A 117,283-nucleotide genomic window follows, 5' to 3' on the forward strand; every position below is an offset into this window, starting at 1 on the left:
TCCTTATTCTCAACCCTGAGAATAATGTATGAGATCTATTCCTAAACAGAGATGATGCTGTTTTCAGTAGCTTGGACCCTTATTCAGAAGCCTTTCAGACTGTTGGATTTCCAAAGGCAGCAGATAATGTTGTTTCTTATTGCTATAGTAAGAGAAGACGAGGCACTTGCAATATTTTGTGGTGTTAAATAAACTTGGCTGGCCTTGAATATTACATACTTTGACTTCTGAGGTTGCCATCATTTGCTGCTTTGCAACAAGTAGAAAAATATTTTGCCCAGTCCTGATTTTCAATATATCTGACAGACATCTGCTCTTCCATGGCTGCCTCTCTGTCTCGGTCTCTAAATGTATTTTTAACGAGTTTCTTTCATCCAGGCCTATATGGTTATCTAAAAGGAGAATATAAAATTTCCTCCAAAGCACTTCTGACAATTTGCCAGGTTCCCTTCTTCAGTAAAGGTTCTCTCAAAAAAAGATTGGTGGCAGGTATTAGAATATAGTACTGGTCACAGCAAGGATCGTCTTAATCTACTGTGTTGAGCTTGGGGATTGATCATCAAAAGAATCCATCTAATAATCCATTAAGGCAACTATATTTCTGAAAGAGAAATATAAACCTAGAAAAAGAATGTATTGTAAATGTACCTGCTGCTGTAGGAAAACTCAGGGACAGAATTTATTGATCAAAGGAATGCTTGTCTGCCATGATCACACCTGTCCAGCAGCCACAACGAAGACACTAAGTTATCTTGAAGGACTTCAGATCTCAGGATATAAATCCTCTTATTACTCTACTGAGTTGTGCATAGCCTTGCTTTTGTTTGGCCTCACAATACGTACATGTTAAACTGATGGTCACAGCCATTCACGACAAGTATAAGCCCTGGTGTTCACAGCTGAGAAACGTTGTAGTACTGAGCAAGATTGAACTTGATACTTGAACTTAGCCGACTGAATTACTCTGAACCAAAACTAAACATGCTCTACAGCTTCATTCATTTTCTATGGCAAGCCAAGTTGGGTTCTGTTTTCTTTCAGCAATGAACGATGAGCCACTCTGAGTCAACACGCTAAATACCTTCTTTCTCTTAGGGCAAGAATGCTTTTGTTTGATGGTGGTGTCTTTTCTTTTTTTTAAAGGAATGTGTGCTCCAAAGTCACTGACAGGATAACACTTATGCCTTTTTAGAACTGAGTGGCCTATAAATTTCAGAAATAAATAAACTTTCTGTTTGTCTGATTTGGCACCCATACCAGACAGACTCCATGACCTACCAGCAACAAAATTTCATGGCACCAGCATCTCTTTTTTCTGCCACATCCTGCTGCCTCATCTGTATACAATAGGGTTTCCCAACCGTGGCAACTTGACGTGTGGACTTCAACTCCCAGAATTCTCCATGTCGATTGGGGAATTCTGGAAATTGAAGTCCATGTCTTAAAGTTGCCAAATTTGAAAAACACTGGTATAGAAGAAGACGTATATCTGAGACCATTTTTCCCTCATATATTTAATATGTACTTAATAAAATCTTTTTATAAAATATTTTATCACAAAATATTATTTTATATGGCATTATGTTAGTATACATTTAGATATATATATTTAATACACACTTTAATATATTTTAAATCTGGGGATCAACTGAGGGATATTATTATAAGGAAAGAGTGTGTGAGAAAAAAGTAATTAGTTAAACAATTAATATTGGACTTACTTTTTGTTCCCTGTCCAATTTTAAAATATTTTTAATTGGCCCCACCATCTTTTGCAGCTATTCGAACACTCATTAACATCCATACTTTAAGGCAACTAAGAATTTAATCTTCATTCCTGACTAATACATGCCATCCAAAAATGGCAGACATTTTGTATGGGGTTTTTGTGTGGCATAGATGCATAGAAGTGAAGGCTTTGTGAAATCATATTTATTTGCTATTTTATTTATTTATTCAATTTCTATAGCCATCCCTTTTAGCCAAGTGACTCATATTGTCTGTCCTCATGCTCAGTGAGAGAAAAACCAGATCTAGGACTTCTTCAGGACGCAACTGTTAAGGGTACAGGTCCTGCTAAAGTCCCAAGATCAGCTCATAGGGTGGAATAATTTTATAGTTCCCTCACTACCTCACGTGTTTCTATTAAATTTTGCTGCAGAACAATACAGCTAGAGAAGGACATGGACATTTTAGGGTAGCTTTGTATGCCTATCAGTGGCTACTGTGTTTTTGTCCATTATTAACTCACAATGAATGTGAGATGGGAACAGGCCAACTATTGTGGCTTTGGGGACAGAAAAACAGCTCATCAAATCCACCATGGGAGCTGAGGCTTTCATCTCTGCTTCTCACTGAGAATTTGCGAAAGTGAACTTCGGAGTGACAGACAGTTCTGCCCTTACCAGAGTACAGAGATTTCCACTTAAATTTTAATTGCTTTTGCAGATTTAAAACGGAAAGGAATGTAGGTTAAGACAGAAAAGAGTTCCCATCTCTTACTCAGTCACTGCAGTTGAGCAAAACTTCTATTTAAAGGAACAAAAGGTGAATTGCAAAAAGGGGAAAGGAACAGGGAAGGAACATGCTATTCAGTAATGGATGGCCTATCTTAAACACACCTATTTAAACACACTCTCGCACAGATTCAATCTGCCCCAAGCCTTTGGGATAACAATGCTTCACTTCAACTCAATTGTATGACATGCTTAGTGGGTTCCCGCCCCCCCTTCCTTTTCCTCCAGGGAGATGGTAAAAGTATCCATATTGGAAACAGAAAGGTTACCTTTAAAGCTAGATGTGTCGTGCTGTTAGGTACAGCACCCAGGAGATACACCAGATCATGTTGCTAAAGAAAGCGTGCAATCCCCCCTCCCCCCCCAAATCCAGGGTTCTGCTTTGCACCAAGACAAAGCATATTGTCTTGCTGGAGAAACTGTACCTGTACAGATCACTGCTGTGCATGGAAGGTGTGCATGGTGGCCACAAGCAGAGACTGTAACTCATGCTATTTGTAAGGTGACCAACTTTTTTACACTGAGAAGGAGGACACAAATAAATTGAAGGAAAAAAAAGAAGTGACTCTAATGCGTGTGTGGGTGCCCTGTCGTGTTTCGGTAAGAAGTAAACAAAGTCACTTGTGCGTGGCACACTCTCTCAAAACAATTCTCCTGTGCGGAGCGCATGCGTCTCATAATCGTGTTTCACCGCACTGTACCGAGCCTTGACGAATTGTCATGTCAAATACAAATACGTCAGAAGCATTTTGATGACGTCGGGGTCAATGGGCGGAGCCTCCCGCCGGTTTTACTACCGGTTCTATAGAACTGGTGCAAACCGGGGCCAACCCACCACTGAAATATGTCACATCACACTCAAAGGATCGGATTGGCATCGATCGAATACGGAGATTTACAGATTAATCTTCAAATATCGAAAAGGAAGACATGCAGGAGGATACTTTTCGAGGGAGGACAGAACTTACAAAAGAAGGACTGTCCTCCCTAAAGGAGGACGATTGGCCACCTTACTATTTGGAAACTTTCAAAAAGGGAGGGTTTGTAGCATTGAAGGAGGGTGAGCTGTAAAAGGGAAAGGACATCAGTAAAGGAGAATATTTGTAGCTCAGGGTTGAAATGAGGGGTCCTTGGTACTCTTTGAGCTTGCTTGTTTTCTTGCAGATGTTTCATTCTCCAAACTAGGTAACATCATCAGTGCAGAAAACAACCAAGCTCAGAGAGCACCAAGGAGAGGACATCTTTCTTTGCTGGCTTCTGCCTAGCAGGCGCTGGCTCTGTTGCTGGCCTGGTTGGTGTCTCCCGTGTAATCAACCTCAAAGGGTCAGGCTATGCTGCTGCCAAGCATCCTTGACAGCTTCCAGATTTGTCGAATGGGGAGACCTGCCCAAGAAGCTACAATGCTCTGCACCATTATTAAAGCCTCTTCTGTCTTTATTACATTTCCTGCCAGCAGCTCACCCATTTCCAAGTAAATTACGCTGATTTGCTGAAACTATTGTTTTTCACCCCTTGCTTGTCTGCACAATTAAATTAAAGTTCTGTTGACAGCCGCAGTGCCTGGACATGACAAGATGCAGTGAAGTGAAATGTTTCCACTTGATGTCTCACAAGCTGATTGCATTCTGTGTTTCAGGGGTCCGTGGCTCCTCCTTTTGGGCTCTAGAGTCCCAGTGCCTATATCTTGCCTGTGTGGTGGAAAAGCCATCAAAGCAAATCATCCATTGTGGATTCTATGTATCAAAGTGGAAACGGAAGGCTGAAATGCTGCAGGCATGGCATGTACTTGTTCCCTGACTAGGTTTGGGTCAGCGTGGATCCTTTGAAAAGCCACCACAAGAAGTAAGTAATTATAGTTCTGTAAACTATATCTTTTCAATTCCTGGGAGGCTGTGCTTGGTGATTTCATAAAACTGGCTCGTGGCAAATTTCTGCTATATATAAAATTGACTTGGTTTAGGTTTGAGAACCTGTTTTATAATTTGCATTAATATTACTTTATTTTCAGAATTTGTCTGCGAGCTCTGTTGACCAACTTACAAGATTTCCACCACCATCACAAAAGAGGATGGTCATAATCCTGGTCTATTTGAGATGCTAAGTTACTCGACTTCAATGAGAAGTCTTCTCCCGTCCCTTTCTTCTTACACAGAAACTTCCCCATATTACAATCTTTTTGAACGTCGTTGTCACTACAGTAGATGGTATTTTTATACTTAATTATACTATGGTTTACTGAATTAATTACTGCTTGCATCCAACAAAACACACTGATTAACCTAACCACAATGGCTGGTTCATGTAACACACATATGAAGAGAAAGAGAATCCTTTGAAATGGAAGAAAATAATTGACATAAAAGAATCCTATAGTGAATGTGTAATTTTTCTTCAAAGTTTAAACCTCCTCCCAAATTTTACTTCCCATACATTATCTTGAGTGATTATACTGGGTATCCAAATTAATCTACCTGCAAGCACAGGTACATGTGGCACCCAGCAAGTCAGGTGCATCCAGGTGATCCTTAAAGCCAATGCACTGTGGCAGGCAGATCTGTCTACTATATCCAGACTGCTTACCAATGATCAGATAGGTAATGTAGACCAGGGGTCTCCAACCATGGCAACTTTAAGACTTATGGACTTCAACTCCCAGAATTCCTCAGCCACCTAGCTGAGGAATTCTGGGAGTTGAACTCCACAAGTCTTAAAGTTGTCAAGGCTGGAGACCCCTGATATAGGCAGTTAATTGTGGCAATTCTGTTAAGCTGCCAGATGATATAACAATCAGGCTATGTTTTCTTCCTTCTGTCTAACTTTTATCTGAGCAAAGATAATCTGTTTAGGCAGAAAAGCCTGAACCAGAAGTGCCATTTGTGAAAGCTGTGTGGGTGTCTAGGTGTCAGCATTTATTGTTATTTCCCTCACCCCATCCCTTTTGTTCATGCTGTCACGTATTGCCCCTCTCACAGCCCGTTGTGCGTTTTTCTATTCTAGCTATTTGCAGACTAAACAATGTTTCATAGATCTGGAGTCCCTATAACAAACAATAACAACCACAACAAAATGATGCACCAATCAATTATTCGGCTCTGTGCAGGCACATTAAAATATACAAATTGGAGAAGGGGAAAAAGGGAGGAGCAAGATTCAGAAGCAGTCAGGGGAAAAAAAAAAGAACATAAATATTCCAACATGACCCACATAGATCAGGACAGAGATAGAACACATTTTTCAACAGTAAGATATAGAATAGCACTGAAATCGAATATGAAATAATACATAGTAAAGCTGTAGTTCTGATAGCTAGAGAGAATGGGGAAAAGGAAGAAATATTTTGCAAATTATGGCTTGCATCTGTCTATAGACCATTTTCGACTGCAAGGGATATTAGCTCAGTTACCCCAAAATTATTTCTGAATCAGTTTAGGTGAGGGAATGAAGGAACAACATCATTGCCAACTTTAAGGAAAAAGCTTTACTGGGATCTTTCCCAAGATCTAAAGAGCATGTGAGAACAATGAGTTCTGTTGCCCTTTGTGATATGATGTGATTTGATATGTGTGTGTATTCATATTTATACTCCCTGGAAAAGTCAATATTTCTTAATTACCAGCTGTTTCTGGGAATCCTGGCTTTTTATGATGATTATATTGATGTTACACTAATAGGAGATAAAGCCTTTGAAATCAATGAAGGTGCTGCCATGGAGGACAGCCCATAAAACAATAGGAGATCCCACAGGAGCAAGGCAAGCAAGCAAAGTGAAACATCTGGAAAACCTGTATGCAGTAATGGAAAATCTCAGGTACCACATTGAGCTTATCACAGTATGTAGGCTATTTCTCTGCTGCTTCACAAGCATTATGGCGGTTTTGATCAGCATTTCATTTGGTAGCAGGTGCCTCAAAAGATGCACCGCATTATCTCATTTTCTTTTACTGCAGGATCATTAGAAGTGCTGTATGAGTCTTAAGCCACACTCTCAATTTCTAGTTTTCGGAGCAGTCAGAGAAAATAGGTTAGATATGCCAGGATGCTGAATATCTGCCGTGGTCTTCTTTGTAGCAGAATGTTCTGGCAGATCATTCTACTATTGATTTACTAACACCCAAGGAAGTGGTGGTGGTGGTGGTGGCTCCTCTTCATTTGATGGTGAAACGCATGCACCCCAATTCGGTAGTTGTAAGAAAGCATCAACTTCGCTACAAGTATCCCAAATGGGCTCCTTCAGGAGGTGCTTTCTGTCAATTAAAGGCATCCCTTCATATGATGGCACTCATCAAAGAAGTGTGTAAGAAGATAATCTGGAATTTATGGAAGATTTTAACTTGAAATGCTGGGAGTGGACATGATGGGTAATTATTTGTATAAAGGGGAAAGCTTTTCTAGAAACTCATGAAGAATATTATAATTGGTGCCTGGCAGGATTACCAACTTTTCTTTTTAATGTGGTGGCCCAGTTTCCTCTCTGCGGTCATCAACCAGCACTGGCCAAGTCCTCTGTCCAATGACCCAGAACCATTTTAGCCCTGGGGCATCACAAACATAACATTAACCCAGACATTAAAAAAACAACAACAATCATTCTCCCTCATATGATATCCTTCTTGTTGACTTCCTAGAATCTGGACTAAATTGCCAGACCTAGACATTTTTCTATATTCCTTTGATCTTAATCCTTATTGTGGAAAATCTCTACTCAAAAGAAGTACCCCCACTCCCAGTTTGGTCTGGGTAAATGGAACAATGAGTTTAAGACATTACTTTCACTCAATCCTAATGTGTTTAGACACCCATTCAATTATAAAGTGCCTGGGGTCCACTTGGTGAGTTCCCCTCTTATGTCTCCCCCACAATGGAAGGGGGATGGGCAGGCCTAGGACTCTTCCATCCTGGTCTCCTTTGTGCTTCTAATGGCCCAAACTCACTAACTTCAGTCATCGGGGCCAAATTAGTAAAGCCTTATAGTCTACTCTGTAAGCAGGCTCCCTACTTAATTCAGATCCCAGCATGCAAGGAACAGCTAAATCCGCAGAGTCGGTACCTTTTGGCCAGAGTCAGACCTTCCTGATGTGCTGCTTTTTAGGAGCAGATCCAGTTCATTTGGCTTCTTTCAACTCCTCTGAGAAAGGGTGGACTATAACTGGATAGTCTCAAATCCTCCCAGGACTCCCCCCCCCCCAGTGAACGAGGATTTCCTTCATTTTAAAAAGTAAGAGAAACATTTATTAAAAATTATTAAAGGGGCTGATCTTTAACTTGATGCCTTCATATGCCCTGTTTGGAAGATTTGGAGTTAAAATGGAAAAGTTATGAGTTTCCTTTCCCTGGAACATCAGTTACAATCAGTTCGGATTAATAGGTTCTATGGAAGCACCATAACAAGGAATATTTAGATCAGGGGTCTCCAACCTTGGCAACTTTAAGCCTGGCGGACTTCAACTCCCAGAATTTCCCAGTCTGGGAGTTGAAGTCCGCCAGGCTTAAAGTTGCCAAGGTTGGAGTCCCGTGATTTAGATCATATTCTTAACATGAAAGCTGAAGATTCAAGCTATGTCCAACACCCAGGATTGTTGTTGCCAGTCAGACCCTGGGTGGAGAATCTACCAGATTCATGTCTCCCTGACATCTAAATCTTGCTCTCTTTGCAAATGACTTTCCGCTACAAGGGATTTCTTTTGAATGACTGGAAAACCATATAAAAAAACCTGGTAGAATGGTTTCCTGAAAAATGTATTAAAACTGTAAGTATAGCACAGTATACAATATAATAACCCCCCAACCGCCAATTCTTAATGAGACTCAGGAAAAAACCAGGAACTTGGGACTTAAATTGGGACCTACCAATGAATTTCTCTTAGTCTGCCTACTGCATCACTTGTCCCCTTAAACAAAGTTAAAATGCAGCCTCTGGCACTTGAACTATCTCCACTTTGAGGTTGACATTCACCTAGTATAAAGCACCTTTGTAAAGAATGAATGACTTATACTTACTATAACTTTCCAAGTGGGAAAATTACTTTACAAGCTCAAAAAATCATAGTCAAGCTATTTTGGATCAGGAATCTTGACTACACAGAGTGATATGAATGAGGAATTCCTGTTTTCTGACTGTTTGCTTTTCTAGTCTCTATGGTTATGTTCACACAATATATTGTATGTAGCAATGGCTACATTTTTATAATCTGTGGTAGAGTAGTGCGATTACTCAGTTCAGGTGCTTTCACAAGAGGCTCTTTTTCAGTCTGAAACTGGCTTCAATTCTCTGTGATCTCACAGCCTTGGCTGCCGTCAAGGGAGGGAAGCCAGTTTATTGTCAGCTTAGCTGCTCTCTGTTTGAAAGCACAGTCATGGTGTTTTCCTTATCACATAATGACTCAGTACAGTAGAGTTTGTGGGCAGTTAATCTCCAGATCTCTTGCCCGACCCTGAGCCCCTGGATTCAGCTGTCCTAATAAGATTTCTCAGGTGGACAAATGCACCCTTTGCTTTTCAGATGACCCAATGAGCAAATTGAAGCAAGGCCATGAATGGGTACAGGGTCTACGCATGAACATTTTACTATATTTCCTTTTATCTGCATGGCATTTGGGGAAATTGGCTTCTCTAGGATTGGTAGCACCTTAAAAAGGGGGAGGAATAAAAATATTTCAGGTCATCTGGAGAGAGATTTTTGAAGTGTCATTCATCTTCTTCTGCTCCATCTTCACTTTTACAAGGTAAAAGGAGTCCCTGCAGATTTTATTCTACTAGTCTTTGCCGACTATAAGGAGTGGTGCTCATCTCCTTTTCAATGCCATTGAGCCAGCGCTGTCCAAAGACATTTCCCTGGTCATGTGGCCAGCATGACATCATAGCTCACTATTACCTTACCACAAAAGTGGTACCGTATTTTTTGGAGTATAAGATGCTCCGGAGTATAAGATGAACCTTATTTTTGTTTTTTTTGTTTTTTATTGAAAAAGTTTTACAAATACAAATTTTCCCCCCTTCCCCCCCCCTTTCCCTCCCTAACCCTCCCTTACCCTCCCCTCCCCCCATGGCTTCCCCAGGATGAAATCCAAATCCAAATCATATTATATAATACTTTACCGCCCATCTACTCTACCCCCTGTGTGGTATGCTTTTCTTCCTGACATTCTAGTATACTATCCCCTGTAAACTATACATTTCTACACAACATTCAACTAAAAATTATCTAGTACTTCCTAGTTTAGTATTTATTCTACACATAATCTATCCATGTCCTCTACTCCCTTACATAGATCTCTTGTGTCCGGTCTTTTATATATGCTGATAACTTCACCATTTCTGCGAAACTGGCCACCTTCAGATGAACCTTATTTTGGGGGGAGGAAAATTAAAAAAAAAATGATTGAGAGGCTCTCCATTTGAGAGGCTGCATTTGCAGCCTCCAAAAGCTCCAAAAGCTCTGCTTGAGAGGACGCACAGAGGCCAAAGGGTGGGGGCCAGCAGGTGGGCAGGACTACATTCGGTGTATAAGATGAACCCAAATTTTCACCCTCTTTTAGGGGGAAGGGAAAGTGTGTCTTATACTCCGAAAAATACAGTACCTATTTATCTACTTGCATTTGCATGCTTTCGAACTGCTAGGTTGGCAGGAGCTGGGGCGAGTACGGGAGCTCACCCCATCATGTGGCACTAGGGTCTTGAATCCATGCTGCCTGCTTTCCAGCTGACAAGCCCAGTGTCACCTTTTCACTTTTACAAGGCATCAATACATTTATTTAAGGCCATGGGGCTTTGCTCCTTCGTGCCCCATCTTGGGAGAATGAACTGCCCATGGGCTCTGTGCTGCCTATCCAAAGCCATGTTACATGCAGCCCACTGAGGCGGGGGAAAAAGTCAGGCCCCAACGCAGCCTAAAGCTGAGCCAAAACATAGTGTCTGCTGCTTGGCCTTAATAAGCATCTCCCTCGATCTTCTCCCTAAGAAATCTTCTCTTTCCACTTAATGACCGGCATAATCTTGTGGTTATAATGGCAGCCCAGGACTGCTGGGATGGCTATAGCTAAGCAATATGGTCATGTGATTCCACACTTTACAACTGCATCACTTAGTTCCCAGTTCCAATTGCCATTGTAACTCAAGGACTACCTATAGGACAAATCCTACAGGTAGTCCTTGAGTTACGACCACAATTGAGCCCAAAATTTCTGTTGCTAAGCAAGACATTTGTTAAGTGAATTTTGCCCCATTTTACGACCCTTCTTGCCACAGTGGTTAAGTGAATCATTGCAGTTGTTAATCTAGTAACAGGATTGTTAAGTGAATCTGGCTTTCCCCTTGATTGTGCTTGTCAGAAGGTTGCAGAAAGTGATTACATGCCCCCGGGACACTGAGACTGTCATAAATATGAACCAGCATTTGCCAAGCATTTGAATGTTGATCATGTGACCGTGGGGATGCTGCAGCAGTGAAAAATGGTCATAAGTCACTTTTTTTCACTGCCATTATAACTTTGAATGGTCACTAAGTGAACTGTTGTAAGTCGAGGACCACCTGTAGCTTCTGGGTAGCCTCTGTTGGCTATGCAGACACTGACAATCATAGTGCATGGAAGCCCTAAGATACACCTGAATTTCATTCTAAGGGTCATAAGAAGAAAAGATAACATGGGATAAGGTCACTTCTAACCCACCTTTAATTCACACTCCAAATAGTGCCTATTCGAAATTACATCCAAAGCATTCCTCTCCTGGGATCTTTGCAGCAGATTTTATGATGGGTGAAAAGGCAATGCGACTGTCAAGGCTAAATAAATCTTTCTTGTATAGATACCTTTCAAAACCCTTGAGACAAACAACAGGAAACGGTAGCTCTTTTTATTCCCTGCTGCCAGAAGGATCCACTGGCAAAACAGGATTTTGGATTGGATGGGCCTTAGTCTGATCCAACAAGACAGATCTTCTCTCCCTATGCCAGGTGCCTGGTGGGCGAATAGATGAGTACATGGAAAAATTAGGAGACTATTTGGCCACCCACCAGTTACACATTATTTTGCATGGATTTTCTCGTTTGTTTTTGGCGAAAAGGACACAGCCTGCCTTCTTCCTCTCCGCTTACTCACCCTTTCACACACATATGTGTGCATAGTATATGATTAGCTCCTTCTGTCTGCCCCTGCACTTATTTCCCATTGTTCCTCTTTTTTTCCTTTCCAGGTGCTAAGGAGCTGAATCACAATGTTTCAAGAGGATGTCAGAGTACAAGGGCTAGGCCAAATATTTGCTTTAGTTTTCTATCATTTTCTGTTTGAAGCGTGTTTCATTGTTCTGCATCAGGGCTGGGAATTTTTGATCCTCTAACACACATAGGTAAAAAAGGAATGGGAAGAGAAATAAAGAAAACAAGGAACCCAAACAATTTCGTAACTACAAACGTTCCACTGGTATGTCGCTGATCTGTTGTTTAATATGTTCCTACAGTATGTAGCAGACTTAGAGTTGATATTAAATACTGCTGCTATTTCACTTCAGCAGCCATGCCAATTTTAAAAGGGACATCTCAGGATTTTAATTATTGTCTGTCCCACTGCATGATTGACCTGGGACATAAAATGAGCCATATCTACGTTAACTTAGGACAGGGGTGGGCAACTGTGGCCTTTTTACAACCAGTGGACTTCAACTCCCAGAATTCCTGAGCCAGCTTGGCTGTCTTAGGAATTCTGGGAGTTGAAGTCCACAGGTTGTAAAAGGGCCACAGTTGCCCACCCCTGACTTAGGAGAATTATGACTTTGAGGACCCATTTTCCTGATACAATTTAGATCAGGGGTAGAGAACCGAGGCCCTTTTTTATGCTTGTGAACTTCAACTCCCAGAATTCCTGAGCCAGCTGTACCAGGCCACAAATCATAAAGGGGCCATTGTTCCTCGCCTCACCTCTGATTTAAATAGAGGCCAGTTCTTTCTAAATTAGGAATCTTGTGGTTCTTCAGTGCCAGATGACAGTTAGGTGGCAAGACTGGTGCATCTTTTAAAGTTCCACTTTCATTGTCAAATAATATTATAGATTTTAAAAAAATCCCAAAAACATCCTCCTCCACAGGACACTGACTTGGGACACTTTCTCACTTTCTTTTCCATACATACTTAGACCTTTAATAAAAATTTAATCTAGGTGCTGCTTCAGAGAGGTCCAGAGGAAGAGTGCAAAAATACTTGGAAGCAGTATGTGAGGTAGATATCTAGGATAAATTGAAAAGCCAATTTGGTCTAGTGGTTAAGGCACCAGGCTAGAAACCAAGAGACTGTGATTTCTAGTTCCACCTTAGGCATGAAAGCCAGCTGGGTGACTTTGGGCCAGTCACTCACTCTCAGTCCAACCCAATCCATCTCATAGGATTGTTGGTGTGGAGTAAATAGGAGGCAGGAATACTAGGTACGGTATGTTTCAGGGATGCAACAGGTTCTGGCAGGTTCTGGAGAACCGGTAGCGGAAATTTTGAGTAGTTCAGAGAACTGGCAAATACCACCTCTGGCTGGCTCCAGAGTGGGGTGAGAATGGATATTTTGCAATATCCTTCCCTGCCATGCCCACCACACCACACCATGCCCACCACACCACACCATGCCCACCAAGCCACGCCCACAGAACTGGTAGTAAAAAAAATTGAATTCCACCACTGGTATGTTTGCCATCTTAAGTTATATATTAAAAAGGTGGATAATAATAATAACAACAGCAACATCAACAACAATAAAACAGACTGACTACAAAAAATAACATGACAAATTAATAACAATGGTATATTGGAATATCTGTGAGAAATACCATTTGCCTGCAAGCAAGAACTGTTGGGACCACAAAACAGACAAAGGAATAGAAAATGAAGAAGCGAAAAGGCTCCTGGACTTTGGAATTCAAACAGACATGTACCTGCCACAGAACACCTCAGACTTAACAACTGTTGTTTAGAAAGACAAAAAAGGCTGGATAGTGGGCACTGCAGTACCTGGAGACATCAGAACAGAAGAGAAAGAACTGGAGAAAATCACAAAACACAACGATCTACAAACAGGAATGGAACAACTATGGCAAAAGAAAGCAAAAGTACTATTAATAATAATAGACCCCTTGGGGGAGTTGTCCCAAAACATCTGGAGCACCCCTTGAACACTATCAGCATTGACAAAATCACCATCAACCAGTTGCAAAAAGCAGCTTTACAAGTCTTAGAACAGCTTACATCCTACGATGATACATTTAACACCATCAAACAACATCTGTCCATCCCAAGTCCTTGGGAAGGACTTAATACATGGATAAAGATGCCAAATGCAGTCTAAAAATCTGTCTGTCTGTGAGACTAACCATAATAATCCTTCTGAGATCCAAGTGATACAAGAAGTATCATTCCATTGCAAATATTCTTTTCTTAATAAAAGACTCAATAATTATTGGCCATTTGAGTTTGGTATATAGTCCTTTAAATAGGGAAGTTTCTATTTTATTATTCGTTTAGAGACACAGGTGATCTTTGTAGTAGAAAGTATTTTTCACTGCTATCAAGTCCGTGCATGTGACAAAATGTCCATGTCAAGCACACACAAATGCTGCATTTTACCATATTTGTGTCAAACAGTGGGGCATAGGCAATGGTGGGATTCAAATAATTTAACAACCGGTTCTCTGCCCTAATGATCAGCTGGGTAGGTGTGGCTCAGTGGTCATGTGACTGTGTGGGCGTGGCCACTCACGTCAATGGGCGCTTCACTTTAGCTGTTACAATGTAATAAGGGTTAACCGGAGAGGCAGTTTCTATAAGCAGGGCAATAAAGATTAGGCTAGAAACAACATCAGAATGTTTCCTTCCTGCCTTCCTTACAGGATTAGCCCTGTAAAGTGGAAAAAACAAAAACAAAATAAGATTTATTCCAACAACTGGTTCTCTGAACTGCTTAGAAAGTTAACAACCAGTTCTCCCAAATAGGTGCAAACTGGCTGAATCCCACCACTGGGCATAGGTTAGGTATGTATAAAACAGCTGCATCTGTGTGATGATTTTCTGAGATTGCTGTTTGCTGTGGATGCCACTGTTCAAGGAGGGCATCAGCTGAAACCTGTTTCAGACTGAAATGCTCTTGACCAATGGATGATCACAGCCATCCATCCTTTGATACATATATATTTACATTATTTCCATATGCTTTATACAGAATGGCCTTTGAATATGGGATGAAGGCCTCACTTTGTGCAAAATACAGCGGCCAGAGCTTTGAACGGCACTGCTTATTTCAGGAATGTATACCTTTTGCCAACTCAAGCTCCAGCTTCTGCCCAGCATACTGTATTTCAAGGGTTATGCTTTGAAAAAGGGTCTGGTGAGGAAACTACTTCTACCACACACACTGTGGATTCTAATGCATGGTGTCAAATCTTTTCCTAATCCATCCAGTAGTTTAAAATTATTAATTGACATTCTTGTATTTTTAATGGGGCAATTATCTGCAAGTTTGACGTGATATGATTGTTGTATAGTGTCCTATAGTCTTTCATAGACAGTAGTATTAAATATTTTCTACTTATTATTTTAAAACGGCTTTGCGTTAATTCTTCCAAGTGTTAAAATATCAACACATTTGCATTATATATTTTTTTCCTTTAGCTTTTGATCAGAACCTTCAGAATGATCTTGCATCAAAATCCTAAAGCTTAGCCCGACTCTTTCCAGATTAATTACTGTGCTTTCCCTCATATTGTACTTCCTTCTTGTTTCAACCTCTGTTGATTTTCCGGTGCATGCTTCCACCTCCACTTCTAGTTAACCTACCATAATGAAGGTCTAAATTGGCAGGGAGGAAAAAGAGATTTCCATCCAGGCATTTCAGTGAACATCCTGGTGTATGACTGACACTTTGCTTTCTCCTGGCTGGCAGACTTCTGTTCTAATCTAGGTCTGCTGAATCCAGGGAGTGCTGCTTTGGTTTGCTAAGTAAATTTCTCTTGATTTCAATTCTATTCCTATCTGAAAAGTCAATTGCTCCTAAGTGGAAAGCTGACTTTCCTTAGCCTTCTTTGGTTATTACTCCATGTCTCTACATCTGCAGAATGTGTACAAAAGATTCCATGTTTAGTTCATGGCATCTCCAAGAAAGAGGACTGTTGGTAGCCCTGTTATAGTCAGCTAATGTAGATCAGTGGTGGGTTGCCCCCAGTTCGCACCGGTTCTATAGAACCAGTAGTAAAACCGGCGGGAGGCTCCGCCCACCAACCCCGACGTCATCAGAACGCTTTTGCGCATGTGCAGAAGAGCAAGCACGCAGCCCCATTGCCTTAGCTACCAGTAAAGGTAAGTAGAACCCACCCCTAGTGTAGACCACTCAACCTGGTAGACAAGATGGCAATTCTGGTGTACTTGGAGTGTCCCAGTTTGACCAAAACACTAGTGTGCAAACTGTCTATACTTGCCTAACTTTCAGAGATGAAGATATGTTACCATCAGCCTGATTTCTCGAGGAAGACACCAGAGCCGATGTAAAGCCAACTTGTTGTATTTTCTCCTCTTTCTGCCAGAAATAATACTTAGATTTTACTTGCCCTGAGATTGTGGAGTTCAAGGAATACGTTCAGGCCTCCTCCACCATCAAAAGGCCCCAAACTCACTTTGGAGTGTTTGTATATGAGTGCATCGCTAGTTACCTTGATTATTTTGCAAGATCCAATCTGGGTGGGTCACCAGGACCAGAGGTTTAGTTTTCCAAACTTTCAGCGTTGTGTTGGAGCCCATCCTAAGGGAACTTCTCTCTACAGCAGGGGTCTGCAACCTTAAACACTCAAAGAGCCATTTGGACTCCTTTCCTACAGAAAAGAAAACACCGGGAGCCACAAAACCCTTCCCGTACCTGACTATTTCTTGAGCGGCCACAAAACTAGCCTATGTAGTTGAATTAAACATTCTGTTTTCTTTTATTTTCTTGGATTTATCCATGGTTGGCCTACTGGGGGTTGAAAAGCTCAATAAATCGCATGCCGGTGGGTGTCGCACATTGGTGGTTGTGACACATATTTTGAGTGACAGGGAGCCGCAGCAGAGGGGTGAAAGAGCCACATGCAGCTCCAGAGCTGCAGGTTGCTGACCCCTGCTCTACAGGAATATGATCACTTTTCACATAAATAATTAGTAGGCATCCAAAGGACCCAACTTGGCATAAGATACCTTCTTAGATTTCCAATAAGTGCCAAGTTGGAGACTGAAGTCCTGGCTGACTCTTTTTGTGTGTGTGTGTGAGCAAGCAATCCTGACGTGTGCCTGAATCTTTCCTGACTTTTTCTGAATTTATGACTAAAACAGAGCCCAGGTTGCAGAATTAAAGGACCATCTGGGATGGTCCACAAAACAGCTGGCATTCCCATTCTTTCACCCGATTACCTGTCGGTGATGAAATGCTTTTGAAAAGCAGGTGTTTCTTGCAATTCTCTTTCCATGGGAAATTTGTCCCAGTGTCATGACAAATAAAAAGAAAACCATGCCCTTTTTAGTATGTGATTGCTATTACATAATACAGCTCAAATTCGGCAGAGCAGATGTGGTTTTAAAAACGCTCTAAGGAAAATGGCAAAGAATCATTTTGGGGCCTCAATCTGATATATACCCGGAGAATGCAAAGATATCAAATGTAACAAAAAAAAAACCACACCAGTTTCTTTTGTTTTATCCCCACTGTTTCATTTTGATCTGTGATACTGTTGTTCATCATGCCCTGTTAACATAAGAGGCTTTCACAAAATTGGATCCAACTAAATCCGGTCTGAAAGTACAATTTCTTTGCTTTTCCAAAATATACTATCCTATTTCAGGTTTTTGAAAACCTTCTAGTTTCAGCCACTTGGAATAAGTAAGCAATTTGAACTGCTGGCTTGCAGAAAACAAGCACAGAAGCCGAAACAAAATCCCCTTTCCTTTGACACTTATCTCACCTGCTTCTCATCTTCTCCGTTCTTACTCCACCTGCTTCCTTCATTAGTTTCTTCCTATGAAATGCCTGCTCTCCCTCAGCTAGCCGACCCTCTCTGGTCATGTCAGGCTGAGACCCTAATGAATCTTTGCATATCTCTCTGGATGTTGCCTGACCTACTTATGGTTGCACTTGGTACTTCTTGTTGAACATGGTTTGTTCATTATTCAGGCTTTCTCCTCCAGCTTGCAGTTTCTAGAAGTAGCTCTATTTCCTCAGATCTGTCTTTATAATAGCATCCACTGTCTATAAATATATAAATGGTCTTTTTGTCACTTTTTCTCGAAAAAAACTGATAAATGCTTGAGAAATTTAGACAAATTTGGCCATGTGGGGCCCAATTGTGATTATTACTTCTGTAATGGGTGTTAGTTACGTGGCATTTTGCTCTGTAAGATTCAATATTTGACATTTTGCCATAGTATTATATCTAGAAATCTGTTCCTACCTAGGTGTTCCTCTTCTTAAAGGTGTGTCTATATATAAAACAGCTATGTTGTTTGCAAACTGTAGGTTAGGTTTTATGTTTCTAGTTAATTGTTTTCTGAAATTCTTGTTTTGTTGGCTAACTTTGAATTTGCAGCATGGATAGGGAAGCAGGAAGACATTAAAGGGGATGCCAGGACTAAAACAAACAACACAATGTTAATTTAAATTGCCCCTGTTAATGACATACAGTATCAGAGGCCACTCCTCTGTCTGCTCTGGTGAGCTTGAATGGTAAGGAGAATCTTTGGAATTTGATTCACAAAGAGGTTGCTTTAGTTGGCAAGTTGTTTACCTGTGCAACCTCTCGTTCCCACTCCACCTCCAAACCTTCTGCATTTAGGTTATCATCAAAACAAGGTTAGGTATTATGAAGATTAAATGACTTGCAGGCATTGGGTGCTATGACAAAAGAGGGAAATAATTATTTGATTGGGAGGTTAAAGTGAGAAGCTTGCTATCTCACAGCTGACAAGAGTAAATAGGAAGAGAAGGTCAAACACACACACACACACACACACACAGACACAGAGAGAGAGAGAGTGAGAGAGGGAGGGAGGGAGGGAGGGAGAGGTTTTCCTGATGCCCTCTTGTTTTCTTTCAGAAATGTATACAGCAAATTAAATAACCAACAAAGATTACTCTTTATGTTTACTTAGTGTCAAGTTTCCTAAAGATGCTCTAATTAATTCATGAGCCATGATCCAAACTTCAAAGAAAATATATTCATTTATTAAGAGCACCATTCCGGCAATACTCGGATGCAGTTAGGACTGATCCTACGTAGATTTACGTTCCCCTCTGACCCTGTCTCTCCCCTCCTCTCTGGCTATGTCATAAATCACATTCTCCATTAACCACTTTGGCTGGCTGTGAAACCTAACACCCTCCTTCTGATTGCGGTCAAAAAGAATGTATGGAATTCACTTCAGTTCTCCCTCCCTCCTGCTCATGGCAACTTGAAAGCTTTGCAAGTTGACATTTAGGTTATTATTCTATTAAGATTATGCTTCATGTAGTCTCTAGTTATTCGTGTCTTTAAGCCAGTAAGGGTTTTGTTAGGACTTTACATGCTACATTTAAATGAACTTGTGCCTTTTCTGTAGTAGTACAGTTTAGAGTGATTTGGTTCTTGAGATGTTTGACCTGTGAGGAAACTGGGTTTGTCCTTTATGATAACCATCTCTTGAAGGAGTCACTGGTACAATCAGGGACAGAAGTATCTGTAACTTTGAAGCTCTGAAATGCTTAACATATCTATGCCATGTTCATAATGCTGTGTGTATTTTGCACTCGGAAAAATGATTATTCTGCACCCCAGCAATCCACATTCTATTTCAAACAAAGCACATTGCTGTGACCTGCTTAAATTTTTAGCCTCCTCTGTGTAATACTTATATAATCTTCCCCTTGTAGAATATATTGGCAAAGCAAAGCATTTATGGAAAGCACCATATTCCAACTTCCAATTGCTGAAATCATAGTTCTCCAAGCCTTGGAGATTTGGGCAGGTGCTTCCTGCTTGCTCTTACATTGCTTGCCATTTATTTGAAACCAGTGTTAAAGAAAATTGATTTTTTTTTTTGAAAAAACATATATACTTCAGAAACTATTTTCTATGTCTTGTATTATATTTTGTCTTCTGTCTGGTGAATTACTTAACATCAGTCAGACTACTGCAAGGCATTAAAAACGAGTATTCTGATTCTGCATTGTTTGGAGTAGAAGTAGCAATAAATTAGGCTAAATTTAAAGGAATTGTTTTCTCGAGTAAAAATGCATTCTTGAAGCCACCTCCCTGGACAGGGAAAGCAAGACTAGCAGCTAGTCTTTTCCTTTTGTTCACATTTTGCATTGTGTTTACCTAGTTTGTGCAAAAGGTGATAGATACCGAGGGCTTTCTAATGTGCCTTGTGAGACAGCATCAATACTAATGATCTGGACAAAGATAAAATGTAGGCTGGAAATACACATAATGAACTAGCAAGCAGTAGGAGCTTCTCTCTCATTTACTCAGCCTGGCCCATGTTTCCTGACTTCCAAGTGCTAATAGTTTTTCTTAGGCTCAAATATACCTTGTGGCCTCTCCCAGTTAGAAATTAGGTCTGCACCAACAGAAGAGAATATTTGTAGCTCAGAGTTGAACTATGGGGCCTTTAGTGCTTTCCTATCTTATTCTCAAATGCCCCACAGTTGGGCCTCTCTTATAAAGTTTACCTAAAGTCTGTTGACAGATATGGATTCCATTTCATGTATTTGATTTTAGTTTGATTAGATTGAAGCATCGCCCAGCTTCACTCAAAATATGCTTGCCAGGCCTTCACTGGGAGATTGCTCCTTTCCCTTTAAAGATCGGAGTTGTGGTGAAGAGATCATTGCATCTTCTCCTGTATTTCTTTACAGGACACTTTGTCCATCCTTTTCACTTTCCTCCTGAGGCCCAAGTGGCGAATCTTTGATAAGATGGTAGAGGTAAGGAAGAGAAAATTAGTTGCCTCATTATTAGTGTTTGTTTCTTGTTTTGGTTCTTCCTGAATATTTATAGTCATGGGTCATGCTGAAGATGTGCTGTGAGAGATTCCCTCAAGTCAAGTTTGACTCCTGGGAATGTCAAGGACACAACCATCATAACATGCTTGGCAATAGTAGATAAATGGCTTGCTATTTCCTGCATCTGGAATGTTTAAGCATCCCAGATGCAGGAATCCTAGATTGTTTAAAGCTTTGGGACTGTCTAAAGAACCTTGGTGGCACAGCAGACTAAAGTGCTGTTAACTAGCACCAGTTGCCTGCAATTACTGCAAGTTCGAATCTCACCAGGCTCAAGGTTGACTTAGCCTTCCATCCTTTCGAGGTAGGTAAAATGAGGACCCGGATTGTGGGCGCAATAAGCTGACTTTGTATAAAAAAGAACACTGCTTGGGGGCCTCCGAAAGTCCTACTAAGCATATACAAAAGTATGAAGGCTATTGCTTAACGCATTGTAAGCCACCCTGAGTCTCCGGAGAAGGGCGGCATATAAATTGAACTAATAATGAATATATAAATAAGTAATTGTCATGTAGGTACTAATCACATGCAACTGTGTTCAAGATCAGTCACTGCCAGTGGATATGCTGGACTATAGCATGTCAGGGTGAAACTGCATAATCAGGTTTGCAGTTAGGACTTGCACACAGAAAAGATAAATTAGAATACCAGGGTGATCCAAAGTAGTTTTCAGCTTGGCTACAATGGTGGTCTCTGCCTTGTCACAAAGTTGTATGTAGAAGATCAAGATGCTCCCTTGCTTTCTTACTTTATTGATTTAGAAAATGTATATGGTTGTCCATCTTAAGCAAATAGCTCTGGGCAACTACATGCTGTAGTATAGTATATTATTATAAGTGTTATATTACGTGTGGTAGTAAATATGACAAAAAAGTAGAACTACCTTGACACTCACAGGTATATGCTGTACTATTTAGGAAGGGCAAGTCCAAAGGCTCATGAGGTCACTGACTCTTTCTTGTTATGGTGTTGATATGGCTGGGATAGTGAATAGTTAGCCAATCATTTACTTGCTGTGCTTGTTCATTTGGGTCATGTCATGAGTATGTGTGCCATGACTTTAAATAACTGGACTCCATTGGACAGCAAATATATGACTGTTAGTTCATTTCTAGTGCTCTGAATTAGGGTTTCCAGACTTACAACCACCAAGTTACTGAGTTCTGAATGCTGTACATCAGACTTAGTTTGCTTGCTTTGGAAAAGCCAATTGTGTAAACATTGGACCTTAAAGTTTTGAAGGGCTGCATCAGCGTTTGTGTGATCATAGACTCCAGAGCTCAGTTTCTAACAGGTTTAAATTATTTTCTTTTCCAGAAGTGTTTCCACTACATCTGTGGACATTATGTGCCTGTGGACAGCAATAAGCATGCCTTTGCCCCTGGTGTCAAGCGGCGTTGATATTACTTGACACCAGGGAGTAATCTTGCAGGATCTAATCCAACAGTCTTTGAGTTATTACTTATTTCTCTGACTGTATCTCATTTTTGGTTCAGGAATTCAAAGCAGTATATACAGCACTCACTCCTCTTCATTTTTTCCCTACAACAGCAGCCCTATAAATTAGGCTGGGCTTAGAGACAGTGACTGATTCAAAGTCAACCAAGGTGTTTCCATGGCTAAAGCAGACTAGAACCTGCATTTCTCTGGTGCTTGTCTGATACCTTAACTACACCACACTTGGTCCCAAAAAATACAAAAAAGTTGACTGCTACCAAGAGCTTGCTTCCAAATCAAAACATTGTTGACATGCCAAATACATAGTGAGGCTGCACAGCAAATACAATAGACAGGTGGTTATTGTCAACTTCAGCAAAGTTTTGCTTGGCTTGAGTTGACTAACTGTCTTAAGGCTGTTGGTTGCATACTAAAAGATAAACTACACCTACACCTCTTACCAGCTAAGAGAAGAGTATGATAACAGCTGAGCTGGTTTCTTGAAGCAAGAGACCCAATTTATTACCCCATTGACTTTGTTGCTTGGGGTATCTGGGAATTGTAATTTTACAGGACTCTAAATATTTTGATCAATCGTTATCAACCCCAGTAGGTGACCTGACCAGGGAACCAACTCCACAGGGAGACTAAAGCTCCTTTAATTGTGATTGGCTGTTATACCAATTCTGACTGTGTTCTATCTCCTTTTCCTTATATTTCTGTGGATTAGAGATCTTCCTGTACAAACTACTTCCAGATGTTATCCGGATGATTTGGACTTAAAAAAAATACTGTAGCTCCTTTTGCTTAGACAACAGCTTCTGCATAGCTGTGTCAAGGTCATCTTCCTCACTCTGTGCACACCCACAAGTTGTATATAAAATTAAAACTCCCATAATTTCTTGCAGCATGATCTGGAGGATGGAGAAGGTTAATACAGAAACAGGTTTTTACTATTCTGGATTAGGAGGCCAATTGATTTTACTCAGTGGGTAAATCTATTGTTCTGTTAGTGTTCAGTAGTAGAATTGGAATAATATATATTTAGACTTCAGATTCTCATTCCCTGTTGTAGTTAGTAGATTCTGCCATGTTCAGCGTCTCTATTCAATTGCTTCTTGTTGTTCTTCTTTTACTGCCCTGACGCTGTCACTCAATAAATGTTTAGCCTGTTTCATCACATCCTAAGTGCATCGATTCCTTTGAGGATGCCAAAGAGTTCCAAGGTTAGCTGCCATTTATCAATAATTTGGAATGGCTATTCACTCTTTGGGTGACTCTAGTGTGACTTTCAGAGTAAATTGTGATGTGAGCCGTGATTCTGCTTGATGTGGTGTAATTGTCAACTTCTGCACACCATTGATATATTGATGGAAGTGATGTGTAGAAGGAAATAACTTCTGAGAGTTTTAAGTGCCATCTGCATGCTGGATGCATGCAGAGAAGAGACAGCTAGTCATCTATTAAATTATCACTAGGAATTTCAAGGCTTTCCTCTTTTAACTCTGTTTAGAGGAGGGTTAAAAATAACTTTGAACACCTCTCCTTAGCACAAAGAAAGCATGATAGACCATGAGACATGGGTCTTGGGCTTAGCATCTGAATATTAATCCTTTTTATTGTTCCCTTATTATTAATTGCATAAAGTTTATTTGGGGAAGAGTTGTTATGCCAACTGTCCCAAAACTATGTACCTATACTGGCAAATTGGTATATGCAACATTAATGCCATAATTGCTTAAATTATTATTAGTGACACATATAAGCAGTGGAGAAACACAATGCAGAACTAAGGCACCAATTGCAAGTCTCCAATCTGGCAAGATCTTGCTCAAATATACTCTTGTCTGAATGCTCTCTAGTTAGTTAATTGGTTAGTTGTTGGCACTGCCCTTGTCAAGCTTATCTTTCTGCTGAACTAAGTCATCTGCTAGTACAGAACTGTGATACCTGCCACTTTTAATTCCTACTTCAGCTTGACTTCCATTCTTTTTCTTGATCCCAGAAATAACTTTCACTCATCCAAGTGACAATGAAAAGTATATTTGCTCTGGGACATACTGTAGAACCATTTATTTTCCGGTTGCTTTTACAGGACTGTGGTAACAAACAACAAAACGAGCCACCCTCTGGCCTTGTAGCAAGTGAATGTTGACTTCACTTGATTAAATAAAACATACCCACTAATGTAGTTTTCCTAGCAGTCTGATTGAGGATGATGGGAAGTGGAATCAAGTATGTCCAAAAGACATCAGGTAGGAAGAGCTACGCTAATACTCTCTATTGTTATAGTCTGCCTCTGTCTTGTTCTCTCTCTCTCTTTCTTTCTCTCTCGTTCTTTTCAGTTCGGACATTTCATGAGAATCGACCTTGAATTGATTATTACATTTCATCTACTGTCCTTAGTAAAAAAAAAATGATGAAAGGAAATTGCTTTTCTACTGGGAAGAGAGCTGGACAGAGGCTTCTCTAAATTAGAAAATAAGCAATCTTCTAACCAACGGGCCATTTTGTTCCTACTACAAAAATAACACAAAGGTCTGAGTGGCAAACAACATTCGGCTATGGCAGGGGTGGGCAATTGTGGCCCTTTTACAACCTGTGGACTTCAACTCCCAGAATTCCTGAGCCAGCTTGGCTGTCTCAGGAATTCTGGGAGTTGAAGTCCACAGGTTGTAAAAGGACCACAGTTGCCCACACCTGGGCTATGGGAAGATGACCATTTTCGGGCTGCAAGGTGCACCAGCTAGTATCTGTTGCTGGAGAAATGTGCTGGCAATACAACCCGGTGTAGGTTTAGTTGGAAAACTTTACCCTGGCAAAATCAGTTTTGTCTTGCATTTAAAGAGTTAATTTTTGTAAAAAAAAAAAATCCACTGAAATGCAACACTAGCTGTGTAACAATGTTGAGTTTAAAACTCAATCATATGAAGAAAGATTGTGCCAAGGGCAACACATACTACCCGAGGAATCCGCAATTACCATTCAACTGTATTTAACTAAAAGGAACATGACCCTGAATGTTAGATGATTGGCACACCCAAGGGGAAGGACAGACACACATTATGGACACAATTTAAAAATCCTGTGCCTGTCTTCTCCACTTTGTCAGCTTAAGGATTCCCACTCTAACTGAAATCCGTGCTGGAGATTCCTCCCATCCCTTGCAGAAAACGTGTGGATCAGGGGTGGGTTCCACTTATCTTTACTACTGGTTCGCAACAGGAGTTTGTGCGTGTGCTTCTGCGCATGCGTAGATCATCCATGATGATGTCGTGGCAGGTGGGCGGAGCCTCCCACCAGTTTTACTACCGGTTCTATAGACCCAGACCGAACCGGGAGCAATCCACCACTGGTGTGGATGAGATATACTTGTTTATGGTATGCATGGATGAATGAAAACTGTTATATATTTGTTTGCATAAAGCCACCCCCCTGCACACACACACACATTACTGATCCAAGATAAAGTATATTAGTTGAAGGTACCACTACTAATTAAAGTTATTTGCCTGCAAAGTAAGTTTCTGCGTTTATAAAAGATCTCCCACTTGTACATATAAACAAATTATTTTTCTCACATGTGCAGACAAACACAGACATTCCTGCCCAAGGAAAAACAGACCAAGGTTCTCCCCCCCCCACACTCCTGATCCCTCAGTATAGAAATGTGGCAGAAAACAGCACAAAGAAGGAAAGGGGAAAAGGAAGGGAGAAAAGAAAACTGGCTGGAGGTGAGATGAAGGGAGCCAGTAACTGAACAAGGAAGGAAAGACAAATGAGAGAAAACCTCATTAGATATTACAAAAAGGGTTAAATCCATCAGATTTACACTGCAAGCAACACGTATTATTCAGGCTAATCTTTTCAGCAATCAGGTTTGTATCTCTTAGCCTTTCCTTCCTTCCTTCCTTCATTCCTTCCTTCCTTCCTTCCATCCATCCATCCGCAAATATAAGATGAGGCACCAATTCACAACTACTGTATATGGGGAGAAAATCTCTTCTCATGCTGGAAAATGCAACACAAACATTCTAAGAGTTAAAAATCAGAACTTTTCCGTCAGTGAAAAGATGTCCCCATCCTGATTAATAAAAATAGAGATCAATTCCTCAGTAGGCTTAAAGGCTAATTAAATGACCACACTAAGTGCTAGTTTAGAAACAGAATAGCAGGGAAGTGCCACTAATCAGCCTGGTATTGATTTGGAAGTAAAATCAAATGTGTAGGAGCAACTGAGGGATTTATAGTGGTATTTAAACTAGTCAATGGAAAACCCAAAAGAAAGAGGCCCAGGAACCAGGAAAAAAAAAAAAGAAGAAGAACCAAATTCACTCTTATCATCAGAAGACCAACGAGAAGCCTGTCATTTAGGTATAGCAAAGTCTCCCCAACGTAGCAGACCTCTGCTGTGACAGGTGTATCCCAGTAGTATAATGAGCAAATAATCTTGCTGTACCAAGACCAATTTTTCAATATAATCCAGTGTAATCCAATTTTTACTTCATTTGGAGTTACAGGTAGTCCTCAATTTACAACCAGTCACTTAACAACTATTCAAAGTTACAACCATCTGAAAAAACAGGACTTGCAATCCGGATCAAAAATTCTATGGTCACCTTCCCCTGGAAGTCACATGACTGTACTTCAGTTGCTCGGCAACAGAGGCACATTTATGATCACTTGCAGTGTCCTGTGGTCACGTGACCATTATTTTACAATGGCTTTGCTGAAAGCTGGCAGCTACTTTCAGGTTTTGGCAAAACCGTGCCTTTAGCAAACCATTGCTTTGCTTAATGACCACAGCAAAAACTTCACAAACATCATTGTGCAACCACTGTGATTTATGAACTTAATGAGCGGGCTCCATTTTGGTGGAACTTGAGGATTTCTGTATTTGATGGGGTGGAGATTAGAGTAGAGTAGGTTGGAGTTGGGCAGCATCCAAATCAAATTATTAATTTTTATTTTATATTAACTTAATTTATTAATTTCAGATGCCAGCCATCTCCCTTTCAAAAGCAACAAATAACTGAGAAGAAATCCACTTAGCTTTGGAGGACAAAAGATGATTAGGCAGGTCCTGGGCTATAATGAGATATGGACCTGCTAATAATTAGGTAGAAGTGTGGTAGAGTAATCCTTTAATATGGTTTTATTTTTATTGTTATTCACCTGTAAAAAGCCAGTCATATGGTAATTGACAATCTTAAAAATCTGCTGAAGAAAAAAAAATTAAGGGGGATTTGACCAGAATTTTAGGTAGCGCTTAGGCCTTATTTTCTTTTTCTTTTAATGTTAATCTATCATGTTTGCATGCATTTATATCCCAATAGCTTCATTTGCATATGTTATTTTATTTTGGGGTTGTTAGTGACTGAAATATTTTTAATTCTACCTTCACTAGGTAGTATCTTTAAAAAAAAAATGAAATTCATTCTGGTGAATATATTAGATGTGAAGAGGAAAGTAGAGAGAAGGAGTTCTCCACAGAATATATTAAGGAAGGGAAGATTGTAGAAGGATTCCTCCAAGATATGGAAGTAGGATTTCCCAGATAAGTGTTCATCCAATTGCAATCTTAGAATTCCTAGCCCAGATTTTTTTTTTTTTTGGTAAAAAAACCAAAATGACTTGCACAATCTTTTCATATAGAAATTGACTGATTGCCACAAGCTTTCTTCCCTTTCACCAGTATAAATTTAAATTGTGGGTGATTTATATTGTTGTTGTTAATCAACACAGTGAAATGTTTGCAGGACCTGAAACTTCCATCAAAATGACAAAAGCCCGGTTTCACTACCTTTGTACAGGTGTGTGATATCCCCATGGGTGTAAAAAAGGGATAGGGCTTGTGCCTTGACAGTGTGATGCTGTTTTTGTTTATTCCCTCTGCCCACCCCCCCAAATAACTTTCCAGGGATCAGAAAATTTTCCTATTTGATTTCTAATCTGTTTAGAATTGAGCTGCAGATTTGCAATATCCAAACTTGATCTCTTGTGTGTAACTCCAGCAGAGATCTCTATCAGTGGTGGAATTCAAATTTTTTACCAACCTGTTCTGTGGTAGGGCGTGGCTTGGTAGGCGTGGCTTGATGGGCATGGCAGAGGAAGAATATTGCAAAATCTCCATTCCCACCCCACTGTGGGGCCAGCCAGAGGTGGTATTTGCCGGTTCTCCAAACTACTCAAAATTTCCACTACCGATTCTCTATAACCTGTCAGAACCTGCTGAATAGAACCCCTGATCTCTATGTGAACTCACCTTGAGAAAAATTTGGGACTCTTACCTTTATTTGTCGACAATTTGGATTATATCATGTAAATTCTGGTAGGTTGTTTCAGAAGTTTTCTGAATTTCTTCACTAAATTATGCCTACTAGGCAGTTGTGCCTGGCTTAGAAATGACTTGGAGGATGTTTCGGAGTTCTTATGTAAGCCCACCTATTCATTAAACAAGCTGACCTTTTCCAGGCTTTAGCACATGCCTGAAAAAAGCAGCTCAGGAATCCACTCATTAAAATTAAGGGGACTGTGAGAATAATGGCACCTTTTTTCTCAAGCTCTTGCGGAAGCCTAGAAACGATTTGGCTGTTTAACAAGTAACAGAGAAGTGTGGTGCTCCCACCTCTTTCTGAACCATTTTTTTGGGGGGGAAGTGGGCAGAATGCTAATCCCTTATTCCAAGGGTTCAGTCTGCAATTTAAACCCATTTTCCTCCCAAAATGGCAAGAAGCTGCAGTGTCAGTTTTCAGCAGTCATGGTTAGAAGCAGCTTCAAGGGTTGCCAGAAGAGGACTTGGTAGTGAAGGCTGCAGCAGTGTGAGTAGGACAGAGGAAATAAGCTTTGCTTCTGGTGAGTGTAGTCTTGGTTAGCAGAGAGCAGAAAGAATGTGTGAAGAAGGAAACACTGAATTAGGGGTATAACTTTTGTAAGGAAGAACTGCATATTCCCACTGCTCTGTTCATGGCTTTCCTGGTCTTCTTCAGGTGACTGCTTCAGAAGAGACTATAACATACAGAGGCTGCATAAGTGAAACAGCAAGCAGTGATTTAAAAATGAAACATATAATAGTCATCAAGGTAGTATTATAAATAAAACTCATTCAACTGCAGATAATTTGTTCATAGGAAACATTTGCAATTCTTGCATGTCCTTTCCACTTTCTTTTGGTCTTTTTAAAATGCCTTTCCTTCCTTCTGCTCCCCTTCTCTATTCAGTAGATCCTATCATTTTTGGCAACTGTGCTTCCTTAGTCTGAGTAGCCTTGCGGCCTTGAGATGCTTTACTTTCATGGCCAGCATAAGTGAGGCAATTTGCCCAATCAAGGGCAATGAAAAACTCCATTATATCTTTTTGTTGGAAGGATTCATCTTTAAGTACAGTATGGTGGTTACGCACTCAGAGTATTAAGAAAAAAGGCAATGCTGAATCTAACGTTTTAGAACAAAAGAGCCCAAACTGAATGCCGAAACTCTGCTTAGCAGTAATGGGGCTTTATTCAGAAGATTTGAGTTGTGTTAGCCATCTAGGGGCAGATTTCCAGGGAAGGAGATGGAGAATGCAAACAAGGTTGTTGAAGAATAAGTTGGGTTTGCTTATTTTACTTAAAACAACACACATCTGAACAACACCTTTAAGGCCGTATGTTTTGTCATTATGGGTACATACTCCACAAACTCATATACGAGACATAGGAAATCTTCAGCTCCCTTATGGATACTAACATCCTGAGGGATGAGTTAGCCTAGAAATCCTGAAAATTGCATGTGTCAGTTTTTCAGGAAATGATTTTTCAGAGGCAATAAAACCGATTCATCTGAGCTTATATTCAGAGTCTGAGGAGAATAACCCTGAAATTGTTTGACTCATCTTGGGAAGGGATTGAGAGGTTTATGGATTCTTAAAGGAATCAATTCTACTTGCCCTGTACTGTACAACAACAACAAAAAAATGGCTCAGTGGTTCTTCCAGGATTCAGGAGAGCAGTTTGTACTTGCTCTAAGATAGGGAGATGGACAGTTCCAGTCTTGAGGTGCAAATGGGTCATCGGGTTTGCTCCTTTATTAAGGGATGCCTCCCCTACCATCTTGGGTTTTGTTCTTATAGGACTTCGTTGCTTCAATGTGCCTTATTTGTTTGACCCTCTGCTTTGTTTGGGGGGGGATACAGACTTCAGACCACCACACAGACACGTATTCCCTTCCCTTACTAGATAAATGGTGCTGCAGGACAGGCCCTGCTAATCTGAGGATGGGTGAGCTTCACCTGGAGGATTCCTCTGTGCAGCATAACATGGAGACATCCAGCACTGTTGAGTGTGTTTCACAAATGGCACACCTTCATAGAAACCAGTCCACAGAATCTAAGCCGTCCTCGGTGCCTGCTGCTGCCCTCCCCATCCCCAGCCTCAGAGGGAGAGTGCCAGTCAGAGAATGCGTGGGTGTAGGAGACCGACCGAAGTGTTGGATACTGCTGGGTTGAGGTTTTTGTCTATAACAATGAACGGCACAATCCATTTCTCCCAGAGAGCCAGGATTCAAAAGGAAGCTGAAGCGAAAGGGACTTGCAGGTGTGTCTCTTATTTCTCTGAAGGCCGGCTCTTTCCTTGCCTGTGACAGCACCAGCAGAGAATGTGGTTTTTCACAAATGCCTCTGACAGCCCAATATTTGAAGGTGACACAACTGGCAAAATTCAATAAACCCGCTTTACGTGGCGGTTGGCATTGTTTGGTGCTCAGGTGGTGTGCTGAAGGGGGTGAAGGAAACTGAACTGCTGGAGGAAACTTCTTTATCTTAGTGGCTATTATGATGGAGCTAAATTAAACAAACCCATTGCTGGAGAAGAAGCAGGCACTGAAGTCTCCCAGGAAGACTCTCTTGTTAATCAAAACAGAAAAGTCCCCCTCTCCCCCCCCCGCTTTCTTTTCTTCCATTTAAGGATCAGAAAGACTCCGGCATTTCTTGTGGCTGCAGAGAATTCAGAAGGAGGAGGAGGGGGAGGAGGAAATGCCACACCAAATATCAAATCCACAGGACGGTGTTTGTGTGGCTTTTTTGTGTTGCTGAATAAAAGTGGGTTAACCCCTGTGATATTGATGCTTATTCTTGACCATTTTGCAGACACTGCCTATGTGAACGTCCTATTTCCCTGCGATGCTTATGCCGTTAAATGGTCACAGCAGCAGTTCTGAGGTATGTTATAATCCATAAAAACCTTTTGACACAGCATTGTGACAAAGGCTGGCCCAGCTTTTCTTTAAGGCTTTTTCCTCCCCTTTTGTGGGCTAAGTTTTTAAACATCTTTTGGATTGTGAGTACAATACTTTCAGCTGGATCTTGCAAACTGGCTTGAGATGGAAGAGGCAGCGCCACGCAGAACAAATAAATACCTTTCTCTGAATTCAGGGAGAAATTGCAGCATTACGTTGTGACAACTGTGGTACTCTATATATAGGCAATGCTTTTGTCTTGCATTTTTGCATTTGCATTTACTCATTTTATTCTATCCCAACCTGGTACTTTGCTAAAGAATTCATTTTGTTCTAGATAAAGCAAGGGTATCAGGTACTGGAGGCCGTGCGGGCCTGGATGGGGAGAAACAGGCTCCGACTCAACCCCTCCAAGACCGAGTGGCTGTGGCTTCCAGCTTCCAGCGTCCCGATATAGCCAGCTGACGCCATCGCTGGCTATTGGGGGCGAATCACTCGCCCCCACGGAGAGGGCTCGCAACTTGGGCGTCCTCCTGGACGCACGGCTGTCTTTAGAAGATCATTTGACGGCCGTGGCCAGGGGGGCTTTTTATCAGGTTCGCCTGATACGCCAGCTGCGCCCCTTTCTAGATCGGGACTCTCTACGCACAGTCACTCAGGCACTAGTCATTTCCCGCCTGGACTACTGCAACGCTCTCTACATGGGGCTCCCCCTGGGGTGCACCCGGAGGCTCCAGCTGGTCCAGAACGCGGCCGCGCGGGGGATTATGGGGGCGACGAGGCGCTCCCATGTGACTCCTCTCCTGCGCGAGCTGCACTGGCTCCCAGTGGTCTTCCAGGTGCGCTTCAAGGTGTTGGTGACCACCTTTAAAGCGCTCCATGGCTTAGGGCCGGGGTATTTACGAGACCACCTTCTGCCACCAATAGCCTCCCACCGGCCAGTACGCTCGCACAGAGTGGGCCTCCTCAGGGTGCCGTCCGCCAGACAATGTCGGCTGGCGACCCCCAGGGGGAGAGCCTTCTCTGTGACGGCGCCCACCCTCTGGAACAACCTTCCCCCAGAGTTACGTATAATAACAGACCTCCGGATTTTTCGTCGGGCCCTGAAAACCTATTTATTTCAACAAGCTGGGCTGGCCTGAGTTAAATTTTAAATTGATTTTAAATTGGGTTATCTTAATTTCGGCCAAAATATTTAATTATTTTAATATTGTTCTTAAATTTTGTATGCTTTGTTTTTATCTTGGCTGTGCACCGCCCTGAGTCCTATTTGGAGAAGGGCGGTATAGAAATTTAATTAATAAATAATAAATAAATAAATACTCTTCGGAATGAGATGTGGGCCCTATGATTGTAGACAAACTGGAGACAATCCATTTCCTCTAGTGATTAATTTAAAGGAAACTATTCAGTGATGATATATGCACCTGGAGAAGCCATGGAGGGGAGTCTTGGCAGTCCAGAGCTTTCCCAGGGAGGAAGCAGCACATTCCAGAGAGAAGCCCAGATTAAGAGACTACACAGTCCCAAACCAGATGGAAGGGTGGGGAAGAGATTCAGGGTAGTCACCACCCTGGAATTTCTCAGGCTGTATCTATCAGAGTAGAGGGTTATAGCTTTAGCGTGACAAGATTCTGTCCATTAGATGAAAGCAAATTAAGGATTGGACTCCATTGGATTTCACTGTGTCATCTTTCAGTTTGGCCTTGACATACTATGGTGTATAGGGAATATGTATAAATGCCTTCCTGGTTGTTAGATTGCTACCCAGACAGCTAATCATTAGTGACCTCTATAAATCAGCAAATATTGTAAACAGCCTTAGTGGGGAATATAACCTGATCCTGAGGTGTTCTTCAAATCAGGAGGTTTGATAGATTATCACCCCACTCTTTCGTCTTGCTTTCTATGCTTCTCACCTTTTTCTGAGGTTTTTCAGTTTTGCATTTACTCATTTAGTCTAGTGGACAGCAGATGCTGGAAGTTGCTTTCCATTTCTCAGAATCAAGCAGGACATGCTTGAAGTTGCCTTCTATTCCTTAAACAGCATGGACAGTGTGGTACCATGCTCTTCTGTGACTTGGATGCAATGCATCAGTTTATGCAGTCAGATTTGCATAGGTCTTTTTGCTCGCGAATCTCACTATTTATGCATGTTCAGTTGGTAAAATAGTAAAATAGGGTAGAAATAGAACTAGAATAAATGTTAAAAAAGAAAACATGAAACCTACAGAAATAGCAGAGACAAGAGGATTATTTAAATAGAAAATAACGGAGAGCTTTTCTTTGTAATAAAAGTAACATATTCTACAATAAAAATATTTTGATTTGTGTGTCCTACCTTGGATTGTATCATCCCCAAATCAAGAACCTTTTTAAGTATTTGATTTTTCTTATTCAGGGAAAGTTAGACTTGTCAGAGTTGAACACGATGTAGTAGGATTCTGCCCAATAATAGGTCAAGGTTGTCTTCTACTATGATTTTATTCTCTTGGCCATTAGTCAATCATCCTAACATTGTCTCTTTTGCAAAACTAAGTAATATCTCTTCCATCCCATCTTTATAAATGATCTAAAGATGTTTGGTGGCACTGGATGTTTATCTGGAACAGTGTTTTTCAACCTTACCAATTTTAGGAAGCATAGATTTTCCAGTTTCAGAATTCCCTAGCCATTATGTTATATACAATGCTGTATCAGAACCTCTCTGATATATTTTTCTGCTGGCATTTTATAGGGAAATCCCAACTCTGAAAAGTCCACAAAAGGTCTGGCCTTGTCACACTTTAAGAGAAAATCTAGAACAGCCGTTTGAGTGATCTAAATAATTTATTCCTCCTTAAATAAAGAAAGTGGGCCTTGGAAGACAACAGAGAGACATAGATTGATCTCTATTTTCATTTTGGCCATTCTAAAAGTTTGGATTTGTTAGAACCCATCTATTTACCATATTTCTATCCTATTTTCACCAGTCTACTATTATAGTTGTTCTGTTGTATAATGTCCCAAATATGATGGCAATTATTAATTCCCTAATCCACATTTCTTTCAGAATGATTAAAACATTTATATTAGTCCACAGGCCAGCAGCTTAGTGCCAACCAGGTCATTTTTCTCCTTTATTAAGATGTGCATATTGATGCAAAAGCAGCAGTGGCTGTTTAACTGTAGTGCTTGTTTAAATTAGTTTTTAGGGAACCTTTTCACTACCTATGAAACACAAGGTATAAATCTGTTTTATGGGCACACACACTGGGAAAAAAAATTTCTTTTTTTTTTAATGTACCTTGACATGTGTGCACATGGATTTGCATGAAATAAGGAACCCGTGGTATCACTTTTTTTTTTTTTTGGAGTTTCAGAATGTTCTTCACCAGTTCACAGTGTGACAAAATTATTACAAAATTATTTATAATATTGCATTAAAATCAGAGGCAGGAAATGTTAGCCCATTTTTATGGCATTGTTCTTTAGCCAATTTATCAATTCACCCACAAGGGATTTGTAAGTACTTATTACCCAGTCATCTGAGAATAAACAGTTCGCCATGTCGGCACTAACAAGTCAGAGTAGAGTGATTTAATAAGAGTTACTATGCATTAGATCTCCCACATGGAAGTAACATGACCTGGTGAAAGGGTTGGGAGAGTGGAATTGGCATAAACACAGGATACAGCATATTCATAGTAGATAATAACATATCTGAATGTTTTACAATGACAAAAATCATATAAATTGAGAATCCAGTATGTTCACAACAATTAAAGGTACGATTGTCTTATAGGATATGTATGCCCAATGCAGAAAATTCTTGCTCAGATGCACATACACTTGACACATTGTAGATTCTGTAGGGTTGCATCTTCTGAGTGGCTTTTTTTTTTAAAGTCACCATAAAGATAGCTTGTGAAGTACCTCAATTCAATTGGAATAAGCCCTTGGCCTTATGAGTTTTGGTAAAGTTTTGGTAAAAGTTTTGGTAAAAAACAATGTGGCAGAAAGATCCCTGTTCTTTATTGTTTTGCATTGTATGCATTATCCGTCATAGTTCTAGGACACTACTACACACCATAGGAAGAGACAGATTGGGAACTAGAGGTCTTTGTCTCTGTAGAGCTGGGGATAACAATTGTTTCCTCTGCCCCTAAAAATTAGGTGTAATCTGATATTAAAAAGATTCTTAACATTTTAAGATCCTCCAAAGATCCTGAGGCTAGAAACTTCACCCTGATTTTTAAAGCACCCTTTATAGTTCAAAAATCTACCTTAATTGTTTACGGTAACTTTCTTACCATGTTTCTTTGTAACTTCTTGCTTGAGGAGGGATAGAGAACTTGAAATCTTGCATTCCCTTGTTTTATTTTGATTGATAAAGCTATCATTTAGTAATGAATTTCAGGATTTTTGTTTGAATGGAACCACCAATGGCTGATTGCTATTTAAGATACTTACTCTGTTATGTAGTGTCTAGTGGAGCTTGTGAATAGTAATATTATTGATGTTCCACAGTGGAACTTGTAGAGAGAAGTATTTGCCTTCCAAGTTGCCCTTTGGTTAATGCTTTAATTCTTTTTGCTTCAAAGCTCTTCTTCAAACAAGTCTCAGAAACTGCTCAGAGAGAAGGTTAGTACATTTTCTTCAAAAGCTGCTCTCATTCCACGAATGATCAAGAAATTGTCTTCTAGTAATTCTTACAAATAAATAAATATCATTCAGCCTGGGCTGTTTAGCCATGACCTTAAAAAACTCATTAGCAGATAAATCATTTGAACAGGGCAATAAGTGTAACTATATGTGAGGAAAAACAGATGTGCCTAGTCTTTTCTAAATATCTATTGGTTTATTCTTTCAGAGGCAGAATAAATCCATCTATTAGGTATGTGTGTTTGACAAAATGGATTTGGTCTTCTTTTTCAATTAAGAAATAAATATATCACTTGCACAATTGGAAGCCACCCAGTAACTGACTTGTAACAAATTACCTCCACAAAATGATAGTTAATTTGGGCTAAATTACAGAGACTAATCAGATCAATAGGTTGGAGTGAAATATGTGAACAGAATCAATGGCTTCTAAGGAATGCATTGTGCAATGAATATGTGTGGCAAAGCCCAACATTGTTCATTCATTGTTAAGTGAGAAGGGTAATGAATATTTGCTGGTAATAAATTGCTGTCAGGATCTATGTAGGAGTCATAGTAAAATTCTTATCAGTTTAGATTTCATTGTTGCATTAAAATAAAGAAACAAATGGGTCAAAATCAATGAAGTAAACTGAAGATTCTAGTACTAAACAATAACATATAGGGCAAGAGCAGGTTGGAAATAGGGATTGTCCTGGCTGAAAATTCATTAGTAACAAATAGACTTTGCCCAGGAAAACAGGACCTTGGACAGCTCCAAGCTGATAACCTTGAGTAGACCATCCTGGAGGCCAATTGACTTCAGCCTGGGATGAAAAGAATTTCAGAGTTAATCCTTTTGATTCTGTCACTGTTCATAGATTCCAGCCATGGGGGCTTTCAGTATCAAGAGCTTGAGGTGAGAAGACAGGCAAAGTCCAGAGGAAGCAACAAAACTAATTACTCTTTAGGGATGCTGACTACTGGTTCTAATCCTGAGGACAAGATCTTTGAGCTTGTCGATCGAAAGGTCGGCAGTTCAGCGGTTTGAATCCCTATGTCGCATAACGGAGTGAGCTCCCGTTACTTGTCCCAGCTTCTGCCCACCTAACAGTTCGAAAGCACATAAAAAATGCAAGTAGAAAAATAGGGACAACCTTTGGTGGGAAGGTAACAGCGTTCCATGCGCCTTTGACATTTAGTCATGCCGGCCACATGACCATGGAGACATCTTCGGACAGTGCTGGCTCTTTGACTTTGAAATGGAGATGAGCACCGCCCCCTAGAGTTGGGAACGACTAGCACATATATGCGAGGGGAATCTTTACCTTTACCTTTTTTTAACTGTACCAATGGGCTGGTCAGGATTTCCAGATGTCTCTTCTTCTGAATCCTTGCCTTGTTCACTGCTGCCAGCTGAGATTTTTAGTCTTGCTATCACATTTTCACCCTTGTGGGAATGTTAGTGATGTATACTGATACAGATGAACAATAACATTATTCAGACTAATTTTATCCCAATTGATTATGTGATTGCCATCATGGAAATGAAACACCTTCAGCAGAAAAGAAGGGGAATATGCATGGCTTGATAATTTTATACTCTGATGAACATACATTTTACCTGAGGGGAAAGTAACAGGCACTAAATAGCTTCTTCTGAAATACAATTATTTTAGTGGTAAAAGTATTTCCAAATGTAGCAGCAAGAATCAAGATGGAGAAGAAGAATAAAAAATGAACTCGGGAATGTGAAAGCATGATCTCACATGAGACTGGTGGTCTGTTCCAAATAAAGTTCATATGAAGTTCATTGTACAGTTTGGTGGCTGTTCTGCCAAGGGAATATTAGATGGGCACAATCAAGAGATCTAGGCTTTAAATTGGACAGATAAATTATAAATGAGTGAATTGTGGATGTTGAAGGAACAGGTGTGCTCAAAACATTTTGTTGCTTCAATCATAAAACAAGCCATCTCACTGCTCCTTATGTTCTGTAATTTTATCTAGTTTCCAATTAAACTGGTTTTAAATATTAAACATTAATTCTGGAGTGGGATATCATAATCCGAACACTGCCTCTCATTATTTATAGTCTGAGATGGATGGACACATTCTGTCTAATGGTAGAGTTGGTCCAGGAAGAAGCACTTACTCTGTAATGAGGCCATCTGAGCAAGGATTTATATTCTTATGTAAAATCTAAAAGAATATGATTACTCCTTAACAGGCTAGTGACTTCTGGACACATTGTGCTTAGCTTCTATTTCCTGTCATCTTGGTCAGATATGAGTGTTGAAATCCAACACCTGGAAGGCACGAGGCAGAGAAAGCTGGAGTGTGGCTTACATTAAATTTACTTTTCAATGTCCCTTCAAGTGTGGTGGCAATGTACCTATGAGAGGAAATGGTTCAACTGGTATGTTTTGTTTGGCAATTAGAGAGGCCCTATTCTCAAAAAACAGAGGGACTTGGTGGCTCAGTAGCTAAGATGCTGAGCTTGTCGATCGAAAGGTCGACAGTTCAGCGGTTCGAATCCCTAGCGTTGCATAATGGGGTGAGCTCCCGTTACCTGTCCCAGCTTCTGCCAACCTAGCAGTTCGAAAGCATGTAAAAAATGCAAGTAGAAAAATAGGGACCACCTTTGGTGGGAAGGTAATAGTGCTTCGTGCGCCTTTGGCATTGAGTCATGCTGGCCACATGACCACGGAGATGTTTTCGGACAGCACTGTCTCCTCGGCTTAGAAATGGAGATGAGCACTGCCCCCTAGACTTGGGAATGACTAGCACGCATGTGCAGGGGAACCTTTACTTTTACCTATTCTCCAAAAGCACCTGCTATTTTATCATTTACCTACAAAATAAACTGGAAGAAGCCTAAAGACAGCCTATTTATTTTCAAATTTCTGTTGTCATTCTAGAATGCACTCTTAAAGTTTGTTTTGCCATATTTTGCATGCTTTTGTCCATTCTCTGCTGATGCAGACCATGGCTCTTGTTGTTTCTCTGACTAAATGCCAGTTTTGTCACAATTCATTGGTTGCGACCCATTTGTTGCATTTTACTACATCTACTTAAAATGACCTCATAGATTTTAGAGATGAAACAGTCGCTTAAAAATCCATATTCTACACACTTATAGTTGAATACTCACGGCAGCCAATATTTCAGAAGCTAGCCTTATCTATAAAAGCAGTAATATATGAGGTGATAAATTTGTTTAATGGAAGATTTTCTCTAAAGTGCCTGATACACCTTTCCAGCTAGTTAGGCTAAGAGCATGATGCCTTGGTTTGAACAAAAGTCGTATATGAAATTTGCTATCTGCTGTGGACATTCAGATGAATACCAGACTAGCCTTCCCTTTCTCAGAGTCCTCCAAGATATGGAACTAGAATTCCCACCTTTCCCAAAATGCATTGTAGATCAATTGTAGAAAATTGTAGATTAATATGTAGGGGAAAAGAGGTCTGTAGTGCACAAGAGGCAAGGAATTTAGAATTTAGCCAGAAGAAAGAACATCTATGGAGTATAAGTAGTCCTCGACTTAAGACCACAATTGAGCCTAACATTTCTGTTGCCAAGCTAAGTGAGTTAGTTGCTAAGTCAGTTTTTCCTCATTTTACAACCTTTCTTGCCACAGTTATTAAGTGAATCACTGCAGTGATTAGTAATATGGTGGTTATGTGAATCTGACTTCCCCATTGACTTTGCTTTTCAGAAGGTTGCAAAAGGGGATCCCATGACCCCTTCATAAATATGAACCAGATGTCAAGCATCTGAATTTTGATCATGGGGATGCTGCAATGGTCCTAAATGTAAAAAACAGTCAAAAATCACTTTTTTCAGTGCCACTGTAACTTCCGACAGTCACTAAACAATAGCAATAGCACTTAGACTTATATACCACTTCACAGTGCTTTTACAGCCCTCTCTAAGTGGTTTACAGAGACAGGATATTGCCCCCAACAATTTGGGTCCTCATTTTATCCACCTCCGAAGGGTGGAAGGCTGAGTCAACTTTGAGCCTGGTGGGATTTGAACTGCCAAACTGCAGCTAGCAGTCAGCTGAAGTAGCCTGCAGTACTGCACCTTAACCACTGCGCCACCTTGGCTCTTTTTTTTTTTTTTTGACTTAACAACAAGCGGTTGTAAGCCAAGGACTACCTATGTGATGCTCCTCTAATACAAGAGCGTGAAGTTGGTTGCTTGTTCCTGGTTCCATACTCTTGAAAAAAACAGAAATGCAGCTCAGTAAACTGATTACATAGAATGTAGTTAATATTGGAGTTAAAATTAAATATAGAATTATCCCATATATATTTGTCACCAAGAAATATTTTCCTCTCCCATGTACTATTTCAGTATAATAAGAATAATTGTCTTTGAACAAGCAAATTTACTGCTTGATACCAAACACAACTCTAGATTTATATGTCACCATCCTGACATAGCTATCCTCCAAATGTTCATGTAAATAAGACTCTAGGAATAAGCAAGCACCACTGTCTCTTACGCTCTGCTCTAAGAAACATGCTAGCACCAGTTTATAAAATATTTCAGAGTAAGAGAGTTATTTCTACTTTTTTGGGTGGAATTTTTCCAACAAGTAGCATTCAGTCTTGCCAGGTACAACTGTGTGTGTTAACAGTAATGCCAAAAACCGAAAATCGATGGTTATGCCACAATATATTTAGTAGACTTTAAAAGATGCCAACTTTAATTCAAATTGCTGAAACTTATATAGACCAGCCTCCTTTCCCCTTTTTCTCTTTCTAATATCAGCTTCTCTCCTTTTTTCCTTCAGGTTTGCTTTCAGACACCCCTTTATGCCTTTTTTTTTTTACTGCCCAGCAGCTGCTGCAAAAGATTTTGGGAATGAGATGATGCTCTGAATGCAATTTAAAGGTTGCACAGTGTCCTGCTATCTATTCCATTGGACAAAGGTGCTGGAAATAAAGTACAAATTAAGAAAGTATGAAGTACAAAGATATTTAATTTCATTCCAATAATTGAAACATGTGCCCATTCATTAATAGAAATAGGTAAGTGCTGTTCTGCTTTCCTTTCTGAAGCCTTTTCAATTATTTCAGCCTCTGGGTGCCAGCAAGACAAGTTTGGACTTTGGCTTTTTTGGCATATGCCTGAGATCAAGTGATTGTGTTGATGGTAATCCATTGTTATGATACCAATCGCACCAATCTGCCTCCAAGCCACTAATCAAGTGGAATGCTGCTGATCATGAAAATTTGTCCAATGCAACCTCAGGTGTTTACATGACAACAGATATTTGTGAGTTTATAAGTTAACATACCAACTTATTATGACATCATCATTGATTTCTTACTGAATGGAGGAGCAAGAAAGGACTTTCATTCTTCCCCTACCCAGCAACTGGCAATAGAGCTTATTCAACACATTGACAAGTTTGCTCCAATTAATTGTTACTGCAGACAACAAAAGGAGAAAGAGGGCGAGAAAGGAAGTTTAAAGAGGAAACAAAGCTCTTTTTTTTTCATATTTCTTTTGCAAATTATCATTGCCTAAGCTTTGGGGAAGCTTTTGCTTTCATGCTGAGCTGCCCACGCTACTTTTTTTTTTTTAAAGTATGAATAATAATGTAGGCTTTCCCTTGTTCCTTTTTAATATAGTGTTCATGATCTGCTGTGTTATGAAGGACAAGTTCGCAAAAGAGAAGTTACAAGTTTCAGGATATAACCTTGGCAACTGAATATAATACTGTGCAGTGATATATTGTGAGCCTTCCCTTTTTTAAAGTGTCTATTTGAGAAAAGTATGATTTTGCAAATTCTTTGAAGCTTAGGGAGGATTTTTCTGGAAGATATGAACAGCTAGAGGGTAAATGGGTTCTGCCACCTTCCCTATTAAATCTGCTGCATCTTTTATCTTCATTTGAGTTCAAATTGCAGTGATTTAAGGGATATTAAATTCATACCAGGACTTTCTTTCTTTCTTTTTTTTTTTTCTGCAGGTGAGCAAGATAGATGTTTTCTTTTACTAAAATATGAGTAACCTTAACTTACTCATAGATTTCATAGAAGACTGATGTATTCTGAATTGCAAGGTTGGAAATCTTTTTTCAGCCTCAAAGCTCTATTCCCATGAAGGAAACTGCTGAGAGTTTATGTCTCATGGTGGCTGGGTCATTTCCTAATAGATGGGGCAAAACTCAACCAATAACAACAATGTGCAAATGAAATTTAGAATCCTTTAGACCAGCAATCACCAACTGGTGGTCCGTGAAAAATTTTTGGTGGTCTGCAGAAAAATTATTTGCATTTTTTATATTGCACTAAATCAGGGGTCCTCAAACTACGGCCCCTGGGCCGGATACATGCAATGAACATTTGTGTTGCTGCAGAGAGTCTCCCCCCTCGGGGTCTTCTTTTGTGGGTCGGTGGGGGCAGAAATTCCAACAGGGTCTGCTTCAGTCTCCTGGTGCGGGGTTATAGGCAAAGGCTAGAAGGAAGTGCCGCTGGTGGCGAAGAGCCAGAGGGTCTCATTCCAGTGGGACTGCATCATGGCCTGGAACTGGCTGACCATCTCAGCCTGCTGAGCCTCCAGGTGCCAGTACTCCTGCAGGTCTTCCCTCTGCTTGGAAAGTCTAAGCTCTTCATCTTCAGTGAAGTGCTTCTGCTGAGCCTCCTTCTTGGTCAGATCCAATTTGAACTGAGCCAGCTGTTTTGCCAACTCTTTCTCATGGTGGCTGCTTAGCTCCAACAATTGCTTCCTGTTGGGACCCTAAGGAGCCTGGGGAGGCGAGGAGTGGCTGGGAGGGGAGGGGTGAGTAGAGGCTGGCGAGGCGCCCCTCCACATGAGTGACATGGAGTTGGCTATGCCCACCTAGTCAGATGACCACCTAGCCATGTCCACCCAGCCGGTCATTAGGCAGATCATATTAGTGGTTCACAGGATTTAAAATTATGAATTTAGTGGTCTCTGAGGTCCAAAAGGTTGGTGACAGTACTTATTCCCAGCACACAAGGAACTTTCCAAACTTACAGCAGGTGGCAATGTTTTATGCTGGCTGGGGAATTCTAGGAATTGAGCTCCACACATCTCAAAGTTGCTATGGTTGTCAAATACTGATCTACAGGAACTAAGTTTCACTAAAGAGATGGGAGCTTTACCAGAGGTGGAATTCAGCCACTTCGCACCACTTTGGGAGAACCAGTTGTTAACTTTCTGAGCAGTTTGGCAAACTGATTGTTGGAAGATATCATTAGGGCAGAGAACCGGTTGTTAAATTACTTGAATTCCACCACTGAGCTTTACTATTTCTTTTCTAAATTCTATATCCCCCCCCCCCCGTCCTTCTCTCTCTCTCTCTCTCTTCATTTCTAACAAGGAAATGCCAGCATTCTTTTCAATAGCTGAAAGTTACAAATTTTTACAGACTATGGGTTTCCAAATGCAGAATTAGTTGAGGAAAACATGGATGGATGGTGAATGCTTTCTGGATCCCCTGTGTTAGTGCTTATTGAAGGGCTTTGGTTTATAAGCTTTGTGGAACATCTAATGTTTTCTGTGAATTTCATTCTTTGGAATTTGGTCAAAATCAGTCATCAACCAACTTTGGAAATTCAGAGATCCTGGCATTAAGGAAAAATAACTTCCCTAAGGCCTCACTTGTCTTAGAAATGGTCTGTATAGAAGATTATAGTCATCTTCAATATTCATCAGAGAAGAAAGGCAGGATATAAATCCAAAAAATATCCTTGAAAAATCCAACATTATGATAAAATCTGTTGGGTATATAGTAAGATATTTAAATTAAGATTTCCCCACCCCCCTAATTTCTAGAGGGCCGTTATCTGTTTTTAGGGTGATCATAAGACTGATCTCTGGAGATATCCTTTGTTTGAAGGGCCATTCACTTCAAGTCAACTTTAAAGGGTTAAGAAAACATGAAAAGAAAACTCAGGGTCTTTGAGGTTGCTAATCAACTGGTAATTTGGACAGCTGATGGAACAAACATCAAGGATGCCTGGTTTCCATTTTCCCTACTAATGTTCAGATTTCATTCAAAAATTATTTCTAAATGTACCAAATTTTGAAATTATTATATACCAACCCGTTCAAAAGTATTTTTTTTACAAATGCAGATAGCTTATTTTTCACAACTGGTACAGGAAAAAAGACCTGGGCACAGTTACCGATGCTCTCTGAAATGCCTTTCAGTCTAATATTCCTAAATATGGAACATTCACGGGCCAGATCAGCAGATTTTAGAAATGCTGCAATTTGCAGATGTTTAGGAAATCTTATTGAAGTGAACATTTCCTACTAACAAACTAATAAAGACAGCATGTCAGGTGCAGAAATGGAAGACTGGGAAGCTGCAGAAGCCCAGGAGATGGTAGTAGTAAACCACTTCCATATGGTGGCCTAGAAAACAATACAGACATGTCCGTGAAATCACCAAGAACACAAATTGAAGGAAATCTTGTAGGGTCCCCAACATTATTGTGCTCCATTTGATGGAATGGGAATGTATTTCCCCCCTAGTCCTAGCATGGCAAGATATTTTGTACCTTCCTTAGGCTGAGTCTCCAACTTTTCTAATAGTTGGGTTGAATCTCACAGCTTGTATAATACAATGTACACCATTAAATCAAATTTTTGAAGACAATTGGAAACTGAATTCTATCTGAATGGTTGTTCCAGCCTTAATAATGAGTCTAATCCATCTAAAGATGCACCAGTCCAAATTGGTCCCCAATGATCTTTGAATTTTTCCATCTTCTCCTTTTGCCGTCCATCTATAATATTGTCTTTAAAACCCACAATCCTGTTGTTAAGAAATAAAGAAATACAGAAATACAGCAAACTCAAGAAATAAACATTTCTTGAGTCTGCTCTATGCAGTATTATGATTCTTTCTTGGCAGAGACAGCTCTCTGTCCTGCTGGCAGAAAGAACAGCAGTGAATTGACAGATCTGGTTCCCTGGGCTGCAGTTTCTCTGACAGTAGTTTTAATAATCTAGGAACCTTGCTTGGACATGTTCCTTTCCCTACACTTTATGAGGACAGATCAAAACATAGCCATGTTTATTTTAAAAATGTTGGGACGGAGTCTGTGCTGAGTAAAACACAACAAAATGTTTGAAATGAAGGAAATGCAATTGTTTCAAGCTTCAGAACAATGGAGTTAGACAAGATGAAAAATGAAACTTTTGGGAAATTGAATGCGAGAGATGGAGTGAATGGCCATGTTCCCACACCACACTTAATTTAGACAATAATAAACCAGTTAGAACTGTTTCTTGGATGTTCTGGCAACATCTAATCACACAAGCTAGGTTTTAAAGGAAGCCATTTTGAAACTTTTTGAGAGCCATTCATTTCTTGACCAGGAGAGCACTGGCAAGGCCTCACAACATGATAGCCTCTTCCCTTTGTCCAGCCACCCACAGTGGACATAGCTTAGCTATTGCTGCTAGTCAGGGTTTGGGGGGGGGAGGTATGTTCTGTGCTGTCATGACTTAGCAGTGAGTTGTTGAATGGAGAAGTTGCTTTTCCAATCGCTCTTGTCCTCCGTCTTTTTTTTAGAGAATGAAGAAGAAGGCAAAAGAATCATCTGATGTAGGTGTTCCCATGACAGGACAGATGGATGACGCAGTTTTAACAGATTAACAGAGTTGGAAGGGACCTTGTAGGTCATCTAATCCAGGGTTGTCAAACTCGATTTCATTGAGGGCCATGTCAGGGTTGTGTTTGACCTCGAGGGGCCAGGGTGGGCGTGGCCATCTTGACATCACTTGTGTCAGGGCCACCTGCAGGGGCCTCCTGCAGTGCTCTGCCAGCGTAAACGGAGTCTGGAGGGCCATGTGTGGCCTTCCTAAGCTCCATTTTCAGCTGCGATGGCCTGCTTCAGTGCTCTGGCATTGAACGTTTTCGCTGACAGAGGCATCGTGGGCCAGTCCTTTGCTGTTTCCAGGTGGCCTCATGGGCCAGATCTAAGCACCTCATGGGCCGGATCCAGCCCACAGGCCTTGAGTTTGACACCCCTGATCTAGTCCAACCCCCCGTCTAAGCAGGAGACCCTACACCATCTTGAAAGCTTCCAGTGATGAAACTCCCACAACTTCCGAAGGCAACTTCTGTTCCATTGGTTGATTGCTCTCACTGTCAGAAAATTTCTCATTTCCAGGTTGAATTTCTCCTTGTTCAGTTTCCATCCATTATTCCTTGTGTCTGGCCTTTACGTGCCAGTTTAACCTTACTGAGTAAGAGTAGATATTTTTAGATTTAAGTTTAGTTTAGTAATAAATTTAGTTCCCATGGGAATTGCACGATTATGTGACCCTTTTTGCTGTCTACCCAATCTCAGACCTTGATCAAATCAGATAAGATATATGTGTGTGTACAAGGAATTTCCAGGTAATATTCCTTCACCAGTGTCTTTTCTGGAGCTGGGTTAGCACAAAGTAACAAACATAGAGATTTTCTTTTTCAATTTCCCAATTCTACTGCATCTGAAGTCTACTTTCCTTTCTCATCATTTTGCTGCTTGAATAAGAGTGCGGTTATTGTTGTTTTTCTTAAAGAAAACATACTTCTGTGTTACGTTTCTGCTTTCCCTCCCTCAAGGCAGGACTAGATGGTTGTGTCTTCTGCCTCCCTCAAGCATGACCAGATGGATTCATTGCCCAACAGATTGAGGAATGGTGTGTTCAGAGCTGTTTAGCCTTCTTTGGCCTTGTGATAATTGTAATTTCAAAATCATTAACCTCGACTGACAGATGCCTAAATGGGAAATCTTTCGTAGCCTCCACAGCTCAGATGAAGAAGAATCAGGAGAAGAACCACATGAGAAATTAGAAACAAAGAGGCATCCTTCCAGCTCACCTCTGGAAGGTGAGGTTGGTTTATTTATTTAGCAGGCGAGGAAAATCCAGTTCATTTTACGAATTACAGCTTGGGGAAAAAATTGCAGAGTGGGTGCAAATAATCAAGCCGTAATCCTATCACCCCTTCAATCAATCGTTATCATTGAACCTAGTTGGCGAAGATTGCACTGGAGATCTTATTTTGACAAAGGACATTTCAACATTATTTTATATTTCCCCCCCTGAACGCCTGTACTGTATGCTGCTAAAAAGCAGTTGTAAAAAAGATTATATTGGAATGTTTCCCTTCAAACCAATGCATTGTCTTGCCTCCTAGAATTTTATCCATATAAATTAATATTTGCTTAAACTTCGGGGGTGGGGTGGGGGTGGGGTGGAAGCATCATTTCCCAATCAAATGATTTTGGGGATAATTAGCTTCAGGTGTGAAAATGAATCATGATGACAAAATGCCATAAAATTGGAAAGCAGCTTGATCCTAGTTACTTTTCGAAACACATGAAGCGTTGCTATTGCAGTCATCAATATTTAGATAGAGAACATTTTTTTTCTCCTCCTGCAAAGTGCACTTATCTGGTATTATTCCTAGGTAAATTAAAATAATCTTATCACTTTATTAGAAAGGCTGGTGGAAAGAGTAACAACTGTCGTTTGACTCTATCTGAAGTAGTAGGTGATCCCTTTTTTACAGGGACAGCCTAGCACAGTGTTTCTCAATCTTGAAAACATTAAGATGTTTGCATGTCAATGCCCAGAATTCCCCAGCCCACATGTTGGCTGGGGAATTCTGGGAGTTGAAGTCCAGACATCTGCCGTGTTTCCCCAAAAATAAGACCCTGTCTTATATTTTTTTGAACCCTGAAATAAGCGCTTGGCCTTATTGCCATGCACTCAAAAGCCCAATAGGGCTTATTATCAGGGAATGTCTTATTTTAGGGGAAACAGGGTAGATATTACACTCTTTGTACTCCTTGAATTACAACATTTTTCTAGCAACTGTTCGAAGTTACAACAGCACAGAAAAAAGTGACTTATGATCGATCTTTACACTTACGACCGTCACAGCATCCCCACAGTTGTGTGATTAAAATTCAAGGGCTTGTGCAACGGGCATGTATTTATAATGGCTGCAGCATCCCAGGGTCATGTGATCACCATTTGCAACCTCCCCAGCTGGTTTCCGACCAAGCTTTAGGGGAAGCTGGATTTGCTTGATGACCACACGAATTCACTTAACTGCAGCAATTTGTTTAATAACGGTGGCAAAAAGCATTGTAAAATCAGGTGCAACTCCCTTAACAACTGTCTTGCTTAGTAATGGAAACTCTGATCCCAGTTGTGGTCATTAAGACAAGGAGTTCCTACATAGCCTTTGCACTTTGGGAAAGATATTCATAGTTTCAATTATACAAAACTCGCTCCTCCATCCCATTTCACTTCCTCTGTGTCACACACACAATTTGGCTCTTAATCATGGGAAACATCATGCAAAAGGTGAAGTGATTTGCGCTAATGCACCATGACAGCAGTTCCCACAGCCTGTAAATACCTTTAAGTGCCTTTATCAAAGCTGTGACTAAATCTGTCAATGAGCCTGTCAAGAGATGGAGACCTTGTTAGGCCAGCAATGACTTTATTACAGGGTGGATAGATGGATGGATGGATGGATGGATGATGAGACAGACAGGCAGGAAGGTTACCTGCGATGGCTGCACTGCTGCTAAATCGCATGTGCCAGAGAACGAACTTGCTCCTGATAAATTATACCCATTTCTTCAAAAGAAAGAATAGGGAAGTAGCTAATTGTTTCATAACCCAATCCAAGGCACCCAAACTTATTTTATGCTAAGTGTAATAGCTCTAATATAATTAGGTTTAACATTCCCCGCTCTCTTTTAAACTAGATTAGATAATTTCCCCCTCTTAGCTGTGCTATTTAAACGGCACATAAATCTTAATTTCAGCTAATCAAACCTGAGTTTGCTATCACAGCTTAAGTCAACATTCTTTCCTCGCTTCCCTCTGTATCGCTATATTATCTATCATCTCTCTCCCTTTCTCTCTCCCCCCACCCCCTTCTCTTGCATCTATCTAATCTCTCAATTTAAGTAGCAATAGCAATAGCAATAGCAATAGCAATAGCACTTAGACTTATATACCGCTTCACAGTGTTTACAGCCCTCTCTAAGCAGTTTACAGAATCAGCCTATTGCCCCCAACAATCTGGGTCCTCAATTTACACACCTCAGAAGGATGGAAGGCTGAGTCAACCTTGAGCCTGGTGAGATTTGAACTGTCAAATTGCAGGCAGTCAGCAGAAGTAGCCTGTAGTACTGCACTCTAACCACCAAGTTCTCTGGAGATGAGGAAAAAGACATGCTTTTTAAGGTTTTGCTAACGAAGCTGACATATTTATGGTTACCAAACACCTGGAAAAAGTGTATCCTTTTTGTCCTCATGTCCCCGTCAGCTATATAAGTCTTATTTAAGGCACAGCCTTAAAATCAAATATTGTCCATTTTTTTTGAAGCCTAAAAATGTTACGTTACCTATGTTATGTAACATGAGGTCTAAAAAAGCTTCATGTTACCTGAGCAGCACTTCCCTAATTGTTGGCCTTGCAAGGTAGTCCAGACAAGAAGCATACCTAATTGAAGTACCTTTACTTTATTGTAAGGCTACATTAAAAGAATCTTGCAGATCTGATAATATATTTCTCCCCCTGTTCTGTACCCACTACACGTTAGTGTGTATGCAGCTCGACATGCAGCTAAACCCACCTATCCTCCAACAAAACAGACCATGTGCGTAGATCTGAATGCTTTATTGAAAGAATAGGATATGGTGAAACTGGGAAAATAGGGATACATACAATTAGAACCAAATACAAGATAGACAGTATTAAGTTACAATTGAACCAGTGGTGGGTTGCCCCCGGTTCGCACTGGTTCTATAGAACCAGTTGTAAAACCGGTGGGAGACTCCGCCCACCAACCACGATGTCATCAGAATGCTTCTGCACATGCGCGAACCAGTAGTAAAGATAAGTGGAACCCACCCCTGAGCTGAACATAACAATTTAAATTACAAGCAATTTAAATCTCACCAGCGATGCTCTGTATGAGATGTGGGCTTGTCCTTGGATGATCATATGCTTCTGCCTTCTCCAAATGCTAAAGGAAATGGAGTCTGGCTTCCCAGCGTGCACTTGGTTTGAGAGTGCGGGCTGATGGATAAAATGGGTTGGGTCAACTTCAAACAATATACTTGGCGCATATTTGTCTCTCCGGCCACTAGATGGGGCTAGAGGGCAACAACAGTACATAAAGATCGTATAGTGTGCAGGGGTGGTATTCACTGACCTTCGCTACCGGTTCGCAAATGTGAGCGCACACGCACACTCACTTCGCTTGCACGTGCCACCTCCGCACATGCACAGGGCATAAAAAACGGGACGTGATGATGTCCAGGTGGGTGGGCGGAGCCTCCTGCAGCCGCTGCTACCGGATAGAACCGGCTGAATACCACCGATAGCGTGGCATGACATCCCCCCATCACCTTTACAGCCCAAGAAGCTAGGGAGGGTCTCTTCTGAGATGTTTGTCATGCCCATATTCCTTCTGCATGTTAAGCTGCTTCTTATCCAGCCATTTGCTTGGCTGTGGCTCTTTACCTTGTCTCATTCCTATATACCATTATATTAATACTGTAAGTACTAAGCACAAGGTAACAAGCTGTGCTCTTTGACTTTAATAGTTGATTAGCATCCACTCCCTTCTGTCCCTGCTTGAAATTGACAAGGTTTTAATCAGTTACACGCTGAAGGCTTTTGGTTCCTAGCACATTCCTGCAATTGAAAAACCAGTATTTTTGATGCTGTGAAAAGCAATTTCATATATTGGTAGAACATCATCTTTTTTTCTTTTGGTATGTTTTGTATTTTGTATTTTTTATTTTTTTTGGTCACAGATGACAAGAACGTTAAACAGTTAATGTATTCCCCTTTGCCCCGTCCCTGCCATTTGTCTTCCTTTCTAATTATCCGTGTCCTCGTACCTTCCTTTGCCTGTTGAAATATCTGATAACCTTAGACATTTTCATATATAAAGATGAAAAATATTTCTTTTTGGCAGGGATTAAGCATTATGGAATAATGGGTATTATGGTAGGATTGTTATTGTGCTTGAAGGGCTGACTGTATAATAAGTATAGGGATTTTTTTTTTCATTAATGCAGGTTTTTTTTTTCTGAACTAAAAGCAGAGATTAACTTTTTGAAATGGATGGCCACGTGAATTCACATCCATCACAGAGGGATACTGTGCAACTCCCTTTATGGTACTCTGAGCTCTACACCCAGTAGCATGGAAAGCATCACTATCTGCCCTCTTGGTCAACAAGACCTCGAGATGCTCTGAGGCAAGATAATGAGTATCCTATCCTTACTGTATATGGATTTTGAACAGCCATCAGTTCCATGCCTTAGCCAGACCTGAATAGGCTTGCATAATTTGTGGCATTATTGGCATCTGGCATGAGCAAAAGATAGGCAAGAAGCAACTGGTAGAAAGCTAGTCATTTTTAAGGGAAACACCGTGCAGCCTCTCATTTCCGCAATTTGTGGGCATTGAACTGATATGAGGGACTGGAACAGCTGCTCCTCCAACCTGTTACCCTCCAGATTGCCTGGGATTAACTCCAAGGATTGTGAGCCAGCCAAGGCCTGCAGGATTTAAATAAAATTAACAAGTCTTGGGAGTAGTGTAAGAATTAAAAAGTAGGTGCTGAACACTCAGTTGCTTGCGTGTCTCAAACGGAGACCAGTCAGTTGTGGGTCTGATGGCCTTTGGTTAGTCTATGTTTTCTTTCTCTAAATGACTGACTGGCAGTTCTTTGTTGTCATTTGGGGACTCATAATTTTTTCCTACAGAGTCATAAAGGTAGCCAACTCCTTGGATTACCTGACTTAAAAAAAGAGAAAAGAATCAGCACTATCGTGGCCTTTCTCTACATCTTCCTCTCCTCACACTTTCCCTTTTCCTCAGCTCCTCCCTCCCTTTCTTTGGCCAATGAAACTTCAGCACGCCTTGGCCAATAGAGCAGTTTTAATAGGAATCTTCTTTGGATTGAGTCCCAGCTCAGGTATGGACTTCAATATATCCATGCATGTGGACTTCAGCTTCCAGAATTCCCCAGCCAGCCCTATTAGTTGGGAAATTCTGGGTGTTGAAGTCCACAGGTCTTAAAGTTGTCAAAGATGGACACCCCTGGTTTACCTAATTCAGTACCGACCTGCAGTGATTGGCACCAGTTCCACAAGATTTTCCTAGATTCTCTCAGCCTTCTATCTCTCCTCCTACTTCCTGGCAATATTAGTATTTTGCTGTGGTATTTTGACACATAAACCCTGAGATACAGCACATGACAGACATTCTTAATAACATGGTACAAGGAGGAGGGAGTTTTAGCTTTTGGGGGGGTCCTGAATGACCCATCATTTTCTTCTCCCTGTTGATTAAAAAACAATAACAGCCCTGTCTTCTTTTGTTATTGACTTGGGCTGTTTCAAATGATTTTAATATAAATTCTTCCAGGAACGCAGCAGATGCTGGCATTTAGTGCACAAGGCTCCATATTTCCATTTTGCCTCTGCTTGGCTATGTTTCTCCCGCTTCCTTCTGAAAACTGTAAGGACCACACAGCTTCAGTACTGCGACCAGGAAAAAAAATGATTTGCTGAATATAAGGGATGTTCTTTAATATAAGGGATATAAGGGATGGTCTATCTGGCCAAGTTAAGGTGGGAGAATGTGAAGTAATTAATAAAAGGATAAAAGAGTCAGAGATAGCTAGCCAAGAAAAGAACAGAAAACATGAAGATTAGCACCCCTAATAAGATATTATTGCTATCATCAGGGTTTTACAAACACTCCTGACAAGAACTGTTGAGTCAAACAAATACTGTGACACTCTCTGAAGTGAGGCTGTGGCTTCACTGCTAGTGGTTGTTGATATGCCAAAGATCAGAAATCCTGCTGGGCCTGAGCTGAGATGGACATGAAATCGGAGCAAGAAAGAAGCAGTCTCTAAACACTGATAAGGAAGCTCATCTGGCTGAACAGACAGGTTATCCACAGCTGGAGCAGAGGCAAGATTCTCAGCAAGATTCTGCTCTGCAGCAGGTGTGATTACATGTCTCTGGAGATTCTCAATCATCCAGGTCATGGTTGTCCCAAAGATGTTTTTTCTACAGGCAACTGGATTGTTTTTTCCCTGAGGAGGAGGAAGAAGGAGGAAGGAAGAAGGAAGAGAAAAAGAAGAAAGAAGAGAAGGAGGAGGAGAAGAAGAAGAAAGAGAAAAGGAAGTAGTAGGAGGAGAAAAGAAGTAGTACACTAGTGGCTAAAATTGCGGAAACCTTTTGGGAAAAGTGTATTTTTGAGGTTTCATGGCTAATAACACCACTTTTTTTGGGGGGGGGGGGGAGTTTCAAGATAATCATATTCCACTGCTGGAATGGCCTGGGAATAGCCCAGACCTTAACCCAATTGAAAATCTATGGAGCCGACTAAAGAAACTTGTTAGTCAGAAGCGATCCAGCAATAAAACCCAGTTAATAGAAGCAATCATTCAATCTTGGTTTCACAATATAACAACTGCAGAACTAAAAGACTTGGTTCACTCCATGGGAAGACGTCGTAAGGCCGTAATTCATGCTAAAGGTTACCCAACTAAGTATTAACTGACGTGATATTTTTTGTATATTTCATTTTTTTCTATGGTGATAATTTTTGTGTATCTTGTTTTTTTCTAGGTGTTTCACTTTTCTTCTTTATACTGTAACCGCTATTCTAATAGCAAATCCTTCATAAAAGTTATTGGATTACATTCTTGATTAAATTATCTTTCCATTGATATATAATTTTATGGTACTACTCCCCCCCCCAAAAAAGTGGTGTTATTAGCTAGTTTAAAAAATACACTTTTACCAAAAGGTTTCCACAATTTTGGCCACTTTTAGAAGTAGAAGTAGTAGTAGTAGTAGTAGTAGTAGTAGTAAAAAGAAGAAGAATGGTGGGGCTGATGGGAAGACTAGTTCTGACAAGATGGATATTTCTTTGCAGTCATCTGGTTGTTAGCACTCTCCCTGAGAGCTCTTGAGGCCCACTTTTAAGGGTTTAATCTATTCCCTGAGGGTCAGCTGAATCAAAGTGCAATTGGTTGTGGAATCTTCTTGGAACGCTTGCAAGGGCTGCAATTGTAGACAGGAGATAAGCGGTGTCTTATCCCTCACCCTCTGTTGAGAGAGGGGCTGCTCATCATTAACACAAATGGCCTCTTTTACCCCTCTTTCGAACCAATGGTCCTCTCTATCCCATGGTCCTCTCTCAAAGTCAACATTCTGGATACAGCACCCAGATGACAGAAAAGAAGCAAACCCTATGGAAAGCTATAACCGGAAACCTTCCCCAGCAGTGACTAAACTGCTTTGCAAGGCTGCCTTGTTCGGGGATGGATAAAAGATTTAATCATGCCTGAGGCCGAAACACAAGAGGTCCTAGTATGGGTGTTGAGGTCCTGGCAGAAGCTGATTGTAGGAAGCATCATCATCATCATCATTGCTCCTCTCCCGCAGTTGGGTGGGAGAGAGGAAAGGTGACCAATGCTCTCCTTCAAACAAGATTCTGCCTGGGGAAGAGGAGGCATACTATACAAGAAATAGCTTCACCTCTCCCCGTTTCCCTCCCCCATAGGTACAAGTAGTCCTTGAGTTACAACAGTTCATTTAGTGATTGTTCATAGTTACAAAGTGACCCATATGACCGTTGCAGCATCCCCATGATCATGTGATCAGAATTTGGATGCTAGGCAACTGTCATATGTTTATGACGGTTGCAGTGTCCTGGGGTCATATGATCATATTTTGCAACCTTCTGACAAGTGAAGTCAAGAGGGAAGCCAGATTCGCTTAACAATTGCGTTAGTAACTTACCTGCAGTGTTTCAATTAACAACTGTGGCAAGACAGTTTGAGAAATGGGGCAAAACTCCCTTAACAGCTGTCTTGCTTACCAACAGAAATTTGGGGCTCAATTGTGGTCCTAAATCGAGGTCTACCTGTAATCTGCCCTAGTAACACTGTGCCAATGTTGTCTTCTTTCTTTTCCCTACGGAGCCCTCCCTGGAGGAAAGGCCACGCTGGAGCCATGACAGAGATGCAGCCAGAATAATCAGCACCTTAGGCTGAGAGGGACAGTTAATGGGAGAATTAATTTCCTGCTCATGGTCAAAGTTTGGGCATTTTTTGCTTCAGGGGAAAAAGGCTCTAGTGGAAACGGTAATAGTCCCTCTGCTCATTTTTTCAGTCTGATTGCAGTCTGAAAATGAGGATGCCTGAATAGAGGTGATGATGATGGGCATTACTTTAGGGAGAAGCTAATCCACGGTGAATGCTTGCTGTTGTTTTCTGGTCACTGTGACCTGCTTGATGGTGTTTTGGTGCTACCAACCCCCACCTCCGTTTGAACAACAAGCGCAGTGCTGTTTTGCGCAGACCTTTTTGTCTCATGATTGCTGAGAACGCGGTGAACCTTCTCTCTTGCCTGCTGGAGGCTGTCAGAGAAGCTTGGCCTGGCTCCCAGCGTTTTTTGTTTTTTGTTTGCCTGAGAGGGAGCAACGCCTTGTCAGAAGGAGTGAGATCTGAAGATCTGCTGATCCCTGGGCAGAAGGATCAGGAGCCTGGAGGTGATCTGAAGTTGTACATCTCCTCCAAAGATGACAACCAAAAGCACCTCTTGTGAGAATGCAGGCGAGAGACTGAGCCGAGAAGAAGCTCAGCTTTTAGTTTACTTTCCATCTATTCCTCTGGATTCTCCTGCCCATTTATTCACTCATGGAAACACTTGTTTTCAAACTCTAATGAGTGTCCTATTGCTGCCACAAAGGCAGGGCCATTTTATGAGTGTCTATGGAGATTCTCAGTCATCCAGGGTCATGGTTGCCCCAAAGGTGCTTTGTTAGTCATCCAGGATCATGGATGTCCCAAAGAAGCCTTCTATATCAAAATTGAACAGCCCTTTCTCAACAGAGGGGGAGGGATACAACACCATCTAGCTCCAGCCTATGATACAGTCCTTTCAACAGTTCCAAGAAGGCTCCACCCCCATTTGCACCACTCAGGTGACCCTGATGACACAGGTAAATCTCCAGGTGGCCTCAATGAATCTCTTAAAGAATGCAAATGACCAGCTGTATGCAAGGAGTATAAATCCTTCCATTCCCCACCATCCAGTCAGAGCTAAAGAAGCTTTGTGAATGAGAAGCAAAAAGTCTTCAAAGAAAAACCAGGAAGTCCAGTTACAGTACCTCTTGAAAAAGCATCTTTGGGATAGCCATTTTATGAGCTTTCATTAATAGGCTATTTGAGATGGAGTCCTCATGGCCAACAAACTGGCCTTCCCATTGGGCCCTGTGGGGTGACATCTCACTTCCCAGGAGCTCAGAAGAAATGCTCCTACTTCTAATCAAGCCTTGTTTTAGCTAAATGATGCTCTGAAGTTTCCGGTATCCATATAAAGGAAAAGATAGGCTGTCCTCCTTCACTTTCCATGTTTAAATTGTTCAAAGACCTATTTTGCTTCCCAGAAGCTACTTGACCTCAAATGTTGGTGAGGAGGCGATTCTAAAGTGATGAAAACGTTGTCTTCTTCTTATTGCTGGGCGGGAAAGGCAGAGATCATCAGGAGGCACCTGGCATAAGAAAACATCAAATCCCTAAAAGAACTGGGAATCCATGGAGGTTGCAGCAGAGTGCTGAGGAGATGCTTGACAACAAACAGAATTTACATATAGCCCTTTGTCACTGTGTAACTAAGTAAATTCAGGAGTATTTTCATTGCACCTGTTTGAATTTCTCAAAATCATCTTCTCCTTTGAAACACAATCTGAAGGCAAATTCTCTGCCATTGCATTAAGCGAGAACTGGAGAAGATGATTTTGAGTCTTTCTCTGCTTCTGCTTTTGAGCAGAAAATGACGCTTGAGGAACTGATGTATAAGAAGAAACACCTGATGATCTTTTTGAGCGAGGGTTGGTTGGCCCCTTCCTTCCTCTCTCCTCCAACCTTCACAGGGCTGGTAAAAAAACAGTTGAAGGGCCTGCAGCAATGATGCACTCTTTGGAGCCATTCAAGTGGGTGGGTTGGCAATAAGATCTTTGATGTGAAAGAATAAGGAAAGCAAGGTCAGTTCCTGTGAAAGATAGTGCCCACAGTGGGGAACTGGTGTCATGAACTACAATGAAGGAGCAGTTTCCCAGGAAGGAGGGAGAACATTCCAGAAAGAGGTGGGGAAACAAGAGGCAGCATAGCCTGAAGTTAGAAGGAGGCAGAGAATAAGGACAGCCACTCCTTAGGATCTGCCAGGGTGTATCTGTTAGGGAGAGTATGATAAAAGTTTTACTCTGGCAAGATTCTGTCTGTTCTGCATAAGCAAATAAAGAACTGAACTCTGGCTGAATTGTTCTACGTTGTTCTTGGGATTAGCTTGATAGTTTCTAGTTGAGTGAGCTGGAGAGCTCTGTAGAGCTGATTCTCATTCTATCCCCTCTCATCATCCAGTGGATCATAAAGTTAATCTTAGTTTTTGGAAGTAAAAGGGGGGGGGGGAAAGATGCAGAGCATGGCTTCAAGGGCTGTTTGCAATCTCTTAATGACATCTCAATTCTGAGTCACTTGATGAGGAAGGAAAATTGGTGCTCAATTTGCTCTCTCATAGGAATGTATTAGGGAACTTTTTTTCTAGGATTTTTCTCCTTTGTAGATTTGGGCCATTTTTAAATTGAATCTTAGTTTTTGCCAGACTAAATCTGGTCTTCCATTCTGGTTTTGGAAATGTATTCCATAGATGGACAAAGAAAAGGATAGAATTCCGACTCTGCTTCACATAATTCCTTTTTAACATTCTGTCAGGTTGGATAAAATAAAAGTATCATCCCCAAACCTAGCTCTAATTCATTTACTGTGAAAATAGTATTACCGTGAAGTACAGAGACATTCCAAAAGTTTCCAAACTGCTATAGGAATATTCAATTTTTTCCATTTTATTTTGGTTTGAATGTTGGTCTTAAGCTTTATAGGGGTTTGGGGTTTGACATCATCAGTATGATGATGATATTGATGGCAATGATGCTGATACCTCATTATTTCTTTTGACCATTCAAGTGAGGTTGTCAAGGTTCTGCCCGTGTGTCTGGAGACAGCAAGGGTTGGATGAGGAGGAACCATTCCCAACTTGGTCCTATCAAGACTGATTATTTGAACCACCTAGATCTGAGGATATTTCATCTTTGACCTCCGATGGGGTAGCCCTTCCTTCTTAAAGGTTGGAACACAATCTGGGGGGGGGTGGGGGGGTCTTCTTGGACTTGCAACTCCAGCTTGAAGAGCAGATGTCAGCTATGACCAGGAAGGCTTTTGCACAACTCCATCTGGTGTGCCAGTTGCATTCTGCTAAACTGCTCTTGCAAAGCCTGGGGAAAATCCCCTCCCCTAAATTTTAACAAAAAAAAGGGCATTTTGCAGAAATCTGGGTGTCAAGTTACAGTGATCAACTCTTTCCTCATTCTCCCCAAAGCAGACTCTTGAAGGTTAAATAAGTAGATTTATTGCAGAGAATTAGGACATAAATTCTCCATCTAATAACATCCAGAGTCCCTGCCCTTTATATTTATCTATCTATCAGTCCAAGATGGGAATCCTTCTTCTGCCTCTTCGCGTTAATGACCTCATTTCTCAGCCGCAAAACTTTCTGCCATCTGCCCCTTGTTTGCAGAACGGCCTTTTCTGCTAGAGATTCCCCTCTCACCAGCTTCAGTCCTGACATAGCCTCCTTCTTGTGAGCAGATTGGATCTGACCGATGTCTGGATTGCCAAAGGATGTGTGCTTTTCTTTCACCAGCAGAGGGCGGTGCAGGGAGCTTGATGGTGAGGCAATTAAGGCCATATGCTCGCTTAGGCTGGTTTCCTTTTAAACACAAGTCATCCGCGAGAGCAGGGTGGTAGGAGGGGGAAGGGCAGGAAAAGAGAAATACAATAGACTTCCATTGCCCTTTAATTTTAATATAAAATATTAGAGTGCCAGAGAAGACACCCAACATGCATTTGTTTAATTGAACCCATTTATATCATGTGAAGGGAAATAGGTATAAAGGAAAAACCATAGAACTGTAGGTCTGAAAAAGTGAGACAACCTGTGAAGATGCTACATATTGAGAGAGAGGGGGGGGAGAGAGAGAGAGGGAGGGAAGGAAAGAGAGGGGGAAGGGATGGAGGGAGGGAGAGAGAGAGGGGGAGGGAGGGAAGGAGAGAGAGAGGGAGGGAGGGAGAGGGAGAGAAGGAGGGAGGGAGGGAGAGAGGGACGGGGACGGAGGGAGGGAGATTCGCTGACACACTTTAGGCGTGTGTGCTGCTGGCAGCTTTATGTATTGGGGTTGTGCTCATTTCTGTAAAAGAGAAACAAAGCGGAGCAAATCTGTGATTCAATGATATCTTGAAAGGTTCACTGCACATTTGCCCGCTTCGTCTTCTCCTCTCCTGGCTGAGTTAATTCCTGGGGTTACTGGATCCCCCTGGTAAGAGAGTTTGCGTGTCTGAGGCCTGTGTATGAAAACAATGGCAGCAATGAGGAGCTGACTCAGGCCCTCCAACGCATTGGCTTCATTTCACCGAAGTATTTAGATCAAAATCTCATCCGTGGAATGCAAATTGGAAGCAGATTTGGTCACAGTGACTGGAGGCAGACGTTCAAAGGTAATGTGTGTAGAAATCTCCCTCCCTCCACCCACTCAAAGATATATGATAATTTTGTTTCTCTCCCCAAAGGAACCGCTCAGCTAAGAGAGTTGGAAGGAGTGATGGACTCTGAAAATGTTAGCAAGGCTGTTTGGCTTCCTTCCTTCAGCACCGCTTTCCTTCAAGACATCTTTAATTCCAAGAATTATCAGAGGACCGTCTACTATCTAACAATATTATTTTTGAATGGTTAACCAGGCCAAGACGGATTTAAACATATATTCCCGTTAGAAGATATAGGGCTTTGAAATTCCCATCCAGACAATTCTGTCTTGTCCATTTGGCAGAGAAAGAGAAATGAAACTTGCTAGAAAAGATGATATCCTAAAAATGTTGCTAGTGCTTCCAGCATATTGTGGACTACTTTGTTTAAAGAAATGCTGATATGAAGCAGGTGTTAATTCATTGATGGTGTTTATTGCTATTGACATTTGCCGGGTCCTGCTGTTGTAAATCAATGTATGCCATTGAGAAGATAGAGATAAATTCATTCTCTCCCTCTCCCTCTCCCCCTCCCCCTCTTCTCCCTTTCCTGTCCCTGAAAGGTTGAAACAATAGCTAGAGCACAAGGAGGGAAATGGGACATCTCTATCACAGATAATTTAAAACTCATTTGTAAACCAAATCCAGAATAACACATACTTCTTTACTGGGATCATGTCTAAAAATCATTGTCATCATGGTTTGCCTCAGGTAGGATAGTTATGCTAGGATTTTTGAGTAATAATAAGTTCTTGATTTGCTGCAATTATTTGTGTAGCTACCATTGATTCCATCTGCCTCTCATTTCCAGTTTAACCATATAATCATCCAGTTCTGCCTCTTGGGCTAGGAACTATCCTGTTCAATTATACAACAGGCAGAGATTTACACAGCACAAAAAGCGCAGGTTCCACGCAAGCAGGTCCATTTAGGACCAGGATAATAATCTTCATTCTTATTAAATTAGCTGCACTAAATTACAACATTTCGAAAATGGTCCATAAATAGCATTTTGGCTTTTGATTTTTACTGGAATGCTGGAGTCCCCAAAGCTGAGGCAAGTGCAAGATAGTGGCTCAGTTCACGGGGGAAGATACACTAGGAATGAACAAATAAATGATGTCTAAATCTCAGCCAGATATTCCAGTACGTCTTCTGCTCATCCTTTGAGATTATTCAGCATAAAGTGACAATGTGGTCTCCTAATCTTTTAGTGATATATATTACACATACACACACATATTCACACTCTTTGAGAAGGAGATTTCTATGTTAGCTCCCACATATTCTCTCTGGTTTCTTTTTGAGTTTCCTAGCTGCTGAAAGCATCCTGAGCTTCGGAGAAGGGCCAGCCTTGCTCCCTTTCTTCCATGTTCTTTGGAGCCTGAAGGAAAAAAGAACCCCGTTGGTAGCCTAAAAGAGAAAGAAAGAAAAAAAAAACCATCACAAGACAATTTGTTTGCAAAGTCCTGTTTCCATGGCGACATTTATTGCGCATATGAATTAGTGAGCCCGTGAGCAAAGCTGTACTGTGCAAGGAAGGGAAGTCTTTCCCCACTCCTTCCAACCCACTGCCCAAGAGATGCCTCTGACAATGCGGTTTTGCTGAGGGGGAATCCCTGCTTCCAACTGAGGAACTCCTGGCTCAGCCTCACCTGGCAGAAGGAAGTGGCTGAGGCAGCAGGAGATCAGGAAGATTCCCTGGCTGGATCCTGGGTCTATTTGTGAGAAGATGAGAAGATCCGAGGGCCCTACCCAAAGCAGAATAGAACACAACTCTGCAGAGGGTTTGGGATTTTCTTTCCAGCCCCCTGCATTCTCAGTGATTACAAATATCTCTCCCGAAGCAAATAATTATGGAATTAAAATCCAATCCTTTTGGTCCCTTAAGAGCTTTAGCCAATCTGTCAATGTAGATGGGAAACGCCAAGGCAAGGAAGCAGGATGCTGCCTCATGTACGGCTTCATCAGAAGTCCATCCCTGAGTCAGTTCCCTAAAGCCTTTCCTACCCTGGAAAATGTCACCTGTGTTTTTAGGCCCGGCCTTCAACCAGCTTGGGTAGGCCTTATGTTCTCATGGAGCTGTCAGAAATGCCTCCAGATTTCTTGGCCTGGATCTTGATTTGGATCTAGTTTTATATTATGAGTCTCTTAAGGCACTCCTATGAGATTCATGGCTGTTTTATGCACTCTTTGAAAGGCAAGGCTTGGTTTGGCTTGGTTTTAACTGGAGCCGTGCTGTGGGGATGCACACAAGCTCATTAACACTGGAGACAAGGAACAGCTTCGGAACACGCAAGGCTGTCTTACTGCTGAAATGAAGCAGACGGCGGAGATCCCAAACTGTCCCCAAATGGGATTATGCAAACAAGTACGGGGGTGACTCCATCAAGTCACAATTGGCGGGTACCCAAATCTGCATCCTGGCAGAGGCCACTTGTGAATGAACTTTCCCTCTCATGCCATCTGCTCCGATGAGATGCATCTTTTAGAACAGGGGTGTCAAACTCATGTCGTCATGACGGCGTCACATGATATATCAGGACTTCCCCCCTGTGCTAAACCAGGCAGGGGCGGAGCCAGAGCCAGCACGTCACGCATCCAGCCCACGGGCCGTGAGTTTGGCACCCCTGTTTTAGAAGCTCCTTTTAGACTCTTCTCAGGCCTTTACTCGCAGTAAGTCCTGATCCAAATCTACCCAAATATTTAATAGCATGGAGCAACTTTCCCTAATCAGGCGCTCTACATGATGACTATTCCTGTACCGTTATTGTTTTTATTATACTCCATTCGAAGGATTAATTAAAAGGACAAGTTCTTCACCCTCATTGCATTATTCAGCTTGAAGGGCTGATTCTCTTTGAGGGTGCCAGATGTTGTACCAGAGATCTGTCGATTATGCCTCGTTCAGATCCTTGATGCAAGATGTTGTTTAGTTCAAAGCTCATTCCCATCTCTTTGCTCACCTAGGGAGAGGCTTTGTTCTTGCTTCTCTTTGGGGGAACATCACAGCCAGGTTCTTTATTTTGTTCCCAAAGGCCCAGGGCTCCCCCCTCCCTTAAAAAGAAATGAAGCTGCAACATTTTGAATTAGCTTCAACAATACATAAATCTGCCAAATGACAGCACTACAAAATATACTTAAGATCTGGGTTAAATCCAAGAATAGAAAGCAATATTTTGCATAGGGTCAGTTCTCAAGCCAAACTCTGCTTTGCCATAACGGGCACTATATTAGATTGTAATATATGCCTAGATTTTACCGATCAAAATCACTCTGCAGGTATCTTTTTCCAGTTTGTACCTAGATCCAAATTCATCAATCTAATTATTTACATTTAGGGTCATTCTCAGAAACGCAATAATTGCTTTTGATATACATCCAAAGTATTTCATTTCCCTTTGCTGTTAGATATTTGGAACCAACACTACCCAGTCTGCAGAGGGAGGGAACCCCGAGATTAGTCTTTGGGAAGTGATGGATGCAGCTAATGTGCGCTACAGGAGCGCATTTAGACTGCAATGATTTTGTGATCCTTATAATAATGCAGTAAAAAGAAGCACTACAACTTGGGTTCTATCATCTCAGTTCTTCACAGAGCTGTCAGAGAGAGATGAAAAAGGAAAAGAGAAGAAAGAATGTACTAAAAAGAAAAGAAATACATAAAGAAGTGACTTCCAACCTTCATTACAACAAATGTAAACATATTTCAAAATTCTTCACCCCCTTTAAGGTTACAAATAGGTATCTTTTCATTGCATATTCTATCCCTTATTTATACAGTAAGTGAATTCATAAAACATTAATTTTTCAATTCTGGGATCAGCAAAACATCCATAAGGGATTGCCAGAACATTGCTCTCACCCAAGTCTTATTTTAACCTTGATCAAATAAACCAACTTTATATTCTTTCCTTTTACTTTTAACAGTTTTAATTGTTATCCAATCAATATTATAATAGGATTAGATTTCTTTTTCTTTATCTCATCAAACAGATTTCCTCAAAGCTTTAACAAACCTTTTTTATAAATTCAATAAAAATATTTTTTCAGGTCATCTTTTGGTTTATCATTTGTATTTTCCTTTTAATTTTTAAAATTTCAGCCAGGTTCTTTTGTATATACAGTAAAGTGTCCTTTTGTCTTGGTCACTTATTTGTAGTTCCATTCTTGTTACTTTTTCTGTCTTGTCAAGTAAAATTTGTTCCACAACTGTCATTCCTTTATTAGAATAGTTTGGACATAGTCTATCCATACATCCAGACATCACTGCTGATAGTGTTATTGTAGTACTGTAATTTCTTGCTCCATTCTTCAACAAACTCTTTTAATGTTTCCAATGTTATAACATTTTATGTCATTATGTAATTCCTAGTATTAATTGACATCAAGAATAGGCTTCAATTTTTTTCTTTCTTTCTGTGGGCCAAACTCAAGGCCTCAAGGAAGATACAGTAACTTATCTTTTTATGGCTTTAATAGCCAGGATAGCAAAACTAAGTACTTAAATGACAGACCATTTTTTTAGTTAATTCCAAAATCTTATAGTAAATGTCAACATTCCAAATTTATCTTAATCCTAGATCCATTTGCAACATTCTTAGATCAAAATCTTATATAGCTTTTTGCTGTTTATTTGAAACTCTTAAGCTTACAATTAATTTTTCTTTTCTTAAGAGTTGAAGATAAGCTTTTCATTATGAAGGTCTCTAATATTTTTAAGATGGTTAATAGGCATTTTTCAAAAGTGCTTAGAAAGTGAGGTTTGCAAATTTAGTGTCCTTTAAAAGGCACTGCTGCAACTGTGAGCAAGATGATTGATCCCTTTATCTCCTGGTGGTCAAACTCATGAAAGCTGCTGTCCTGCAATCTCCTTGCAAGGAGTAGCTATCCAGAACATATATGAGCAATCTCCTGTCCTTTCCTTATCTGGATAGGTTCCAGGGAACCGGTCTACTCAAAGTTCCTTGCGCTTTGCTGCCATGGTCAGCTCTGTGAATCCAGTTCACCATATCTCTGCTGGAAATCTTGTTTGCTTATGTTACTAAAGACTTAATATTTGGTCTTAATTTCTTGATTTTGAACACTGCTTGAGAAAGGACTTCTTCATTATAATTAATGATCAAATTTTCCCTCTTCCTTTTTAATTCTCAATCTTAACTTTTCTGTTATTCTTAACCCAACAAATGTCTGATCAAGAGCACAAATTGAACTGTGATTTCTCTCTGTGGGTATGCCCATTCAGTTGACTTATAATATGCTGTTTTAATCTGTTTAATCTCTTTTCTGGACTGGAAGGTGATGCCTAGCTTGTATATGCAGGGTTCTGCCAGACATGATGTGGCTGTTGGCTGGACATGGCATAGCCTTGTTTTTCACTCCGACCTTGGCTCAGATGTAACTTCACTTTGCTTCAATCAGCAAAGTGTTTACACAAGCTGGGCTAAAATGCTTCTTGTCAAGCATTCAGTCATTCTAAGGCTTGGCCTGCCCAAAGTATGAATTGGAGATCTTTTGAAGGATAGCTTGCTCCATCGCATTTCTCCATTCCAAATTTACACCTGGCCACGGTTCTTTAGTATATAATTTTGGGCAACAGTTTTAGTATACTCCAGAAGGATTTGATTATATAATTGCTGGTACTGAGTTATCTGACTTAATAAAAATTGATCCGCAGAATCAGTGGGGGAGACATGCCCTAATAGTTGTAGTGAGAGTCTACTTCAGGTGGTGGGTGCAAGGCTGTACAAATAAAATGGAAAGAAGGTTCCAGAGATGCTGCCTTGTATTTACTGGCCCCACTAGGATCAGACTATATGGCTCATCGACTCGATCGGAAACATTAAATCAACTCTAGCAACCACAGCAAATCAACTTCATAGGAAGACTAGTACTTTTATTAAGATTGGCTATAGCACTCTAATTGTGCTGTACTACTCCCTCCCTCTTCTTACACTGCGTCTGATGAGTCATTTTCAGATATCTCATTTCTCAGCACTTAAAAAATGTTTCAGCCCTCTTGGCCTAACTAATTGTTCTTGCATATTTCCATCAAGGTTGTTTTCCTTACTCTCTGCACAAGTTTCCTGGTTGCCACACAAAGATATTAAAGGAAGAAAGTGCTGCAGTGGCCAGCTGGAAGCTTCACCTAGGAGCAAGGTAAACTGATCCACTGTTGTTTGGCCCTCAAGAAGTTCTTGTGTGAGCTGGTGAAGGTAAGCTTGGGAGGGGGGTGAGGTGGGGGAGAGGGAAAGTGGCTGCAGCACCAGAGGAGACCTGAGGAAGAGGCCAACACAAATCAGGCAGTATGTTGGCAGTTTCTGATGGAGGTGAGATGTCAGCCTATAATGAAAGAGGCAAAGAGGACTCGTTCAGGGAACTTTCAGGAGAAACTCAAGCCTGGTGGTGGCCCTGGTTGAACCCTTTGGGGGAAAAAAAGAAGGAATCTGTTCATCATCTTCTTAAACTAGTGATGTTCTCCAAAAGATTATTTTTTTCCCCGCTTTCTTTTTCTCAAAAGAAACATTAAACTTTTTCACTTTCTCAGGAGATTAAACTAAGATGCATTTGAGTGTGAATGTGAATGATTTTTTAAATGTTATCTAATTCTGGGTTTTATTTAATTGACCAAACTAAGTAATAATTTTAATTAGCAATTTTATGATGTTTGTGTGTCTATATTTTTCTTGACTGTACACCGCCTTGAGTCCTATGGGAGAAAGGCGGTATAGAAATATAATAAGTAAGTAAGTAAGTAAGTAAGTAAGTAAGTAAGTAAGTAAGTAAGTAAATAAATAAATAAATAAATAAATAAATAAATAAATTTGGATTTCATAGTATGCAGAAGAAAGGGATGGACTATACTATCAGGAAAAAACCCTCCTATTTTTTTAGGAGTTGAGGCATTTTGATAAATCCTGCATGCAGCTGCTACAAAAAAAGGGGGAAAAAAAACCTTTGGAAATTAACAGATTAATCAGCTTTAAAATCATGACCTAAGTATTGATGGCAGAATGGAGCTTACACAGTACGTTCATATACTGTGGAATATTTGGTTATCCTTGTGGTTTGCAACCGAGTATGTTACTTTACATTAAAGCAACAGATGATTTCTTCCCAATCTGTAAATTCTCTGGTAAAGACAGGCTTTCAAAGCAAGGCAATTGGTTTGCATCACACGCTTCAGGGGAATGAGGAACCGAGAGAACTGGGGAATGAACAGCAGCTGAGGAGCAGTTTTAGACATTTGGGCCTTCTACGGTTTTCTTTCCAAGTTTTAAGCAAAAAAACCCAACAACCTTGCAGAGACCTTTAAATGGGGCTCTTTTTTCCAACTCGCTCACTATAGCATGCAAGTAAACTATTGGCATTATCAAAAGTTCAAATCCACGGCCACACTGTTTACATGGGGCAACACTGATACAAGCCATTAACTTTATGGAATTTTAGCTATGGAAAAACAGTTCTTATCTAGTTTAAAATTAGGCACCGCATCACAACTTGACTCAAGCAGAAATTTAATGTGTGCCAAACCAGACTACTAAAGGTCAGGAATACATATTAAATTTAAATCCAACACAATTGGGCAGTAATTTATAATTCCACTTCAGCTCTCTCCAGTGCATGCTGAATAGAAGGTAACTGCATAAAGTAAAAGATTGGGTGATGGAACTGCCAATCAACACATGGGAATGCATCGTATCTCTTCCTAGTTTATATTCCAGGAAAAAGAGGGAACTGGAGAAGGATTTAGAACAGATGAGAAGAAGGAAGGTTGGAGAGAGGCTCAGAGCCTAGGAGCTAAACTATCTATGACAAACACTTCTGTATTTAAGGGGATCATGAGCAATAGCAAGAGCATTTGGACTTACATATACTGCCACATAATGCTTTACAGCCCTCTCTAAGCAGTTTACAGAGTCAGCGTATTGCCCCCAACAATCTGGGTCCTCATTTTACTGACCTCGGAAGGTTGGAAGGCTGAATCAACCTTGAGCCAATTAGGATCGAACTCCTGGCAGTAAGAATACAGAGCCAGCCTACAATACTGCATTCTAACCACTGCGCCACTAAGGCTCTTATAGCATATATGAGCAGTATTACCAGAAAAGGAGCAAGGAATATATCTCTGCCTGGGTTCATACATTGTGTTAAACCACAGTTTTGTTAATTACATGGGCTGAGGATTCATATCTCACATTTGGCTAGGTTCATACACCATAGTAAGAAGTAAAGCGTTTTAAAATTTTATTTTAATGTTTTACTTGCACACCACCCAGAATCCCGATGTGAGGAAGATGGGTGGTTTTAAAAATTTGATAATAAAAAATGATTGCGTTTTCACATTGCACTAAACCACCAAAGAACAAGCCACGTTATAACTTAGAAAGATATATGAACCCAGTCAGGGGGTCTTCCTGTATTGCCTCATGGCTCTGGCTCACGAAGGTTGGCCTCCCTCTTTCGGTGTCATTCCTCTGATCTATTTGATCCATTGCTGCCCACATTAATCTGGGGCTCTTAAGCCACGTTGGAATGACATTCTCCAGAATGTCTTGTTATCATGAGAGATCCCAGTTGGAAACAGCTAGCCTGCTCTGGTTTGACATTATCTATCTAGTTTTGGAGAAGTGCCTTTCCCAACCTTTCCTGGAGATGCTGAGGATTAAATTGGGACCCTCTGCATGTAGATGAGTTGTTCTACTGATTGGTCGACAGCATTGAACTCCAGAGCTTTGTTTTACAGTAATTCCATAAAATGACACGGCTTTCACCGAATCACTTTAACTTACTCAGATGGCCCATTTCATATTATCTTTGTTGCAACAGACTTGCCTGAACAAAAACAACAAAATAAAACACCTGAGGCTTGCTATTTGACAATTGCCTTGTTGGTTGTTCCGTCATGCAAGTTGCTAGCTGAATGGAGAATGAATGGGAAACAACTGATATTTTTTCCCAGCAATTCTAGAAGATACCTAAACCGTCGCAGAAGCACAATACATAGATAGGGTTTTTTCTTCTTTTGACAGCATGGTTTCCCATATAATTTCTTGCCATGTGAATTCTGAATTGCTTCTCAAATGAGTGATGTGCTGGGAAGCTTCTGGAGTTTACTCACCCCGGCCCCCTTTTCCTGCCCTTCTGCTCCCCTGCAGTATTGCTACAAGAAGGGCTGAGGGAGGTAAATTAAATATAGTTTCTAAGTCCCCAAAGCAGCCTATTTTGGCAGGGCCATGGAAGGACTTTGCCTGTCTGTGCCAGCAGCAAGAAAAGAGGTTTCATGTCTGTTAAACGTTTGGGACTAAAGCTAACATTTTAAAAGGCTCTCCAGTTTCATTCTTCAATTATGTGCCTTCTGTGAAGAGCTACCAGCGTAGAATTAACATCACTCTAAGAACTCCGTGGCATCTTCTGGATGGCCAGAAGAGCAGATGTCCTGAGCATCATTGAGGCTTCAAGAGGTGTGCGATAATTGGATGTCACAGGTCAGGTAAAACCATAATGGGATTTTATTTGGATTTAGCGTAAAATATTCTGTGAATTCTGCTGTTGTGATTTTTGGCTAAACCAAGGTCTCTGGATAAATGCTATGAATGGGTAGTGCTACTGGTTAAAACAAACCATGGCTTTTTACAAGCATGCACAACCTAAGGCCCCAGAGCTGCAAGTGTTCCTGCAGGCCTTGAGTTTGGCCTGCAAAGAACTTCTACATGTTATTAGTAAATCGTAATGTTTAGGGTGGCATAAGGAGGACATTTTAAACAATGTAACTGGAACATAATCATTTGTGTTGTGTGTGGTTTCAAGTCAATTTTTGACTCCTGGCAACTGTCTGGACAAGTCCCTGCAGTTTTCTTGGCAAGATTTCAAAAGTAGTTTGCCCTTGTCTTCTTATTCCTAAGGCTGAAAGAAAGTGACAGGCCCAAGATCACCCAGCTGCTCTGTGCCTCACACAGAACTAGAATTCATGGTTTCCTGATTTCTAGCCTGAAATCAAATCTAGTTTTTATTCTGATTCTTCCCAATACTTTTGGAGTGTGACTAGCACTCTGTTCAAAGGGCAGGTATGGCTATTGGCCTGGAATGAAGTGGGTTTATTATTATTATTTTTAGTGCCTTCAAACCAGTGTTGACTTCTGGTCATTGCCTGGATAAATCTCTGCAGTTTTGCTGGCAATATTTTTTGATGTGGTTTCCCATTGCCTCCTTCCTAGGACTGAGAGATGCCCAGCAACATCTCACAGCAACTGTAGCCATTTGTGGATAGTGAAAAGGGGGTGTTGAGAGTTATGTTCCACAACATAGACAATGGAGACTACCCAAGAATGTGAAACAGGCCAAAGAAATCAGACCTTTGGTTCCAACTAGCAGTGTGATCCATGCAACAGAATGCTGTACTAGGTGCAATACAAAAATATTAATAAAATAATAACACATTGGAACTTTGAATGGATATAACCATCCCCTCTATCTGCTAGTTGCCTTCAACTCGTTGTGCCCACGTGACACCCCTCCTGCGTGAGCTGCACTGGCTCCCAGTGGTCTTCCGGGTGCGATTCAAGGTGTTGGTTACCACCTTTAAAGCGCTCCATGGCATAGGACCCGGGTACGTTCGAGACCGTCTTCTGCCACCAATAGCCTCCCACCGACCAGTCCGCTCCCACAGAGAGGGTCTCCTCAGAGTGCCATCGGCCAAGTTATGTCGGCTGGCGACACCCAGGGGGAGGGCCTTCTCTGTGGGAGCCCCAGCCCTGTGGAATGAACTGCCCCCGGAAATACGTAAGATCTCCGACATCCGCGTGTTTCGCTGCGCACTGAAGACCCTGTTGTTCCGCCAGGCCGGGCTATCAACATAATAGTTTTAAATTGGGGTATTTTAAATTTCTGGGGTTTTAATTGAGCCAAATTTATTTATTTTAAATTTTAATTGCTGTTTTGTCTTGTGTTTTTAAATAGGCTGTACACCGCCCTGAGTCCTTCGGGAGAAGGGCGGTATAGAAATAAAATAATAATAATAATAATAATAATAATAATAATAATAATAATAATAATAATAATAATATTGTGCCAGAAGTTTGGATTTGAGTACAGCAAAAACCACTGGGAACATCAGGTTGAGAAAGTTTTAGAGAATGAGAAACTCAAGATCTTGTGGGACTTTAGGATTCAGACTGACAGGCACTTGGTCCACAACACACCTGACATAACAATAGTTGAAAAGAAAAAAGTATGGTTCATTGACATTGCAATACCTGGTGATGCACGAATTGAAGATAAGCAGCAAGAAAAAATCACAAAGTACCGGGACTTACAAATTGAAGTTGAGCGACTGTGGAAAAAGAAATCGTGTGTTGTCCCGATTGTAATTGGAGCCCTCGGAGCAATACCCAAAGGGCTACACCGCTATTTAGAAATTCTAAATTTGCCGGACTTGAACATTTTGACTCTACAAAAAACCACCTTACTCGGAACAGCTTACATCCTCCGACGATACCTTAACAGTTCCTAGGTCCTTGGTTAGGACTCGAGCTGCTGAGCTATTAACCAGCCTCAAAGGCTGTGAATCTCACTAAAGATTAACCAATTAATAATAATAATAATAATAATAATAATAATAATAATAATAATAATATTCTTCAATGCCCAATTTTACTGGTAGTAATTGCAGCCACAGAGCATGTGTGTGTGTGTGTGTGTGTGTATTATATATATATATATATATATATATATATATATATATATATATATATATATATATATATATGTAGGTCTTTGGTTATTCGGGTCTTGTCCCACGTAAAATTGAAGGTTTCTTGGCGACGTTTCGACGAAGTCTCATTCGTCATCTTCAGGCTGGTGTTCTCGGCTTCGTGCTTCCAGGAGCAATGTGAGATCGCAGCTGTCTCTTCCTTTTAACTGCTAGTGGGGGTGTGAGCTGATTGGGTGGGGACTTGGCTGTGCTCTGATTGGATGGGGGGTTGGTTGTGCTCTGATTGGCTGGGGGTGTGTTCTGTTTGGGTGGGGGCTTGGTTGTGCTCAGCTTAGTCTGAGTTGCAGGGGGATTTGAGCTGGTGAGCTGCGTTGTTGTTGTTTGGCTTCGTGTTTGTGGCCGTGCGAGCTCTTCATGGTGGGTGTCAGTCTGCTTCATGTATGGATTGGAGGGGTTTAAAGTGGCTAATGATGCAGCTGCGGTCTGGCTTCTGGTCCTTGGTCGTGGCTCATTATCAGTGTGGGTTTGAGTCTGCTTTCTGCGTGGATGTGTGGTGGTGACATCAGGTGTGGCACTCGTGAGTGTGGGTCTGGTGTCATTCGTTGTGTTAGGGACTCGTTTGTCAATAAGGGAGGGTTTCCCCCACTAAAATCCAAGACAGAGAACAAGAAAACGGCAAGGCCCTCCTCCCATACATAAAAGGCACCCTTTCTGTGATGTCCCGTTGCCTGGAGGTGGTGTGGGCTTGGATGGGTAGGAACAGACTCGGACTCAACCCATCCAAGACTGGGTGGCTGTGGATGCCGGCATCTCGGGATCTAGAGGTACCATCTTTAGTGATAGGAGGGGAGACTCTTACCCCCTCCGCTAGGGTTCGCAATCTGGGTGTCCTCCTGGATTCTCGGTTGTCCATGGATGACCATCTGACGGCCGTAACCGGGGGGCCTTCGCACAAGTACATCTTGTGCACCAGTTGCGCCCTTTCCTAGAGTGAGATGCCCTCGCCACAGTCACCCACGCCCCTGTTACTTCTCGGTTGGATTACTGCAACGCCCTCTACATGGGGCTGCCCTTGGGATGCATCCGGAGGCTCCAACTGGTCCAGAATGCGGCCGCACAGGTAGTTACCGGAGTTCCTTGTTACTCCCATGCAACACCTCTCTTGCGCGAGCTGCACTGGCTGCTGGTTGCTCTCCGGGTCCGTTTCAAGGTGCTGGTGCTTACCTATAAAGACCTACATGGCTTAGGCCCAGGGTACTTGTAGGACCATCTTCTGCCTTCCTCCCACCGCCCCATGCGCTCCCACAGAGCAGGCCTCCTCAGGGTGCCATCGGCCAAACAGTGTTGACTGGCGGCCCCCAGGGGGAGAGCATTCTCTGTTGGAGCGCCGACCCTCTGGAATGATTTGCCCACAGAGCTCAGGATAGCCCCGGACCTCCTCTCCTTTCGCCGCGAACTGAAGACGTGGCTCTTCCGTCAAATAACTTGATCTGCTAGGGGTTGCACAAACTGTAATAATTTTAAATATGGTTTTTAAGGGTTTTTTAACTTATTTTGTTATTTTGATTTGTATTATTGATTGTTGTTTAAGCCGCCCTGAGTCCTTCGGGAGAATGGCGGCATATAAATAGCAAAAATAAATAAATAAATAAATAAATAAATAAATAAATAAATAAATAAATAAATAACTTACTTTCCAAACACTTATGGCTTCCTTTTGAATTCTTTCCAATTCGTTCACTTTAAAAATTAGGCCATTAAAAAAAACACAAAGGACTATCCGTTTCTCCAATCTGGAGAAAAAAGTTTGGTTGTGTTGGTTGCCACTTCCAGTGGTGGTGGTGTTGCTACTACAGTCGCAAAAGACCTTTTGTATTTTGAACAAAAAAATCCATGATTGCTGACATGTTTGGCCTATGATCTTTTTTTTTTTAATTTTTATTAAACAATTTCCTTCATTTTATCTCACAATTTTCATCTTTACAACACTTCGATATCAGTATACCTCATATACATACAGGTTATTTTCATTTTTCTTATATACATACCTATTCCTTTATAACTATTAACTAAAGATTAGCAACATACGTTAATCTATATACTGTGTGCTTGTTATAGTTACATAAATATATATATTGCATTTTTATCACATCTTATCTTACTTTAACATCCTTAAACTTTGCTTCTATTCTCTTAACCAGTTGTACCATGTATTCCAAATCAGATAATATTCAATTTCTCCTCTTTCTTTTATTTCCATTGCCAGCCTATCCATCTCAGCACATTCTAGCACTTTCCTTATCACCATTCCATCAGAAGGTATACTTTCATTTTTCCAATTTTATGCGTAAGCAATTCTGGCCGCTATTATATGTAGCATTATATATTGGGTTTTTTTTACTATAATTTCCTATTAATATTGGCCTATGATCTTCTTTAACTTCCAATCACTTTGGCTATTGCCAGTTTTCTCCAACTTGGTAACCATCATCAAGTACTTGTTTGGCTTTTCAAATCTAACCACACCCTATTTGGTCTGAGGCAGGGGTGGGTTCTACTTTCCTTTACTATGGGTTCGCAATGGGATTCTGTGATGATGACATCTGAGGCGGTGGGCGGGGCCTCCCACCAGTTTTACTACCAGTTCTTGTGAACCGGTCCGAACCAGGGGCAACCCACCACTAGTCTGGGGGAATCTTAAAATCTAGGCAGCTTCTGCGTTAAAGACAGATGCTCCTCCAGATAAGCAGATCCTAAGCCATTGAGGGTTGATAATCAGTGGAGGTCTTTCAATATAGATGGAAATTGGATTGTTTGTTAATTAGCAGTTTATTTGGCACACTGGCCATGTTTCCACAATATAATCCAAGAAATGATCTAAGGGTTGTATTCATTCAGTATATGAAGCTTGCTGGTGCTAATTTTGGTTAGTTGGGGAACACGTCATACATTATGCAAATCAGTGGTGGATTTCTACCGGTTCGGCCTGGTTCGGGCGAGCCGGTAGCGGCGATGGTGAGCTGAGAGCGAACCGGTTCTCTCTGATGGTTAACTTGGCCCTCCCGCCCACCCCTGCGTTATACATACCTTACATTTGGTCATTTTTAGCCCAGCTAAAAGGCGCGGCAGAGTGGATTGCCGCCTCTCAGCTGTTCCGTAATACACTGCGCCTGTGTGGAGTGTGTGCAAAGCGCGTGCATGAAGCGAACTGGTGGTAACACTGGTTGAAACCCACCACTGATGCAAATCCAGTTCAATGAATTACGTGAACTCAGAAAATGAGTTATACGAACCCTACCAACCTAGGGGTTGTTCTATGAAGTTAGAGTTACAGTTGGTTGCACATCCCCAGAAGCCTCTCCAGCTATTGAAATGGTCAGAGGAGACTTCAGAAGCAAATAGGACAGAGCTTCCCAAGGCAAAAAGAGGCACTCCTTCCAAGTTTTGTACTAGCAATGAAAGTCTGATTTTCACCAACTCCTTCTTGACAACGTAAGGTTGTTACATTAGTAGTGGCCAACCAACTTCAGGCACTTCTGGGTGAAGTTTTCTTGCTTTTGTACCTCATCTGAAACAAAAACAGACTTGGTCTCCCTATGAAGTCATCTTCACCAAGAGGAAGAGCCAAGCAGAAGAGAAACTGTAACCTCTTGGTTCTTTTGAATGTGTCCAGCCTATCTGGACAGGATTGATGATCTGTGTTGGAGCAATACACATTACAATGTTTTGCTCTTATTTGACTAACCATTCTTAGAAGATGCTGCTGGAGATTTCAGCTCTGTTTTGTTGCAATTGTGTTGTGAACTCCAGGGTTCAATTTTATCACTACTCTGTTTAACAACTGCATTGAGCTGCTGGAGGACATCATCCAGAGACAGCCACTGAGAAAAAGATTACACCAGCTTTATACCTCTGACCTTTCCATTCAGCAGTGGGTGTCCTTCATTGAGCACAACAGTGGTCTGGATGAAGGCCAGTAAATTGAAGCTTTGTGTAGCTCAGAAGGAGGTACTGGCCATGAATGATCTATTGATCTAAGTGAGTCATGTCCAACCTGTTCTGGAGAGAACTGCATACCCTTCAAAAGTTCAGGACAAAATTTGGGACTGTTCTTGCTTCTGTTACTGTCACAAATCATTTTGATAGCGGGATGAACCTTTTATCAGCTCAAGAACTTACAGCAGCTTGGAGCTAGTCTACACATAGTAATGACCACTCCAGGAACATCTTCATGGCATGACTGCAATGGCACTGGACATGGGGCTATCTTTGCAGACAGTGCAGAAACTTCAACTACTTCAAAATAGTGCAACAGCATTACTAGGAATAGATAAGATCATACCGTTCAATTTCTGGGCTCAATCCAAATGATTTTTTAAAAGATGAACAGCTTGGGGTTTGACTATATCCATGTTTAAAAATAACTCAAAAACATAGTGAGGGGGTTACATGGTGAAATGGAAAAGCTCCTTCCTGCCTCACTGTGCCATCACTCATTAGTTGGGTAACAATATTTTCTTCAACACATTTTGTTAAGTATTGATAACCTACCCTAAAGAAAGCAAGCAAAATAGCAATACAATATAAATAACCTGGAACTTATATAGTAACAAGTCAGTAGAACTCAGAAGGATATACAGCGTAGCAGTGTAACTCAAAAGCCTGGGGGAAGAGCCAGATTTTTACTTGCTGCGATTACAAAACCTGTGTGTCTGTTTGTATCCCAGAGGAATAGCATTGCATAATCAGAGAAAGAGATCTGCATTCCACAGTAATGGAATGCCAAGACGATCCACAAAGTATACACAGGGAGACACATTCCTTTTGAGGATTTTCAGGTTGCTTAATTTAAAAGATGGAAGTAACTCAAGAAGGCTGTATAAATACAGTCCTCCAAGAACTCCTAGAACAGGGGTCTCCAATCTTGGCAGCTTTAAGTCTTGTGAACTTCAACTCCCAAAATTTCTTTGCTGGCTGAGGAATTCTGGGAGTTGAAGTCCACAAGTCTTAAATTTGCCAAGATTGGAGACCCCTATCCTAGAATAACTTCTGTCTTACCAAGGAGCTCCTTACCAAGGAGTTTACCATATTGATCTCCTATTTTTTTCACATATTCCATTCCAGCATTACATTTAATGTATTGGTTCTATATAGAATCGTCACCTTAGAACCTAGAAATAAGGACACATGGTTTCATTCATCTATTTTTTCTGGGGCTCTAATTTCTGTTCCCTCTGTCACACACACCCCAAAATTCAGTTCAAGCTAGCAGAAGGGCACAATTTGGGTGATTTTGTCAGTTATTTTAAAAGAGCCTCCATATTCTTTTATGTACTCCGAGGGCGTATGCACCAAGACAAATTCCTTGTGTGTCCAATCACACTTGGCCAATAAAGAATTCTATTCTATTCTATTCTATTCTATTCTATTTATTCTATTCTATTCTATTCTATTCTATTCTATTCTATTCTATTCTATTCTATTCTATTCTATTCTATTCTATTCTATTCTATTCTATTCTATTCTATTCTATTTTCTAAATTAGAAAGTCAGATCTTTTTGACTTTGGTTCCCAGTTGATGCAGTTAGCATGGCTGTGTCAAGGAATTGTTGAAATTATATTCTGAAATACTCAGAAAATTCCAGATCACCTGTCATTACCTTAAGCCATCCAGAAGATCATTGAGGTTCTTCAGAAAGGTCATTCTCATCCAGAAAACCTTAGAAACATCACATGTGGTGGTTGCACAGTGGTTAGAAAGCAGTATTTTCAAGCTAACTCACTGCTCACTCGGGAGTTCGATTCTGACTGGCTCAAGGTTGACTCAGCCTTCCATCCTTCTGAGGTTGGTAAAATGAGGACCCAGATTGTTGGGGGCAATATGCTGACTCTGTAAACCACTTAGAGAGGGCTGTAAAAGCACTATGGAGCAGTATATAAATCTAAGTGCTGTTGCTATTTGGGGAGCTGTTCCATAACAAGACATGTTTGTCTCTTTGTTTACAATATATTTTTATATCAGGAAGTCAGCCATAGTTTGCCTAAAATCTGGATGGGAAAACATTAGGGTGCTGGCTCCAAATGTCTTTTAAAAGCAACACTCTTAATTGAATTACACTTTTTGGTGATTGAAAAACTCCTTCAAGGTGAGTTTGACTAATTTATCAGTGTGATCTGCCTTGCACAACCAGATGAATTTGACCTATCTCTATGCACTGATGGGATTCACATATTATATTAAGTCATAATGTGATTTGGTGACTCACTCTATGTATAAATCCAGTCATTGTGGTTTGTAACAATGATGTATATGTTAGTGCAACCCAATCAATTTATTCAATTAACAATGGCTTAGCAAAACAAGGATTTTTTCCTCTGTTTTGCTAAGCCACTGTTGGATATCAGGGCTTTTTGGACGTCAGGGCTTCTTTTAAGGGAACTGTGAAATAATGAAATCCTATTGACGTGTACTTGCTTCCTTGAACTCCCAACTTTGCATGATTTTTTTCAGAAATAGATCAGTCTTCAACCTAATTATTTTTGCAATAGAGATAATTGAAAAATGCAATGCACACTAACTTCCTCTTCTTTGTTTTATATAGGTAATCTTTTCTCATTTATATCTACATCTTATTTTCAAAACCAGTATCGAAGTGGTTCTCAACCTGTGGTCCACAGACCCCTGGGAGGGCATAATGTCATCACCGGAGGTCCTCGAAGACTTGGAGATGATTTGTTATGATTTAAATCTTGAGTTAAGTCTTGGGGGTCTGTGGCCATGGTCAGTGGCCACAAAAGATATTTAAAGTGGGCCCGTGGTGAAAAGTTTGAGAACCACTGGATTATCACAATAGACCTTATAGCTGGCCTCTGTTTTCATAATCTACAACATTTGACTTCTTTGAAGTTTTGCATTGTGCGATCGCCTCTGTTATAGATACATGGATCCTTAATGGGCCCAAGGGAAGCTTTTATTTCCAAAGGCTAATAAGTTTCAGCCTGATTACCTAAATGTGGAAAATGTTTCACCAAGCTCAGAATGGGATTTCTTAGAGGCCTAAAGTATCCACTGTATGCTTTCAGGCATGCCTATTTATAGCAATAATCATAACCTTGATGTCTTGGTTTACTCTGATCTATCTGGCGTCACTTGATGCCAGCTTGAGCAAAAGAAAGCCATTCTTTGCTGTCCACAAGAGACAGCTTCTCTAGTTCTGTTTTCCTTATCTGATGTTTCCACATGTGTTTTTTCTTAAATTTCGGGCTCTTATTATTAAGGTATGCATTTATATTTGGCTCTTAGACCCTTGACTCTGAGATTGTCTCACATCAACAAAGAGTATCAGGTCTAGCTATTCAACCAGCATACTAAACCTGGCTACTCATTCAACCCATTTTCTGGATGCGTACCACCACCCAACCCTAAAATAAGAAAGTTAGGTATATCTGTATAAGCGAAGTCTTTTTTTTAAAAAAAGCAAATAACAGCCAAGGTTAGCATGCTGTGCCAGTGCATCTTCTTTAGATGTTAGGTGAACACAATTTCAAAGTTACAAATTAGACATAGGCACACAACCGAAGCAAAGAAGGTGAAGAGAAAAAGAAACAGAAAGAAGTAGTGAGTCATGTGTTACACAGATAGGCATCTTGGAAAGACAGGCCGGGGCAGTCATTCTGAACTTCCTTTCCCAGAATTCTTGGTTGAACAGCTGTTAGCCAATGGAAGGGTCCAAATGTCTTGCCTTTCTGTTTTGTAGTGTTAGGGCAAGAGTCAAAAGAAATACAGTTATGGATGGGCTGAAGCAAGCTCTTGCCAAACTCCCTGTAGATGAACAGCGGGGAAGTCTTGGTTGATGAATGGGACTAAAGGATGCATTTCTTCAATTTGCAATCCTAGGTCAAATGTTGCAAAAACTATCACCTGAAAGAGAAATTGGCCGTAGGCCTGGCTTTTTCAGATCCTGCCATGTAGAAATAGAGGGAATTAACTAGTTCCTTGCATTAGTCTGTCTAAATATAGAAATGGCTCACTTTCTTTTTATGGTAAAAAATTGTTGCAAACATTATTCTTGTAATGATTGATATGAAAAAAAGGTTGGGTGCCTTTTTTATATACTTTTTCCCCAAATGTACTCATCCTTTTTGGCAATCAGTTTTCACTATTATATCTATTTCCTCATCCTGGTTATGGAACTTTGAGATGGGATATAAGCCCAAGTTCATGGGAAAGAAAGAAGGAAGCAGGACCACCCAGATTTCCCGGTTCCCCCCCCCCTTCCCAATTCACCTAAAAGACAGTAAGAAGCAATTTCAGCCAAGCGTGGTCAGAACTGTGAAGCAGTTCCACCTTCTTGGCTTTAAGCCTAATTGTTTTGCATCCCCCCCCACTCCCAATAGAAAACCAGATGGAAAACGACCAATTGAAGACGTTTTTCCTGCTTTCTAGTCCTAGAGCAACTTTACCTCAGCATATCTTGGCAAGCTATGAGATTAACATATGCATATATTTCAAGTACTGTATATGCATCCTTCTTGGTTGCTAAAGACTAGAATCAGTCTCATTTAGGTTTTTAAAAGGCCATGTTCCATCTTTCTCAGCAAGAGGAATAGGCAGTTGGCCTGGATCCAGTTGGTGAACCTCCAAGTTTTTCTCATCTTCTATGAGAAAATTGGTGCCCCATCATTCCATCTGCTTCAGTTAATAATCTGTCTTATGGTGCTTCTCTTTTCAGTGAGTCTTCTCCAAGTTTCATCCTCAAATGCTTCGTGGGTATATAAGTACCCCTGAACTAGCAGCCTAATCTCCCATCTGAATACTTACAATTTGACTGTCTAGTATCAAAGCTCAGGCAAAGTTGGGCAAGTGCTTCTAGCTGCTGAGATGGCCTTTCAAATATCTGAGCTGTCAAACCTTTGAGATTTGAAAGATTGCCACCGACAACACATATTTGCCCAGGAAATGGTGTCTTTTTTATATTTAATTTTTTTCCCCATGTGCATATTTTTAATTGCAAAATTCAAAGATGTGTGAAACCCAAATGATAATTGAAGCTGATCTGCATATTACTTTCGGAACTAGGTCAAGTCATATTAAAGTGAAAACAAAATGAATTATGCCCTCACTTCTAATGCCTGTGCCTTCAGTAGCTGCAGTTCCACGTGCAGTTCAGCCAGAGAAAGAAGTGGATGAATTAGAAAGCATAGCAAGCAAAGAATATGTCAACCTATTCTCCAAAGCACCTGAAGGCAGGACAAGAAGCAATGGATGGAAACTAATCAAGGAGAGAAGCAACCTAGAACTAAGGTTAAATTTCCTAACAGTTAGAACAATTAACCAGTGGGACGACTTGCCTCCAGAGATTGTGAGTGCTTCAACACTGGAAGTTTATAAAGAAAAGATTGCACGACGATTTGTCTGAAACGGTGAGCAAGAGGTTGGACTAGAAGACTTCCAATTCTGTTATTCTGTTATGTAAACACTGCACGTCAAGGATGGGTCATTTGCCCTGGGCTGTAAACTCCACCAGAGTTTACATAATGGAGATATATTTCAGTCACCCCTCAGGAGCCATTGTTTTCCTATTCCTGCATTAAATATTTTAAGTTAGAACTCTCATTATACCTGATCATTAGAACTTTTGGCTGGAGTTGACTGGAGTTTGTAGCCCAAGCATCTGAAGTTTACGAGGTTCTCCATTGTTGCCTTAACACTTGAGTGCACAACCTGCAGCTTAGAAGCCACAGGCGAGCCCTTTCCAAGCTCATTAAATCTCCAGCCCCTTCTCTAGTTGCTGCCAATATTCGGTAGGTACATTAAATGGTTGTTAAAGTTGGATACATTGGGGGAATCTGAATTATGAGGCATAATCCAGCCAAACCAGTAAACAGAACTGAAGAAAAATCTGGTTCTTCTCATCAGCATGTCCGCTTCTGCTTTGGCCACTCTCACTTACGCTCTGATCCTGCAAATTTATTAATCCCAGGGCAATGGATGGAAACTAATCAAAGAGAGAAGCAACCTGGACTTAAGGAGAAACTTCCTAACAATGAGGACAATTAACCAGTGGAACAGCTGGCCTTCAGAAATTGTGGGCACTCCATCATGGGAGGTTTTTAAGAAAAAATGGATAGCCAAGTATCTCAAATTGTATAGGTTCTCCTGCTTGAGTAGGGGGCTGGACTAGAAGACCTCCAAGGTCCCTTCCAGCTTCTATTCTATTCTATTCTATTCTATTCTATTCTATTCTATTCTATTCTATTCTATTCTATTCTATTCTATTCTATTCTATTCTATTCTATTCTATTCTATTCTAGTCCAGTCCAGTCCAGTCCAGTCCATTCCATTCCATTCCATTCCATTCCATTCATTCTAATTCTAATTCTAATTCTAATTCTAATTCTAATTCTAATTCTAATTCTAATTCTAATTCTAATTCTAATTCTAATTCCAATTCCAATTCCAATTCCAATTCCAATTCTATTATTTCTACATTCCTGCTTACCCTCAAGATGTCCTCCAGTTTCACTCATCTGGGGTGCCAGATCTCAACTGGAGACTGGATGGTCTCTAATTGATCTTTCCTTTGGGAACGAAGGCATCTCTGGCAAGGTTGGCTGACAGCTCCCAATTCTTTGCTCTGAGTCGGTAATGATGTTGGGATTTTGCAAAGTTACACTTACCTTTCCTCACTGTCTTGCAGCTTGGGTATAATTTAAGGGTATAATTTAATGGACTTGTAATTGAGTTTCACGTGCCACGGGCTTGTGTATCAAGGAGAATATATCAATACTTAGCATCCTCTGCTGCTAATGAGAATTTGCATTTACTTCATTTTGGTTCCCGGGACATGATGTTCTATACCCCATCTCTTGGTTAGGATATTGAAGTCAGACCTTGTTATGCAATATAATGTTAATGACAGGCAGGAAGCCAAGTCTCTTAAAATAGTTAATAACATTAACTTTACTTAAGTAATGGAGAGAAAGAGGGGAGAGAAAAGTCTGTCATTTATGGTAAAAAAGCAAGTAAGTAAGTGTAAGTAAAAAAGCACTCAATATCCAAGAGGGAAACAGTCACCACATTTTAGATTTTACTGAATTTTCCTGAAAAGCTATAACGGGAAGAGTTGCCTATAAAAGTGCCTGAGTTCACAAATTAAACCACACAACCTTCTGTACATGAAATTGGGTGCAAGTCTCAATGCAGGAGAGGTGCTCCTCAGGGTGCTGTCGGCCAAACAGTGTCGGCTGGCGGCCCCCAGGGGGAGAGTCTTCTCTGTGGGGGCACAGAGGGGGCTATCTGGAATGAGCTCCCCCCAGAGATACGGAGGATCCTGGATCTACGCACCTTCCGCCGCGCCCTCAAGACCTTTCTATTTCAACAGGCTGGCCTGGCCTAACTTTTTCCCTTTTTAAATTGTAAATTTTAAATTTGTCTTAATCATGGGTGGTGTTTTTAATTTGTCCCGGGCCAAATTATTTAATGTGGTTTTATACTGTCTTTTAAATTTTGTAATCTATGTGTTTTATTTTTTCGCTGTTCACCGCTCTGAGTCTTTTGGGAGTAGGGCGGTATATAAATCTAATAAAATAAATCTAATAAAATCAAATGCACGAAGGAGGCCTTATTCATGGCTAGGACTGGGCTATCCTCCATGTAATGAAATATGTCAGTTTTCTGTTATCTAATCAAGGCAGACAGGAAGGCAACTTAACTCATGTGGCTGTCTATAACAATAGTCTTACTCATGGAGCATATCACCGTATTTCCATTGTTATACTACCAGATTTCTTTAAATGTGTTCAAATGTGTGCATGACAATGGCTCTTCTGGCTGCAAACACCACTATCACCTCCCGATTCGAAATAGATTCATTAAAAATAACATGTTGTCATTTGGTATCAATGTGATTTCCTGTAAGCTATGTCTCTGAAAATGCCATAACAGATAGAATAGCTGAACTCAAGCAACCAACCAACATTAGCATTGACAGAGAAATCTTCTGGAAAAGAGACTCTGGCAGCTAAGTTGTCCATGTGAACTCTCTGCATGCACTTGTCTGCCATCAATGGGATATTTCAGAGTGTCTTTCCAATGAAGACTTTTTTATTTTTAAAGGCAACTCACATCAAGAGAACATAACATATCAACAAGCTCACTAAATAACTCAAACAGTGTCCTGGAAAATATTTGAATCTATGGCACTATATAGCAATAGCGATAGCACTTAGACTTATACACTGCTTCATAGTGCTTTACAACACACTCTGAGTGGTTTACACAGTCGCATATTGTCTCCAACAATCTGGGTCCTCATTTTACCTGCTTTGTAAGGATGGAAGGATGAGTCAACCTTGAGCCAGTCAGGATCAAACTCCTGGCTGTGGGCAAAGTCGGCCTGCAATATGGCATTCTAACCACTGAGCCACCAGGGCTCCTATAACTGTTTCAAAAGCAGGCAGGTGGAATCCGATGGGTACAACCTGCCGAACCAAGATCAGGAAGGTCCTCACCACACTGCCATTATCCATATTGATCTTGTTTGCTGTGTAATTCAGCAATGAATGGCAACTTTGTGTGAAGCAATATGCATCTGAGATCCTGCATCATGTAGTGGCTACAGCTTCAGATATCCCGTTCATTGTGCTGCTTTACTTCAATATGCAGTGTGGGTGTGTGGAAAACAAGACACTCTCCATCTGGACTAGATGTTTGAAAGCGACTCAATGCTTGTGACAGAAACTGCTTCTGGCCGCAGTCTTGATAGTGCCTTCCTGCAACCGTAAAAACAGGGAGAGCTCCATTCATTCTTTGAGGCGGGATACAACAAGGTTTGACAGTTAATGGCAACCTAATGGAAGCATTATTAGACTCCATCAACCTCTATCCTTTCTGAAAGACTGATTAGGCCTTCCTCTGTGTACTAGCTCATAGCAAATCCATTGCCTTGGACCAGGGGTGTTAAACCCACGTCGTTGTCACATGACATACTGCAACTTCCCCCCCTCCCCTTCGCTAAACTAGGGGTGAGCATGGCCAGACTTCTGAGCATTCCTGCAACTAAGCACAGCAGCTTACTTTGCTTGGAAGCAGATAAATTGCCACCAGATGTTGCACAAGCTGCTTATTGCTGCAAGTCCTTGCTACAGTTAAAGAATCCATGCTACCACCACCACCACTCTCTCTCTCTCTCTCTCTGTGATCTCTTTTGGCATCTTTATAATACACAGGCCAGACCTTTCCTGCCATATTTTCTTGCTTTGATCTTAGACTTTGATCCCAAAAGAAATTCATACATGCACCAAACCCAACTAAAGACAAGATATCCTCCTGGCCATAAGAGATGAGAACCACAACAGTAGGTTGCTATCGCCATTGTTGCTGCTGTGGTCCACCAGCAGCCTGCGGAGCTGGCAGCAGAGTCAGACAGTGAGGAGGCTGGGGAGGACAATGGGCCAGTCCTGGAGTCAGGGGAAGGCCTGGACAAGAGCTCTGCGTTGGAGGCAGAGATGGGGCCAGGGCCACTTGGGAGAGATTTGCAGACTCCGGAGCCTCCAGAGGCAGATAGCAGAGAGGCAGAGGAACAGGAGGAGCCTGTTCCTAGAGCACACGTGTGAAGGGCTGCCAGAAGGCAAGAGCAGCTAAACCAAAAAGGACAACTCGGGAGTAAGGCCAGGAGATGACTGGCCCCTCCCATAAGGCTTAAAAAAGCAGCAAGGGTACTACAATTGTCTCTTGTCTTGCTACATTTGTTTCATGTCGGAGTCTCTTGCTTCTGAACTTTTGCCAAGAAAAGCCTTTGGCAGGGTGCCAAAGAAGTCAAGGTCCGATAAGGCGGAAGAACTGTTTATGAAGAATTTGTTTTGGACTTAATTTGGACTAAGCTGAGAATGAAGTAATTCTCAGCTGTTGTAATAAAATATGTTTGTTTAGGACTGATTGTGGGCCTAGGTCACAACCCTCCCCTGGGATAAGGAAGGCTAAGTAGGAATTGCATCCAACCCTTGACACAATAAAATTGGTATAATATTAAGTCTCTATAATTGAATGGCCGGCTAACAGCCTTCCCAGAAATTTACACCAGAAGACCCAGGGAAATGGCAATTAACAGGATCCTCATATAATAACAATAAAAGTATATCCCGCTCCAGCTACAATACTAACCACCTGCTGTCTCAATGGAGGTTGAACCTGCCTCCCTATAGCAGCTACCACAGTGAATCGTGTGTTTGCTGAATGATTGATGCACCAGAGACAGTACACTTCATTTTATGAGCTCTTTTGGGGCGATTGTCCAAAGGACAGCTGTTAGGTGGCTGGCTGCATCTGCAGGAACACCAAGAGATTCAAATAAAAGCAGCTCCTAAGAACATTACCTACTGAGTAAAAACAGATGCCTTCTCTATGAAGGGAGGTCTCACCTGGGCAGCTGTGCTAGTAGACACTTCACTTCAAGTAGCCTGGCTAGGTGGCTTAGTGGCTAAGACGCTGAGCTTGTTGATCAGAAAGGTTGGCAGTTCGGCGGTTCAAATCCCTAGTATAGGTCTCCTGTGTGAGCAGGGGGTTGGACTAGATGACCTCCCAGGTCCCTTCCAATTCTGTTACTGTTAAGTGAAAGTTAAACTGGGTCATTTCCACCCTGATGATGTATCCACCCTCCCCAAAACAAAACCATTTGAAGGTAATTCTTTGTCTTCAGACCTATTCAACAAAAGAGGGCGACAAAAGAGCAAAATCCCTGTTCTGCTCTGAGCTGCTCTAGAGCAGCCCAACAAGCAACCATTCCACACTAAAGGGAAGTGAAAACAACTACAGGTAGTAGTCCTCAACCTATGTCCACAATTGAGCCCAGAATTTATGTTGCTAAGTGAGAAATTTGTTAAGTGGGGTTTATCCCATTTTACGAACTTTTCTTGCCACGTTTGTTAAGCGAATCACTGCAGTTGTTAAATTAGTAATACGGTTGTTAAGTGAATCAGGCTTCTTCGTGGACTTTGTTTGTCAGAAGATTGCAAAATATGATCACATGATCCCGAGACACTGCAATATGAACCAGTTGCCAAGCATCTGAATGTCTATGGAGATTTTCAGTCATCCCGGTCATGGTTGTCCCAAAGGTGCTTTTTCAAGAGGCAATTGGGCTTTCTAGTGTTTTCTTTGAAGATGTTTTGCTCCTCTTCCAAGAAGCTTCTTCAGTTCCAGTCAGTCAGAGCTGAAAAAGCTTCTTGGATGAAAAGTGAAACATCTTTAAAGAAAAACAGAAAGTCCAGTTGCCTCTTGAAAAAGCACCTTTGGGACAAGCATCCAGTGGTGGGTTGCCCCAGGTTCGCACCGGTTCTATAGAACCGGTAGTAAAACCGGTGGGAGGCTCCGCCCACTGATCCTGACATCATGAAAAGCTTCTGCGCATGCGCAGAATAGCACATGCGCACACGAGCAAAGCTTCTGCATGCGCGCAGCCCCGTTGCAAACCAGTAATAAAGGTAAGTAGAACCCACCCCTGCAAGCATCTGAATGTAAATCATGTGACCACAGGGATGTTACAACAGTGATAAGTATGAAAAATAGTCATGTCAATTTTTTCAGCGCCATTGTGACTGAAAAGTCACTAAATGAACTGTTGTAAGTCGAGGACTACCTGTACAATATTTGCATTCCCCCCCTCCCCTCCCCATCTTTACTTCATTTTGTGCTCATTAATTTGTCTACAAAAAAATAATAATGATTCCAATGATCCCTCATGGGAGAACCAAAAAACCCTCAAGGCACCTTCTCCTTGAAAGACCTGCTAACACAGTGGAGTCCAGGATCCGGAAGGCTGGGTGAGGGGAAAGCATCCATTTATGGGGAAATGGCCTTTTCTGCCACAGATCCTCAGCGCTTCAAGAAGGAACAAGCTTCACAGAGGCTTCAAAGAGCCGTGGTGGCACAGTGGTTAAAATGCAGTACTGCAGGGTACTTCTGCTGTCTGCCGATTGCCAGCAGTTCGACAGTTCGAGTCTCACTGGCTCAAGGTTGACTCAGCCTTCCATCCTTCCGAGGTCGGTAAAATGAGGACCCAGATTGTTGGGGTCAATGTGCTGACTCTGTAAACCGCTTAGAGAGGGCTGTAAAGCACTGTGAAGTGGTATATAAGTCTAAGTGCTATTGCTAGTGGTATTCCTAAACACACTCAGAGGAGCTAGAAATAGTTTGGTTCAGCTACCAAACATGGAGAAATGATAGGAGCCGAAAATTGATCCAGAACAGTACAAAGGGTTACAGGAGCAGGTGGCCTGAATTGATGGGCTCTTGAGTGCATAAAGTGGACTGGACAAAATAGCTTTATAGCTGACTTGTTTTTTTTCTCAGTATAAAGTATATAGTTACTGTATAAGTGCATGAGGTAAGCTATCATACAAGGTTGTTGCCTGGAAATGAGTGGCCTTTAAAATCAAATGAATGCATGCATGAATAAATAAATAAATGGCTTCCTAATAAAATAGGCTTAGTCCGGGATGACATAATAGATCAATTATCAACCAGCCAGCCACTTTTTAGTTTAGTGTGTGGTTAATTTATGGTTTGGTATACCACACGAACCATATCTAAGCAGTTAACTGAATAAAATATATTCAGTCAAAGTGCTTTGCAAGCACAGCTCTATTTGGAATCTATCATCTATCTATCTATCTATCTATCTATCTATCTATCTATCTATCTATCTATCTATCTATCATCTATCTATCTCTGTCTATCTCTCAATCTCTCTATCATCTGTTTGTCTGTCTCTCTCTCATCTCTCTATCTCTCTATCACCTATCATCTATCTCTGTCTATCTGTCTATCTATCTATCTCTCAATCTCTTTCATCATCTGTCTCTCTCTTTCTCTCTATCATCTCTCTCTCTCTATCTCTCTATCTATCACCTATCATCTATCTATGTCTATCTATCTATCTGTCTGTCTGTCTATCTATCTCTCAATCTCTCTATCATCATCTCTCTCTCTCTCTCTATCATCTCTCTCTCTCTATCTCTCTATCACCTATCATCTATCTCTGTCTATCTGTCTATCTATCTATCTCTCAATCTCTCTTTCATCATCTGTCTGTCTCTCTCTCTCTATCATCTCTCTCTCTATCTCTCTATCTATCACCTATCATCTATCTCTGTCTATCTATCTGTCTATCTATCTCTCAATCTCTCTATCATCATCTGTCTGTCTGTCTGTCTCTCTCTGTGTGTGTGTCTGTCTATCTATCTATCATCTATCTATCTATCTATCTATCTATCTATCTATCTATCTATCTATCTATGAATATGGTACATTCTGAAAATTTGTCAGGGCAATACAGCCACAATGTGGTTGGGGTTACCGTGCCTTGGGATAATTGATGCTACATTTGCATGCCGCCTACCTGCCTTTCCTTCCTGAAGCTTCAAAGGTGGGGGGAGCTATAATTCAACCGACCTTGGGTGGAAGATGAGATGGAAACTACATTTATAGCCCAAAGTTGAATTCATTCCAAGCTGAATAAGTTTGTCCAGCCCATGGTGACTTCTTGAGAGCTGTGATCTCAACATTTCTAGAGAATGTTTAACGAAGAAGGTTTGCTGTAATCCACTAAGCTAAAGGGATGTGCAACATACCGTAGCTATTACTCAGATGAGAGTTTGGAGTGCTTTGCCTTGTTGAGGCTTGGCAATGAAATAATTTATCTCACAGAGGAACCTTTTTACACCTCAACACTTTGATTTGCTGCTGCATCAGCAATAAGGGATCCTGACACATGGGCTATACATGCACAGAAGCCCCTGATTGCTGATGGAAGCAGAGCTGAGCTACACAACCTCTTCACAAAGCAGCATTATTCAAAATAGAACACCCCTTCCAAACCTTTGCTCAGGCCCACTTCACCACAAGCCTGTGGTTCATCCCCAACCAGGGGTGAAATTCAACTTTTTCCCCTACCGGTTCTGTGGGTTAGGGTTAGGTTTAGGGTTTGGTGGGTGTGACAGGGGAAGGATATTGCAAAATCTCCATTCCCACCCCACTCTGGGGCCAGCCAAAGGTGGTATTTGCCGGTTCTCTGAACTACTCAAAATGTCCGCTACCGGTTCTCCAGAATCTGTTAGAACCTGCTGGATTTCACCCCGTCCCCAACTATAATCAACTTCCAAAGTCATTCTGAAGCATTGAGCATTCTACATTCAGCTTAGTGACAAGTGCCAGGGGAAATCAGGAGATTCAGGCAGTTCAGATGAGTATAAAGATTTTTTGCAAGCTTAAGCTCTGTACAAGAATCTGAGCTACTAACGGTCAAGGGAAATTAGCAGGAGTTAAGAATAGAAAGGAATTCAAGATGGGCTGGACTTAGATCTTTTATAGGCATGCAGAGACTCAAGACTGCTGATACGTTTGATCCAGAGGTGGGTTTCAGCAGATTCTGGCCAGTTCTGGAGAACCAGTAGTGGAAATTTTGAATAGTTCGGAGAACCAGTAGTAAAAATTCTGACTGGCCCCGCCCCCATCTATTCTCTGCCTCCCGAGTCCCAGCTGATCGGGAGGAAATGGGGATTTTGCAGTATCCTTCCCCTGGATTGGGGAGGGAATGGAGATTTTACAGTATCCTTCCCCTGCCATGCCCACCAAGCATGGCACACCCACCAAGCCACACCCACAGAACCAGTAGTAAAAAAATTTGAAACTCACCACTGGTATGATCCCTCCCTCAGGCTCAGCCTGGTCATCTCCTACACTTGGACTAATTAGAACAGCTTGTCTACAAAATTGCTTATCCTGGAAAACTCAATAGCCATACATAGACACCTTTTTTGTGGCCTGCCTGATGCACCTGTCCTTTTCCCTCTTCCATGATGCTCCTTCAGCTGCTCAGCTAACTTTACATTCTATTCTTATGTGCCAAAGCCAGAGTTGATGACTGGGGCATTTCCATATTGGACTGCTTTCATTCCCCAGTCAGTGCTCTCTTTTCAGCTGACCCAGAAAAGAGAGAGGGGAGGAGGGAGGGAGAGGGAGAGGAAGAGAAGCCATTTGATCAGTATCAGTTCTGGAGCAACCAAATATTCAAGAGGAAGAAATGAAAGACATTGCCACTGCTCCTTCAAATTATCAGTACCAGCTATATGTAATTGTTTGCTTTAAAAAATCAGAGGGTAAGCTGTCCTGAAATCTGCAAAGGGTTCATGATATCATTTTTAATTTTCTTTTTTATTGAATTTAAGCTCTTTTATTCCAATGGGGCAACTCAAAATTGCACTTTGCAGTAATCAAAAGAGACAGGTTATAAAACAATAAAACGGATGCCGTTACAATCAAAACCAAAATGAAAACCAAGTATTAAAAACACACTCGCTTAAAATCTCGGCAAAAGAGATGCATTTGCCCTCTTTTTAATTATAGGCACGGTGGTCTGCCTTTCATCATCACACTGCAAAGGCCCTTCTTTAGGTGCCTGATCCTAAATTGGTAACACCTTTAGAACGGCCTCCTCTGCTGACCTAAATACAGGTAGTCCTCGATTTGTGACCACAATTGAGCCCAAAGTTTCTGTTGTTAAGTGAGACATTTGTTTTGCCCCATTTTACGACTTTTCTTGCCACAATTGTTAAGTGAATCACTGAAGTTGATAAATCAGTAGCCCGGTTGTTAAGTGAATCTGGCTTCCCTATTGCCTTTGCTTGTCAAAAGGTTACAAAATCGTCATAAGTATGAACCAGTTGCCAAGCATCTGAATTTTGATCACATGGGGATGCTACAAAGGTCATAACTGTGAAAAATGGTTATAAGTCACTTTTTTCAGTGCTGTTGTAACTTTGAATGGTCACTAAATGAACTGTTGAAAGTTGAGGATTATCTGTAATGTACAGATCCATAGCAAGAGAGATCCTCCTGTAGATAAGATGGCTTTAAGCTATTTAGAGCTGAAAGGGTTACATTCTACTTAATATTGAACCAGGTAGCCAATCGATCTAAGATACTTAAGATAGCAGATCCTTCAGCTCAGGCATGCTATGATCTCTCTTCCATCTCCTGGCCTCCATGCTTTACAAGTTTACACCCATTGTAATTTCTGGGTGGTTTTCAAAGAAAGTCCCCCATAAATTGCATTGTGGCATGGATAAGCTCAGTTGGCTCAGGAAGGATCCTGGTTGTCAGACTTGGGCCATGATAAGAGCCGTGGTGGTACAGTGGTTAAAATGCAGTATTGCAGGCTTAATGCTGCCAACTGCCAGCAGTTCGATTTTGAGCGACTCAAGGTTGACTCAGCCTTCCATCCTTCTGAGGTTGATAAAATGAGAACCCAGATTGTTGGGGGCAATGTGCTGACTCTGTAAACTGCTTAGAGAGGGCTGTAAAACACTGTGAAGCGGTACTGTATATAAGTCTAAGTGCTATTGCTATTGTATAAATACACCCCTTGCATTTGTGCATTAATCCAGTAGCAACTGGAGGCCAAGAGTACTTTTTAAATGGTAAGCCTACTCTTTCTGGGGGAATGTAACTCCATCCAGAACATTTGAAGTTTCATTTCAATTCCAGAGTCCTGCTTTACACTTACAAACAGCATCTCCATTATGTCTGAATTTAATTTCGGCTTGTTCTCCCCCATTTAGCTCATTTTTATTTTACTTGAGGCAACTTTCAACAGCGTTGACTGCTTCATTGAAATTAGATGATAGGGAGCAATAGAACTGGACATGACCAGCATATTATAATATCCTGCCATAAGTGGCTTCCAGTAGAGATTTTTTGTGGATATCGAACAATACAGAAAACAAGAAAGACGTTGGATTCCATATGTCAATGAACTAAGTCAAATGGTGGTTTCCCCATCATAGATTCTTACCATGCCCTTTAACGTTTGTAAAAAAGTGCCCCAATGTTTTATCCCATCCAAGGGCCAAGATGGATACCACCACTGATAATAACAAAAGGTATCAAAAATCCAGAAAAACTAACAGGATCACATTCCTCCCATCCCGTGTAGTGTTTGGAGAAAGTAATCCACCAAGATGATCAAGGGATTCTCAATAACATACCTTGGATCAAACTCCAGTTGATTTGGATCTAGAAAATTAGTTTTATCTTAGTGCCTCTGGAGATGCAAGACCATAACTTCCTTAATTGTGTTACCTCAACTGAAACTGGTTTACAAAGTTTCAAAATACACAATTGCTGCTGACGCCATTGCTGCCACTGTGCCACACTGCTAACTCAGCTGATTGTCATGCCAGCTGTCATTTCTCTGCTCTGCTCTCAATTCTGGAAAATGTAACAATCGGTTCTCATGAGCTGGTACAAGCCACGCCTAGCACATCACAGCCTCTAATGCCTTCTGGGTCAAAGAAAGACCTTTTCAATAAAAGTCCTATAACTGCTTCCTTTAAGCAAAGCAGTAACACTTCCTGGACCCAAGAAATGACAGATTGCCACAGAGCTACTCCCAACTACGCTGATTTAATCAGCTAGGAATGGCAAGAGTCCAGCAAGCAAGAGGTGTCTCCCATCTCTTCAGAAACCCACCTGTGTCCTGGAGGTCTATCAACTGAAAAAAAAATTATAAGAACTTGACTGCTTTCATTGACAAGCAGTTGCCAAGGCTACAGCCCCATTGTCTGCCCAACACTGGAATCCAAAGTTGGGTGAATCCATTTGGCTTTATTTTTAAGATGTGACAATAGTTCAAAATGACCTTTGGATTGATCTGGCTTTCCTCTCCCCAATATCTTAATTAAAAAAGTGCTATTGAAAAAAAAAACATTGCCAGACTGTTGCAGAAAGCTTTTTTCATTATACCCAGTGCTATGGTGTGGGCTTTCAAAAGGGCCTGAAAGAGAGACCCCATGTGTATCCCAATGCATCCCTAAAGTTCTTCCATTTGTGCTCCAACCCCTGTCTGCTTTACTGATTTAGTTGTTTAGTAAGCCAACATATGCAACTGATCTCTGCTTCCAGCTGCCTGCAATTACTGCTAGTTCGAATCTCCCCAGGCTCAAGGTTGACTCAGCCTTCCATCCTTTCTAAGGTAGGTAAAATGAGGAACTGGTTTGTGGGGACAATAAGTTGACTTTGTATAAAATATACAAAAGTATGAAGGCTATTGCTTAACGCATTGTAAGCCGCCCTGAGTCTCCGGAGAAGGGCGGCATATAAATCAAATAAATAAATAAATAAATAAAATAAATAGAAGGTAGAGGCATTCAGCAACAGTGAGTACTGCCAGAGCTATTGCTGACTTCTACAGATTAGCTGGCATTTCAACAATGTCATTGATGGAGAGTCCTTCCAAAGTTGCTTCCTATTGTTTCCCAGGTCATGCGCCATTCCCCACCTCCCTAACCTGTTTTGTAATGACAAGCGACCTTTAATCAAACCAGCCAAACAAAGCAGTTATTCTCCTTTGGAGTCTGAACCTTTGAAGATAAACAGGATGGCCTGCCCTAAGGGCTCCCTTCCAAAAAAGCAATTGTCAGCCCTAACCCTTTGGGGTTGCCTATTCAGCAGCAATCCTACCATTGTGGGTACCGTTTCTTCTAGCCCAGGAGCAAGCTGTAATCTCAGAGCAGAACGGCTCCATCTGGGAAAGCCTTCGATGATCTTGGTCTTGCAAAAAGAGCTGGCAAAGCAGGCATTGTCTTCAGCAGAGTTTCTCTCCTATCATGTCATCCGTTTTGTAACCTGGCACTTTTCCTAGTCCCTTTATCTGGCTGAAGTGGGAAAGACAAGGTGATAAATTCTAAAGAAAGTATGTACATTTTTTAAATTGCAACCATCCCCAGTCCTAGGCTTTGTTAGTATCACCACCTCACCCCCACTCCGTTCCATCCGAAACACAGATTAAAGTTCCAAAAATTAAGCTACTAATAGAAACTTTGTCCCTACCCAGAACAGAAAGGAGAAACAGACAGCACTATTGTCAGTTTCAACAATTCTTCATGAAGCACCTGCTCGGAGGGTTAGAACTGAGGGTGGGTGAGACAAGAGTCCTGTCCAAAGGAGAAATGAGTTCTGCACAGCTTCACTGCTACAGAAAGGATGGCCACTTTTTTGGTTTTCTGACTAACACCCAAACTGAACCAAAAATAAATATGTTCAGCTCCTGAATTCTGCTGACACCCTGAGATCCAAAGGCTGCTTTGGAACTGGTACAGTGTTCATATGTGAAAGGGCCCAAGGTTTATATACCTGGGCTAAATTATAAATTATAGGGTAGTCTAATTGGTTTTAACTTAGCATATTTTGTGAATTCTGACAGCTCTGGATTCAATAATTCATGATCAAGTATACAGTACATGGCTTAGACAGGCTGCAAAAATCCAGATCACGCTTACAAATATTGCTCCCATTTGGAAGTCATCCCAAATCGTATTTTTTAATCTCTGCTATAGTGTAACTCCTCAGATGTGTTCATAAAAATATTATCAGGGCTGGCATTAACAGCTTATGCCTGATATTTATTTAGAATCTCTGTCATAACCAGGTTTTCTGGAAACTGAATCTTCTCTATTTCCCTGAGTTTACTTCTGTGCTTCAGCAGAGAAACAAAACATACAAAGCAAGAAAATCCTGCAAAACCTCAACTCAGCTTCTACAACACACCTTCTGCTTCTTGGATGGCTTGCTGGCCTTTCATTTCCCCAATAGTGCTGGCCTATTCTTCCTAAACTTTTCCTCACTAGCTTGGAAACCAAAGAATTACAATAGGTAGGTGACTTAACATATTTCAGATTTCTGGTGCTAGATGTAAAGTTCCCCTCGGAGATCTATGAATATGCATATCCTCCCTACCTTCACTACATAGATGGAATCCAAATGAGAACTTCACAGGGGAAAGTAACTTTCTTAAAGTCAGTTCAGGCTGTAAAAATATCTCCCAAAACCTTGATTTTGCCTCAAAGAACAGTCAAAATATTTGATTGTACAATTAGAATCCTTCCTTTGGCTCTGAAAGTTGAAGGGCTGTTTCAGAGTAATGTAATGCTGCATCTGTTGACACCCCCTTAAAGGAACTGCACCTTTTCTTAAGTTCACACAGCAGCCAATTCCAGGAGAATGCAGGTAATCCTCAATTTATGACCACAATTGAGCCCAAAATTTCTGTTGCTAAGTGAGACAGTTAAGTGAATTTTGCCCTATTTTATGATCTTTCTTGCCACAGTTGTTAAGTGAATCACAGCAGTTGTTAAGGTAGTGCAGGGCTGTCAAACCCACGGCCCATGGGGCAGATGCGTCATGCGCTGGCCACGCCCATGCCTGGTTTAGCAAAGGGGAAAAAAGTTGCGATACATCATGCAACGCTGCTGTTATGATGCGAGTTTGACACCTCTGAGCTAGTAGCACAATTGTTAAGTGACTCTGGCTTCCCCATCGACTGTGCTTATCAGAAGGTCGCAAAAGGTGATCATTTTAATCACATGATGGGGGGGGGATCCTGCTGCAATGGTCTTAAGTGTGAAAAACAGTCACAAGTAACTTTTTTCAGTGGTGTTGTAGCTTCTACTGGTCCCTAAATTAGTAGTGGGTTCCTCCCGGTTTGGCCCGGTTCTCCCGAGCTGGTAGCGGTGATGATATGATGTCATCAAACTGGTTCTGCCCCCCCTGTCCCCCCGCCCCCCCGCGCCCCCCCCACCCCAGCATTATTCTTACCTTTTATTTGGCCCCACCCCCAATCTATTGCTGCCTCCTGAGTCCCAGCTGATGGCTAGAGGGAAAAAAACTGTTTAAACTCTTGCCGTGGGACTTCAAAGGGCCGCCCTATAGCTGATCAGTGTTAAAAGAAAACAAATGAGTAGACCAGTACCTGCAAAAATACATGAGTAGATCAGTGCCTGCAAAAATACATGAGTATACCGGTACCTGCAAAAATAAATGGGTAGACCAGTGCCTGCAAAAATACATGAGTACATCAGTGCCTGCAAAAATACATGAGTAGATCAGTGCCTGCAAAAATAAATGGGTAGACCAGTGCCTGCAAAAAATAAATGGGTAGATTGGTACAGCTCTGCAAGCAGTTAAAAGCCTGGTAGACCAGTACCTCTGCTAAATCCTAAATAATTGTCACATGACCATCAAGCCATGCCCACAAAATAAGCCACGGCCACAGAACCTGTAGTAAAAAAAATTTAGAACCCACCCCTGCCCTAAATGAACTGTTGTGAGTTGAGGACTACCTCAATTTGAGTTAAGGTGGCACCAATTGGATGTGATAAGCTCCTTTGCAGAGGCTATGTGTGCTCTCACACTGCCTCCTTAATTAAAAGTTTATTTCTTTGGGATCAGGCAGGTTTCATGCAAGCCCAGGAAAATAAACACTTCTTTAAAGAGGTCCTGACAGATGCAGTGTGCTCGCTCTGAAGCACCTTTGGGCTTTGTATTTGAAAGTGTTTTTCTGTCATCTGAGGGAATTTTCTTTTATCCGTATCCCCCCAAATCCACTGCTTCCTGAATTCTAATTTCCTCCAGGTTATAGAGCAAGACATTGAAATAACAGTGGTTAATCTTTAGCCCTACAGCCTTTTCTCTCTGGACCTGGCTAGGGAGCCGGTTGCTTTGGTAACCAAAAATGGCTCTCCCCTCAACTGATTAGCAATCATTTCTGATAACCTGACCCATAGTTAACTAATTTGTGGTTTACATACCACATCGACTCATATATTAATCTCACTGGCTAGATTTGGACAACACATTAAGGGTGGCTAACATGTGGTTCAGCGTGCTGTGCAATTTTTAGCTTGAAGGCTTCTGCTTTGAAGGAAGGATCCCCTCCCCCCATATATTGCTATAAATTCAGCAGACGTGCCCAGATCTTTCTCAGATTTTTTGGGGGGAATATGGACAAAATACAAGAAGGAGGAAGAAAATGAGTTTGAGAACAAATGGTGTTCCTGCTGGAAGCCTGTCTGGATTTTTACTCATTAGTCTCCATTCATTGTTTGGGAGCCATTCTGGAAAACACTTATTCACTCTCAATTATTTAATTATAAGAAAGCTATAGTTTACATTCTCCTCTATCCAACAGATCTCTATAGCTTGATTATCTTGGCCTCTAGTCCAGGGATTTCCCTGTCTTCCTGCTTGCAGTCCTGCAAATCTGCAGGGATTTAAATCCAGGAAACCATAGTTTTTTTTCTTTGAGCAAACAAATCGCTTGGAGAAGGAAGAGGCAAAGAGGTGAGTGCTAGAAACCTTAGGAAAAAGATTGAATTTGTATGCCTGTATATTGTCTGACAGGGTCTGCTTCAGGGGTGAAATCCTACCAGTTCAGGCCAGTTCGCCAGTAAAAAATGCTTTAAAAAAGTTTTTAAAAGTTCCTAAACTCACGCGCCACAGCTGATTCCCCCCCCCCGCTGTTCTACTTACCTTCCCAAGCCTCCTTTTGGCATGTACTGCGCATGTGTGTGCGCGCACAGTGTGCGCTTGGTGTGCAGCATGCATGCACAGCCAGCAAACTGGTGGCAAACTGGTTCAGATTTCACCCCTGGTCTGCTTGGTCCTGCTGGAAAGGTTGACATCTCCAAAGACCTACCATTTAATATTATTACAATGTTCTGCTTTATGTGAACAAAAGCCGCTCTTAGAGGAGCGAATGTATCTTGCATGTGACACTTTGTTTTCCCCAAGTCAAGTGCAGCTGGTTTTGCATCCCACTGTAAACTGTAAATCAACCAGAAGGCAATTGAAACCATCAGTTCATCTACAAGAGTCTTTACTCACAAACATACATCCGTCTTACTGGTAGGTAGGCAGATGGAAAATGTGATTTTGTTTCTTGATTTGCTCCCAAGTGGAAACCCAGCCAGCCAATCATTCTGATTTAATGGATGAAGCAAATCCCCTGGACTGGTGAATAAGAGAAAGCCGACGTGCTCTTACCTGCAATTCTGAGCCTCCAGGAAAGGCCATGTTTGTGCACCCGCTGCCAGGGCTTTCTTTGGTGAATGCGTTCACTAACATGGGAGAAAAGACAAGCCAGGTTCTCATGCAAGGATGACGTGCCAATTTGTAAATCATCCCGTATTTGGCAATTAGATGGGGAAGTAAAATAAAACATCACATACTTTGCTTGCAGGTGGTCCCAGATACGGCTGCTGGCTTCTTCAAAATAAACCAGGAAAGACCATTGCCTGAAATTTGGGCGAACTGAAGCCAGTTAATGTAGTTACTAAGAAAGTAACCTGTTGTTTTTCTTGTGGGAATGTCTTCCTTTTTCTTGAGGGATCCTTCTATCCTCCCCAATTCTCCATGATGGTTACCAATGTTTGGGCCAAGGAATCATTGATAAGGAGGACACATTAACTAAAGCCATTTTTAAAAAAATTTCTAATGGAAAACAGAGTATAAATTTGATGAGCAGACAAACATGAAGCAAGCTTTGATTAAAATAAGCCGTCAAATAGTTTTTGTCTTCATGCATTCTCCCAAAGGAATGAGCACTAAAACAGAGAAGGACAATTATGTAAAAAGTGGTCCTCATTGTTATACTAAGATATGCTGCTGTCCCACTCCCTTGGATCTTGAATTGTGCATACCGGTATTAAACAAAAAGATCTGACAAGAGTTGTTTTCTCATTTGTTCGAATCAGAACATAATTCTCCAAGGATTAGGATCTCTGGTTGATCAGTGTATCTTTCATGCCCAATAGAAAACTTCTCTTAGGCCTTCAAATCAAAGATCTAAGGAGGCAGCCCTAATATTAATTGATATGGGGGTTTGCACAGCTCCATCCCGAAGTATTAACTATGGCAATGGCAATAGCATTTAGGCTTATATATCACCCAATAGAGTTTACAGCACTCTCCGGACAGTTTACAATGAAGAAGCATTATTTGCATATTGCCCTCAACAATCTGGGTCATTTTACTGACCTCGGAAGGATGGAAGGCTGAGTCAACCTTGACCCAATCAGGAACAAACTCCTGACAGTGGGCAGAGTTAGCCTGCAATGCTGCATTCTTACCCCTGCACTACTAATTAGAAAAATACATGAAACACATCATCTTTAAACACATCACAGATACATTTGATGAATCCACCTTGATGAGAGCACTAGTGCCAACAGAGGGCAAAATCTCATCAACTGCCAAAATATCTCCAGTCTGTGACTTGATTTGGAAGCTGAAACATATCTTAGAAGAAGGCAATGGCAAACCATTTTTTTTGTTGTGGCCAAGAAACAAAATGGACTTTTCCATGCAGCCCCCAAGAATCAAATTATTATCTTGACTGTACAGTAATATTTTATCAGTTATTTTTTATTTAGAATAAAGTTCCATGTTTTCTCTTCAAGTTTTTTTTTTTTTTTACTGTTGTCAATAATTCATTATTGTAATTGTATCACTTTTGCCTCACTGTATCGTTGGGATACGGAAATTTCTTTTTTAAAGTATATCATGTGTCTGTTACTTCTTTTTTTAAAGCACGCTTTTAAAATGGCGTGTTATTTATCACCAGTGTTAGAAGGTGGCAAATCATGTAGTACTTCTGGGTTGGTCGGGGTTCTAGGAGTTGGGGGGGGCGTTCTCATCCCTCCCCTCAGAACCAGAAGTTTGTTCTCCCTCTCAGTATTGGCCTTGGTATGCATTTACTCATAGTAGGTTTGAAAAATTCAGAACTGTACCTCTGAATTCTGAGTTCCAAGTTGAACTGGATAGCCTCCCAATGGGTCTGAATCAACAGGACTTTGTTCAGAAAAATCTCCTATATACTCCTATTACTAAGCACTCCAGGGATATTAAATACAATTGCTGTATTATGTCTTCCTCTCTCATTGATCCTGGATATCCTGTGTAACCTAAACTGTTGCAGAGGTAAAACAAGAGGATCAGTCAAGTTTTTATCTAGGCCTTCAAAAAGATGAAAGGCTTAGACAAGCAGATGTAACCAAGTATCATCACTCTTTGCTCCTAAATACACATCAGATATGTCATTGGACACTATTGACCTGACAGTCTCAGTACCAGCTGAGCTCATGGTTTTTCAGGTTTACTTATAACAGGATCTACCATTTTGTCATCTTGGGATTAGCCTTTCTCTACATCCAGTTCAATAGTTTTGTTTTCCAGCCGTAGCCAGATTAATTCTCTTCTGCTTGCACTGTTTTGGTACACACTGTAAATACCTGGACTTCAAATAAAAAAAAACAAGAGTATCTGATGGTAAAGCAACCTTTTTAAGCTAGTAGGCATATGTGAAATACTGAGACTCTGCTGTGCAAAATGGCTGCCATGGAATGAACATCTTCACAAAATGACGTGGTAGCCATAACTTTTCTAGCCTGCAAGTTCTTTATTATCACCCAAAAATATCATTGGGCTCTTCCTCACATTTGTGTTAACATCCATTCCTTCAGTCTTTTGTTTGGCAGATAAGCTTATTAGTATAAATTGAGCTGCCCTGACAGGTTCAGTAGTGAAGATAGCTTAGTAAGAGCTGTTTTCATTGTATGGAGGTGGGACAATTAAGGGAAATGATTGCTGGATTCCCTGGCTTCATATCCCTTGCTGGTGGGGAAAGCAACCACTCATCACCGTCCTTAACAAGTGGTAGGGTGAGCATGGATGTCTGTAGGTGGGAACCCAGGATGCTTTCATTAGTCACCTTTACAGTTGCTTCACTGATAGGTGACCAGCATGGAAATTACCTGCTTCAGAGCTGTCATTTGGGGTATTTCTCACTGGCTTCATCCTGCATCCTTTTTCTCCTCCACCATCATATCCATTGGGCTATTATTGATTTATCTGTCAATCAAATTTATGTAGCCACCCATCTCACAAGAATTCAACTGAAATTCAGCAAAGGTCTCTTATTCAATGCTCATCAGCTCATTCACCATACCACCCATGCCACATCTACTTCTGCATAAGAGCTAGAATACTAATGCTTTCTTGATGAAATCAGCCACATCCAAATAGAGAACTGAACTCCCTTCAACATTTCTAAAGTGAGTTACCATTCTGCTCTCAGTCCATAGACCCGCCTCAGTGACTCACAATCTAATAGAGTTAGCAATGCACAATTGCATACTAGTGAGGCAAGGAAATGTGGTTATCAGTGAGATACAGAGTCACTAGGGTTTTATTGACGTCAACAGTTAAAACTCTCCATAGTATCAATATTTTGAGAATTCTGTCTTCTGTGAAGTCACCGGGGGACACTTAATGGCCTAAATCTTCTACACTTTTAGACTAACATCAAAAAGACTGAATGATTTGTATCCTTTTGCTCCTACAGTTGGGAGCAGATGAGCATTTGATTAAGAATTCAGCCCCTGAGTTGCCACTCGAGCAGGGAATAATTCTCCCTGCCAATCAGCAGGATAAGGCCAGTGACCAAACTTCTCCAGAGTAAAAGATACTTTGAACTCTGCATCAAATATACACCAGTAGCTCTTTCCAAATGTTAAGTTAGAGCCAAACTACTCATAACATGGCTTTATTTACCCAGTCTCAAAGGGGCTTTACATTTACAATGTGTACTCAAAAGCAACTCTTGAGAAGGGGAAGATGAAAGCGGTCAACAGAACCATATCTGCAAGGAATGCAGGTTGTATACTGTTGGCAAGAAAACTCCAAGGATGTATCGTTAATAGCTGAGGTTGACACAGAGAGTCTAAAGTAGCATTATTTAACCCGTTTCTTGTATTAATTGTCTATTCTAAAAAAAAAATCTACCAATACTTGACTCTCTTCCTGCATTTATTGCCCGTTCCTTTTTTAAAAGCACAACCTCTTAGTTTCAAGGCAAATAGTTGTGAAGATATCATTTTTATATGCAGAAGGATACATAAAATATGGAAAAGGTAGCCCTTATGTAACATTATGTTTTTCTTACAAATACATTCCAAATGTCCTCTATGGAGTTTGAAGAAGTCTTTAATTCATTTAATTATTATAAGAGGTAAATCTGATGGAGACTTTGTATAATTATGTCTTTTTAATAATTATAAAGCACCAAATTATAAACAACATATGTTATACAACATGTTAAACCATAAGTCTTATGACTGCATTCGTATATCGCAGAAAGCCAAAACATTCAATTAACAGCCTTCTGAATTAGCAGTATTAAGAGAACGAGGTTTTGACCATTTTCTTTTATTACGTTTGATAGCTGGGGAAGGATGTCAATCTGGTTTCTCTGGAACCAGTCCCAATAGCTTTGCCATTGCACTGCCTGACTGACTTATGAATTTTAGGATTTGTTCTTAAATTCATCAAGTATAGAGTTTTCTATAGCATCCTGCTGAAAGTCTAAGCTGTACTACATTTTTTACTTTCTTTCTCAATTTTGGTTCAAGAAAGATTCTGTTGTAAATTTTATTGAGAACAGAGTGGGGCTTTTACATTGTTATATTGAATGTTTTATATTTTGATATAATCTGCCTTGAGGATTAACCCTTAATAATTCTTCAGTTCTGCAGGGTTTTGTAAGCCCAGAAGATCCATCCCAAGAATCACTTTCCAAATATTCCCGAGTTAGAGAATCCTGTGGAACATCTAAGTCAGAATGCTAAGAGGAGAAGCTTTGGATGAAATTCCCAGGTGATTCTTTTAAATCAGAGGAAGGATACTTATGACCAGCAGAAGTTTTTCTTCCATCATCCTTGATCCTTGGCTATGCTGGCTGAGGTTCATGAGATCTCAGTGCTATACGGTGATCCTCCAGTCCTTATTCTGATCTATTCCCCTGACAGAAGCCAAGTACACTAAATGCAGTGGTGGGTTGCTCCCGGTTCGGTCTGGTTCTTGCGAACCAGTAGTAAAAGTGGCAGGAGGCTCCGCCCACCCGCCCAGATGTCATCATGGATGATCTGCGCATGCGCAGAAGCTTCTCCGCATGCGCAGAAGTGCACATGCTCCCATTGTGAACCAGTAGTAAAGGTAAGTAGAACCCATCCCTGACTAAATGTGCATGATAAGCCAGTAAATTGGGATGTCAGAACGGTTTCTACTGACAATGAACTATGTGCGATTGTATTTGTGGTAAGATAAGGAAGTAATCTGCCTGCCTCATTAAGGTAGGAAATATCTATCAGTTGTGGATTAGAAAGAAGACAGGGCTGTGACGTGTTTCAGATTTAGGGAGTGATTGCTAGGTCTTCATATTGTTTTCAAAATTTCTGAGGTCTCCTTCCTGTTGTGTTTCTGTAAAACAACTCATGTATTGCTATAGAAAGGGCTGCTTCCCTCTTCAGTGGGATTTTCAATGTGTGCTCCAGTTTCCTGTTCTGTGTTCAGATAGCATATATCTCTGACTGGATAATATTTCCACAAGAAGCCAATTTGTCACCTGGAGGGAGACAACTGATGAGCTGATGGTATGCCCTCCTTTTCTTTGCATTTCAGAGGAAAGGGAAGGTAATTGTGAGGTTCACCCTGGATTCTATGAGATTGGTAGAAATGGTACCATGTGATTAGGCACAACAATCAACTTCCTTATATGTTTGCTTTTAATCTTGGGTTAAATTAAATTTATCTAGCTCGTAAAGGCGGTTATGGATCATTAAGGGGAAAAAAATCAAATAATTGTGGAGTTAACTGTACTTCTCTTTCCATGGTTTTACTTTGTAGATCCTTCAACAAGCGAATATATGCAGATCATACTGATCATTGATTTAGCAATAGCAATAGCACTTAGAATTTTATACCGCTTCATGGTGCTTGATCGTCCTCTCTAAGTGAGCTGTATTTATTTTACAAAGTCAACATATTGCCCCCAACAATCTAGGTCCTCATTTTACCAACCTAGGAAGGATGGAAGGCTGAATCAACCTTGAACCAGTCAGGATCGAACTGCTGATAGTGAGCAGAATTAGCCTGCAATACTGCATTCTAACCACTGCACCACCATGGCAGGGGTGAAATTCAGCAGATTCTGACAGGTTCTGGAGAACCGGTAGCGGAAATTTTGAGTAGTTTAGTGAACTGGCAAATATCACCTTTAGCTGGCCCCAGAGTGGGGTGGGAATGGGGATTTTGCAGTATCCTTCCCCTGGAGCGGGGTGGGAATGGAGATTTTGCAGTATCGTTCCCCTGGAGTGGGGTGGGAATGGAGATTTGGCAGTATCGTTCCCCCAGGAGTGGGAGGGAATGGGGATTTTGCAGTATCCTTCCCCTCCACGCCCACCAAGCCATACCCACCAAGCCACACCCACCAAGCCATGCCACACCCACCAAGCCACGCCCACAGAACCAGTAGTAAAAAAAATTGAATTCCACCACTGCACCATGGCCATAGATTATATGAATGAATTCAGCTGGCTGCAACTGTATGGACCACAAGATTCTAGGAAGGAAATAATTACTTTCTTGGCCATGATGACTGGATACCTAATCCATCTCAAAAAGCAAGAAGTTCTTATCTCTGAGTAGGAGGGTCATCTGCCCTTCATGGTCTTCAGTGATTCTATTAAGCTGATCTTAAGTAGCTCGTTCTTTTTCTTCTGTGGCACCGCATCTCGAGAAGCATTAGCTTTGTTGCAGAAAACATGTATTCATTCGACTGAAACAAGAATTGCTATTTTCTTGAGGAATTCATTCATTTAGGGATTAAGACTGCAGAATTAACGAGGATGGATTGGAATGTATTTTGACTCACCTTGAAATAGCTTTATTTTTTTTCCCCAGCATTTTTTTCAGGAAAAGTAAACTCAGAGCTCTTTTGTTTCTAGAAAAATCTTTCCCCTACTTCTGAAGTGCGTTTGGGGAAAATTCAAATAATGTTTTTCTGTAGATATTTCATTGTAAGGCAGAATTGAGGCCTACATTGAGGAGCAAAAATGTCAGATATGTTTTACAGTGGCAGCAGCCTGAATTTTCCCATGCTAAAAAATGACTTCATATATGTAACTGCAAGATTCATGGGATGAAAGGCCTCCAAATTTTAGTGGCCAAAATTGTGGAAACCTTTTGGGAAATCTAAAATCTAATCTAAAACTAGCTAATAACACCACTTTTTTGGGGGTGAGTAGTACTATAAAATTATTTATCAATGGAAAGATAATTTAATCAAGAATGTAATGCAATAACCTTTATGAAGGATTTGCTGTTAGAATAGCAGTTCTAAAGAAGAAAAGTGAAACGAGATATACAAAAATTAACACCTTAGAAAAAACGAGATATACAAAAATTATCACCATGTCAGTTAATGCTTAGTTGGGTAACCTTAAGCATGAATTACGGCCTTATAACGTCTCCCCATGGAGTGAACCAAGTCTTTTAGTTCTGCAGATGTTATAATGTGAAACCAAGATTGAATGATTGCTTCTATTAACTGGGTTTTATCTATTAACTGGGTTTTATTGCTGGGTCGCTTCTGACTAACAGGTTTCTTTAATCGGCTCCATAGTTTTTCAATTGGGTTAAGGTCTGGGCTATTCCCAGGCCATTCCAGTAGTAGAATATGATTATCTTGAAACTCCAAAAAAACAAGTGGTGTTATTAGCCATCAAACCTCAAAAATACACTTTCCCTAAAAGGTTTCCACAATTTTGGCCACTACTGTATATCCAAATCCATCTCCTTAATATCGTAACTCTGCTCCCTGCTTTGGTATGCAGCTTGATCATTTCTGTGGTGTGTGGCCTCCACTTATCTTTGAAGGAGATACCTTTATTTAGTATCATTTCTCCCTGCAACCCCAATGTATGTAAGAAGCCCCCTGCCTGGGCTTCTTATTGGAGAGAGGAAGAGGGAGAGAGCGAGCAGGAAGGGAAAAATTATAAAAATAAAACAAATTCTGTAGCACCATTTCCTGGTCTTGTAATCCTGAGGCAATACTATGACTAGGGTGATTAACCCTGTCTTTCTGTCCTTTTGAAAAAAAAGGAAAATGAACCAATCTCACCAAAGATAAACATAAATCACATTTTATTTATTTTTTAAAAGGAAAAGAGAATTTTTTTTTACTTTTTAATTTTGACCAGTCACGTACAAAATAACCAGTAAAGCAATCTAGAGATGCTTAAATTACAGGTTTCCCCCCCCCCCCAAAGAAATTCCAAACTCCTGAACAAATATGCAGGACAATACATAGCTCTGAGTAGATTCCCAGAGGAATTTGGTCTGCAGCATCTATTTAGAAACCAATATGATCTAAAGAGGTGCCATTCTGCATAAAACAGAGGAGTGAGATCGTATAGAGACAATTAGTATTGAAGATGATAAATTAGTCATAAAGAAACAGAAAAAGGAATTATAACCAGGTCAGTTTTGAGCTTATGTTTTTCCTAGTCCTTTAAACAATAGATGACCCTTGGAGCAGAGGCGATCTCTGTACCGATTTCTTACTTGCAAATTGCCACTCTAATTAAGCTTAAGGAAGAATCCTAGTTCTTTCTTTATTTCACTATTTTCCACTCCCTCCCCCCCCCCCCATGCAGAGAAGTTTGTTCCTTTTCTCCAGAAGTTTTTAAAGATAATAATTCCTCTCCAGCAGAGAAAGAAGCAGGGAGTGACTTTTATGTGACCTGGAACGGGCAGCTCTCCCTGAAATGTGCCTGGCTGTCAGGGACAGCTTTTCTACCCATTCATTATAATATATCCTATTCCCCCCCCTTTTTTTTTACATATAAAAGTTGCTTCTAGCAGTCAAACTTCATCCCAGAGCATAGCAATAAATCTCTTTCAGGATATAGAATCTAACCAGCGGAACAGGAAAGGTCCATATCTATGTAGCAGTTTTGCTTTGATCCTACCTTGCTTTGGAGTTAGCAAGAAATTATGCCATCTCCAAGCACGGTGTCTCCACAACACACCCTTATGATGTACCCAGAAAGGTCCATGCCGGGCTGCTGCCCCGAGTGTTTTAATCTGCAAACATTCCAAGAACTGGGATTGGCAGTTTTCTTGGCTGAAATCCAGAGTTGCCCAACATTATCTGCCATTTGTAAAGCCTCCTCCAATTGCTATCCATCCTGTTCTGCTTACTCTGTAGGTTGCATTCATTTTCTTTTTCTTTCTTTCTCATCATATCATTGATGGGCTGAAACTTTAAAATATCATCTAGTTATGATGGATCAGCCAGTTGAGTACTTGGCCTTTAGAACATTAAGTGGCAGCACAGAGTTAGGCATTTTTGTAGCTCTTGATTGCCATCTGGTGGTTGACTGGATTGGTGCAGCTCAGAGGGAGCCATCTGATAAGTGTTGAATGGCTGGAGTTCAGAAAGAGAATCTGGAGATTGGCGATTGATATGGGAGCTTTAGATAGCGATGAGAACATAACATGAGGAAACGAAGTGAGGGGTCAGCGCTTTCCTGGGAGCAGGACCCAATAGGGAAGGGAATTCCCTTTTATGCAATTTAGAGAAGTAAAATAACTGTGCACTTTCACTTCAACTAATTAAAAGGGGTGGACTAATCCTTTTCTGAGTTTTGCACTTTCTAGCTGGTCAAGATGAAAGGGGTGATCCCACAGCAGACCTGCTGGATTGATGTCTCCAAGCAGATCACTACCCCTAGCTGCTTCACTGTAGATCAGAGGTGGGTTTCAGCAGGTTCTGAGCAGTTCTGGAGAACCGGTAATGGAAATTTTGAGTAGTTCAGAGAACAGGTAAATACCACCTCTGACTGCCCCCCCCATCTATTTTCTGCCTCCTGAGTCCCAGGTGATTGGGAGGAAATGGGGATTTTGCAGTAACCTTCCCCTGGAGTGGGGTGGGAATGGAGATTTTACAATATCCCTGCCCTGCCACACCCACCAAGCCACGCCCACCAAGCCACACCCACAGAACCGGTAGTAAAAAGTTTTGAATCCCACCACTGCTGTAGACCTGCTTCTTTGTGAGCCGTGGATTGTCCAAGTGGGAGGATTTGAGCCAGGATAAGAGGAGAAAAGCCACTTCAGACTGGAGCCCTCCAAGACATTTTTCAAGCTGCCTCTTCCATGGGATGATAAGCAGACAAGGACATGTTCTCTGCAAACAGGGTGGCATCTTTGCCCTGGGCAAAGAAGGTGTGTGGATATGACCCAGGACCCAGCTCAGATATATCAGTTACTTTTATTGCAGACACAAGAAGAGCGACTAACAAGGAAGATCTGCTATTGCAGAATCTGGCAATCTGGCTTGCTATAGATAATAAGTGCAAGGCGTCAATCTTAGATTTCTTCCTCCTGCCTTTGTGTGATAACGTTTTACATCTTATTTCACAGCCTTGGAGGAGAAGGGCACCCTGTCTGTGTTTCGAGAAAGATCCTGTCTGATCTCATCATCAATTGTAGAAGGGGAAAAAAGGAGTCCCTTCAGATTTTACGAAGCGCTAGCACTATCTGAAGGCATTTCCGTGGCCATGTGTCCAGCATGACATCACAGAGTGTTGTTATCTTTCCACTGAAGTAGTACCTATTTATCTACTCACATTTGCATGCTTTTGAACTGCTAGGTTGGCAGGAGCTGGGACAAGTAACGGGAGCTCACCTGTCATGTGGCTCTTGAGTCTCGAACCTGGGCTGTCGGCTTTCTGGTTGACAAGCCCAGAGTCTTAACCACTGAGCCACAGGGCTGCCCCATCATTTGTAGAAAAAGGGGTCAAAAGCTAGCAAAATCAACAGATGGAACATATAGTGAATGCCACCTCCCCCCTCCTTTTGAACAGGCGTGCAACCTTGACATACTTACAGATAGGCGAAAGGCATCACAACGCTCTTCTCGCCAATTTGGATGTATCCTTCTGTGGACACTACTGGGTGTCATTCCAACTTAGCTGCTTCAGCTCTCATATCAGCTACTTTTTCACCCTCTGTCCCATTGTTAGGTCAGGGAAGTGGGGGGGTTGCTCCCGGTTCTGTCCGGTTCTAGTAAAACCGGCGGGAGGCTCCGCCGACCAGCCACGACGTCATCGTGGGTCATCTACGCATGCGCAGAAGCGTGCACGCTCCCACTGCAAACCAGTAGTAAAGGTAAAGTAGAACCCACCCCTGGATCAGGGGTGTCAAATTTGCATCGTCATGGTGGTGTCATGTGATGTATCACGACTTTCCCGCCCTTTGCTAAACTGGGTGTGCGTGGCCAGTGCATGACGCATCTGGCCCGCAAGCCGCGAGTTTGACAGCCCTATGCTAGGTGATTCCATACAAAGTAGCCACATAAACCTTATGGTTGAGAAACAGTTCCTCACTGAACGATCAGGTGCAAAAGAACTCTTTTACTTTACAGAGGTAGAGAGAAAGAATGTCAGCATCTGCAGGCTTTTTTTGCCCTCCCAGCATGAAAAGAGGCTTTGTTTCCAAATGGCTGGCTGACCCATGTGCTAAAGGTTCAGGAGCCACCTTCAGGAATCACGGAAGTGTTTTAAGTATCAGTGGGGGGTGGGAGAGGAAAAGACTCAAGGCGAGTACAATATTAAAATTTCATTTAAGTAACATATTTGAAAAAAGCTTCAAACTGTATCCAGCTGAGAAGGAAGAGTTCGTGGGAGGAAAAGCTCGAAAGGTTTCCATAGCTCACTATTAGCTAAAGCTCTCTACCTATTAAGAAGATGCTTCCTTTTTGGTCAGACATGGAAGGGTCCCATCTGATCTGTGGGTTGTTTTTTTTTTTTTAATTAGCCCTAATTTATATACTGTGGATTTCAATGGGTTTACTCTGACTAAATATTAATCCAACCCATTAACTTCACAATAGCATTTTCTTTTACAACTAAGTTCTATTTCCAGAATGAACCAAATAAGCTGTAATAATCAGGGTCTCAGTTTTTTTTTTAATGGGCAATATATCTTCTTCTTAATTGTCCAGCATAGCCTGTAAAAGTTGTTTCTGTTGCACGATGATTAAATGAGTAGTCTCCATAATATAATAGGGACCGCCTTCTGCCACCAATTGCCTCCCACTGTCCAGTTCGCTCCCACAGAGAGGGCCTCCTCAGGGTGCCGTTGGCCAGACAACATCGGCTGGCGACCCCCAGGGGGAGAGCCTTCTCTGTGGTGGCACCTACCCTCTGGAACAATCTACCCCCAGAGATACGAGTGATCTCCGACCTCCGGACTTTTTGTCGGGCCCTAAAAACCTATTTTTTTCAGTTAGCCGGACTGTCCTGATTTTATGGTTGGTTTTAAAATTTGATATGGATTTTAATTGAAATGTTTTAAATTACGGGCTAAATTTATTTAATTATTTTAAATCTATTTTAACTTTTGTGTATAAATGTTTTTTATCTTGGCTGTTCACCGCCCTGAGTCCGAAAGGAGAAGGGCGGTATAGAAATCTGAAAAATAAATAAATAATAAATAAATAATAGGATAAGTCCCTGGAGATTTTTGCTTCCCCTCTATGTAAATGAAGACTCAATCATTCAGGTCAAAAGTATCTAAAAAGCTTCAATCATAGAAACATGATTTAACCTTTTTAGATATTCCCCTCTTTATGGTTCCTTTTGCTATCATTACATTTGCTTCCACAGAACTAGCCCTTCTGGGCATCTTTACTCCATTGATGGCAGGGATCACATGGGAGTAGTAACACCATCCCATCAGGTGGGGATAGATGAAAGCAGACACTGATGTTTGGATGATGGAACAAGATTGTCTATTGTAGGGGTCTCCAACCTTTGGCAATTTTATAACTTGTGGACTTCAACTCCCAGAATTCCTCAGCCAACCATGCTCAACTTGTGGGCTTAAATGCCATATTGGTTGAGGAATTCTGGGAGTTGAAGTCCACAAGTCATAAAGTTGTCAAGGTTAGAGACCTTAAGTAGCTCAAGGCTCAATAAATCCTTGAGCTACTTAACAGAGGGCTCAGCAACCTCTTCAGGCTATGAATATGATGGCCCAATATTGGATCATTTACAAGTTTGTAAATGCTGTTAAATTTCAGCATAAAATCTCATGAATTCCCAGACAGGATCCTTAAAATCTTCTGAGATGTTATGCAAAATTGCAAAATCTCATAAAAGAGCCTGGCCTGGCAAATTTCGGATGTTCTTAACTCTTCTTAATTTAATTTGGGGAGCATTACTTCTGGAGGCAAGGAAAATTACTGCTGATATTGACTGTTACATAAAGCTAACTTTATCTTTATCCTAGCACCTGTTTACTATTTTCCTTCTTTTAAAAGCATGCAAGTCCCTTTGCCTGTCTTTTCCATCTTTCCTTCCTCTAATTCTCAAGAATATGTTTACCTTTTCTCAGGCTTCCATTATGCATGACCACCAGGGCTGAATTGAAATGTCCTTGTTCCCATGGATTGGAAAGCATCAGCAAGCAACACTGAAAGCCCAAAATGCTTTTAAAATGATATGCTATAAAGAAGGGCCAGCGTTCCACAGTGCCGCTGTGACAAACTCAATGGCAAAAAGGCACACACTCTCTGAATGCCTCTTTAAAAGGCAAATGTCAGGTAGGTCTATAAAATACTAACTAACCTATAAACAATGTCCATCTAGGTGCTAAGGCCATGATTTAGAGATACTTTGCCAGCTTGAAATGGGAACAGCTGCTCTCTGCTGGAAAGAGAAGGAAATCTTCTCATTAGCATTAAATTTAAATCAGGCTTTTCTTCATTTGCATCTTTCTGTGGTCTTCTATTTCCCTAAAAGGGTAACTTGGGAGTGACAGTTTAGATCAAGGTTCAGCAATCAGGCTCTCCTTGACTGCATGTCTTTGAAACATAAAACAATACTTTTGTGAGAATCTTCCTTGTCTGCAAATACATCTTCATCCGGTCACCTTTTGCATTCTTGTCAATGCCACGGAGGGCATTGTTGCAAATAACTCTCTGAAACCTTGATCTTTCCTATGGCCAATGACACTGCTGCTGAATGTGCCCCAAGCTAATCCCCAAATGTAATTAGACACAACAGAGGGGAAAAAATGGTTGCCTGCATCTTGATCCCTTTGGTCCTAAAGTCAAGGTCTCTAGTTCTTCTGTATACTTTATGAAATCCAATTATGGAGAAATAGAAAGCACCAAGGGGCACAAATACAAACTGTGAAACTTTGCAGGCCAATATAAAGCGTATATACACTTTTCAGGAAGTTAGACTGGTTGTGATTTCTTGGGGAATGCCTCTCTCGCTTACAGATGGCTTCACATGGTATCATGTTTGAAATATCATTCATGAAATATAAAATGTGAATATGACCAAATGCAACAGATGGAAAAGCACATCCTGACCGGCTATAATTCTCTGCTAGTATTTACTTGGTGATAAGACTATACTTCCTCCATATCATATATATTGAAGCCTTCATCCAGAATATGTGCCTGAACAGTGACGAGAGGCTGCTAATGGTGCTCATAATAATTCCCATCTCAAAGAACATTAATAGATAATCGAGGAGCCTGTATCAATTCCACACTGAAGAACTGTCCATTCAGCTCCTCTTCTGACTGGACAGGAGCTGTCCATTCAGCTCCTTTTCTGATGTGCTGGTCTGCAATTCTTATAACTTCCAGCCAGCACAGCCAACTATTATTCTTGCTGGGAATTATGTAAACTGAAGTCCAATACTTCTGAAGTACAGCAGGTTGGAGTAATGTGACCTAGAGAAAATCATATCAGGCAATGGATTTACAGCAACTTCAAATTTCTTGGGGATTGGGGAGATGTATCTCCCCGTCTATAGATGCATGTTTGAGAGCCCGGGGAGTAAGTGCATGCAGGTGATGTTGGTACTTTTCAGTTTGTCTCTTTGTGGGGCTGGCTTGATCCAGAGAAACAGAACAATTCAGAGTGTGAATGTCCAAAATCTACAGCTAATGTTTGCTGTAGTCAGGGGTGGGCTGCTGGGGGTTCACAGGGGTTCGGGAAAACCTTTAGCTAAGATTCTGTGCAGTTTGGAGAGCCCCCAAATCTCACTCCTGGCTGGCCTCACCCACCCCACCCCTCCCCTCCCAGGAGCCCCCACGTGGCCCGTTTTGGATGCAGGTAAGTGCAGGGTGCACAGAGAAGCTTGGGGAGGGAGAAAAACAGGCCTACAGGAAGTTCGGGAAGGCCGGAAACTGCTTCTAGAGGGCCTCCGGAACCTGGGGAGGCCATTTTCGCCCTCCCAGAGGCTCGAGGAAAGCCTCTGGAGCCCAGGGAGGGCAAAAAAGCCCCCCCCCGCTGTGGTGCAGGAGGCCGACTAGGCCACACCCACCCAGCAACTGGGCAGAGAATCCCTTGCTAAAATTTTTGAAGCCCACCCTGGCTGTAGTGATTTGAGAGGGATCGGAGAATGCACTCCCTGTGTAAACCTTTGGGGTGTCGGCCTTATGCAGGTGTCTGGCTGCATGCATGGCCAGAGGGAGCTAAAGATAAAAACAAATCTTGCATGAGGCTGGGCTCCCAGGGACATGTTCTTTTGATTCAGAAACTGTATTAAACCAGGCCATAGTGTGTGAACCAAAAAAAAAAGAGGGCACCCTTTTAAACACCGCTGACACAAGGAGATTTAAATCTAGCCTCAGGGTAAATGTGCGGTGGGAAAAAAAGGAACGGAAGGAAATAAAAGTCCTATCTGCAAAACACTGCAAACTGAGGCAAGCAGGGTTAGGATGATGCCCAATTATGAGAATTAGCTGCTTCTTCCTCCAAGGCCCTGAAGGGGAAGGAGAGAGACCGCTGCTTCCCCGGGGTCGTTATCGACTGTCCGTTCTAGCAGAATCACTTGCTCACGTAGAAAACAACCTCACATTTCTCCTTAACATCAAATTTTGTCCCCTACCAGGGGCAAAGTTGCTGAGGCTCACCACCAGGAAACCAGATGTGTTTGAACAGGTGTCATCCTGTGAGACAGTCATCAAACTGATATTATGTAATCCTTTTATTTTTTTTTTGTGTGTGCCTTCGAGTCAGCCTTGATTCTTGGTGACTGCCTGGACAGGTCACTGCATTTTCTTGGCAAGGTTTTTCATAAGTGGTTTGTCTTTGCCTCCTTCTTTCCAGGGCTGAGAGAGACAGACCCAAGATCACCAGCTGGCTTTGTGCCTAAGGGACAGGACTAGAACTCACGCTCCCCTGGTTTCTAGCCAGGTGTCTTAACTGCTACAGCAAACTGGCTCTTTTGTGATGTAACATTAATGTCCACTGATTCCTGAATTGACTTGCAGATTTTGTTCTAAGTCTCCTGGAGGGCCTTTCTCATTCAACTATCTTAGGAAACATTCACAATAAATATTAGTTCAGCATTACTTTACATCTTTTTGTGCAGGAGGCAAAAAGCAATCGACCAGGTTCAGATGCATCACGCAATGATGCACCCTCACATCCTGGATATAAACTGTTTCAACTCCTACCCTCAAAAGGACGCTATAGAGCACTGCACACCAGAACAACTAGACACCAGAACAGTTTTTTCCCAAATGCCATCACTCTGCTAAACAAATAATTCCCTCAACACTGTCAAACTATTCACTAAGTCTGAACTACTATTAATCTTCTCATCGTTCCCACCACCCATCTCCTCCCACTTATGACTGTATGACTGTAACTTTGTTGCTTGTATCCTTACGATTTATATTGATACTGTTTCCTGATTGCTTATTTGTACCCTATGACTATCATTAAGTGTTGTATCTTATGATTCTTGACGAATGTATCTTTTCTTTTATGTACACTGAGAGCATATGCACCAAGACAAATTCCTTGTGTGTCCAATCACACTTGGCCAATAAAGAATTCTATTCTATTCTATTCTATTCTATTCTATTCTATTCTATTCTATTCTATTCTATTCTATTCTATTCTATTCTATTCTATTGCAGAAATGAATCTGAATCAAATAAATATCAATAAATATGGGAGTGGTTTAGATTGATTGAAAAACCTCCCTAGTGACCAGCTATACTGCAGAAATCCATCCTTCTGCAATGCAGCTGGTAGGAAATGGAGAGGCACCTTCTGTGAATGTGTGCACTAACTACAGAACAAAACATTTGGTGAATTTTTACTTGAAACTGTAAGGTGAGGAGAAGTTTTACTAAGACATAAATCCATTGGACCATTAAAAAAAAAAGACATAGGATGCCGCAATAGATGAGTGGTAATTGAGACTGTTATGGATTGAAGAGAATTAAATTCATGGATGTTGGCTGAATGTTCCTCTCAGCTTCCTCCCACTCCATGGAAATCAAACTTCTCGACTGCAACCCGCGAATTGATATTAATGCGCTCTATATTATTTTAATGATGTTTTATTCCAAAAGGCCATTCATTATTGAGATTTCCCAGAAGACACATTAAGAGAAATGCATTCTGCATTGAGAATTGGTTCAGCCAAGGAAGTCTGATTAGAGAGATGTGGATGCTCAGGTGCATGGAAAGCCCTCCTTCTGCAGGGCTGGAAAAAGTGGAGAAGTGTTTTTTTTTTGTATGGATCTTTGTAGATACAGAGAAAAGACAATTTGGGATTCCATAGAAACACTAAGCTCTGATTCAGCAAAGCTTTTAAGCAGGCATCTAAGCTCGGAGCTGGTTGAAAAACAAGTTAATCTTGAGGACTTCCTTTGTACTTATGTCAGAATTAGGTATATTGATAGGTTAATAGCTGGAGTCCTACATAAGTGGCTGAGTCCATGCTTTGCATGAACATTTTTTGAAAGGAAGAGAATTCTGTCTTCTGTCTCCTATAATCTTTCAGTGTAGATGGGCCTGATGTGAGCTGTAGACAGCCAATTCCTACCACCTATTTCTCCCATCTATTCCTAGACTTGGGTGCCTGTAGACACATGAGATACAGTATTTCACAAATAGTTTGGGAAAGGCTGAGTTTGTGTGACACTTTTAATGTAACATTCTTAAGTGGCACATGGGCTTCTGATGTGCAAGCCTGCCAGCTCTCCCCCCTCTTTCCCCAATGTGAGCCAATTCCAGTTATTTTTCCTGCTTTGCAATAGGGATAGTTTATGGTTTACAGAATTCCAGTGGCAATGTTTATTTTATTTTAGATTTATACATATGACCTGGGACAGCCGTGATTGTCACAGTGGCCATGAACTCCTGAGCTATCTGCCTCCAGGGAAGATGGATTAAAATCACCCAAAACCATAAGGCTGGAGAACTCCAGTGCCAGCCCAGCCATGAACTCAAAGAACTTGGGGAGGGAGTTTGTTATACAGTAAGGAGGCTGGTGTATTAGCAAGAATCCCAAATGATCCCTAGAGTCCAACAAAAAGGATCTTGCATCTGGCAATCTGTGGAGCAGCACCTCTGAAGGTCATCCAAAGATTTTGGATGACAATGGCTATACTTTTACTCCAGCTCTGCTGTCTCAGCTGATGCCACATTCAAATCCCAGCTGGGCAAATCTCCCTGAATTATTTGTAAAAATAATAAAGGCAGGATACATATAAATAAAGTAAAATAAAAATAAAAATCCTGTAATTCAAGTCCAGGAAAGTCTTAATAATACACATTAGGTTGGCCCTTTCATCCATGATCAGATCCCGGCTACGGATGGCCTTATTAGAGATCAACCTGGATTTAAGTAGCAACAATATGTTCAGTTGCAACGTATAGGAGAAAGAGATAATTTTCTTCCTACAATGTCTTAGGTCAGAGGCACTCAATATTTTGATAGCCAGAAGAACTACAATCAGAGTTGAGATTTAATTTGATGGCCAAGGCTATGACATGTACATTACAAAATCAGATGGAATGAGGATATATATGGTGCTTGGGAAGAACTTTTTTAAAAAGGGCTTTAAATTGATCTAATGGCTGACAAACCTGCCTTCTTTAATCAGGCAGGGCAGCCTTAATGAGTATAGGACCACAAAACAAGAATTGGAGAATGCCCTAAACCACAGGTGTCAAATTCGCCACATCATGTTGCTGCCATGTGATGCATCACAACATTTTTCCCTTTGCAGAGCTGGGGTGGGCATGGCCAGCGTGTGACGCATCCGGCCCAAGGACTACCAGTTTTACACCCCTGCCACAGCTTAAACCCTTACTGCTCTAGGTGCAGTAAAATGCAAAGGGAAAGGAGCAGGGGTGAAATCCAGCAGGTTCTGACAGGTTCTGGAGAACCGGTAGTGGAAATTTTGAGCACTTCGGAGAACCATCAAATAGCACCTCTGGCTGGCCCCAGAGTGGGGAGGGAATGGAGATTTTGCAATATACTTCCCCCAGGA

The 117,283-nt window shown here is 41.2% G+C and overlaps 1 long non-coding RNA gene across 2 annotated transcripts; it reads left to right on the forward strand.

The window, feature by feature from the left end:
* The first annotated feature begins 65,573 nt into the window (after positions 1 to 65,573).
* On the forward strand, positions 65,574 to 114,665 carry LOC139310493 (uncharacterized). 2 transcript variants are annotated; one of them, XR_011599888.1, is made up of 3 exons: positions 65,574 to 65,670; positions 111,358 to 111,565; positions 114,096 to 114,665. It is a non-coding gene; the product is annotated as an uncharacterized lncRNA (long non-coding RNA). The 2 variants fall into 2 exon arrangements; XR_011599889.1 differs by lacking the exon at positions 65,574 to 65,670 and adding an exon at positions 102,862 to 103,110.
* Positions 114,666 to 117,283: the final 2,618 nt, after the last annotated feature.

The sequence above is a fragment of the Pituophis catenifer genome, unplaced genomic scaffold, assembly GCF_029215685.1.
Source record: "Pituophis catenifer annectens isolate HBS135680 unplaced genomic scaffold, rPitCat1.0.hap2 SCAF_2, whole genome shotgun sequence".
Classification (NCBI taxonomy): domain Eukaryota; kingdom Metazoa; phylum Chordata; class Lepidosauria; order Squamata; family Colubridae; genus Pituophis; species Pituophis catenifer.